Below are 144,179 nucleotides of genomic sequence, written 5' to 3'. Positions count from 1 at the left end.
ATCTCACAGATGGAGGAGCCTGGTAGGCTACAGTCTACAGGGTCGCAAAGAGTCAGACACAGCTGAGCGACTTCACTTTCACTTTCACTTTTCATGTATCTCATATACAGTGTTTGTCCTCTTGTGACTGACTTGTTTTACTTACTACAATGTCCTCAAGTTTCATCCATGTTGTAGCCTGTGTCAGAACTTCCTTCCTTTTTAAGGCTGAATAATATTTGCCTCAGTGGTTTAAAAAAAAAAAAAAAAGCCAATGCAGGAATAGCAGGAGATGTGGGTTCCATCCCTGGGTCAAAAAGATCCCTTGGAGGAGGAAATGGCAACACATCCAATATCCTTGCCTGGATAATCCCATGGACAGAGGAGCCTGGTGGGCTATAGTCCATGGGGTCACAAAGAGTTGGACAGGACTGAGTGACTCAACACACATGCAATATTTCATTGCATGTGTATATTACATTGGTTTATCCATTCGTCTGTGGATGGACACAGGTTGTTTCCATCTTTTGGGTATTTTGAGTAATTCTTCAATGGACATGCTTGTACAGATATCTGTTCAAGGCCTTTTTTTTTCACAGTGACAATGCCATTTTACATTTTATTTTTCAACCAATAGTGCATAAATGTTCTAATTTCTCCATTTCCTCATCAACATTTTCAAGAACCCAGAAAATTTTGGAGAAGCCATGGGTTGTTTCCCATTGAACTATCTTCCTGGTGCCATTGTCAGGAAGCCAGACATTTCCTGAGGATAAAAAAATAATGGCATCTCTTAACATATGTAACAGCAGCAAAATAGAATAATGGGAAAAATATAAAACAAGAGGATAAATGATAGAAAATATTATGGATTTCAAGGAATATAGACCACAGTTAGGAGAAAGAGAGTAAAAGAAACCAAGCTTCCTGTGAATAAGAGGCTACAAGTCTTCCACAGGTCACCAGCAATAAGGACAGTAGAAACGAGGTAGGAGATAGATAGGCCCCTGGGCTGGACACCTGGTGTCTGTCAAGTGCGGTAAAATTGAAGTTTTGTTTTCCTAGAGACTCCAAGGACAAAATTAATGACAGGAGCTGAGCTCTGCTGGAGTAAAGAGATAAGATGACCACTCGTGATGTCAAGGAGATCTACCTAACTAAAGAAAGACTCCTCAGGAGTCAAAAAGAAGAAGGCACCACCCCATAATAGGTGATATCAAGCCTCCCGCAGGCCTCTGTGCTGAAATCCATCTTAGAAAAAGATGCGCATGCAGATGGGGGAGGGTCCTAGGGCAGATCAGATGTGGAAAAAGAAGTGAGATAACTGGACAAAGGCAAAACCGCTCTACATAATGATTTAATCACCTGTTTATGGGGCTCTTCCTCAGGGAGGACACCCACACTCTTTCTCTCTAGGTGCATATTTCTGCCTTGCTTCTGTCTTAACTAAACAAACCCTTTCTCTGTGTGCTCTGCCACATGTTGTACTGTGTCTCTAATAGTAAACTTTGTACCCATCTCTACAGTTTTTGACTCTTTGAGAAATTAATTTTTCAAACAGGGCAAGAATCAGGGAAACTTTGCTTCTAGTTTCCAGTCCTCGGTGATCTAGTGGTCAGGATTCCTGGTTTTCCATCCAGGCTACTCAAGTTCAATTCCTAGCAGGGAACTAAGACTCTGCTTCAAGACCACTTGCTGCTATCTTCCCAAGATCAAAAACACCAACAGAAACATCTTGAGAGAAGTTAACAGATGGTGATCGAAATTCATTTATTTACTGAGCTTGTTCTATGTGTCAGGCACTTTTGGAGACACTGGAGGTTAGACCATTGAACAAAATAGACAAGTCCCACCTTCATGGAGTTTTCATGATAGAGAAGGAAGCTGATGATTAAGGAAATATATAGCATTTTAGATGGCAAGTTCTATGGACAGAATGACACAGAGTAAGGGTAAAAGTAGTACATCGGCAGGACTGGTATGTGTTCCCATGTTACACAGTGAGACCAGAAATAGACCCTCTATTATAGTGATATTTGAATAGAGATCTGAAGGAACAGAGGGATTGAGAGGAGTGAGCCATTCAGGTATCTGGGAGAAGAACTACCAGACAGAAGAAAGAGAATGAGAAAAACCACTAGGGTAGAAACAAGCCGAGGGATGTTGGAGGGACAGTAAGGAAACCCATGTGGCTTGAACGGATGGGAGAAGGGAAAGCGAGAGGAAACAGTGTCAAGGGTAGCAGGGGACCAAATTGTGCAGGGACTTTGGGTCCTATTCTGAGAGAGCTGGCAAGCCCCAGAGGAGTTAGAATGAGGAATGGTGTGACCTAACTCCTGTTTTTTACATATCATTCTGTTGGAGTATTTGGCAAAAGAGGAAACTGTCTAGGGCTGATTGCAAGCAGAGAAGCCAGTTAGAATGCAATTGACATAATCCAGGACAGATGGCAGTAGCTGGGATGAGGGTGGGAGTGATGGTTGTGGAGGAAGTTGTCAGAGTTTAGATATATTTTGAAGGTTAAGCTGTCAACATTTGGTGATGATTTGGACGTGGAGTGTGAGGCAAAGAGAGGGTTAAATGATGTCTGGACTTTGGCCTGAGCTACCTGTAGGTTTGGCTTGCCATTTGCTGAGAAGACCAAAGGAAGAGAGATTTGGTGAGAGTGACCGGGAGTTCAGGTTTGGACTTAGTCTTAGAAGCTGACTAGATGTGGAGTGGTTGAGGAGGTAGTTGTATGCAACAGTTGGCAGCTCAGGGAAAGTTGGGGTGAAAAAGGCAGCCCCAGACATAACCCAGTCACCTCTGACTGTGAATGTCACCACAGCCAAAGATTAGAGGCTGGAACATAATTCACATATCTCACTTTTTTATGTTATAAGGTATTTGTAATGAGTTGCATAGATCTAAAACCTAACAGAATTAAGTAACAGTAATGTATATAACAATATATTTTCAAGTAATATCTTTCAGTAAAGACTACATCCTCCCCATGAGCCATATGTATTCATCTTGTCTCTTGTCTCCCTGTTGGAGCCCCCCATGTCGCCTCTCACCACCCAGAGCCTCGTGCCCAACAATGACCCGGGAAACTCTGACTGCTCACCCTTCAGACCTTGGTTCCTGTATCCCTTTCCTCAGAAGCCTCAAACCCTGAGCTCCAGCCATCCTACAAGTGTCAACCCTTCTTTCTAGGGGAGTTTTATATTTATTCTAGTGATTATATGATTGACATCCCTCTTGCTCACTAGAGTGTAAACCTAGTATAAAATTTTATTCACAGTAGTTTCTCTGGGACCTAGCCTGTATCTGGCACAGATACTCAATCATTGTTGCATCAGTGAGTAAAGAGAAAGAAAAGCAGACAATAACATTTTACCTTAATCATTTGAGAAACCTGAGCAACGAATGTGGTCACTAAGGTCCAAGTCCTCTAATTTAACATTAATAATCCCTTAAAAACCATGATAAAGTGAAAGGAAAAATTTAAATGTGGTTACATGTTATTTGTTGTTGTTGTTCAGTCACCCAGTCACGTCTGACTCTGCCACCCCATGGACTACAGCATGCCAGGCCTCCCTGTCACTCATCATCTTTTGGAGTTTGCATAAGTTCATGTTCATTGCATTGGTGATGCCATCCAGCCATCTCATCCTCTGATGCCCTCTTCTCTTTCTGCCCTCAATCTTTCCCAGTACCAGGGACTTTTCCAATGAGCCGTCTTTTCAAATCAGATGACCAAAATACTGGAGCTTCAGCTTCAGTCCTTCCAGTGAATATTCAGGGTTGATCTCCCTTCAGGTTGACTAGTTTGATCTCCTTGCTGTCCAAGAGACTTTCAGGAGTCTTCTCCAGCACCAAAGTTTGAAGGCATCCTATAAGAGGATCTTATTTCCCAAAGAGCTAAAAAAAATTATAAAATTGCTCCTCACACCTTTGCATTTCATATTTGATGACATTTTCATCATTCTTTATACATTCATAAATTTTGTACTTTATCTTTGACAATTTTTTAAAGAAATTGAACACATTCTCAACTGGCTTAATTGTAAATACCAGTCAACTGAGGTTAAAGTTTCACTGTCAGCATACCTGATGGTTTGTATCATTGTTTTAATCAAATTAAGTTTATAAGATCTATACTTTTATCACTATTATTGGCATTGTCATTTTCCTTTCATTTTTATAAAATAACAAGGGACAAATGTACTAAAATACTTAAATGTATACACTATTGTACAGATGGAAATGGTGACAGTAAAACAGAGTAGAAAGTTCAAGCAATCCATCTTTCCACTTAAACAATGATCCAACTGGCCACAACTGTCTGGAATAACAATTTTTGAACCCTATCATCTAGTTAAACACTTGTAGTATCCAGGGGAGACCTTGATAAAGAGGCTAGCATGTTTCAATGAATTTCAGCCTGTTGTATATTAGATTACCAGTCACCAGTGCCTAACCCTGTGGCAGGCATCTGTGGGGATAATTGGCAGCACTCCTGGTGTGGCTTCCTAGAACCAGGCTGGACATAGGACCTTCTCTTCCAAATGTCAAGACTGTGTATTCTGATTGCTGGTTGCTGCTTTTGGTCACTGAGGGACCAGCAGTCACTGTTTCAGCTCCCATGGGCTGCAGTGGCTTCCAAGGAACTTAAAGAGACTCTCCTTTTTGGAGTCAAACATTTAAGTAAATCTTTGTCAAGACATTGGCTGCAGAGAAAATGGAATAGAAACTTCAACAACAATACACAACAAGGAATACACACTTTGCAAAAATAGTCTGGAAAAGTCACAAAAGATGGCTCCAACTCTCAAAAAGCAATTCCTGAGGACTTTCAGAATCACCATAATATCTGAAATGTCCAGCTTCTCAATAAAAAATTATAAAACTTAACAAATAAATAGGAAAACATAGCCCATTCATGGGAAAGAAACTTTTGAACTGTGGTATTGGAGGAGATTCTTGAGAGTCCCTTGGACTGCAAGGAGATCCAACAAGTCCATCCTAAAGGAAATCAGTTCTAAATATTCATTGGAAGGACTGATGCAGAAGCTGAAACTCCAATACTTTGGCTACATGATGGGAAGAACTGACTCATTTGAAAAGACCCTGATGCTGGGAAAGATTGGAGACAGAAGAAAGTGATAACAGTGGATGAAATGGTTGAATGGCATTACTGACTCGATGGACATGAGTTTGAGTAAACTCTGGAAGTTGGTGATGGACAGGGAAGCCTGGCGTACTGCACTTCATGGGGTTGCAGGGAGTCGGACATGACTGAGCAACTGAACTGAACTGACTGATCCCTAGGGAAGCCTACACATTGAAATTATTACTCACGATGTTAAATCAACTGTCTCAAATATGTTCTGTGAGCTAAAAGAAATCATGGACAACAAACAAAAGGAAATCAGGGAGACAATATATGAATAAAATAAGAACATTAATCAAAATACTGATATTATAAAAAGAAACTGAGCACATTGTGGTGCTAAAATGTACAATAACTAAAATAAAAACTTTACCAGAGGAGTTCAATAGCAAGTTGAGTAAGTGGAAGAAAGGATCAGTGAATTTAAAGAGAAGAACATTGAAATTATCCTGTCTTTGGCACAGGAAGAAAAAAGAATGAGGAAAATGACCAGAGGCTGAGGGAGCTATAGAACACCATCAAATGCACCAATGTTCAGATTATCAGACTTCCACGGGGGAAGAAAGAAATGAGCAAAAAAATAATTTGAGAAAAAATAGTCCCAAGCTTCCCAAATCTGAGGGAAGATATGAATATACACATTCAAGAATCTCAGTACTCCAATCTCAGAACTCCAATAAGGATTAAATTCTAAAGAAATCCACATAGAATAAAAAATAAAATAAAATAAAATTTCAATCAAAAAAAAAAAAAAGATACTTAGCCCCCCAAAAAAGAGAAAGAAATCCACATAGAAACACATTAGAGCCAAATTGTTAAAATACAAAGACAAACAGAGAATCTTGAAAGTAGCAAGAAAAAAATGACTCATTATGGCCAAGCAATCCTCAATGAAATAAATAGTTAATTTCTTCTCAATAACCATAAAAGCCAGAAGACAGTAGGACTTCTATCAACCTAAAAGTCTATACCTAGCAAAACTATCTTTCAAGAATGAGGGAGAAATTAACATATTTCTAGATAAACAAATGCTGAGAGTTAATCACCAGTAGACCTGCTTTATAAGAAATGCAAAAGAGAATTCTTCAGACCGAAATTAAAAGCCACTACAGAATAGCTTCAGTCAGTAAAGAGTCTGCCTGCAGTTCAGAAAGCCTGTGTTCAATCCTTGGATTGAGAAGATCCCCTGGAGAATGAAATGGCAACCCACTTCAGTATTCTTGCCTGGAAAATCTAATGGACAGAAGAGTCTGGTGGGCTACAGTCCATGGGGGTCTCAAGAGTCGGACACAACTTAGTGACTAAACCACCACCAAGGATGTCATCAAGAGAGTGATAATATAGTGCACACAATGAGAGAAAATATTTGCAAAAAAAAAATCTACAAATCATATATCTGATACACAGTTAAAACACAGAATATATAAAGAACCTCTAAAACTCAACAACAAAAAAATCAAACAGCCCAAATCAAAAATGGGCAAAGGATTTGATGGACATTTCTCTAAAGAAGATATACAAATGGAAACAAATACATGAAAAGATGTAAATAAACTTAGTCTTTAGAGAAATACAAATCAAAAAACTGCAATGAGATACCACTTCATATCCACTAGCATGATTATTATGAAAAATTAGAAAATAAAAAGTGTTGGTGAGGATGTGAAGAAATTGGAACACTTATACACTGCTGGTGAGAACATACAATGTTATAGTTGCTGCATCACACCATTTAGTGGTTACCTCAAAAAGGTAAACATAGAATTACCATAAGATCCATCAATTTAATTCTAAGTATATGCCCAAAGAATTGAAAGCAAGTATTCAAAACTTTTATACTCATGTTTACAGCAGCATTGTTCACAATATACCAAAAGGTGCAAACAGTTCAAACATCCATCAGCAGATGGATGGATAAAGAAATTGTGGTCGGGGGTGGGGGGAAGAAGGAGAGTGTAGGACGAATGGAGAGAATAACATAGAAACATATACACTGTCATGTGTAAAATAGCCAGTGGGAATTTGCTGTGTGACTCAGGAAACTCAAACTCAGGCTCTGTAACAACCTAGAGGGGTGGGATGGGGTGGGATGGGGTAGGAGGTAGAACAGGGAGGGGACATATGTGTACCTATGACTGATTCATATTGATGTGTGGCAGAAACCAACATAGTATTGTAAAGCAATCATCCTTCAATTAAAGATAAATAATTTTTTTAAAAAAGAAACCATACAACAGAATACTATTTAGGCCTAAAAAAAAAAGAAATTCTGACACATCCTGGAACATGGATGACCTTGAAGACATTATGCTACATAAAATAACCCAGACACAAAAGAATAAATATGGTAATAAGTCCACTTATATGAGGTATATAGAATAGGTAAACTCATGAGACAGAAAGTAGAAGTAACTTGAGGCTGCTCAGAGTGGTAGTGGAGAGGTATTATTGAATGCGTACAGAGTTTCTATTTAGGATGATGAAAATTATCTGGAATTGAATAGTGGTGGTGCTTACACAACAGTGTGAATGTATTTAATGGCATTGAATTGTTTACTTAAGATGGTTAAAAAAGGAAATTTTTTTGTATTTTATCACAATATAAAAATAATAAAATAAAATAGGGCTTCCCTGGTGGTTCGGTGGTTCAGTGGTTAAGAGTCTGCCTGCCAATGCAGGGGACACGGATTCAATCCCTGGTCTGGGAGGACCCCACATGCCATGAGGCAACTAGGTCTGCACACCACCACTACTGAATCCTGAGTACCCTAGAGCTCGTGCACCATAACAAGAAAAGCCACCCCAGTGAGAAGACTGCATGCCACAACTAGGGAAGAGCTCCTACCCACTGCAGCTAGAGGAAGCCCTTGTGCAGCAACAAAGGTCCAGTGCAGCCAAAAATAAATTAAATCAACAAAAATGTAAAATAAAATAAAAAGATCAACCCAGGTACACTGTCCACATTTGTCATTTTATCACCAGCCCCTGACTCATAGCAGACACTCAAAAAGTATTTGTTGAATGCATGAATGAATGAATGTTAGCAAGAAGCAGTTCTCAAACTGTGTGATATCAGAATGTATCTCTGTGTCAGAATCCTTGGAGGCCTTGTCAGTGCATAAGTTGCTGGGCAGAGATCAGGGATGAAACCTGAGAATTTGCATTTCTGACAAGTTTCCAAGGTAACACTGATGCTGCCAGTCTGGGACCACACATTGAGAACTACTGATTTACAAGAATAATCACCATTGTTGAAGAACAAGGCCCCTGCTCAAATATGAAGTAAATAAGTAAAGCCTTAGATTCCTCTCAAAATCCTAGTCTGGGGAGCCCAAAACATGACTGAATCTCTTATCACCCTAAGTGGAAGATACAGAAAGCCAGATTTAATAAGATTGAAAGAGAAAGTAATAGAGCTTTTTGTGTATGTGACTATTAAATTTTTACTCAATAAAGCAGGTAAAGAAACCAGTTCCTGAAGGAAGTTAGTCCTCAATGAGACCCATAAAGGCAAAACCAGAAACGGATTGAAATTCTGAGTCTGCTGCTCACTAGTTGTGTAACTTGGAATATCCACCCTAAGTTGCTCTCTGAACTTCAAATACTATACCTTAAAATAGAGATGGGCTTCCCTGGTGGCTCAGGTCAGTTAAGTTCAGTCACTCAGTCATATCCGACTCTTTGTGACCCCATGGATTTCAGCAAGCCAGGCTTCCCTGTTCATCACCAACTCCCGGAGCATGCTCAAACTCATGTCTATCAAGTTGATGATGCCATCCAGCCATCTCATCCTCTGTCATCCCCTTCTCCTCCTGCCTTCAATCTTTGCCAGTATCAGAGTCTTTTCTTTTAAAAAAAATTAATTTATTTTAATTGGAGGCTAATTACTTTGCAATGTTGTGGTGGTTTTTGCCATACTTTGACATGATCAGCCACAGGTGTACATGTGTTCCCCATCCCTCTGGGTTGTCCCAGTGCACTGGCTTTGAGTGCCCTGTTTCATGCATCAAACGTGGACTGGTGATCTATTTCACATATGGCAATATACATGTTTCAGTGCTATTCTCTCAAATCATCCCACCCTCTCCTTATCCCACAGAGTCCAAAAGTCTGTTCTTTACATCTGTATCTCTTTTGCTGTCTTGCATATAGGGTCATTGATACCATCTTTCTAAATTCCATATATGTGCATTAATATGGTGTTTTCCTTTCTGGCTTACTTCACTCTGTATAATAGGCTTGAGTTTCATTCACCTCCTTAGAACTGATTCAAATGCATTCTTTTTAATAGGTGAGTAGTATTCCATTGTGTATATGTACCACAACTTTCTTTTCTAATGAGTCGGCTCTTCAAATCAGGTGGGCAAAGTATTGGAGCTTCAGCTTCAGCTTCAGCATCAGTCCTTCCAGTGAATATTCAGGACTGATTTTCTTTAAGATTGACTGGTTTGATCTCCTTGCAGTCCCAGGGACTCTTAAGAGTCTTCTCCAACACCACAGTTCAAAAGTGTCAATTCTTCAATGCTCAGCTTTCTTTATACTCCAACTCTCACATCCATACATGACTACTGGAAAAACCACAGCATTGACTAGATGGACCTTTGTAAGCAAAGTAATGTCTCTGCTTTGTAATATGCTGCGTAGGTTTTCATAGCTTTTCTTCCAAGGAGCAAGTGTCTTTTAATTTCATGGCTGCAGTCACCATCTGTATTGATACTGGAACCCCAAAAAATAAAATTTGTCACTGTTTCCATTGTTTCCACATCTATTTGCCATTAAGTGATAGGACCGGATGCCATGATCTTAATTTTTTGAATGCTGAGTTTTAAGCTAGCTTTGTCAGTCTGCTCTTTCACTTTCATCAAGAGGCTCTTCAGTTCCTCTTCACTTTCTGCCATAAGGGTAGTGTCATCTACATATCTGAGGTTATTGATATTTCTCCCAGAAATCTTGATTCCAGGTTGTGTTTCATCCAGCTGAACATTTTGCATGATGTACTCTGCATATAATCTAAATAAGCAGAGTAACAATATACAGCCTTGACGCACTCCTTTCCCGATTTGGAACCAGTCTGTTGTTCCATGTCCAGTTCTAACTGTTGCTTCTTGACCTGCATACAGATTTCTCAAGAGACACGTAAGGTGGTCTGGTATTCCCATCTCTTGAAAAAATTTTCCAGTTTGTGGTTATCCACGCAATCAAAGGCTCTAGCATAGTCAATAAAGCAGAAGTAGATGTTTTTCTGGAACTCTCTGGCCTTTTAGATGATCCAGCAGATGTTGGCAATTTGACCTCTGGGTCCTCTGCCTTTTCTAAACCGAGCTTGAACATCTGGAAGTTCATGGTTCATGTACTGTTGAAGCCTGGCTTGGAGAATTTTGAGCATTACTTTGCTAGCGTGTGAGATGAGTGCAATTGTGCGGTAGTTTGAAATGTCTTTGGCATTGCCTTTCTTTGGGATTGGAATGAAAACTGACCTTTTCCAGCTGAGTTTTCCAAATTTGCTGACATATTGAGTGCAGCACTTTCACAGCATCATCTTTGAGGATTTGAAACAGCTCAGCTGGAATTCCATCACCTCCACTAGCTTTTTTCATAGTGATGCTTCCTAAGGCCCACTTGACTTGGCATTCCAGGATGTCTGGCTCTAGGTGAGTGTTCACACCATCATGGTTATTAAGATCTTTTCTGTATAGTTCTGTGTATTCTTGCCACCTCTTCTTAATATCTTCTGCTTCTGTTAGGTCCATACCATTTCTGTTCTGTATTGAGCCCATTTTTGCATGAAATGTTCCCTTGGTATCTTTAATTTTCTTGAAGAAATAGCAGTCTTTTCCATTCTATTGTTTTCCTCTATTTCTTTGCACTGATCGCTGAGGAAGGCTTTCTTATTTCTCCTTGCTATTCTTTGCAACTCTGCATTCAGATGGGTATATCTTTCCTTTTTCCTTTGCCTTTAGCTTCTCTTCTTTTCTCAGCTATATGTAAGGCCTCCTCTAACAATTTTGCATTTTTTTCCCTTGGGGATGGTCATGATCACTGCCTTCTGTAAAATGTCACAAACCTCCATAGCTTTTCAGGCACTCTGTCTATCAGATCTAATCCCTTGAATCTATTTGTCACTTCTACTGTATAATCATAAGGGATTTGATTTAGCTTATACCTAAATATGCTAGTGATTTCCCCTACTTTCTTCAATTTACATCTGAATCTTGCAATAAGGAGTTCATGATCTGAACCACAGTCAGCTCCTGGTCTTGTTTTTGATGACTGTATAGAGCTTCTGGCGGCTCTGACAGTAAAGATCTGCATGCAGTGTGAGAGACCTAGGTTCCGTCCCAGAGTTGGGAAGATCCCCTGGAGAAGTGCATGGCCATTCCAGTTTTCTTGCCTGGATTATCCCCATGGACAGAGGAGCCTAGTGGGCTGAAGTACATGGGGTCACAAAGAGTTGGATATGACTGAGCAACTAAGCACAGCACAAAATAGAGATGGTAACAGAAAACTGATGGGGTTATCATAAGCTTTAGAAGAAAGAGAGCAAAATTAAAATATAGGCAATGCTCTCTTACCCAACTGCTACTTGTTGGGAAGCCCAGTACAAAATAGCCGGTTGGAGGAAGTCCTTGGGAAAATGGCGAAGGGCCAGAAATACCCCGGCTTGGTGTGCTTGGGCAGAATAACATCTCCTGCCTTTGGTTATGCCCAGTGCCAAGCTTTAATAATAAATATTAAGGATGTTGCTTGAGAAAACGGGTTATGGGATAAGCACATGGGTCACTTAGAGCGTGCTGTCCTTGAAATATTTTTACTGATTAGGTGTTAACCCCGTACACACTCTGCTGGCTGTATACTCTAAGCTCTTTGTTCCTACTTCTATAAAAAGGCTTAACTGAAGAAATAAACTTGTCAGTCCTTGCAAGAGACTGTCCGAGTGTCCTTCTTTCAGGTTTGTCGCTTCTAGGTCCCGGGGAGAAAATCCCCAACAAGTGGCGCCATGAACAGGGACTTGAAAAGAAGGCTGAACAAAGCGACGAGCCCCTGCAGAAAGAGGTAAGCAGGATGGGACAACATAGCAGTAAAATTCCTTTCATTTCTATAATGCATCATTTTTTTTTAAACAAAATGGTGTTAATGTTTCAAGAGATGAGTTGAACGACTGCTATCATATTTTACTGGAACAATTCATGGTTCCCAGAAGAGGGGACACTCAATCTAGACATATAGAAAAGGGTTAAAAATAATGTTTTGTGAGCATATTGGCAAGGGCTACATGGTCACTCATACGGGCTATCATAGAACAAATTGAAGGGCATAATGTTAATTTGGAAGTAAAAAACTATTCAATCTTTACATGAATATGAGCATAAGGAACAAGATATGCAAGATGCTTTGGAATATAAGAATGTTATGCTCAATCAGACACAATCCTTAGAAAAACAACTTAGAGACATATATACAGGATGTGTCAAAACTGAAGCCACTTAGAACGGAGGTCATTTCATTCAATGGACAGCCCAAATCTGAGGGTTTTCCTTCTGCTCCGCCTGTAACCGCAATTGCTAACCTTGCTCGTACTAATCATTTCACTCCTCCTTGGAAGATGCCTGCTTGCGCTCTCACTTTCCCAATGCAATTTAATCAACCTGCTCAAGACCAAAATACTTGGGCTAATCTAGACTTTGGCATGTTGTCTAGCTTTAAGAAAGCATGCACTCTGTATGGACCTACTTCTCCTTACTGTATAGAATTTCTCAGAGGATGGGCTGACCATTGGATGCCATATGATTTTTTTTCAAATAGCAAAGATAATTCAAAATCCTCAACAGTTACTTCAATGGCAAATATGGGTTAATGATGAGGCCCAACAAATGCTGATTGACCAGCAATCTCATGGTAACCCTGCCAATTTAACCTATGATATACTCACTGGAACAAGAGCCATGGCCGATATGATTGTGCAATTAGCTAATATTACCCCTCAGATGTTACATTTCATTAAAGAAACTGCCTGCAGGGCATAAGCAAAGGTTGATAGCACTAACTCTGATGGTTCATTTGTTAAGATTATTCAAGGACATGAAGAGTAATATTCTCAATTTATAGGAAAATTAAAGGATGCAATTGAGAAATCTATTAAGGATGTGACTTTACAAAATATTATTTTAAAAAACTTGCTTTTGAAAATGCTGATGAGGAATGTCAATCCATGCTTAGACCAATGCAAGAGACTAGCTCTCTTATGGAATATTTGAAAGCTTATAAGGATATCAGATCTAGTTCCCATAGAGCAAAATTGGCAACATTAGAAACCTTTAATGTACAGAAAGCTACTAATGCCAAATGTTTTAACTGTGGGAAGCCCAGCCATATGAAAAAACAATGTCGCATGCCAACACAGGCCAGAAAAAATAATACTACTTCTAATAAGAAGAGACCCTCAGGAGTATGTCCAAGATGTAAAAAGGGGCTCCATTGGCTGAATGAATGTCATTCTAAATTTGATAAGGATGGAAACACTTTGAACCCCAGTGCACAACAAAAACAACAGGGAAACTGATAAAGGGGCCATCCTCTAGCCCCGCTACAAAAGGAGGACCTAGCGTTATGATGCTACAAGCAGCTACATCTAAGAGTGCTTGCATTGATATACCTAGTCCTTATGATATGGAACTAATAGAATTATACAACCCCCACAAAATTCCCCCTAGATATTATGGCCCAATTCCACCCGGGACAGTGGGACAAATTTTGGGACATAGTAGCTGCACAATGAGAGGTTTAGTGGTATTGACTGGTGTTATGGATGAAGATTATGAAGGGGAAATAAATGTTATGGTAAATGTTGTGAAAATGGGAAATATATACTTACAAATAGGGGAACATTTTGCACAATTATTACTTTTGCCATATGTCAAACCAATGAAGGTATCTGATAAAGTTCGGCAGGGAGGCTTTGGCAGTACCAACCTTACTGCTGCACTATCCACCTTATTAAAGGAACATCAGAAACCCATACTTACTTTACGCATACGGGAAAAAATTTTCACAGGCATGTTAGATACCGGAGCTAACATTTCAATCATTAGAGCTGCATAATGGCCCCTTGATTGGGGTAAGATTATGGCTCCTTCTAGTCTATTAGGAGTGAGTAAAACTGATGCCACACAAACTTTTGTCAGTGCATCCTATTTACAAGTGTATGGCCCTGATCAAATTGTAGCTTATCTTAAACCATATATTACTAATATCCCTATCAATTTATGGGGACAGGATTTCCTTGAACAAACAAAAGCCACAATTTCTTTAAATGAACCTTCTTAATGGGGGCCATTGAGTTAACACCGCTGCCTTTCGATTGGGAATCTGATACCCCAATATGGACACCTCAATGGCCCCTAACTAAAGAAAAATTGGCAACTCTTACATAATTAGTTGGAGAAGGAAATGGCAACCCACTCCAGTGTTCTTGCCTGGAGAATCCCAGGGACGGGGGAGCCTGGTGGGCTGCCGTCTGTAGGGTCGCACAGAGTTGGACACGACTGAAGCAACTTAGCAGCACACAATTAGTAAATGAACAATTACAAAAAGCTCATATAGAACCTTCATTTTCCCCATGGAATTCCCCTGTTTTTGTAATACAAAAGAAATCAGGAAAATAGCAAATGTTGATTTAAGATTTAAGAAATGTTAATAATACCATGTTACCTATGGGGCCCTTACAACCTGGATTGCCCTCCCCTTCTATGGTACCAAAAGGATGGTCTATAGTTATTGTTGACTTACAAGACTGCTTTTTTACTATACCTTTGCACCCTAAAAATAGAAAACGTTTTGCCTTTTCAGTTCCGTCTATAAATCACATGGCTCCTGTTAAAAGATTTCAATGGAAGGTGCTACCTCAGGGAATGATGAACTCCCCTACCATTTGCCAATATCTCATATCTGTTTTATTACAATCCATTAGAGACAAGTATCCTACTGCATTTATAATTCATTACATGGATGATATACTTCTTTCTATGGAATCTGAACTCTGTTTGCAACAGTTATACAATGAAGTTACTACTACTCTTCAAAATCATGGCCTGCTTGTTGTGCCAGGTAAAATTCAGTGGAAAGCACCCTTTAATTATTTAGGACATGTTATGGAAGAATCTAAAATCAAACCTCAAAAAACTCAAATTTCTGTGCAGTCTCTACGCACGCTGAATGATTTTCAAAAATTGCTAGGAGATATTAATTGGCTGCGGCCATCTGTTGGTATCCCCACCTATGCCTTACAAAATCTATTTAAAATTTTAGAGGGATCCCCTGACCCTAATAGCCCTAGGCAGCTAACAAAAGAGGCCAAAGAAGAACTGGCCTTAATGGAGAAACGCATTCAACAATCTTTTTCAACTCGGCTAGATTATGATCAACCAGTTTCTTTATATATATTCCCCACTGAACATTCACCCACTGCAATTATAACTCAGCATAGCCCAATAGAATGGGTATATTTACACACTAAACAGTCTAAAAAAATTGTATCATATATTGAGAAAATAGGGCACTTAATTGTGTCAGGAAGAAGCTGTATACAAACTTTGACTGGATTTGATCCATATGCAATACACGTTCCCTTGACGAAAAAGGAATTGCAAATTGCCTTACAGTATAACTTGACCATGCAAATGGCATTAAGTGATTTTCAAAATGTTATCTCATTTCATTTGCCGAAAGGAAAATTATGGGACTTTCTACAATATACTAAATTCATTGTAACTAATATCATTGCATCCCAGCCTATTTCCAATGCATCCACCTGTTTCATTGATGGCAACAAGAAAGGCATAGCAGGGATTGTCGGCCCTGATATCAAAGAGAAATTACCCACTACCTATTCTTCAGTACAAAGAGTTGAGTTGTATGCTTTATATGCTCTTTTGTCGCTTCAACCATTATCCTTCAACATGTATACTGATTCCAAATACCTTGCTTCCCTTTTTCCTGATTTTGTTACTGCCTTTTTATACAACCTAGATGAAGAATTATATACTCTCTTTTCACAGACTCAAGCTTTAATTCGCTCACGTATGGAACCTTTCTTTATTGCACATATACGTGCTCATTCAGGTTTACCTGGCCCTCTAGTTGCAGGACATGATGCCCTTGACAGGCTCATAGCTCCCATTTTTACGTCTGCCAGTGACGAACATGCTAATCTTCATACCAATGCTAACAGATTGCACTCTAAATACCATATTCTTCTCACTGAAGCGTGGCATATTATTGAAACCTGTGATGTCTGCATCCCTCTGCGCTTACGAACTATGAGTTCAGGAGTTAATCCGCCGGGGCAACAGCCTAACTCCCTTTGGCAATCCTGTTTCACTCACTGCTCCTTAGGAAAGTTTTCTTTGCTTTTTGTCTCAGTTGATACATTTTCAGGCTTTATCTAGGCAGTACCTGTCTCTTCAGAATCCAGTAAACACGCCATTTCCACACTCTTACTCACCTTCCCCATTATGGGGATTCCTTCTGTCTTGAAAACAGACAATGGACCTACATTCACCTCGCATTCGTTTCGTTCATTTTTATCAGAATGGAACATAACACACATAACAGGAATACCCTATAATCCTCAGGGTCAAGCCATTATTGAAAGAGCCCACCGCACCCTAAAAACTCATTTATTAAAACAGAAAGGGGGAATATGGAAAAGGAGCTACACTTCTTATCCCATGAACCCTCAATTACTATTATCTTTAACTCTTTATTCCCTGAATTTTTTAAACTTAACAAAAAATAATTCTAATACTCATGCAGATAGACATTTTGCAGAAGACAAAAACAGCAAATTAGAAATCAATACACCAATATGGTATAAGCAATTTAATCAGTGGCTTCCAGGAATCTTATGACTCCTAGGCAAGGGTTATGGTCTTGTCATTGCAGATGGAGAGGAAATCTGGGTTCCCCTTCGCCATGTCCATTACCGAGAGGGGCCCCAAGACCGGACTCCCTCGGGAAGTGACTAAGTTGACGCAAAGGGTCTCGTCAATGACCCTGGAGGAGCCAATGAGGAAATGCCATCATCTGAATCCTTACCCGACATGGGCTCAAGTGAAAAACATGACTCGTCAGGCTGAGCAGACACTGAAGAGTGCTGAAACTCCTATGACTCCAGATAAGCTGTTTCTGGCAATGTTAGGTGTTCTTTCCTGTTCCTCTGGGGTAAGTGCAGAATATGTTTATTGGGCATACATACCCAACCCACCATTTCTGTCCATAGTGGATTGGGTAGATAAAGCCCCTATGATCTTTACTAATGACAGCATGCATTTTCCAAGTCCCTGGTCCACAAAGCGACCAATTCATGAAGAAGATGAGGGAAAGCCAATCAACATTTCCGTGGGATTCAAAACTTTGCCTATCTGTTTCGGATCTCATCCCTTTTGCATGACTGTCTTCCCACAGTGGTGGGCATACTCTGCCAACAATGGGACTGCTTTGTGTCTGGGAATGTTTGCTATGGCATCTTTCTTACTTAATGGCTCTGAGCAACATTATCCAGGCCAGATAGCTAACTATTCAAACTCACTTTTTCAACCAGAGGAACCTTCATGTCATACTGTATCTTGGAGAAGAAAACAAGATATACAACCGTTACATTGGTCTGATTGTCGAGGTCAATTTGGGAAAGTTTCTATAATTCAGCAAAATCATTCTAATCATACATTTAAATTTGTTGACTGGGGACCTCATGGGTTGTTTGTAAACTGTTCTGAAGAGCAGGAAGAACATCATAACTGCTCCTGGTTTAATAGATCAAGCATTTGAGGCTTTCATAAATCTAAGACAAGTTTCTGGACTGATAAGGACATATTGCTTAATTGGTATAATGGGGGCTTATCACCCCCACGACCCAGGATTGTCGTCCCAATTGTGGGGCCAAAGCAATGGCACATTTGGAAAATTCCAGCAGCCTTAGAGCACTTCTCTAGTGTTTATGGGACTGTGGGTATGTTTCGTCCTAATTATACCTTCCTGCACCTTCCGTATTTGTTTATTGTAGGGCATTTTGATATTGACTTATCGACCAAGATTGTCAATTGTACTTCATGTGCATTGTATACCTGCCTTAATCACACCATTTCATATCACAATGTTAGCATTGCGCTAGTTAAACAAAGATCTGAGTTATGGCTTCCTGTAAACTTAACTGAGCCTTGGACTGATTCTGTATTTCTTTCTTTATTGTTGAAAACTGGACTTAGGCGATCTAAGGGCATCATTGGGTGGATTATTGCAGGCATCTTAAGCCTTATCTCCATTGTGACTGTAGGAACTTTGTCCAGTATGGCTTTACATAATTCTAGAAGGCAATGGCACCCTACTCCAGTACTCTTGCCTGGAAAATCCCATGGATGGAGGAGCCTGTTAGGCTGCAATCCATGGGGTCGCTAAGAGTCGGACACGACTGAGCGACTTCACTCACTTTTCACTTACATGCATTGGAGAGGGAAATGGCAACCCACTCCAGTGTTCTTGCCTGGAGAATCCCAGGGATGGGGGAGCCTGGTGGGCTGCCGTCTATGGGGTCACACAGAGTCGGAAACGACTGAAGTGACTTAGCATAACATAGCATAGCATACAAAGTCATGATTTTATCACTGCTTGGCACAAAGACTCTCATGATCTTTGGACTCGACAAGCTCAAATAGATCAGCAATTACAAACATGAATTAATGAGTTACAAACTGTGGTTATCCACTTAGTAGATCAAGTGCAGCAACTGACTTTCCAAACACATATACGTTGTCACTGGAATTTTACTTCTTTTTGTCTGACTAACATGCCCTATAATAGCACTGAATATCCTTGGGATAAAGTTAAAGCACATTTGCAGGATCTCACAGACAACTCAAGTTTAGACATCAATTTGTTGAAACAACAAGTTGCTAATTTTCAAATTAATACCTAAGGAATTGTACAGTACTCAATTTTATGATACTTTAACCAAAACCCTATTGTCTCTAGACCCTAGAGCTTGGTTTTCAGGAAGCAACATTTTTATATATGTATTAATCACCCTGCTTTTTCTGTCATTGCTTATAGGATATAGATGTCTCTATTCAAGAATCCATGCCTCCCACAATGGAGTCCAACTAGCAGCTGCCATGCTTAAATTAAAAACAAAAGGAGGATATGTTGGGAAGCCCAGTACAAAATAGCCGGTTGGAGGAAGTCCTTGGGAAAATGGCAAAGGGCCAGAAATACCCCGGCTTGGTGTGCTCAGGCAGAAAAACATCTCCTGCCTTTGGTTATGCCCAGTGCCAAGATTTAATAATAAATATTAAGGATGTTGCTTGAGAAAACGGGTTATGGGATAAGCTCATGGGTCACTTAGAGTGCGCTGTCCTTGAAATATTTTTACTGATTAGGTGTTAACCCTGTACACACTCTGCTGGCTGTATACTCTAAGCCCTTTGTTCCTACTTCTATAAAAAGGCTTGACTGCAGAAATAAACTTGTCAGTCCTTGCAAGAAACTGTCCAAGTGTCCTTCTTTCAGGTTCGTTGCTTCCAAGTCCCGGGGAGAAAATCCCCAGCACTACTCAACCAACTTGCCAATTTAATTTCTCCATCTTCCTGACCTAGGCCTGCTGCAGGTTCATGGCCAGCATACTCTTGCCTGTCCTTCCCATGGAATCAGCCTTCTGTATCCACAGATGCAGACACTTGAATGTGGAGAGCTGTCTATACTCCACTATTTTATATTGTATAAAGGACTTGAATATCAATGGCTTTTGGTACCCATGGGAGTCCTGGAACCAATCCCCATGGATAACATGGATTGATACTGTACTTCTGCTACCACCAGCAGAGTCAGAGGCATTGCAAATCAGGTGTGTCTGTTATCAAACATGTGTGCTGGCTGTACTTACCAATGTAATTATGTAATTTAACTCAATATTACTTAAATCCATGAAATATGAGTGCAAAAAGAAAGAACACTATTGTTTCTATGAAAGACAACTTGAACGCTTTGGAAAGTCTCCCAAAGGCAAGTTGTTAAATAAATTACTATCAGATTTCATACACATGAGACATCTGTCAAAGCGTGGGAAAACAGTTAAAATCTATAAAGATGCTTTGCTTCATTGGTCCACATACCTTTAAGTCCTTGCTCCACTTAAGAGGATCTCAAACTGGAAATCTTAGCAGATAGATCACAGAAGTGGTTTATTCAAGAATAACATATGGAACACCAGTCAGCTCTGTCCTCAAAGGAAGAGTTTCAGCCTTGTATCAATAGATCATCGCTCAAAATGAACAGAATCATGTTTTAAAGTAAAATGTTTAAAGTCTGAAGATATCACTCTGTATGCTTCCCCACTTCAACTTTCACAGCCCACAGCACCAATCCAACCACACTGGGTAAGAAGTGTTCACAGTACTTGGTGCTGCTGAAATGTTACTTCTTCTCCCACCACTACCCCTGCCACCTTGAGAGTTCCATTTGGTTTCACACCCAAATGTCATTCCTGTTAACATTTCATTGGTAAATACACACTGTTGAAGTGTGCTATTTACAGAGACAATTTGAAGCCCGGGACATTTCCATTTTACACTTTCCAGAAGCCTCACCCAACAGCTCAGCAAGATCCAGGGAGGCTGGGGAAAGTGGCAGCACAGACACACTCGTGAATATTCATCCAGCCTTTAATACAAGTATAGCACCTGCTCTTACACAGCACACTAATGATGATAAGCTCTTGGAAGATGATAAGCTCCTGGCACCCCTTGGAGCTGGGCCACTGCTGTTCTTTTCCACTTAGAAGGTTAGGGAGTGGGTCACAGAAAGGTTAATTGACTTGCTTAAGTCAGCACTACAAGTCAATAGGAGAGATGGAGTCAGATGTCGGTGGCTGAGGTTGCCACCTGTCGGACCTGGTCTCGAAGTTCCCAGTTTAATTCCTTTCCCAAGAGCTTATATGTGTTTGTTTAGCACAATAATACCTTTATGTAAAATATAAAGTATGTGTGTATGTGTGTATGCATGTCTATCTTTCCTCCTTCATGAGAACACCTGGGAAAGAAATAGTCTGTTCAAAGTTTTGTCACGTTCACTTTCTCTAGTTCCTCAATTGACTGGAAAGAGCCCAGCTCCCCCACTCTCCCTGCCCCTATTTCTGCATTTGCTGATAACTTGTTTCTTAAAGAAAGAAGCAGATGCCAGGGCCACTGCATACACCATTCCAGTGCATTCACAGCAACAAGAAAAAGCTGGGAGAAACAGCCCAATCTGGGCAAAGGACTGCAGCCTGGAGATAAACTCACCTGAAGACCAGGCTGTCCTTGCCCTCATCAAGTCCTAGAATTGGAAGACAAGCAGCCTATCTATGGCTAAAACATCCTACTGTGTATAGATAGGGTTCCTTGGTGCTCAAAACATTCCTCTTTCCCAGGCCCCTCAGCCATGGCCACATCATGGTTAGGACACTTGAAGAGGTCGGTCATAAGTTGTGACCATTGGCATGTAAGCTGCTTGCATGGTAAAAGGAGGAAAAGTTATGCAAATATCACCTCAGTCTGAGGAGCAAATACAGGTGGGCCACAGAGAGAATGTAAACAGGGAGGATTGATAAGATTCTGTCATCTCTCCCAGGGCCCACCTGAGAGCCTCTGGGACCAACATTCAGTCATCCACAAACATCTATCAAGTAGTTACTATGCACTCTGGGTGCTGACCTTCAGAGGAAACCCCCACTTCCCACAGCATGGAGGGGAGTAGGCAGAAAAAGATTAGGAAGAAGAATGAGGAAGAGACTGAGGCACCCGTGGGCTTGGTACAGTCTCTGTAGCTGCCTAATGAGTTACCATGTGCCATCCCAAACTCCACTCTGAGACTAGAACCCCTTCTGCCTGCCCTTTGCCTTCTGCTTTCCTCCCAAGCTTTAGGGATCCATAGAGGGTGATGGCCCAGACCCACGAGGTTGGTAGGAATCTGTGTCACATGAAACCAGCAAAACCATAAAGGACTCCTTCATTCTGGTCTTGGTGTCTGTGTGCATGCTCAGTCGCTTCAGTCGTGTCTCCAAGTTTTTGTGACCCCATGGACTGTAGCCCCCAGACCCCTCTGCCCATGGGATTCTCCAGGCAAGAATACTGGAGTGGGTTTCCATGCCCTCCTTCAGGGGATTTTCCCTACCCAGGGATCAAACCAGTATCCCCCTTGTCTCCTTCACTGTAGGCAGATTCTTTACTGCTGAGCTACTGGTCTCGGTAGAGCAAAAAATAGGGAATACACTTCAACTACTTTGCTGTAACTCAGGTTTTCAAGGCCACACATGGGCCTAGAAACCCTTCAGGGGTCAGTCCCTACCTGTTAGCTCAAGATCGGTTTAAAGTCATACAACTGTTAAAAAAAGACAAGAGATAACAAATGCTGATGAGAATGTGGAGAAAAGGGTTAACACTTGTGCATGATTGGTAGGAATGTAAACTCATGCAACCTCTATGGAAAAGAGTGTGGAGGTTACTCAAAACTTAAAAATAGAGTTACCATATGATCCAACCCTTCCCTGGTGGCTCAAATGGTGAAATATCTGCCTGCAATACAGAAGACCTGGGTTCAGTCTCTGGGTCAGGAAGATCCCCTGGAGGAGGAAATGGCAATCTACTGTAGTAATCCTGCCTGGAAAATTCCATGGACAGAGGAACCTAACAGGCCATAGTCCACGAGGTTGCAAAGAATCAGACACAACTGAGCAACTAACACACAACACACACATATGATCCAGCAATACCACTTTTTGGTATTTATCAGAAGAAAATGAAACACTACTTTGAAGAGTTATCTGCACCTCCATGTTCACTGCAGTGTTACAGTTGAGACATGAAAACAACATAAGTAGTTAAATAAAATGTGATCTACATATATTTTATTTATAAATAAACCTACATTTATACTATACACACACAATGGAATATTATTATTCAGCCATAAAAAAGAAAACAACCATGCCATTTGTAACAACATGAATAGACCTGAGTGCATTATTCTAAGTGAAATAAGTCAGACGAGAAAGACAAATACTGTATGGTATGATCTCACTTATGTGTGGATTCTAAGAAAGCCAAATTCACAGAAACATAGAGCAGATGAGTGGTTGCCAGGGGCTGGGAGCTGGTGGAAACAGGGAGATGTTCCAAAGTACAATCATCAGTTAGATGAATAAGCTCTGGAGATGTGATGTACAGCATGGTGACTATAGGTAATAATACTGTATTATTGCTGGAAGGAAAACTATGACAAATCTAGGCAGCATATTAAAATCAGAGACATCACTTTGCCAACAAAGTCCATATAGTCAAAGCTATGGTTTTTCCAGTAGTCATGTATGGATGTGAGAGTTGGACCATTAAGAAGGCTGAGTGCTGAAGAATTGATGCTTTCAAATTGTGGTGCTGAAGAAGACTCTTGAGAGTCCCCTGGACTGCTAGGAGATCAAACCAGTCAATCCTAAAGAAAGGACTGATGCTGAAGCTGAAGCTCCAATGGTTTGGCCATCTGATGTGAAGAGCTGACTCACCGGAAAAGACCCTGTTGCTGGGAAAGATTGAAGGCCAAAGGAAAAGAAGGCAGTGGAGGATGAGATGGTTAGATAGCATCACCAAGTCAATGGACATGAATCTGAGCAAACTTCAGGAGATAGCGAAGGACAGGGAAGCCTGGTGTGCTACAGTTCATGGGGTCACAAAGAATCAGACACAACTTAGCCACTGAACAACAACTGTATCATAACTGGAAAGTTGCTAAAGAGTAGATCATAAGTGTTTTTAACACACACAAAGTAATTACGTGGGTTGATGGAGATGTTAATTAACATCTTCGAATGATTTCAAAAGACTGTTCTATACATCAGTGTCTCTTTTGCTGTCTCGGGGCTGGTGCACTGGGACGACCCAGAGGGATAGTATGGGGAGGCAAGAAGGAGGAGGGTTCAGGATGGGGAACACATGTATACCTGTGGAGGATTCATTTTGATATATGGCAAAACCAATACAATATTGTAAAGTTAAAAAATAAAATAAAATTAAAATTAAAAAAATAAATAAAAATTCAAAAAAAAACATTTTGGAATGATTTCAAGATATATACATATATCAAATCAACATATTGGCCACTTTAAACTTACACGAAGTTATATGTCAATTATATCTCAATATAGCTAAAAAAAGAGAGAGAGAGAGTAAGCCACATCACAGAAAAGCCAACATTTGCAAATGTGACCTCGCTTACTTTTTAAAAAAAGATTGTATTTCGGAGGCAGCATGTGAAACTGAAGCAGCACTAACTATCCTGAGGTTTAAGGAGACCTGGTGGGGACGTTCCTAAAGGTCCAGTGGTTAAGAATCTGCCTGCCAGTGCAGGGGACACGGGTTCAATCCCGGGTCCAGGAAGATTCCACATGCCATGGGACAATGGGGCCAATGGGCCACAACTGCTGAATCCACGCTCTAGAGCCCCTGAGTCACACATACTGAAGCCTGTGCATCTAGAGCCCATGTTTTGCAGCAAGAGAAGCTGCCACAATGAGAAGACCACACACTGCAACCAAAGAAAGCCCATGTTCAGGGACAGAAAGCCTGTGCACCGCAACATAGAACCAGCATAGCCAAACATAGTTAATCAATTAATTAATTTTAAAGAAGAAGGAGAAGAGCTGGCATCCCAGCTCTGTTACAAACTATTGCTGGGCCAACTGATTCACAACAATCAGACACCTCACATCACCCACTTGCCCCTGAATTTGGGGTACGCATTTCACAAGGTATGCAGAGCCCATTGGTGTCTGAGTCCTGCTTCACAGGAGAGCTGAGGGCTGGTCCTTCATTCCTTACCTCAATGAAAGAGTGACTATTTGCTTCCTATGTTTCCAGAACCACCTTCTAAACTCTGCTCTGAATAGAAAGCCGGCAGGTGGTCAGGGAGTGAGGTAATGGCCCACATTTCCTCCTGGCCCATTCATTGAAAGGGGCAACAGCCCTGTGATGAAGCCCTACTGCCCCTCCAGGTCCCAGGTCCAGGACCAAGGCTGCTGAAAGCCCCACCCAAGGTGTTCTTTGAAAACCCCCATCACGTGGACGGAACTCCAGGGCACCAAGCTACACTCCTTCCTGGGGACTCATCGTGTGGAAACCAAAGTTCCAGTCCCCTGGTCTCATTTAAAAAGAGCTGACCCCATGGCAGAATCTCTGGGAGATGAACTGAGGCTTTTATTAGAATTATATTACAGTCAACTTCCCCTGAACATTCTCATTCCCTTACAGGTGCTGTACCCCAGAGCTCTCCCGCACCCCTTAACCCCCTTACTCAATCTCTAGCTCAGAGTCTGTCTCTCAGCAAAGAAGCTAATCTAATCTAGGACAGTTACACACCACATCCACAAACAGGCTCATTCAGATGTTTTAGAATGACAAAGGAACACTTCATCCCACACCTCTTGCTGAAAGGATTACTAACTGCAGGGTGGTATGTGTGTGTGTGTACATACATACACATACATCTACTCCAGAAGAACTGAGAGAAAACCAGTGATGTTATACATGGAACAGAACATGAGATTAGGTCAGATTGGTTAATTAAGGCTCATTCTCTGCCATCTCCTGAGATGAAAGCTACCATGGACTCACACAGGAAACAATTAACCCCACTTGAGTTTAAGCAGCTTATGTGAGCAGAGAGAGCCCATTCCTTCTTCTGGAGTCATTAATTAATAAGTCTGCTTCTTCCCCATCCCTCATTACCATCAAAGCTTCTTTCACTGGTTGCATCAATTGTCATTCTATGCAATTCCCCAACTGACAGCACGAATGCAAATTTGTAGGGGAAATCACAGGGTGAGGGCACACTGTGCCAGGGGATGTTAACCGCTGTTTCTGTGGAGATGCTCCTTTTGCTTGAAAGCATATCACAGCCTGGCTCAGGCAAGGAGCAGCAGTCTGGAGAGACACCAGCCATAAACCCAGAGGTCCTAAGAATCCTCACTAATATAAATGAATGTGGCTTCCATTTGACAGGGTGAGGAAAATGGTGTGTTTTTAAATAAGACCTGAAGCGTTGTAGGTAAATGAGAAGCCTTCCTTCACAGGCATGCATATGTACCACTCAGATCCTTGGGCTGGATGCCTGTTTTGGAATTATCCCTATCCACAGTGCTTTTAAATGGGCCTAGTTATTTGTAAACAAAGTTACTGACTGTCATTTTTAACCACACTGGTCCCAAAAAAGACGTACTGCCTTCTCATGGGGCCTTTTTCCTTTATGCTTGTGATCTTGTATTTCTCCAATGTTGTAATGAAGATCAAAGAGAGAGATTGGTCCAGGTAAAGGATTCTAGGAATTCTGCAGATCTCAGACCAGTCTCTAAGGGGATAAATCTCAGCAGCTAAGGCCATGGGAGACGGAATTATAAAGGAGAAGGCCACCGATGTACAGCCCGGGAATGAGCGCATAATGCGGAAGGAGGAGATGTGTGTGTGTTTGCAGACAGAAACACTCAGAGCCACTGTCCTGTGCATCTCACTATGAAGTTATCTGAAGTAGTAATTGGAAAATTAAGCAGAGTCAGAGCAAAGGGAGATTTATGGGTTATTTTATCCAGTTTAGCAATGGCAACTCACTCCAGTACTCTTGCTTGGAAAATCCCATGGACGGAGGAGCCTGGTAGGCTGCAGTCCATGGGGTCGCTAAGAGTCGGACACGACTGAGTGACTTCACTTTCACTTTTCACTTGCCTGCATTGGAGAAGGAAATGGCAACCCACTCCAGTGTTCTTGCCTGGAGAATCCCAGGGACGGGGGAGCCTGCTGGGCTGCCGACTCTGGGGTCGCACAGAGTTGGACACGACTGAAGCGACGTAGCGTATCCAGTTTAGGGAAGACCATGGAGAATGGTCTCAGGGCTGAACTCGAGTTTACTGTTGGAGAAACTATAATTTTTATCTTTCTTTTAAATTCTGTCTTTTTTCTCCCCATCAGGCAATGCTACATAAATACAAACTCTTTGTTTCTGAACCCTTCTTTTTCTAAGCTCTCTATATACTACCACCCTACAGTTGGCATTTATCATAAAATGTTGCAGTTACCAATATTATATGTTTATCACATAAAAATAATAAATTTTAAACAGATGGGTGGCATTTCAGGGAGGCTTTGGAGAGCTCCCAGTCCTTTATGTCTCAGCATAGAAAGAATTCAGCAAGAAGCAAAGTGATAGATAAGAAGTGATTTTGATTTATTAGAATAGGATGCTTGTGAGGCTTACATGTGGGTGGGCAAGAAGGTACCATGTTCCGAGAACTTTGTGAGCTACAGTTTCATAATCAAAGGAAAAGTAGAGGAAAAGATTTTTTTATAATCAAAGGAAAGGTGGACAAGAATTCTTCGTCATTCTTGACATCATGCTCCTACATCGGCTCCTCCTCAAAGTTGGGCAGGGAAGTTTCCTTGTCCCTACATGTTGAGGCTAGGTCTACAAATTACTGCTTTTTATGTGTGCAGAGTGTGCCCTAACTTACTGAGCTCACTGGGCACAATGTGAGTCTTGTGCCACCGTTGTTTTATTGTTCGGGGGCATATCTTGTACATCTGTTGCATGGTTTTCTTGCTAAGCAAACCTGCTTGGTTTTGTGGTTAATCAAACTTGCTTTCTTGTGTAATCATTAACTTAAAGGGGTCTCCCATATTTCCATATTTTTTTACATACAATTCCCTAGTGAGATTAACTATTTAATCTCCTACTTTGTCCCTTTACTCTGTCTCTATCACATTTACTTTAGGTGACAGTATGTATTCTGTTCTTCATCGTAGGGGTTTACCTGTGTGGTGTTTCTCCATGTTCCTACTATACCCATATTCTTTTTCTAAATTATGACATTGGGATCCATACGGTGGTCTTTATAAAGTTCTATTAGAACTCAAATTGAGGAACTAAGAAACAGAAAGGGATGGCAGAGGTAACAATAAGAAAGGACAGTGGAGGAAGGGTGGACAGAAAAGTGAACTTGTTGGGGAAATGAGCCAAGATTCACACTCACACATGTGAAAAAAATTTGGAAGACACAATGTTCCAAGAATGAAGAAATCTTTGGTAAAGGGTAAAGGTAGCCAACCTTCTAGTTGTAATTAGTAACTTTAGGGCTTCCAAACTCAGTGTGCCACCTGCTACATCAATGAATTCCCAAGGGTTTAGAAGAAATCTTTAGAAAACAGTTCAGACCTATGCAACTTTTAGTGTCAAATCCCTAACTTATTTCCTACCTAGAGAACTGGGCTGTAAAACTTCTTTAGCCGCTCTACACTAGAAAACAACTGCCAGTTCCACGTATCCTTTCTCCAGGGAATGGCCCTCATTTCCACATGCTTTTTAAAATGATGTGAAGTGAGAAGAAAGGAAGCACTTATGCAACAGCAGAGTAAGGATCTCCAAATCCCAGCTCCTCCATAACAACTATAACACTAGAAAGAAAGTTACCAAAGTCAAGGTTTCAGAATTCTCAAAGTTAACCAAAGTCTTGCAACAATTCAAAAAAAAAAAAAAATTTATTCAAGAAAAACAGCTGAAAATTGGTAAGAACAATGAGCCTTGCAGTATTTTCACTTATTCTAATTCCACTCCCATTTCCCTAGCTCCATATTAGCCTCAAAAACCAATAGCCTAACAATGCAGTGACTATGAAAGTTGTCAGCCAAACAGCCACTAGAGTGGGGAGAATGGGTTTGGAACTCTTCTAAAAACTTGTCCCCAGAGCATTATCACTCTTTAAACATTTTGACAGCGACTGAAAAGCTCCATTCTCAGCCCCTGCCTTTATTTGACCTGACTCAGAGCAAGCAGTCCTATTCCCAGGGCATTTGTCAAAAACAATCAGTAGCAGTTGTTTAACATTTCAGCTGCCTAAAGCAGAATACCTCAAGGGATATTCTGAGGGCTGAAAACAGGTAGAAGCAAAAAAAATCTAAAAGGAAGAGCTGAAGAACAGGATCCTCAAGTAAAGGAGAATAATTTTACAGGGAATGAAGGGATGGAGCCAAACCAAAAACAATACCCAGCTGTGGATGTGACTGGTGATAGAAGCAAGGTCCGATGCTGTAAAGAGCAATATTGCTTAGGAACCTGGAATGTTAGGTCCATGAATCAAGGCAAATTGGAAGTGGTCAAACAGGAGATGGCAAGGGTGAACATCGACATTATAGGAATCAGCGAACTAAAATGGACTGGAATGGGTGAATTTAACTCAGACGACTATTACATCTACTACTGTGGGCAGAAATCCCTTAGAAGAAATGGAGTAGACATCATGGTCAACAAAAGAGTCTGAAATGCAGTACTTGGATGCAATCTCAAAAACGACAGAATGATCTCTGTTCATTTCCAAGGCAAACCATTCAATATCACAGTAATCCAAGTCTATGCCCCAACCAGTAACGCTGAAGAAGCTGAAGTTGAACAGTTCTATGAAGACTTACAAGACCTTTTCGAACGAACACCCAAAAAAGATATCCTTTTCATTATAGGAGACTGGAAGGCAAAAGTAAGAAGTCAAGAAACACCTGGAGTAACAGGCCTTTGAGTACAGAATGAAGCAGGGCAAAGGCTAATAGACTTTTGCCAAGAGAACGCACTGGTCATAGCAAACACCCTCTTCCAACAACACAAGAGAAGACTCTACACATGAACATCACCAGATGGTCAACACCAAAATCAGATTGATTATATTCTCTGCAGCCAAAGATGGAGAAGCTCTATACAGTCAGCAAAAACAAGACCAGGACTGACTGTGGCTCAGATCATGAACTCCTTACTGCCAAATTCAGACTTAAATTGAAGAAAGTGGGGAAAACCACTAGACCATTCAGGTATGACCTAAATCAAATCCCTTATGATTATACACTGGAAGTGACAAATAGATTTAAGGGACTAGACCTGATAGACAGAGTGCCTGATGAACTATGGATGGAGGTTCGTGACATTGTACAGGAGACAGGGATCAAGACCATCCCCAAGAAAATAAATGCAAAAAAGCAAAATGGCTGTCTGAGGAGGTCCTACAAACAGCTGTGCAAAGAAGAGAAGCGAAAAGCAAAGAAGAAAAGGAAAGATATAAGCATCTGAATACAGAGTTCCAAAGAATAGCAAGGAGAGATAAGAAAGCCTTCCTCAGTGATCAATGCAACAAAATAGAGGAAAACAATATAACAGGAGAGACTAGAGATCTGTTCAAGAAAATTAGAGATTCCAAGGGAACATTTCATGCAAAGATGGGCTCAATAAAGGACAGAAATGGTAGGGACCTAACAGAAGCAGAAAATATTAAGAGGTGGTAAGTATACACAGAAAAACTATACAAAAAAGATCTTCACAACCCAGATAATCATGATGGTGTGATCACTCACCTAGAGCCAGTCTTCCTGGAATGTGAAGTCAAGTGAGCCTTAGGAAGTATCACTATGAACAAAGCTAGTGGAGGTGATGGAATTCCAGTGGAGCTATTTCAAATCTTAAAATATGATGCTGTGAAAGTGATACACTCAACATGTCAGCAAATTTGGAAAACTCAGCAGTGACCACAGGATTGGAAAAGGTCCGTTTTCATTCCAATCCCAAAGAAAGGCAATGCCAAGGAATGCTCAAACTACCACACAATTGCACTCATCTCACACACTAGTAAAGTAATGCTCAAAATTCTCCAAGCCAGGCTTCAGCAATATGTGAACCGTGAACTTCCAGATGTTTAAGCTGGTTTTAGAAAAGGCAGAGGAACCAGAGATCAAATTGCCAACATCTGCTAGATCATTGGAAAAGCAAGAGAGTTTCAGAAAAACATCTATTTCTGCTTTATTGACTATGCCAAAGCCTTTGACTGTGTGGATCACAATAAATTGTGGAAAATTCTGAAAGAGATGGGAATACCAGACCACCAGACCTGCCTCTTGAGAAATCTGTATGCAGCTCAGGAAGCAACAGTTAGAACTGGACATGGAACAATAGACTGGTTCCAAATAGGAAAAGGAGTACGTCAAGGCTGAACTGGACTGAGGCTATAATCACAATTATATCAAATCTTGGCAGTTGTATTACCTATTGCTGTATGACAAATTACCCTGAAATAATAGTTTCTGAGAGTCAGGAATCTGGGAGTGGCTTAGGTAAGTAGTTCTGACTCAGAGTCTCTTGTAGGGTTGCGGCCAATCTATTGGCCAGAGTTGCTGAAAACTTGGTTGGAGCTGGAGCATTCAGTGCCAAGCTCTGTAATGAAGCTATTGGCAGACAGCCTCAAGGCCTCAGTTCCCGGCCACGCTGTCCTCTCTTTAGGGCTGGTCACACACTGGCTTCCCCCACGGGGTGAGTAGACCGAGATAGGGTGTGAGCCCCAGGACAGGAGTCACTGTCTTTTCAAACCTCACCTTGCATGTGGCAGACCACCACTTCTGCCACTATGACATGGGCCATAGATCAGCACTGTGAGATGCAGAGAGGGGGACCCAGAGGTGCAAATACCAGATCCCACAAATGCGTTATTCAAATTTCTGCATCCTACTGCTATGTGGTTGACTGGTTCTATCAGGTATAGAGAGGAATGCTGATATGTCCAGCTGAAATTGTGACTATGACTCTCCTTTCAGCTCTGTCATTTTCTGTTTATGCATTTTGGAGCTGTGTGTTTAGATGCATGCACATTTAGAGCTATTACATCTTCTTAGGGCACGGGTTCCTTTGTCATAAAAAGACTTGCCTTAACCCTGGTGAGATTCTGGGCTTAAGAATTGGTTTTGTCTGATAGTAATAACCATTCCAGCTTTCTTTTGTTTACTGTTCTCATCGACTGACTTTTATCTTATATATGATTTGCTATTTAATAAAAGTGGGTCACCCATGTTCCTTGGCTTGTGATCCCCTTCCTCCGTTTTCAAAGCCAGAAACAGAGGGCAGAGTCTTTCTTGTGCTGCCATTTCTCTGTGGCCAGGAAAACCTCTCCACTTACAAGGACTTGTGTGATTACATTGGACTCACCTGCATAATCCAGGATCAATCTCCCCATTGCAAGGCCCTTAACCTTGAGTACTTTCATCTCCTCAAAGTGCTTTTGTGTGACTGACAATCTTGCATTTGATCTGTCTGAGATACTAGGAAACCATTGCACAGCTGCTCCCTTTGTTTACCTTCATTAGGAGCTCAACAGCCTCAGCTCTACGTAGGCCTTTAAAAAGTTAAAATTTTGCAGATTGTTTAGATCTTTCTCATCAGGTAGGAGCAATGTGATCTTGCAACTTTCTGCGTCATAAGTAGCAGTGAAAATTCTACTTAATAGCTAACAAATATTTAACTAGATATTTAATAAAAACATTTTTAGAGAAACAAGGGAAAGGGGAGAAATGAAATTGATTGTGAAATGAGCCAGGGTAAATGCTAATCACATAACTGAGAAGCTGGTTACAAGACGTCTAAATGAGGAAGGAAAAAAAGATTAGACCTGCAGTAGATTTTTCTACTTTTGATTTTAAAAATTTAAGGCTAATTTACAAAGATATAATTCCTGGTTAAACCATCCCAATGCCCTCTCAAAGACTGGCATATTTGATACCATCTGGTAAGCAAGATAAATGGTCTCTGGAGTACCCTTAGCTTAGCAGATCTTCATTATCAGAATTAGTATCATATGATCATAGATTAACATACATATCCTTCCACCCACATTCAAAGCTGGGGGACAACATGACTCCAGCATTTACAATAAAGGACAATATGTGCTGGCAGCTGGCAAAATCTATCCTAAGTCTGGAACCAAAGAATGTATCTTCCCTGAATCCTGATTCTTGCCCCTAAAAGCAGATAAAATATAGCTTTCTAACCTAGAAAGGGCAGATATTTCAGTCACAGAAATAGAGCGGCACCTGAAATGTATCTCCTTGCCCCAAGCAAAGCGAACATAATTCGATTTGTGGATTTATCAAGACTGGGAACAGTGCTTTCTATACATATAGGATGAGTATGTGTGTGGGCAAAACTAGTCATTTTTATGGCATCTTTTCCTGTTATTTTTTGACATATTTAATAGAAATTACTAAGACTTATGTAAAAGATTTAAATTATTACATGACTTCAAGTCATTTCTATATAGTGGAGACTTTTTTCTTTCAGAAATTCTGAGGCACTGTTGGGTCAAGGCAGGGAACAAAGAAACAGCGTAGAAAAACTAAAGAGAGAATTAAATCTCTTCCAAGCACACGTCTCTCCTACAAGTCACAAACGGGGCCCAGCTGTCTCTCATTGGTGTGAAACTATTTCCTGGGCATTTATGCTCCTGGAGAAACTATGTAGCAAGGTTTTCTGAGGGATGAGCCTCTGAGCAGTGTGTGTTCACACAGTGAGGTCAGCCAAGGGCGGGTGTATTTGAGGTCACTTATGTCTGGGCTCAGAGAAGGCAATGGCACCCCACTCCAGTACTCTTGCCTGGAAAATCCCATGGACAGAGGAGCCTGGTGGGCTGCAGTCCATGGGGTCGCTAAGAGTCGGACACGACTGAGCGAATTCACTTTCACTTTTCACTTTCATGCATTGGAGAAGGAAATGGCAACCCACTCTAGTATTCTTGCCTGGAGAGTCCCAGGGACGGGGGAGCCTGGTGGGCTGCTGTCTCTGGGGTCACACAGAGTCGGACACGACTGAAGCGACTTAGCAGCAGCAGCAGCAGCAGCATGTTTGTGCTCAGTAATATTGGGTGAACCAAAGGTTCGTTCAGGTTTTCCCTAACATCTTATGGAAAAACCCAAATGAATATTTTGACCAACCCCAAAATTTGGAGAATGTCTTTGATTCCACAGTTGTACCTGTTTAAGTTGCTTGCACAGAGGAGGGGAGAAAAAAGCAAGAAAATACAAAATAGAACAAAGCATCCTTGTATCCCTGTGCTACCTCTGAGGGTCAGCCTGCTGCTGCCAGAGTACTTGGCTTAGCTGTTTGACCCTTTCACAGCGCAGGGCTGTGAAAGAATGTGGGCATGTGGATGAGTAAAAGCAGAGCACCAGAGCTGCCTGTTCCATGCTGGGCGAGGTCCAGGCATGTCTGAAGTCTATTCGAACTCAACCGAGCAAGACTTACATTGTATTCTCACTGGATCAATGCAGAGGCCAGCTTAGTGAGGCTAAGTAACTTATGCAAGGTTGCACAGCTAATAAGTGACCAAATCAGAATTCAATCCTGTTAAAGCCCTACCTTCCTTCAAGGCACCAGCTGCCTCCATCCTGAAGTGCATTTCCACTTGCAGCCCAGGAAGTAGTTCCACCTGGCAGGAAGGACAGCGGTCTATAATCCTGGATCAGCCTCACTGGGCTTGCCAAGCTTTTCCAGGGCTATTTTTTGGGATTCTCTAACTGTGGTCTTCATCTGTCCTGTTCGAGACACTCTGTCAGCCAATGATTCAATGATTCTTAAGATGTGAAATGCCAGTTTGTCCAAACCCCCAGTTAGGAAGTGAAGTTTGAAGGCTTTGCCCAAGGTAACCCTGCTCTTAGTGAGACGCCTGGCCCTCAGCGCAGCTCCTTCTGTGTACCTGCAGCCCATCTGAGGACAGTCAGAGGCTTGTTTAGGCCTGAATCCCAAAGGATGTCAGATGTTCATCCCAGACTGAGTTAGAAAACAATGTCCCTTCCATCTGAGGACATTGCGTGGTCCCTGCTTGGAAGTTCTCTGCGGTGGCAGAGCTCCTTGGATGCTGGTGGGCAGCCAGGGCTGCTGACTCAGGACTGTGTCCCCAGGGCAGTAGGGATTTTGTGTGTCAGTGGCACCCAGCTCCACTGCATGGACCAAACTCTGCGGGTGACCAGGGAAGTACACCTGAATCCAACCCCTCCCTCAAGGCCGAGGTCAAATTTTATCCCCTCCTAATGTCCTCATAGTCAATAAAACAGAAATAGATGTTTTTCTGAAACTCTCTTGTTTTTTCCATGATTCAGAAGATGTTGGCAATTTGATCTCTGGTTCCTCTGCCTTTTCTAAAACCAGCTTGAACATCTGGAAGTTCATGGTTCATGTATTGCTGAAGCCTGGCTTGGAGAATTTTGAGCATTACTTTATTAGAGTGTGAGATGAGTGCAATTGTGCAGTAGTTTGAGAATTCTTTGGCATTGCCTTTCTTTGGGATTGGAAAGAAAACTGACCCTTTCCAGTCCTGTGGCCACTGCTGAGTTTTCCAAATTTGCTGGCATATTGAGTGCAGCACTTTCACAGCATCATCTTTCAGGATTTGAAATAGCTCCACTGGAATTCCATCACCTCCACTAGCTTTGTTCCTAGTGATGCTTTCTAAGGCCCACTTGACTTCACATTTCAGGATGTCTGGCTCTAGGTGAGTGATCACACCATCGTGATTATCTTGGTCATGAAGATCTTTTTTGTACAGTTCTTCTGTGTATTCTTGCCAGCTCTTCTTAACATCTTCTGCTCCTGTTAGGTCCATACCATTTCTGTCCTTTATTGAGCCCATCTTTGCATGAAATGTTCCCTTGGTATCTCTAATTTTCTTGAACAGGTCTCTACTCTTTCCCATTCTATTGTTTTCCTCTATTTCTTTGCATTGATCGCTGAGGAAGGCTTTCTTATCTCTCCTTGCTATTCTTTGGAGCTCTGCATTCAGATGCTTATGTCTTTCCTTTTCTCCTTTGCTTTTTGCTTCTTTTCACAGCTATTTGTAAGGCCTCGCCAGACAGCCATTTTGCTTTTTTGCATTTCTTTTCCATGGGGATGGTCTTGATCCCTGTCTCCTGTGCAATGTCACGAACCTCCATCCATAGTTCATCAGGCACTCTGTCTATCAGGTCTGGTCTCTTAAATCTATTTATCACTTTCACTGTATAATCATAAGGAATTTCATTGAGGTCATACCTGAATGGTCTAGTGGTTTTCCCTACTTTCTTCAATTTAAGTCTGAATTTGGCAATAAGGAGTTCATGATCTGAGCCACAGTCAGCTCCCGGTTTTGTTTTGTTGACTGTATAGAGCTTCCCCATCTTTGGCTGCAAAGAATATAATCAATCTGATTTTGGTGTTGACCCTCTGGTGATGTTCATGTGTAGAGTCTTCTCTTGTGTTGTTGGAAGAGGGTGTTTGCTATGACCAGTGCGTTCTCTTGGCAAAACTCTATTAGCCTTTGCCCTGCTTCATTCCATATTCCAAGGCCAAATTTGCCTGTTACTCCAGGTGTTTCTTGACTTCCTACTTTTGCATTCCAGTCCCCTATAATGAAAAGGACATCCTTTTTGGGTGTTAGTTCTAAAAGGTCTTGTAGGTCTTCATAGAACTGTTCAACTTCAGCTTCTTCAGTGTTACTGGTTGGGGCATAGACTTGGATTACTGTGATATTGAATGGTTTGCCTTGGAAATGAACAGAGATCATTCTGTCATTTTTGAGATTGCATCCAAGTACTGCATTTCAGACTCTTTTGTTGACCATGATGGCTACTGCATTTCTTCTAAGGGATTTCTGCCCACAGTAGTAGATATAATGGTCATCTGAGTTAAATTCACCCATTCCAGTCCATTTTAGTTTGCTGATTCCTAAAATGTCGATGTTCACTCTTGCCATCTCCTGTTTGAGCGCTTCCAGTTTGCTTTGATTCATGGACCTGACATTCCTGGTTCCTATGCAATATTGCTCTTTACAGCATCGGACCTTGCTTCTATTACCAGTCACACCCACAACTGGGTATGGTTTTTGCTTTGTCTCCATCCCTTCATTCTTTCTGGAGTTATTTATCCACTGATCTCCAGTAGCATATTTAGCACCTACTGACCTGGGGAGTTCCTCTTTCAGTATCCTATCATTTTGCCTTTTTATACTGTTCATGGGGTTCTCAAGGCAAGAATACTGAAATGGTTTGCCATTCCCTCTCCAGTAGACCACATTCTGTCAGACCTCTCCACTATGACCTGCCCATCTTGGGAAACCTATATGCAGGTCAGGAAGCAACAGTTAGAACTGGACATAGAACAACAGACTGGTTCCAAATAGGAAAAGGAGTATGTCAAGGCTGTATATTGTCACCCTGCTTATTTAACTTCTATACAGACTACATCATGAGAAATGCTGGGCTGGAAGAAGCACAAGCTGGAATCAAGATTGCTGGGAGAAATATCAATAACCTCACCCTTATGGCAGAAGAGAAGAGGAACTAAAAAGCCTCTTGATGAAAGTGAAAGAGGAGAGTGAAAAAGTTGGCTTAAAGCTCAACATTCAGAAAACAAAGATCATGGCATCCGGTCCCATCACTTCATGGGAAATAGATGGGGAAACAGTGGAAACAGTGTCAGACTTTATTTTTGGGGGCTCCAAAATCACTGCAGATGGTGACTGCAGCCATGAAATTAAAAGATGCTTACTCCTTGGAAGGAAAGTTATGACCAACCTAGATAGCATATTCAAAAGCAGAGACATTACTTTGCCAACAAAGGTCCATCTAGTCAAGGCTATGGTTTTTCCTGTGGTCATGTATGGATGTGAGAGTTGGACTGTGAAGAAAGCTGAGTGCCAAAGAATTGACGCTTTTGAACTGTGGTGTTGGAGAATACTCTTGAGAGTCCCTTGGACTTCAAGGAGATCCAACCAGTCCATTCTATAGGAGATCAGCCCTGAGTGTTCATTGGAAGGACTGATGCTAAAGCTGAAACTCCAGTACTTTGGCCACGTCATGCAAAGAGTTGACTCATTGGAAAAGACTCTGATGTTGTGAGGGATTGGGGGCAGGAGGAGAAGGGGACGACAGAGGATGAGATGGCTGGATGGCCTCACCGACTCGATGGACATGAGTTTGAGTGCACTCTGGGAGTTGGTAATGACAGGGATGCCTGGTGTGCTGGGATTCATGGGGTCGCAAGGAGTCGGACACGAATGAGCAACTGAACTGAACTGAACTGAATGTCCTCGTGCAATAGCTAGGCTAGTGCCTAGCTCAGAGTGAGTCCTTCACCTGTCGGATGTACACCCCTGCATGGTACCTGCCACCCATTTGGCATGTGGCTGTGAGCTCTCTGCCACCTGAGGCTGTCACATGGTCACAGCATCATTCTGGGTGAGGGTCAGAGTCACATGTTTGGGGGCCATGGTTTCTCACAAAGTGCTCCCAAAGACAGGACTTTGCTCACCAGCTCCTCACCGCTTCTCTTGGGCATCTAACCCTGTATAGTAAGTCCCCTAAATACAAACCTTCATCTTGCAAACTTTCAAAAGTATGAACATAAATTCCGTCAACATCAGGCATGAGTGAAGTTGCAGCTTGCCCTCCTTCTCCTATTGCTGACAAGCCTTCAGCTCTTCTATATCCCACCTCGTCTCCATCCTCCAGCAAGTAACTCTTCCTGCCTGTTCACTCGATGCCAGCACCTGTATGCCAACTGTTCTATTGTCCTACTGTGTTTTTCAAGGTACTGTACTGTAAGGTTTAAAATGTTGGGTTTTTTACTTTGTGTTTATGTTTTATGTATTATTTGTGTGAAAAGTATTGCAAACCTATTACAGTACAGTACTATATAACCAAGTGTTTAGCTGGGTGCCTAGGCTAAATTTGTTGGACTTACAAATTGGACTTATGAATGCATTCTCAGAACAGAACTTGTTCATATGTAGGGACTTACTGTATATCAGCTCCCAAACATCAGGCATAAGAGGAGGGGCAAACAGTGTAATGAGACTTTGGCATGGCTACTCCAGCCTGAGGAGCCTGTTATATCTCAGAGTCAGTGACTTGGCGAGATCTTGGCAGCATGGGGAGGGCGCAGCGAGGATGAGTCTGGCTCTGCCTCTCTGGCCACACAACTTTGGGGCAAGGCCTCCTTTTTGTGTCCTCATGTGCAGAATGTTGATGCCCAGACACCCACCTAACAGGCCTTCTGAAGCAGGTCACTCATGATTGTGACCTGCACAGAGCAGGTTAGCTGCTGGCACTTGTCATCATTTGCTACTGCATGTTCATGGGTGTGATTACTTGATTAAGGACTGTCTTATCCACTAACAGACACACTTGGTGAAGCCAAAAACTGTTTTGCTGCTTCTGCACTTCAGTGACTCACAGTACACTCTCTAGCATACAGTACATAACTGATGAATAGCTGGTGAGTATGTGATTGTCTGAGTGAGAGGAAAGCCTGAGTATTTGTTGAATCACAAAAGAGCAAGGTGATCAGCAAGGGCTGCTGATGTCGATTCTTGACCTGGGTGCTGGTGACAGCCATCGGCCATACATACAAATTTCAAAATGTAGGCTTCATTCTTGTTCAGATGTGGCCAGTCCAACAGATCAGGAGACAGTGACTATTGTAAAGATAGTTTATTAGTCACGGTTCCCATGAAGAAGGGGTGCCCTGTGTCACAGGGGTGAGGGCAGGTAAAGGGAAGGCACCAGGGTGTCAAGAGGGAGGCAGAATCACGGGCATGAGCCTGGACTATGGCTTCCATGGAAATGAACCGGTGAGGCAGGGTCAGCAGGCTCAGGACTGGCTGATTGGAATAATTTCAGGGCTCCAGGGAGCAGGGTCTTCCCTAGTGGTCTGGTACCTGGCCCTGGGTGATCAGGGCAGGGGGACAGTGACCCCAAGTGAGAGTCTCATAGGGGAGGTGGTTGGGATGTGGGCTCTGGATTGGTTGGTTTGTACATGAAAGGAGTTTATTGTCTTTAGGAGTCAGCCAACTTTCGGAGGGGCAGCCTCTCCAGAGTCATGAAGGTCTCAAGACGTCAAAACATCAGAAATACAGAAAATAAAAAGATGTGATGAATACAGCATGTAATCTGGTCACCCCCTTGTATGTATATTATACATCAATAAAAAGTGCACAACTACAATGAAGTAGTTGTTTGTAAAGCCACCCTGACACCCTCTATTTCTCAGGATGCTACACAGGCACACAGGGATGGCAGGCTTCGATTCCTAGTAGGAGAGAAGGGCTCCCTCGGCAGGGCTGGCGGCTGAGGCCAAAGCAGATCATGGAGGGGCCTTCTCGCTTCTTATTGTGGGAAGGGGACCCCTTTGCTGCCCCTTCTTCAGCTCCATTCTCCATAACCTGCCCCTCCACAACAGCATCTCCCTGCCCCTGCTGTCTTTCCAAGCTGCCTGCTTTGAGGGGCTCCATCTGGGACTGTGTACATAGTTGGAATATAAACGCAAAGTTGTGCCTTCTCTGGAGTATGCTCAATCCATCCAAGACCAAAGACCACCCGCCTCTGGTCTGAAAAGGTCTGAACCACAGGGGCCCTCTTTCATTCGGATGGGTTCCATGCATGGCTTATCATGGTGGAGTCTGGCAAGGTTGCTGCAGCGTCATGTTGGGCCACATGGCCAAAGTTCTGGCTGTCCTGCCTGACCTTAGGATGAGTTTACTAACCCTGCCCTGCCCCAGCCTCCTCATCTATAAATGCAAATTATGATATTAAAATTAATAAGGCCCCAGGTGACTCTAGTGGTAAAGAATCTGCCTGCAATGCAGGAGAACTGGGTTCGATCTCTGGGTTGGGAAGATCCACTGGAGAAGGAAATGGCTACCCATGCCAGTATTCTTGCCTGGAGAATTCCATGGGTAGAGGAGCATGGTGGGCTCCAGTCCATGGGACTGCAAAGAGTCAGACATGACTGAATGACTGAGCACCCTTTATAGGGTTACTGTGAATCTCAAATGAGTTACTATACCTAAAACATGTCCAGAACATAGAAAATATAACAGAAGTGCTTGTTAAGTTTGTAGAGCACTTTACTGTACTGTCTAGTAATTAGGCACAAATGACCATTAGTTCAAAAAATGGTTCTAATCACCATTAATTTTACCGACTGACATGGTTCTTAGTTGCTCAGTCTTGTCCAACTCTTTGCAACCCCATAGACTGTAGTCCACCAGGCTCCTCTGTCCATGGAATTCTCCAGGCAAGAATACTGGAGTAGGGAGCCATTTCCTTCTCCAAGGGATCTTCCCAACCTAGGGATTGAACCCAGTTCTGCCTGTATTGCAGGCAGATTCTTTACCATCTGAGCCACTAGTTTTTCTTTCTTCTTTTAAAATTTATTCATTTTTAATCAAAGGGTAATTGCTTTACAGTATTGCATTGCTTTCTACCAAACATCAACATGAATCAGCCATAGGTTCACCATGTCCCCCCCACCTGTACACTCCACCCTCTTCCCTCCCCATCCCACCCCACTAGGTTGTTACCTTCTCAAGCCTTAAACATTCATTTTCAGACCCTTATTGAGTAGCCCCTCAGTGCCAGGATCTGAACTACTCTCTGGAGATTTCTAACCCAATGTGTTAGTAGGAGATAGCGGCAGTCATTTGTTGAAAATTTACTAAGCATCAGATCACGCTTTAAATGCTTGGCACAGGTGAGCTGGCATAACCCTGCCACATGATCACAGGATGTCTTTAGTCCCATTTTACACACAAGGGAGTTGGGCCTGGCAGGGCACTGCACTTGCCCATGTCAACAGTGATGTGGTCTGACCAATGTTGACCTGGGCACACACAGCATGGTGAATTTTACCCAGATGGGGAGACAATACCTTCAAGATTTCCAGGAAGTGTGACTCCTGACCTGAGTTTTGAAGAATGCACTGGTGTTATCCCAGCCAGCAAAGATGAAAGCAGCCTGGGCAGGGGAAAATTGTGGGCACAAAGTGAAGTGCTGGGCAGCTGCACACCTGGAGGACCCCAGTGTACCTGTGAAACCTGAGGGATGCTGCTGGAGAGGTGCCAGGGGACAGGCCATTCTCTAGAAGTTACCAGAAGAGTCCAGAATTCATTCTCAGGAGCCAAATTCTGTATACCTTTGTCACTTGAAATGGCCAAAATTCCAACCACAAACATATGAGACAATTTCCCATCACCTGCCTTTCAGATGACACACGCCAAATCTTGAAATAAAAGCCTGCCTTTGGTTTAATGGAAAAGTACCAAGTGCTCTGACTCCATAGGACCAGATGTTCTTTGCATCTGAACGCCTCTCCCAACTTCACTGCTCAAGGGACAGGTTAGGCTGGGAATGAAGGGAGACCACAGGTGGCAAGGTGGCCCTGACCCAGCAGGAGAGCCCGGCTGCAGATCAATCCCAGCCTCACAGCCTGTGGGGCCACACCCAGCAGCTGCAGCTGGTTATTTGGGACAACATCTCCCCAGTGTGATCAGCAAAGGTGAGGATGAGCTGGGGTATGTGCCAGTTGGGTGAGGTGGTTCCCACTGCCTCTTCCTCCAGCTCTGATCTCACCATCCACCATGAGCCAACATAGGGCCGCCTCCCACAAGCACTTCCCCCAGCAGAAAAAGGGGCCCTAGATGAGCTCTCAGCCCTGGCTGCCCAGTATTACCCAGAAACTTCTGATTCAGAGAGACTAGGTGGGCCGTGCCCCTCAGATGCACAGAGCTCCACTGCCGCCGGAAGTGCAGTCTGGACTCTCCTCCATCTGCCCTGCCTCAGTCTCTGACAGGACGTACAGGAGGGAGCCAGCCCTTCTCAGCCCCTGTGAGCCAAATGCAGTTCTCACATGTCTTAGGAGGACACACCTGATAAGAAGCACAGCAAGGAGAATAACCACATTTGCATACTGGTCTAGACACACTCCCTCTAATCTAATCCCACATCCTTGGAAGAGATATTTGAGGAGTATTTATCCATCAATTCCTCAACTATGGCCTAAGTAAAGAACAGTAATTGGCCTATATTACCTGTCTTTTTCTTGTCCAGTGACTGCAACAAGGGAGACATGATCACACTCTGGAGGTAGCTACAGGAGGCCAAATCCACAGTGTGGATTTGAGGGACAGAAGAGATAAAAAAAACAAGAGGTGTCCGCTATGGTGAGTGGGAAGCATCAGAATATAAACAATAACATTGTACTAATGTTCGGTGGGAAGCACAGGGGACCGTGCAGAGGGGCCCCGACGTCTACACAGTGGAACAGAGAGGGGCACACCATTTTGAATAAAGCAGCTGCACACAAGCTTGGGCTATATACATTTGTTTGTTTGTTCATTCATTGGCTCATTTGTTTGTTTTTTAAAGCCAGAACCAAGAAAGACAGACCTAGTGAGGCAGTGATTGGAAACTCAGGATTTGAAGGTGGTCCACGGGAACCAGAAAGATTCACAGTTCAAGTTCACACAGCTGGTAACTTGCAGATTGAGTGCTGAGGCCAACCCTATCCAATTTCAAAGCCCATGCTCTTTCCTTTGCTCATCACTATAGCTCTTTGGGTAGAAAAATATTTTGCCAGTCTAAGCAAGTATGAAGAAAAGCTCATAAAGCTATTTATTGGTTTGTTTGCTGATATAATGACTTGGTTTTTTAAGGTTTCTTAGAGGCATACAAAAACACATAATTTTCAAAAATTACTTATTAAGCATTTACCATGCCAGCAGGCACATGCTAGAGCTTTTACCTACACCATTGCATTTTATCTACAATAGCCCTTTGGTAGGCAGTATTATTATCTCCATTTTTGGGGATTAAAAAAATGGCATTTAAACAGACATTAATTTGCACAATGTGATACAGTTAGTATGCAGTAAAGCTAGATAGAATTCAAGTCAGGTCCAAGGTCTTAAGCTCTTAACTGTTAGATTAAATAGCTGAAAAGTCAAGGTAAAGGAAAAACATAATTAAGAAATTGCAGCATGATTATACCCTAGAATTGCATTCCATATCATCCTGATTGGAAGTCAGGAATGAGCCAGAAATACTGAAGATTCCCAGCAGACAAAGCAAAAATGAATACTGATTATGAGTCACAATATCCTTAAGATAAAAACAAATTTAGGAAAGCCCAACTTTTGTGATATTGTGAATTTTACCCACGAGTCTTCACAAAGAGAATAATAGTGTATGATGTCATGGATAATGTCCTGACCAAATCTTTGCAATGAATACAATGATGAGCTTTATATGTCTTACACTTGCAGTTCACACACTTCACCACAGTTAGGATAAAACAAAAGAATGTGTGAGTTTGAGAAGTTCTGTGTAAGGCCAAACCATTGCAATCCAATTCACAGCTCTCTGAGGAACTGATCTGAGCCAGGGTGTGTGTGTGTGTGTGTGTGTGTGTGTGTGTGTGTTCAGCCTGCACTTCTTTCAAGGGATCCTCTGTATGTATTTGATTGGGAGTTATACAGGGAGCCCTTGTTGTGATTTCTGTTAAAATTAAGGCACTAAGGAAGGTGGACCCGGGTGGATGGTTGCCCTGTCTACACGGAATAATTTGGGTTTGATCACTGTTATTCTCTGGTGGCTTGGCGGTAAAGAATCTGCCTGCAGTGTAGGAGTCTCAGGAAGATTGCCTGGAGAAGGAAATGGCAACCCACTCCAGTATTCTTGCCTGGGAAATCCCATGGACAGAGGAGACTGGCGGGTTACAGTCCATGGGGTCGCAAAAGAGTCAGAAACGACTTAGCAACTAAACAACAACAGTTTTATAAATGTTGTTTTTAAATATCAATAAGCAATGTAAAGTCATTCACAGGAGACCAAATTTAAGACAGCAGTCACTGCCTGCTACTTCAGTAAAAGGCCACGGGAGTCCACTTCTTGAATGTTTGTCAGAATGTCTTCTGATCCCTCATCCATCATTTCCCATTGAGAATATAGAAAAATTCTCAAAGAATGAAGGTATTTTAAGAAAGGAGGTGCTATTGCATGTGTAGCTTCAAGCCTCGAATATCTCAGAGTAATTCACTTTCCTTTTTTGCCTTCACCCCTACCTAAGTGGGGCTTCTCCAGTAGCTCAATGGTAAAAGAATCCACCTGCAATGCAGGAGACTGGGGTTTAATCCCTGGGTCGGGAAGAACCCACGAAGAAGGAAATGGCAACCCACTCCAGTATTCTTGCCCAGGAAATCCCATGGACAGAGGAGCCTGGCTGGCTATAGTTCATGGGGTCGCAAAGAGTCAGACACAACTGAAGTGACTAAGCAAGCAAGCAAAATTCTCTGAATTTTGAATTAATATGAATTTTTTTGAATTCTATGAAATTCTATGAATTGTTCTTTTAAGAACAATATATGAAATACAAATTCATATGCCAATGCTATTTTGTGTTCTCTCAATTGTTTTGAAAATAAAGTAGTGATTCTTACTGTTTAATTCTAAATAGAAAAGTATTTTAGGACTTCCCTCATGGTCCAGTGGTTGAGAATCTGCCTGCCAACGCAGTGTACATGGGCTCAATCCCTGGTCCAGGAAGATCTCACATACTGTGGGGCAACTAAGCCTGTACGCCACAACTGCTGAGCCTGAGCTCCACAGTCCATGCACGACAGCTAGAGAAAGCCCATGTAGAGCAACAAAGACCCAGTGCAACCAAAAACAATAAATAAGAAATCAAAAATAGCATTTTAATAATCTAATAAACAATGGCCAGTGTGAGCAGTTGAATTATAGATGGAAGCAAATGAGGCAGCTCCCTTTAAAGTATAGCTTTGATCATGCAATAAAGAATTGTTTGATTTTCCTCTCTTCTTTATAATGGAAACAAAGTGCCTTATAAATGAAGTTTTTATTAAGAATTGAAAGAAAGTAATGAGAAGAAAAGGAACTTGGAATGAGGTGGAATTGGTGAGGAAGACATATTAGTAGAAAGTACATCAAAATATATGAAAATGTCAAATAAAATATGACTTTGAATGTCAGCTAGGTAGTATTCAGCATATAGCTTAAAATTGGAAACAAAATATTCTGGTGTTCCTATTTAAGTCAGGAATGAAATGAAAAACTAGTAGGCCTATTAGCATGAAGTGAAGATTTCACAATTTGGCTCATCAAAAAGAATTCCTGGATTTTAACGTAAAAGAAAACTATTAAATTCATTTTAGAATCATCTGTGATAGTTTTTGCTCATGAAATGGTTTTCACAATACAGACTGAATTTAATGGTGGCTAAGATCCAAGGCCTCTGCAAAAAATGAATGGCATGTATATTTAATGAGAAAAAAATGGGATAATGATTAGTGAAAATGGGCTGATGTCTTTATGACACCAATTACAGAAACCAGAAAAAATTCACTGAAGAAAAATGTGGAACTTATAAACATCTTTATTGCTGTGACATACAGTTATATATTGATGTTTAAGTTAGGATGCAGATTTTAGGTGAATTCATCCACTTTTAGTTTTTTAGTTTTAGTTTTAACTAGAATGAAAATAACTTGGTTAAATACTTTCCTTTTCTTTTGATCTCACTCACATTTGCCCTTGTGATCACAGCCGAATGGTATGTTGCTCCCAGTTGCACCACTGAGAAGACTTGTCTGTCTGATTCTCTCTTATACCCCCAGCACCTAGAACAGTGCACACAATTGCTGCTTAAGAAGCATTTGATAAAAGAATAAATCCTTTTGAATGAGTGAATGAATGTCATTTAGATACAGCAGTAAATGCCCCCAAAACTTGGAAACAAATTGACTCTCTGAAAATGACATTAATAAGATACAGTGGTAAAGAATGTGCCTGCCAATGTAGGAGATGTGGGTTTGATCCCTGGGTCAGGAAGATGAAGGAAATGGCAACCCACTTCAGTATTCTTGCCTGGGAAATCCCACAGGAGCCTGGACACAGGAGCCTGGCAGGTTATGGTCCATGGGGTCAAAAAAAAAAAGTTGGACATGACTTAGCAACTAAACAAAAACAACAAAATATAATCAAGATATGGGTTATGTACTAGGGAGTTATGACATAACATGATGGCAGCCAATAAAATAAAAGACTAATTTTTTATATGTTGCTGTAAAAAATTAAGTAACAAAATGGGATCTGGTAAATAGGGGGTGTCAATGATTAAGAACTTTTTTTTCCTCTGGCTACCTAAATAGTAAGAAAATAAGCTCCATGACGGCAGAGACTTTTGTTTGGTTTGGATGGATGGATAGATGAAGGGATATATGCGTGGGTGGGTTCATGGATGGGTGGATGAAGGAATGGACAGATGATTCATTTATCCATGTAGTAAAGAATTGTACGGGTGGTACTCTTTCTGCCCCCTTCTGATGCCTATGTCAGAAGCTTTCTCTATCTCCTTTATACCTTAATAAAACTTTATTACACAAAAGCTCTGAGCGATCAAGCCTGGTCTCTGGCCCCAGATTGAATTCTCCCCCGGGGGCCAAGAATCCCGGTGTCTTCGTGTGATTCAACAACAACCTTTCATCTTGGGGGCTCATCCGGGATCCTTCAGGACAAGATGGGCCTGATAATCTATGTGAGCCTACTTCTGCTGACTCCAAAAATCCTGAGTCTGCTGTTTGATCCTCAAGACAATGTCTTCCTGTCCTGGGCTCACTCCTATGCTGCATTCCACAATTGGTCTAACTGCTGGGTCTGTGGAGCACTCCCCTCTTCATCAATAGAAGGCTTCCTGTGGTGGACATCTCCACTTCAAGGAAAAGACTTTCTCCAAGTCTGTGAATACCTTCGACAACAATCACATGCAATGCCTCTTCTTCATCTGATGACATCTACCAACCCTAAAATGGACTGGTGCAACACTTTGCACTTTAACTATGGACATAATGTGACTTTTAATTTTGATTCTGATTGTTTTGTTCTTGCTGTTTGCTCCCTGCATCTGTAACTGTATAACTGGATTTGTTTCTAGCCGCATGAAAGCTTTTAAGTTACAAATGGTTGCTCAAACTCCTGCTACTGCTGCAGCTTCCTCCAACTACTATTTGGGGCCCCTGGATCAGATATCCTCAATATGAGGATTAGGAGAATATGTTGCCTCACAAATTTAGGGACAATGCCCCTTGTCAGCTCGGAAGCAGTTATGGAATGAGAACGATGCCCCTTTTCACCTAGGCAACAAAATTGTCCTAAAAGAAAAGGGGGGAATGAGGGACTCATTTCCTAGGCAGGTTGATAAGGAGTCTAGGGGTCCCCAAGGAGAGAGGGTTCTGGAATTCTCAAGGAGGAAGAAAGGACAAACTTTTTTTCCTTCTCTACATTCCTTGGGATTATATAACCATAATGTATCCTGCCTGAGGACAGTCTCTGGATTAAACCTTCTGGCTAATTCTGTTATCTTCCAATGTAAATTATGGGAGTAGGTCTGGTGAGGTCTTTACAACCTCCAGACATTCTTTGGATTCACTGGAGAGTATATAACTTCATTGCTAACACTAGCAAGGGAGTACTCTTTCTGCCCCCTTCTGATGCCTATGTCAGAAGCTTTCTCTATCTCCTTTATACCTTAATAAAACTTTATCACACACACACACAAAGAATTGTATGGGTTTCCCTAGTGGCTCAGACGGTAAAGAATCTTCCTGCAATGCAGGAGACCTGGGTTCGATCCCTCAGTTGGGAAGATCCCCTGGAGAAGGGAATGGCTACCCACTCCAGTATGCTTGCCTGGAGATTTCCATGAACAGAGGAGCCTGGCAGGCCACAGTCCACGACATCGCAGAGTCAGATACACCTGAGAGACTAACACTTTCACTTTTCAAAGACTTGTCCACACTAATCCAAATGGTAAGAGACTGACTGCATCTCAAGCCCCTTGTGAATGTTCTCCACACCCGCATCTCCACCAGCTGCAGGGGCCTCATAGGAGAGGTGCACATCCTGGAAGGCTGAGCATGGCTGTGTCTCGCTGCCAGGGAAAGGTGGGCATGAGAACATGAGATGAACTGTGACCCCCACCTTCCAGCTCTGCAAGAACAGATGCTCACGGGCATCACCCAGCTCTTCTTGGTTACCTGCTAACCCCCAGGTATTTCTCTTATCTACCTGGCTGCACTCCAGGTAAGAGGAAAAGAACCCAATCTACTATCTCCTGGAGAATGACCAGGCAGATGTGCACACAACTTCAGTTCATGAGTCAGTAGCCACGTGGCCACAACAGGTAGGCTGGGAAGCATAGTCTTTATGCTCTGTGGCCACATCCCTGGTGAATCTCTTCCTCTGCAAAGGGAAGATAGACACAGAAGGACAGCATTGGTCCTTTACTGGTGTGGTGGGGCCATTTGTAGGCTATTTTGTACGGGAAGGTAATCCGGCACCAGTAAAATTAAAATGTTGATGTTTGTAAATAAGTTGTTGCAGTTTGCCAATTATATCTCTCCTTGATTGTCTTTCATTTCAACAGGACTCTGAATGATGATCAAGGCAAAGAGCTGTGGTTGGCACACCTGTGTAAATGAGTAAGGCTTTGATGGCCTGTGGACTCCATTAGACAAGCATGTGACAGCAGGGGTAGGGAAGGGGAGAAAGGCACAGAGCACATTTTAATGCTGGGGTTGGGGGAGAGTGTAGCAGCCTGGGCTAGACAGCCAGGTGGGAGTCCAGGAGCAAGTTGGGACTGTCAGCATTTGAAGCTCAGAGGAATGATGTAAAGACCCATGTGAAGGACCTTGCAGATCCCTTTACACAAAAATCACCCACAAAGGATGAGAACAAGCCACCTCAGAGGATGTTCTGATTCCAGTAGACTGTGTCCACTTTAGGAACCCAAATGTCTTTCTATCTACAAATTAAAATATTTTGCATTGCCTGAGTGAAGACTGTCAGTTCAAGTCTATGACCTAAGGGCAAAGACCACAAAGATAGTAATGACTCTGAAACTGGGTAGGGCTTCGCACATTCGGTAAGAATCACCATTAACAGATCTGTCCCCTGTAAACCTCTTCCAAGTTTGGGGATCATAACATTGTGAGTTAACTCAGAAACTAGCTGACACTGAGCTCACTGATACAGTGAAGGTTCCCAAGCTAGCATGAATGTATGTCATCAGATCACAGGGGAACCCTGGGTTAGGGGTCCGACCCACCGCAAGCCCTGCTCATATGAGTGGCCTGCTTGTACCACCTCAGCATTTCTATCACTGGCATGACTCATGGCAACAGAATTAGCCTAACACCAAGCATGTGACCTCATGGCTTAAATGTGCGTGTTTACACCAGGATGACTGCCTACCAACTAGAAAATGCAACAGAATGGGCACACCTGTCCATCCATGTGGGACACAGGTGTAGCTCTGGTCACCAAGAATCACAGAAACTCTCAGGGCAAATAAACACAGAAAATCCCCAAATACCTTTTCCCCAGCACTAAAAAATTAAGACTATTCCAATATTTCTGATTTAACATGGCTGATTTGAGATTCACATCTCAGGAGAGGAAAAAATGACAAATCTCTTGCCAACAGCTACAATGGAAATAAAATAACAAAACTTTACAAAAAATATCCAAATCAGAAATACACTGTAAATATAATCAAAGGTATATAGTGCGCTGCCTATCAATTTGCTCAAGTGATCTTTTCATTTTCAGTGAAAATTATACACATAGCATTCTCAACAAATGTGTAATTTGGATGGAGAAAAGCCCAGAGCTAGTGTAAATTCATCTCCATCAGTTGGTGTTTAGCTATTTCTAAAATGAAATAGAACAGAAACAATTTTAAAGCTCCCAAAAAGTTACTGGATTCAAAGAAGTAGCAAATAAAAAGGAAACACGTGCAAAACGCCAGCATCCAGCCACCTCAGAGGATGTTCTGATTCCAGTAGACTGTGTCCACTTTAGGAACCCAAATGTCTTTCTATCTACAAATTAAAATATTTTGCATTGCCTGAGTGAAGACTATCAGTTCAAGTCTATGACCTAAGGGCAAAGACCACAAAGATAGTAATGGCTACGAAGGTCAAGGCTTTTATAAATTTTGCATTTTCTTTTTCTGGTTCTGTTATTAAACCCCAATTTCTGATACTTCCAAGAGCAACTTCAGTGTCCAAAAGGAAAACCCACCAAACCCCAACTTCATGCAAGGGGATCACTCAACATAAACATCCTTTCCCTGTGCCTCTCTGGCCCAGGGATGGGATGGATCTAGTCTGGTCAACTCTAGGTGACCAAACCTCAATATATTAAAATGTCAGCATCCCAGTTTTCAGTGTAAATCTTCAAAAGAGCCACAACAAATAACAAGCCCCTCTTAAACTCCCTATGTTGTCCTCACCAAATACAGAGCATGCCCTTCACTACCCAGTTCTTGTTTAACTTTATTTTTTTTTTAATTTACTTATTTTAGATGGAGGCTAATTACTTTACAATATTGTAGTGGTTTTTGCCATACATAGATATGAATGTATCATATCAAAGGAGTGGTGGCTGCGCAGGCACAGGAGGGCCTAAAGGAGCTACTCCACTTTCAGGGTCAGGAGGGGCAGTGGTGAGGAGATACCCCTTGTCCAAGGTAAGGAGCAGCAGTCGTGCTTTGCTGGAGCAGCCGTGAAGAGATATCCCATGTCCAAGGTAAGAGAAACCCAAGTAAGACGGTAGGTATTGCAAGAGGGCATCAGAAGGCAGACACACTGAAACCATAATCACAGAAAACTAGTCAATCTAATCACTCTAGGACCACAGCCTTGTCTAACTCATTGAAACTAAGCCATACCCTGTGGGGCCACGCAAGATGGGTGGGTCATGGTGGAGAGGTCTGACAGAATGTGGTCCACTGGAGAAGGGAATGGCAAATCACTTCAGTATTCTTGCCTTGAGAACCCCATGAACAGTATGAAAAGGCAAAATGATAGGGTACTGAAAGAGGAACTCCCCAGGTCAGTAGGTGCCCAATATGCTACTGGAGATCAGTGGAGAAATAACTCCAGAAAGAATGAAGGGATGGAGACAAAGCAAAAACCATACCCAGTTGTGGGTGTGACTAGTAATAGAAGCAAGGTCCAAAGCTGTAAAGAGCAATATTGTATAGGAACCTGGAATGTCAGGTCCATGAATCAAGGCAAATTGGAAGTGGTCAAACAGGAAATGGCAAGAGTGAACATCAACATTCTAGGAATCAGCGAATTAAAATGGACTGCAATGGGTGAATTTAACTCAGATGACCATTATATCTACTACTGTGGGCAGGAATCCTGTAGAAGAAATGGAGTAGCCATCATGGTCAACAAAAGAGTCCAAAATGCAGCACTTGGATGCAGTCTCAAAAATGACAGAATGATCTCTGTTCGTTTTCAAGGCAAACCATTCAATATCACAGTAATCCAAGTCTATGCCCCAACCAGTAATGCTGAAGAAGCTGAAGTTGAATGGTTCTATGAAGACCTACAAGACCTTTTAGAACTAACACCCCCCCAAAAATGTCCTTTTCATTATAGGGGACTGGAATGCAAAAGTAGGAAGTCAAGAAACACCTGGAGTAACAGGCAAATTTGGCCTTTGAGTACAGAAAGAAGTAGGGCAAAGGCTAATAGAGTTTTGCCAAGAGAACGCACTGGTCATAGCAAACACCCTCTTCCAACAACACAAGAGAAGACTCTACACATGGACATCACCAGATGGTCAACACTGAAATCAGATTGATTATATTCTTTGCAGCCAAAGATGGAGAAGCTCTATACAGTCAGTAAAAACAAGACCGGGAGCTGACTGTGGCTCAGATCATGAGCTCCGTATTGCTAAATTCAGACTTAAATTGATGAAAGTAGGGAAAATCACTAGACCATTCAGGTATGACCTAAGTCAAATCCTTTATGATTATACAGTGGAAGTGAGAAATAGATTTAAGGGCCTAGATCTGATAGACAGAGTGCCTGATGAACTATGGATAGAGGTTCGTGATATTGTACAGGAGACAGGGATCAAGACCATCCCCATGGAAAAGAAATGCAAAAAAGCAAAATGGCTGTCTGGGGAGGCCTTACAAAGAGCTGTGAAAAGAAGAGAAGAGAAAAGAAAAGGAGAAAAGAAAGATATAAGCATCTGAATGCAGAGTTCCAAAGAATAGCAAGAAGAGATAAGAAAGTCTTCCTCAGCGATCAGTGCAAAGAAATAGAGGAAAACAATAGAATGGGAAAGACTAGAGATCTCTTTAAGAAAATTAGAGATACCAAGGGAACATTTCATGCAAAGATGGGCTCAATAAAGGACTAAAATGGTATGCACCTAACAGAAGAAGAAGATATTAAGAAGAGGTGGCAGGAATACACAGAAGAACTGTACAAAAAAGATCTTCACGACCAAAATAATCACGATGATGTGATCACTCACCTAGAGCCAGACATCCTGGAATGTGAAGTCAAGTGGGCCTTAGAAAGCATCACTAGGAACAAAGCTAGTGGAGGTGATGGAATTCCAGTGGAGCTATTTCAAATCCTGAAAGATGATGCTGTGAAAGTGCTGCACTCAATATGCCAGCAAATTTGGAAAACTCAGCAGTGGCCACAGGACTGGAAAGGGTCAGTTTTCATTCCAATCCCAAAGAAAGGCAATGCCAAAGGATGCTCAAACTACTGCACAGTTGCACTCATCTCACATGCTAGTAAAGTAATGCTCAAAAATCTCCAAGCCAGGCTTCAGCAATACATGAATCGTGAACTTCCAGATGTTCAAGCTGGTTTTAGAAAAGACAGAGGAACCAGAGATCAAATTGCCAACATCCGTTGGATCATCGAAAAAGGAAGAGAGTTCCAGAAAAACATCCATTTTTGCTTTATTGACTGTGCCAGAGCCTTTGACTGTGTGGATCACAATCAACTGTGGAAAATTCTGAAAGAGATGGGAATACCAGACCACCTGATCTGCCTCTTGAGAAATTTGTATGCAGGTCAGGAAGCAACAGTTAGAACTGGACATGGAACAACAGACTGGTTCCAAATAGGAAAAGGAGTTCATCAAGGCTCTATATTGTCACCCTGCTTATTTAACTTATATGCAGAGTACATCATGAGAAATGCTGCGCTGGAAGAAACACAAGCTGGAATCAAGATTGCCAGGAGAAATATCAATAACCTCAGATATGAAGATGACACCAGCCTTATGGCAGAAAGTGAAGAGGGAATAAAAATCCTCTTGATGAAAGTAAAAGTGGAGAGTGAAAAAGTTGGCTTAAAGCTCAACATTCAGAAAACGAATATCATGGCATCCGGTCCCATCACTTAGTGGCAAATAGATGGGGGAACAGTGGAAACAGTGTCAGACTTAATTTTTGGAAATCACTGTAATTAAAATGAAATGAAAGTAAAAGACGCTTACTCCTTAGAAGGAAAGTTATGACCAACCTAGATAGCATATTCAAAAGCAGAGACATTACTTTGCCAACAAAGGTCTGTCTAGTCAAGGCTATGGTTTTTCCAGTGGTCATGTATGGACGTGAGAGTTGGACTGTGAAGAAAGCTGAGTGCCGAAGAATTGATGCTTTTGAACCGTGGTGTTGGAGAAGACTCTTGAGAGTCCCTTGGACTGCAAGGAGATCCAACCAGTCCATTTTAAAGGTGATCAGCCCTGGGTGTTCTTTGGAAGGAATGATGTTAAAGCTGAAACTCCAGTACTTTGGCCACCTCATGCGAAGAGTTGACTCATTGGAAAAGACTCTGATGCTGGGAGGGTTTGGGGGCAGGAGAAGGGGACAACAGAGGATGAGATGGCTGGATGGCATCACCGACTCAATGGATGTGAGTCTGACTGCTAACTCCAGGAGTTGGTGATGGACAGGGAGGACTGGTGTGCTGCAACTCATGGGGTCACAAAGAGCCGAACATGACTGAGCGACTCATCTGAACTGAACTGAAATGAATCAGCCACAGGTGTACATGTGTTCCTCATCCTGAACCCCCATCCCACCCTCTGGGTCATCCCAGTGCACCAGGCCTGAGCACCCTGTATCATGCATCGAACCTGGACTGGTGATCTGTTTCATATATGATAATATACATGTTTCAGTGCTATTGTCTCAGATCTTCCCACCCTTGCCGTCTCCCACAGAGTCCAGAAGACTGTTCTATACATATTGTGTCTCTTTTGCTGTCTCGCATACAGGGTTATCATTACCATCTTTCTAAATTCCATATATATGCGTTAGAATACTGTATTGGTGTTTTTCTTTCTGGCTTACTTCACTCTGTATAATAGGCTCCAGTTTCATCTACCTCAGAACTGATTCAAATGTATTCTTTTTGATGGCTGAGTTACATTCCATTGTGTATATGTAGCTGTTTATCTTTAATAATAATGTTTTCTAAGAATGTTTCTTGTGACTTTGTTTGGTTATAGGAGCTCAGAGCTGTTTGGTTGCTTTTGTCATGGGACCTAATCCAGATTCAAGGATTGCTTGTTTTATCTCAATAATTTCTTAATCTAGAATATCCTCTCACTTTTTCTTTTTTCAGGACATTCACTTTTTGATGAGCTTTCTAGAATGTCCCAAATTCTTGCTTTGTCAGACTGTTTTCTTGCAGTGTCACTTAAGTTGTTCCTCTAATCCTCAACTTTCTGAAAGTTAGATCTAGAACAGTGCTGACCAGTAGAAGTACGATGTGTATCACACATGATTCTAAATTTGCCTGTTTCCCCATGAAAACATGTTTTAAAACAGGTGAAGTTAATGTTAATAACATACTGAAGTCCCATAACTAAACTCTTTTCATAACTAAACATCATTTTAACACTTAGTGTTTTTAGATTAATAATGAAATATTTTACATTATTTCTTCATACTAAATTTTCAAAACATGAAACATTTTAAAATTTATTTATTTATTTTAATTGGAGGCTAATTACTTTACAATATTGTAGTGGTTTTTGCCGTACATTGAATGAATTGGCCATGGGTATACATTACACGTGTTTTTTTATACTTAGAGCACATCTCAAGCACATATGACGGGCTGGTGGCTACCATATTAAATAGTACTGGTCTGGAGACTTGATTGGATTCTGGCAGCAATATTTCTCAGGAGATAACGTGTCAGCAGGTCACTACTTAGTGGTGGTATGTTAACATGGCCAGATCTCTCTTTTACCAAAGAGTTTTTACCAGCTCTCTTTACCAAAGATTCCTTCCTCCCTCCTGTACTCAGTAAGTAGTCCTTGGGAGGATACTTCACATCATTCTTGGGACAATAGGAAAAATTTTAATATAGACTGACATTAAATGCTTTTATAGAATTATTTTAACTTTTCTTAGGTGTGGTAAGGGGATTGTGGCTATGTAGAAGAATCACCTTATTATTAGGAGCAGGATAAAGTTTTTAGGAGTGAAACATCATGATGTTGGCAACTTCCTTTTACACTATATTAGCAAAACTTTTATATATGTAGATACAGATAAATTTGACACATTTACAGAGAGATAAAGCAAATATGTCTAAATATTTACATTTTTCAATGCAGGTGCAGAGCATAGGAGTGCTTATTGTACTATACTTTGATCTTTCTATAATTCTGAAATATTTTACAAGAAAGATTTGAGGGCAAGTTTTTTGAAATAATGATAATAGCACTTATTCTCTTCCGGGGACTGTGCTAAAATGTACTAAAAGTCCATTGTCACATTTACTCCCTGAAACAATTAGACAAGGTAGGTGTTATTATTATCCCACTTTTCCTGACAGGAGAACCAAGGAACAGAGAAGTTAGGTGATTTGCATAAACTCACTCAGTTTAATAAATGACAAGGATGATTCAAATTAAGTATGTCTAACTTGGACTCTGTGTTCTGAACCAGAAAAATGCATTGTCTCCTCAGCATTCACAACAAAGTATCAACATTCGGAAAAGGCATTTTCCTAGGTATTTATTCTGAGGATCCAGCAGCAGTGGGATATGAACTTAGGAAACTCAAACCTTGATTCAGGACCCTGATGTTGACAGCACCCAAGGGCAGACCTGCTCACAGCACCAGAGGTGCCTTGTCCCCTGACATCAACGGGGCTTTGCACTTGCTTGGTCTATGTCTCCAAGAACTACGATGATCTTCTCCATCCTAGAACCGACACAAGTTAATTCAAATACTACTGGTTCTAAATTGGATTTCAGCTCATTTCTCTCTCATTGGTAATAGAATAGTGACGATATTGAGAACAGTTACTGCTTACTGAACACTTGCTGGGTGCCAGTCACTCTTGTGAACACTCTCACATACTACCTAACTCAGTCCTCCAACCACTCTGTGAGCTGTGTTCTGGGAGGAAAATGAGGCACCAAAGCCACAGGAAGTAAGCAAAGCCTTGGAGCATAGTCCCAGAACATGCTTTTCACCACGGCAGGGCAGGGTGGGAGGTGCCGTCCCCAGAGAGCTTGTCACATGGAAACAGGGTAAAGGCAGGGCTGGCTGTGAGTACCCTGGCAGTGGCCATGGCATCATATTACTCTCTGAGGAGGAGACAGGGGATTGGCAGGGGAGAATACATACACCTGTTGAACTCCTTCCACAGCTGATAGCGGGTGTAGTCCTTTAATACCCACTGTCCTGCTTAAGATGCAGGATCCCTCTGGGGTAAATAATTATTATCTCCATGTCACAGAGGAGAAAATAAAACTTGGGAAATTAAGTCACTTCCCCAGAATCTCACCACTAAGAAATGGTTCTTGCTACACAAAGTTAACAAGTGTTTGCTAAATGAAAGCACAAATATATAGTTTCATAACTTAAAAATAAAAACACAGAAGCTGTCAGATTCCATAAGCTAGATGTATTGACAACCCTACCATGGGCACACTGGGAGGGTATGGTGGATGAAGGGAAAGAACCCAGAGCCAAATTCTCACATCTAAACAGTCACAGGAAACCCAAGGCAACACTAGCTGACTGAGAATCAGGTTCTAGAACCAAACTTGGAGCAGTTGGTGCACACCCAGGAGCACTCAGTGCAGAGTCCACTCAGGAGGAGGCGTCTGAGCTGGAGCAGAGGGCAAAGGCGGTTCGGGTGACCGCACTGGTCACTCTAGAAAAGCAGGTGAGGAGGATCGCTTCAGAGCTGAGAGAAAAAGGCTTTTAGCTGTGGGCGGGCACAGGTCCCTGGACACAGGCTCAGCAAACAGAACTCAGGTCAGGAAATTTGGCACAGTGCACCAACAGTACATCTGTACACAGTAGCCCTGAAGGTAGACAGACAGTTGGAGAATCTCAGAGCCTCTGGACCCTGGACACTACCTGTCTCCTGGTCCAGCTCTGTGTGGACTGTGACCTCCTGCTGACACAAGCTGGCCTCACTGAACATCCTACCCCTGAGCTTCTCTGGACAGAGGCCTCCTCCCCATCTCCCACCTGAAGCCTAACAAAGCAGGTGCAGCCCAAGGGACAGGAGCAGAACACAACTTCCTTTCTAATCTCTCTCTCTGCTTCATGGTCCTGCCCTAGCTCCTGCTCCCTGGATCATAGTCCAGAAATAAAGATCACACATGTCCTCTGTCTCACACTCTGCTTTCTAGTGAGCCCAGGCTAAGAGAGAATCAACAGAAGCCCCCTTCCCCAGAAAAATGCACATGCAAGCAAACTGAGGCATGGCATCTCCGTGGGTTTACAGCCCCCCTGCGGGCCAGGTTAAGACCTTCCATCTTAGTGGGGTAGGTAGTAGTTTCAGTTTCTAAGTAGACACATACTTTGCTTCTCTTATTTATGAAGACACTCCAGGACTTCTGACACTGGGAAAGCTCAAGAGTTAATCATGGGGAGGGGAGCTCATCAAAGCACAGAGAAGCCTCAAAACAGCACAAGAAGCAGAAAGCAGATGGAAGCAAGGCTCCCAAAGAGCTGGAGGGAGGTTTGAAATGAATCTGAGATGGGAAAATGTGTTCCTGTCCGACTGCTCAGCCCTTGATCAATCTCAGCTCACATGGTCTTTTCCCAAAAATGCCCTTTGTATCAGCAAGAAGCATCAACATTGTTCAATAAGATGAAAATTTCATTACAAAACTTTTCACAGTCCAGAAGCCCACCAACAGGAAGGGCTACTCGCCCAGACCACAGCTCCTCCAGCCATCCCACATGACCAGACACCTAAAGCACTGCACCCCTCCCCCAACACCCTGTATCCATGCCCTACCACCTGGGATTTGGGTGGGTTTTATTACTAGATGGCTGACATTTTAAGATATTGAGGTTTGGTCACCTAGAATTTACCAGAGACATTGAAAGACCTGAATGTTCTCCCTCATCCTAAGGAGGGAAGAAGTAGCCCCATGGCCAGGTGCCCGTCTCTATGAGGATGTGCTTGGAAGGAGCTGGAGGAAATCGTCAGCAATTGCCGGACACACAGCTAATAGACATGCAGGCTAATCATTTTGAGAGCCTGTCAACTGACAACCAGCAGCGACATCCAAAAGCTACCCAGAGAACCTCCAAGGGGCAAGTAAGCACTCAGATCTGCTCGGTGCCCCTACTTTATGCAAAGTCACTACAGACAGACAGGCCAGCTGCTTTTAACCCACTTCAGCTCCTCTGGATACTTGCTCAGCTTTTCACATCCCCATTGCAAAGTGAGCCACCAGCCCCTGCATTTCCAGCCCTGCGAGGCAATGAGCCAGCAGCAGGACGTGCGGCCAGGAGCCTCACTGGAATTCAAATTCAGCACAGCTGTCTTCTGCCTGGTCTCAAATCTAAATAACAGCAAAAACTAGGCACCTGGCAGACAGGTTCAGAAAACCTCAGCCTCTGCAGCTGAAAGCACCCTCCTGACATGTGCCAGATTACGGATGATGGATCTGGAAATTGCAACAATTAAGAAGCTAAAAAATACAATGCTGGCATCACATTTCCAGATGTGACTAAAATGTAAGCTGTGGGTGGGTTTTAAGTGGAAGGAGGCTGCAGTAAAGCTTCCCTGTGGTAAATAGCAACCTCAGAGTGAGCCACACAGCATCGGCCCACTCGCTCATTCTCTCAAATATTTATTCTACAAAGACACTTTCATTGACATTTGTGGAAGCAGGAAGGGGGAGAGCAGGATTTTAAACTGCTCTGCTAAAAACCCAGAATATCCAAGAGGCTTTCATTAGCAAACATGAACCAAGCACCTACTATGTGCTGGCGCTGTCCCTGGTGCTGAAACAGCAGCAAACAGCACAGTCCCTGTTCAAGTGGAGTTCAAGTTCTACTGGGAGAGGGGACACCAGACAGAATCAGCCCGTAAAATACGTATAAATTGGGAGTAATAAATACTGAGGGAAAAGGGATAATGCAGCGAAGGGAACAGGACATTCAAAGTGGGGAGTCTGGAGCTCTAGTTTGGGTTCCTAGAGAAGGCTTCCCAGAGAAAAGAGACTTTCAAGTAAAGCTCTGAAAGAAAAGGAGACCCTGGTGGTCCAATAAGGGTCGTAGGGCGAGAAGGAGGCAGAGCCAGGAAAACTATGGGGTAGACGAAGGTGAGAGGAGGAAGGGGGGGGGGGTGGAGAACTGGAAAGGAAGGGCAGAGCCTGGGAAGGGGGAGGGAGGCTGAGCCAGAAGAAGCAGGGAACTGGGAAGGGAAGAGAGGGCAGAGCAAGCTGTGCCAGGTACCCAGGCATTTCATTGTGGTGGCCCTATTTTCGCCTGTTAAAATTACAGATGATTTTGCATTGGAAAATCATTCACTGTTAAAAGAAGGGAGGAACAGTTTGAAAACACCTTTCAGCCATGTGGTATGAAAGCCTTTGGAATAAGATGGTGCTGGGTTCAATTCCCAGGTCTGTCATTTGTGGCCTGAGCATCCTGGAGCTCTGACTTACATCTGACCCTCCCTTTCTGCCCACCCAGTCGAGGGGGCTTGGAGAAAGAGCACCTGGCATAGAGTTTGCAATTTACCAGGACTCAGAGGACTGTTTCCCTGATCCTCCTCTACCACGGTCAGGCTGGGCTTGAGAGATGCACAGATTGGGACCTGCCTTCAAGGAACCACAGCCAGGAAGCGAGGTGAGGGAGTACACAGGGACATGGTAAAAGGCAGCATCAGGCTGCTACTGAGCTAGAGATCTAACCTACAGAAACCTGTTTTCAGCTACAGGGACTGGAAGAGGCAAGGAATTAGGGAGGGCACTGGGGTGGAGGGAACGAGCTGCAGGTTTAATAAGTAGGGTGTGTTGGAGGACAGCAGACACCTTGCTGAAGGTCTGTCCTTGACAGCTAGAAAGGCTGTCAATGGACTGTAGTCAGATCACAGAGAACCTCTGGTGCCAGGATTAGACAGTGATTTTTAGAAGAAAAAGGGTTCTTAAAGGTTTTTAAGGTGAGGTTTTTAAGGTCTGAACCATTTAGACACAATGTGTGGGACGGATGACCAGAGGGAGTATGAGACAGGGGGATGACAGGGGCTGGCGTGTAGTGTGGACGCTGGTGGTGGGTGCTTGGGGCCCGGCAGGGTTAGGTAACAGTCCAGGCAGCCAACTCAACAGCCGCCCTGCCCTCTATGGTCATCAACTCCAGAGAAAAGGCAACTCAAGGAGTAGAAGCTGGAAATTTTGAGAGGGACTTTGCTCAGAGCAAATTGCTGATAGAGGAGGGATGGAAAGGAAGCAGCTGAGACTGGGAGTGGCCCCTGGGGACATGGAGTCTGAGGGAGAGTGAGCACCTGGGGCCCTGGAGCTGAAGGAGGCAGAAAAGCCAAAGGTGCCTGGAGATGAGGAAGAGGAGCCAACCCGGGAGCCCTAGGATCTTCTCAAGAGCAGCTTCAGCAGGAAGGATGTCAAGGTAAATAGGAACCACAAGCGTAGACTACTCCTTATATATGGTTAGTGGTCAGAAAAGGCTGGGGTGATTTGGGTGATTATGGGACTTCCCTGGTAGCTCAGATGGTAAAGTGTCTGCCTACAATGCAGGAGACCCAGGTTCAATCCCTGTGTTGAGAAGATCCCCTGGAGAAGAAAATGGCAACCCACTCCAGTACTCTTGCCTGGAAAATCCCATGGACAGAGGAGCCTGGTGGGCTACAGTCCATGGGGTCGCAAAGAGTAGGACACAACTGACCGACATCACTTTCTTTCACAGGATCAGTAATCAAGTTTATTAAATTAAGGATATTCTGGGTCCATCGGTAAACAGAAAGGAAAATGCTGAGAAGAGAGACAGACGATGTGGTGAGAAGATTGGGAAAAGGCTTGTTTGACTCATTTGTGTGTGTGTGTGCTCATTCAGTCATGTCTAACTTGCTGCAACCCTTGGACTGTAGCCCGCCAGGCTCCTCTGTCCATGGGATTTTTCAGGCAGGAATACTGGAGCAAGTTGTCATTTCCTCCCCAAGGGGACATTTCTGATTCAGGGATCAAATCCATGTTTCCTGCACTGCAGGAACTCTCTACCACTGAGTCATTGGAGAAGCTCGTTTGACTAATTTAACCTGTGACAAAAGCTCAGAATACAGAAGATAGAGAAGATACCAGTCAGAGAAGATACCAGCCAGAGACCCAGGACACTGCATTCTGTGGGCACCCACATCTGCACACACAAGGGCGGTCACCTCAGTCCTGAAAGTGGCCTCAGTGGCCAGTTCAGTGTGGCCACGTGCTACACAATGACTGCCATGGCTGCCCTCATGCTTGCTGTGAAGTTCATCACCACTGTGGCATCCACCAGGCATGCTCTGCTGGGAACTTCATGGTTCTGTTTTCCTGAATACGTTTCTCATCCCAAAGCCCATGGAGCCTGGTCCAGCCGCCTGCAGCACGCCCAGCGCCCATTCCGATGAGTCGCACCCTTGGCACTCCTTTGTAACAAGAACCCTGTCCTACTCCACTCAGCTGCATTCAGAATGAACGTTTTTCAAACCTTTCTCTCATCCATGACATTTATGTCCTACAATCAGCCACAACCTCATAAAAAATCATTACCACAGTCCAGTAACCATTAATTCAGACCACTGCAAAGCTGTGCTGCCTCAAACGCACGTCTCCCTCTGAGGAAGACGACATTTTCCTCCCAACAGGTGGGCCCAGATGAGGATTGAGAATAGGATTTTGTGGAGAACCACTGTGCTTGTTACTTCCTCCTGCCACGGTTTGCTGCCCCCTGGAGTGGGAGTGGGCACAGGACAACCAGAGAACAACAAAGGAGAGGATGTTTGTGAGAGTATGGTAGGCACACAGGTGGAAGGACGACAGGCAGGCAGAGATGGTGTGTGGAGGGGAGGTGACACTGAGGACAAGCCCTTGGCGTGTGGAGGCTTCTGAGGGAGGGCAAACCGTTGGCGCCTGGTGGCCAATGGGAACAGACATGGCGACCGCAGAAGTGGGGCCAGGGGCTGGGGAGGATCCTCAGCTACAAAGAACGGTGGCAGGAAACAGGGGGGACGGGACAGAGCCACATCGCTGGCAAGTGGGAGGGGCTTGGAGGGAGCGGGAGTGGAGGGAGGGCAGAGTCCACAACAAGTCAACCAGGGTGCTCCAGCCCAGGGCCCAGGATGACACAAGTGACACCCGTCAGAGAGAGAACTTTCCACACAGGGTGAGGAGGAGAGACGCAGAGAGGCGTGAAACCCTCAGAAAGGAAAGTGAAATGAGAAAGAGAAACAATAGTGTTAGGAACACACAAGAGGGAACAAGGAATCAAAAGTGATCTAGCCCTGGCCTCTACAGTAGACATAAAACTCAAAGCATAAAGCTGATTAGACAGAAGAGGCAGGGTTGTAGCTGAATTATTTTGAAGATAACATGAGAAACCAGGCAAGTGAAACTTTTAACCCAAATCCCTCCCAGGAAAGCATGAGCCTTTCTTGACCTGATGCTGGGGAGCTGTGGAGGAAGAAGACATGTCATGAAGGCCCAGCTGCTTTGGTCCATGGGGTATGGTACAGCCAGGGCTTTGCTCCCCAGGACAGCCAGAGTAGCCCCACAAAATCACATCCCAGGCAGAGCCCCCACCTCTCTACCCAACTCCCAACACCTCTGACTCACCCTTCAGGTGCCTGTCTTTGGCCAAACCAGTGAGACAAGTGACGTCTGTGCAGCCTCCTGAAGGCCCCTATTGCCTACTAGTCATTCAGGCAGGTCTCAACTCAGACGTCACCTGCCCAGGGCAGCCTTGCCTCACCCCGTGCCTTCACTCATGCCCCCTGCAATGACCCTGCTTACCTGGTGGCAGGCTCAGTCAACCAGCTCCACAAAGAGCAGCACCACCTGGCACAGATGGACTGATGCCCGCTTGTTGGGCCACCTCTCTCCCCACGAGGTCTAGTCTGTTGCTGTTTAGTCGCTGAGTCATGTCTGACTCTTTTGCAACCCCATGGACTGTAGCCCACCAGGTTCCTCTGTCCACAGGATTTCCCAGGCAAGAATACTGGAGTGGGTTGCTATTTCCTACTTCAGGAGAGCTTACTGACCCAGAGATCAAACCTGAGTCTCCTGCATTGGCAGCCAGATTCTTCACCACTGAGCCACCAGTGAAGCCCAGAAGTCTAGTCTAATAAAGTAAAAATGAGCACAGCTGAGCTCCCATGATTATCACTAAGAATATGGTTTCCTCTTCCCTGTTATAACCAAAACAGAGTGGAAAATTTTTCCTCCTTCAGGGAAGATTTAGAGTTCAAGCAGAGATGACTGAGGAAATGATGGGGCAGGTGGGAGTGGGGTCATTCACTGCAGGGACACCTGGATCCACAGCCCCCTCATCCCCTCTCCCAGACTGCAGGCACCTCCGAGCCTGGAGCGTGGCCCTGCAGTGGCACCACCAGGACGCCCATGGAACTGCTCCAGGCCTGAGCCCTCAGACGGTCCCAAAGCAGGGGGATTCCTGAACTTCTGGCAGAGAAAAAACAGGCGCAACTCTGTGAGGGTCTGGAGACCAGTGACTCTCCTGCTGGGGTATTTCACCAGGAGGCTAAGCCAAAAATATGGTTTTAATTTCAGCTCTGTTTACAATCTGTGTCCTTGAAAGTTCCCCCACCAGCTCTAGCACACTATTTCCAGGTGTGAAGAGAAGTAACATCATCAACTCCTCGGAGGATGATGCAGAGAACCCGACACATGGACAGAATTCCACCAACACAGAGCATGAAGTAAAAAACATGAGAGCCCTGGACCCACCTCCAGTAAAGCACTACACAGGCTCAGTCACCCATCACAAGAAATACAATCAAATCTGAGGCCTGAACATGGGGTATTTCCATTAGGCAGCCAAAAAATCCATTTTATACTGTCTGGTACAGGTGCTTGAAAAATTAGCACTAAAAAAAAAGCCTTTTGCTTAGTGATGATCCTTCAAATAATTCAAGTTTATATTTTGGCTGACTAAAAAAGGGGGTATCAAGAGAATTCCAACATAAATTCCACAAAGATAATGTGTAAGAAAAAAAGCAAATATCCCAATTGAGAAATAGGCCAATATTACATAAGAAACGTAATTGCATAATTTAAGATAATCACGATGGTGGGATCACTCACCTAGAGCCAGACATCCTGGAACGTGAAGTCAAGTGGGCTTTACAAAGCATCACTACGAACAAAGCTAGTGGAGGTGATGGAATTCCAGTGGAGCTATTTCAAATCCTGAAAGATGATGCTGTGAAAGTGCTGCACTCAATATGCCAGCAAATTTGGAAAACTCAGCAGTTGCCACAGGACTGGAAAAGGTCAGTTTTCATTCCAATTCCAAAGAAAGGCAATGCCAAAGAATGCTCAAACTACCATACAATTGCACTCATCTCACATGCTAGTAAAGTAATGCTCAAAAATCTCCAAGCCAGGCTTCAGCAATATGTGAACTGTGAACTTCCAGATGTTCAAGCTGGTTTTAGAAAAGGCAGAGAAACCAGAGATCAAATTGCCAACATCTGCTGGATCATGGAAAAAGCAAGCGAGTTCCAGAAAAGCATCTATTTCTGCTTTATTGACTATGACAAAGCCTTTGACTGTGTGGATCACAATCAACTGTGGAAAATTCTGAAAGAGATGGGAATACCAGACCACCTGATCTGCCTCTTGAGAAATCTGTATGCAGGTCAGGAAGCAATAGTTAGAACTGGACATGGAACAACAGACTGGTTCCAAATAGGAAAAGGAGTTCATCAAGGCTGTATATTATCACCCTGCTTATTTAACTTCTATGCAGAGTACATCATGAGAAATGCTGGGCTGGAAGAAACACAAGCTGGAATCAAGATTGCCGGGAGAAATATCAATAACCTCTGATATGCAGATGACACCACCCTTATGGCAGAAAGTGAAGAGGAACTAAAAAGCCTCTTGATGAAGGTGAAAGAGAGTGAAAAAGTTGGCTTCAAGCTCAATATTCAGAAAACGAAGATAATGGCATCCGGTCCCATCACTTCATGGCAAATAGATGGGCAAACACTGGAAAGAGTGTCAGACTTTATTTTTATGGGCTCCAAAATCACTGCAGATGGTGACTGCAGCCATGAAATTAAAAGACACTTACTCCTTGGAAGGAAAGTTATGACCAACCTAGATAGCATATTCAAAAGCAGAGACATTACTTTGCCAACAAAGGTTCGTCTAGTCAAGGCTATGGTTTTTCCTGTGGTCATGTATGGATGTGAGAGTTGGACTGTGAAGAAGGCTGAGTGCCGAATAATTGATGCTTTTGAACTGTGGTGTTGGAAAAGACTCTTGAGAGTCCCTTGGACTTCAGGGAGATCCAACCAGTCCATTCTGAAGGAGATCAGCCCTGGAATTTCTTTGGAAGGAATGATGCTAAAGCTGAAACTCCAGTACTTTGGCCACCTCATGCAGAGTTGACTCATTGGAAAAGACTCTGATGCTGGGAGGGATTGGGGGCAGGAGGAGAAGGGGACGACAGAGGAGATGGCTGGATGGCATCACTGACTCGATGGACTTGAGTCTGGGTGAACTCCGGGAGTTGGTGATGGACAGGGAGGCCTGGCATGCTGTAATTCATGGGGTCGCAAAGAGTTGGACACGACTGAGCGACTGAACTGAACTGAACTGAAGAAATAAAACGGTAGACATAAAAAATGAAAAATCTCTTAGTAATTACAGAAATTCAAAACAAAACAACATTTCACCATCAAAGAGGCATCAAAACAAAGAAAATCAATAAAGTTGATTCACTGGAGGGAAAATAAATTTGTACACTTTCTGGAGGACAATTTGCCAATATTTACATAAATCCTTAAAAACCAACAGGATTTTCTGACAATACAACTTATGGGAATTTATCTTATAGAAATAATTAAAGACAGAAGTAAAGAATTGGCTGCAAGCATCATCTGTAAAAGAAAATTTGGAAAGAATCTGACATCTATCATGGGGGATTTATTAAATAAAACAGCTGCATCTGCTCAGCAGATTACTATGTAGCCTCTACAAAGTGTGTCTGGTATCTGTATAGTCCTCAAGATGTTACTAAAATATTACCCAGGAAAAAAAGCCTGGTAAGTACAACAAAAAAATACATTTATGATCTAATTCGGCAACTACACATTTACTTAAACACATATCTGCTGCTGCTGCTGCTGCTAAGTCGCTTCAGTTGTGTCTGACTCTGTGTGACCCCACAGACGGCAGCCCACCAGGCTCCCCCATCCCTGGGATTCTCCAGGCAAGAACACTGGAGTGGGTTGCCATTTCCTTCTCCAAAACACATATCTACATATATATATATATATATATATATATATATATATATGTGTGTGTGGGTGGAATGATGATTGTGGCTGTCTGGGAAGCTAAGACAGAGGATATTTCTACATTTTTTCCTTTATTTTTATTTTCTGAGGTTGCTACATATTGCTTAGGCAATATGAGAAAAACAAGAGTATTTAATATTAAATTAAAATTAAAAAAATAAGAAAATAAAATTCCAAAATAAACTTCTGTGTGCAGAAGCAGGAAGAACATGGAACCCCACGCCTAGAATCTTCTCACCAAGCATCCACTTGCACAGTAGGGGCCACTATCCCCACCTAGAGCAGCCACTCGACTGACGCCAACCACATCTCAACACTCCAATTTGCCCAGCTCCATCCAAGGGTGCAGGAGGAGGGCACCTCCTTGGAAGGAGGGCAGAAAAGCTGTGTTTCAAGAACATGCCCCATGTTTCTTGAAGAATGTAAAAGGCAAAGAGATTTAAATTGGACTTCATTATATAACCATGTACCTGAAGTGAAAAAAACAAGTTCTACATAATTCCTAGGGACTTCGCAGGTAGCACAGTGGTTAAGAATCTGCCTACCAATGAAAGAGACACAGGAGATGTGGGTTCGATCTCTGGGCTGGGAAGAGCCCCTGGAGTAGGAAATGACAACCCACTTCAGTATTCTTGCCTGGAAAAATCCATGGACAGAGGAGCCTGGCAGGTTACAGTCCACAGGGTTGCAAAGAGTCTGACATAACTGAGCAACTGAGCATACAGTTCCTAGTGGGAAGAGGGGACTTTAAACCACTGGACTAAGACAAAGAACCACATTCAGAACAGCCACAAGGGAGATCTGGCAAATTTTATTCAACTCACCAGGATCTATTTTCAGGATGGTATTGTAATGTTTTCGGAGAAGTCAATGGCACCCCACTCCAGTACTCTTGCCTGGAAAATCCCATGGGCTGAGGAGCCTGGTAGGCTATAGTCCATGGGGTCGCTAAGAGTCGGACACGACTGAGAGACTTGACTTTCACTTTTCATTTTCATGCATTGGAGAAGGAAATGGCAACCCACTCCAGTGTTCTTGCCTGGAGAATCCCAGGGACGGGGGAGCCTGGTTGGCTGACGTCTATGGGGTCACGCAGAGTCGGACACGACTGAAGCGACTTAGCAGCAGCAGCAGCATTGTAATGTTTACTGCATTAAAAAAATACGTTAGAAAATATTTGGTGTGAAAAAAATCAGTGTAAAAGGCAATACATATTATATAAACCCCAAAGGATTTTGCACATATTTCAATGCTGTGAATTCAAGCGTCTGAAGCCCGACATCCTCCAGCTCGCCCGGGCCCAGGGCCATGGTGGCATGTCCTGGAGCAGCTTAGACAGCGTATCTTTTCTCTCCCTCGCGCTTGGCCTTGTGGTGCTTCACATAGTCGCTGTGCAGCTCCTTGAAGACGTCTCTCACCCCCAGTTGCAGTGAGGCCCGCAGGAACTGGATGTCGGACTCAATGCACAGGTCCAAGATGAGGTAGATACCCTCTTGCAGGAGGACTTTCACCGCTGGATACAAAGTGACCTGGGATGAGGGAATACACTTGTCTGTGAGAGCAAACAGGCAGATGCCAGGCCCTAGAATACCTGATGAGGGAGTCCAACTTTGGCCGCCAATTTGAAAAAAGATGCTCCTTTTAAAATATCATTTTGCACGTTAACTTAATTGAATATTCATATCTCAAAAGTTTATATTTGGAGGAAATAGAGGTCAATTCAAGCCAACAAAAACCTGTAGTAAAACATCATGAAATCACAGAGGTAGCTTTGCTATTCAGTAAATGATGCTTCTGTGCTTACCAGGGGTATTTAAAAACTGGAAGTTTTAGATTTAAAAATCATATAGTAAAAGTCACCTTATGGGTCCCATTCTTCCATGTGGCCAATCTTACTGGAAGCTATCCTACCTGTGGGATGAGGGCAGCAAAGTGACCACTTTCCCCCAGAGCAGGGCAGGTGGGCAGCATTCTTCAAGCAGATCCCTGATAGATCTTGTCACAGGGCCCAGCGTCAGATGTGATTTCTGATTTCTAATTACCATTTAATAGATTTTTAGTTCTTTCAACAATAACACAAGGGGCCCTAAATCCCTAAATGCCCAGAATAATTTAATCAGTCCCTATATTCAAAGAGGCAATCCTTCCAAAGAATCTGAGTTAACCAAAATCTGGGCTGCAGCAGGAGAAGTGGGCAGTCCAGCCCCAGTGTGACCACATCTGCTACTGGCACAAACTTTCAGATCAGAGATTCAGACTGGTATCTGGACAAAAAGGCCAAGACAGCAGGCACTGCTCACCCTGCAAGGGCCTCACAGGCTTCAGCTGGACCTGGGCTGCACAGAGTCTGCACACCACAGCAGCAGCAACCAGCAGCAGCAGGAAGGTTCGAGCCGACAAGCCTGGGGGGCGGCCGGTTCTTCATTAGTGTCCTGATGACCTAGCAGCTCATGCCTCTCTGCAAACATGCAGCTTCTAGCGAGGATACAGTTTATTAACTAGAAGAAGCGTGATTCACCAAGGTAACCTCTGGGAAGGCATAGTCCTAAAGAGGCGATTTGTTTCTGCCGCTAATGATGCTATTCTTCACAGTTATGGTTATTTTCATATGATAGCTCAAAAAGCATTTGACAGATGATCACCTTAATTAAATTTTACTATTTTATAGATGATAAGAACATTCAAGGACAGCAGGAGTGACTGGTCTGTGATTCCATACTAAGGTATTAGGGAAGGAAAGAAAAAAATGAAACAGACAAACTAAAAACAGAAGTCTTTAACCTTACTAGGTGGGGTGAGGACCTGCTCACTCATTCACTGAATCATCACTCACGAAACAAATAATCCCCCTTCCAAAGGCAAGAAGAGGCACAGTAATTTCCCCAGTGGCAGAACAGATATCTGAACTAAGTGCTGGAGTTCAGGTGTCACAATCCTTTTACCTGGCGTCTCCTGGTGAAGGCAAAGCCCAGAGCACGGGGTGGGGTGGGGTGGGGGAACAGGAAGGCAGTAGGATCAGAACAACACAAGCCCTGCACACCTTTACCTTAGACAACTTATTTAGAAAACAAGGGGGGGAGCCAGTTTCTACAACATTGGCCAATGAATGAAAACACTTCTAGGTAACTTTTAAAAGGCCCCTAGGCCAGGTGAGTAGGAGAAGGCAATGGCAACCCACTCCAGTACTCTCACCTGGAAAATCCCATGGACGGAGGAGCCTGGTAGGCTGCAGTCCATGGGATCGCTAGGAGTCGGACACGACTGAGTGACTTCACTTTCACTTTTACTTTCATGCATTGGAAAAGGAAATGGCAACCCACTCCAGTGTTCTTGCCTGGAGAATCCCAGGGACGGGGGAGCCTGGTGGGCTGCCATCGATGGGGTTGCACAGAAGTTGGACACAACTGAAGCGACTTAGCAGCAGCAGCAGGCCAAGTGAGTAGCGCAAACTATTTACCCAAAGCTATCAATAAAGAGGGAAAACTGTAAATCTGATCTATGGGTAAAAGAGAAGATAAAAGTGACCATAATTTCCCTGACACATACCCAGGGTAACACAACACTGCATGGAAGAAACAAGGTCTTCAGTAGTGGCTGCCTCTCCCTGACCGAGGCTGTCTCACTGTCATCAGCCCCAAGCACTGACACGCCTTCACCCATGGCACCTGCCTCCAAAACGCGAGGGGAAGGCAAGCCACCCCTGCCATCCAGCTTGCAATTAAAACAACATGTCTTCCTGGTCGCCAAAGATCTACGGTTCTCTCAGTAGAAGCTGCTAATGCACACAAAATACTTTCTTCATTACCAATTTTAAAAACAAATAAAAGGTAAAACATAGACTGTCCTGCCAATGGATTCTGGGACACAACTTCCTGAGATAATTCCCAAAGCCTTTGGTCTTCAAGATTAAAAATTGAAAAATAACTGATAAGCATAAATTAGACATGTATAATGAGGCTGGGATGCGAAAGACGTTTCATACAGTAAATCTCAGGATGATAATCAGTGACTTCACACTTCAAATTAGACTCCCCTCTTGTCCTTAGGTAAGAGATACTATGGTGTCTCATTCAGTTCTTCAGCTCGTGTTCCAACAAAAGCTCACATAGTAAAGACTGCTTGGGAAATATCAAGAGTCTATAAAAATGCTAAACAATTGCAAGGAAACCAAACTCCAAGCCCACATCTCATTCAAAGGATGACTTGAAGGGGCTCTTGCATGCAGCTCTGGCTCCCATACACCTGCCTCCCACTCACATGATGGGCATCTCCACTGACTGAGGGAGCAGAGTCAGGGCTGTGGAAACACCCTGAAACAGGGTCAGGATGGAAGCCAAGACCACGCCAGGCTTTCTGAGGAATCCCATTTAGATGACCCTCCTTGGAGGAAACACTGACTCCTCTAATGTAACACTTTACCAGCGACTCACCACCATTCTTAAAAGATTCACAACAGGATATTCTATTGAGAGCAAGATATACTACACAAGTAGAGAGATATACACCTGAACATACTGTACTTTAAGCCTCTGACTTTCCATTTAAACAAATAAGACATGAAGGCTTATAATGAACTTACTACACAGGTCACAGGGGGTCTTGTGGAATTACAAAAATAGCACATTGACACACCAAAGTGAGATCACTGTTGAAGAATGAATGAATTATCCCGAAGCCTAAAGTCAGATGAACTGGGACTGCTGCTGCTGCTGCTGCTGCTGCTGCTGCTAAGTCGCTTCAGTCGTGTCCGACTCTGTGCGACCCCCTAGACGGCAGCCCACCAGGCTCCCCCATCCTTGGGATTCTCCAGGCAAGAACACTGGAGTGGCTTGCCATTTCCTTCTCCAATGCATGAAAGTGAAAGTGAAAGTGAAGTCGCTGAGTCCTGTCCGACTCTTAGCGACCCCATGGACTGCAGCCTTCCAGGCTCCTCCGTCCATGGGATTTTCCAGGCAAGAGTACTGGAGTGGGGTGCCATTGCCTTCTCCGAACTGGGACTACAGCCTTTAATCCAACTGAACAAGTCTACCGGGATCTTTCCCAGATCACCTACTTGAGTGAGAGTAGCTGAGTCACATGCACAACGAACCCTTGAGCCCCCTGCTGCTGAGGGACCCTAGGACCTCTTTCTGTCTCCTGCTCTAGGACTTGGGTAATATTTCATCTCCCTCATGACCCAAGAGACCAAGCAAAATAGGCCTAGGGTTTGTGCTGGAGCAAGAAAAGGCCTAACGGTGGCCGCAGGAGCCCACAGGCCGCGCCGCCAGCCTCTGCATCTTTGTATGGCTCTCTCAGCGACCCTGCAGGGCTGCTGCACTCTCAGAGCAGCTGCCGCCAGGGAGGACCACCAGGCCCCATGGGTCACACTGCCAGAAGGCCTGTGATCGAGGGCTGCGAACAGAAGCACCTGGGGAGGCAGGCGGCTCGGCCTACCTTCTGTGCCTCCACCACATACTGGGCCACCATGAAGGGGGAAAACACCCGGAACTCCTCGGCCCGCGCTGCCATGTGGCTGTACATCCTTTCCACGAGGCGGGCACACTCCAGCACCACCGGCAGGTCCTCTGCACTTCCTGTGGAAGCAAAGTGTTTCCAAACTGATTAATTCAGAAACCATGCATTTTAACTCTTCTAATTTTACACTTTCAACATAGCCCCAATTATTCAAACCTTTTGTTTTTGTTTTTGTTTTCCCTAGACTCTTTAATTGGCTCAATTTGAAGACAGAATTAGGGGGAGACAATGCATCCAAATATTTATCTATATTACAAAGAGAAGAACACTTACAATACTCAAGAGTCCGTAATTGCTTTTTTAAGAGATGAACTAGAATAACCAAGATTTTAGGATGAATCTAGGATTGCTATTGTATTTAAAAAGGACATGAATATCTAAAAGAAAAATTTAAATGTGGAAAAAAAAGAAAAACCATCTTAAAAAAACAGGCTTTTGATATCAAATGGTTCTAAAGATAAGATGGGTCTTTGCCTCATTAAGTTTCAGAAGTCGTCTAGGATTTTTCTTTCGTAGTCAGATATATATATATATATGATTCAACTAACATTACTAGATCTACCCAGTTTCCCAGATTTATTTCAGACTCCTAGCTCTTCCCCTAGAGTTCCAGGGTCACCCAGGCCTTAACAAACTCCTCCTCAGAATTCTAACAGTCTGAAATGTACCACAACCCAGGGCACACATGCCCCCCCAAGTCTGTCACAGCAGGGTGGGCCAGGTACCCTGGCAGAGCAGAGCAACTTCCCTGGTTTTCCCTCAGCGTAGTAATACACTGTTTTTATTAAATTCTAGAAAATGCAAATAAGCCTATAATGACAAAAAGCACATTGGCTGCTGCCAGGGGCTGGGGCTGGAGCCCAAGAGGGCTCTTGGCTGCTGCCAGGGGCTGGGGCTGGACCCCAAGAGGGCTCTTCTGGGGATGAAACAAATGCTGTTTTAACATTTGTGGTGCTTTCCTGCATGAATTTATCCATCAAAACTCACTGAAGTATATACTTCAAATGGATGCAGTTTCTCACACATATATTATGCAACAATGAGCTTAATTTTTGGAATGCACAATGCCCTTTTTTAAACATTGAATATACATACAAATATCTTACACATAAGCAATTTTTCTAGGTGAATGCTATTTTACGAAAGTACATAAACTGTTAACATCACTCCACTGAACATTTCAATAAGTAATACTTATGAGTGAGCCTCTTTAGCTTCTAATCTATACCACATCTTCTCTCTTGAAACTCTGAAGACGCATGTGGTTCACACAGGAATTCCTGGCACCTGTTATTTCAGTCCAAATTTAACATGTGGTCATTAAAGAGTATTTATTTTTTTAAGTCGCTTCAGTCGTGTCCGACTCTGTGCGACCCCACAGACGGAAGCCCACCAGGCTCCCCTGTCCTTGGGATTCTCCAGGCAAGAACACTAGAGTGGGTTGCCACTGCCTTCTCCAATGCATGAAAGTGAAAAGTGAAAGGGAAGTGGCTCAGTCCTGTCCGACTCTTAGCGACCCCATGGACTATAGCCTACCAGGCTCCTCCATCCGTGGGATTTTCCAGGCAGGAGTACTGGAGTAGGGTGCCATTGCCTTCTCCATTAAAGAGTATAACCACCCACAAAAAAAAATAACCAGCTAAGATGCTCTGCAATTAAGCCATGAACACATCAGAGAGCCCAGGCTGGCCTGACGGGAGGTGACTGGGCCACACCAGCAACGACGAGGCAGAACCCAGAGCCCAAGATCAAACTTGCGGGCATGCTGATAACCACATGCTGCACACACCCAATCCACCCTGACTGCCAGGCCAGGACCAGGTCTTCTGCCACAGTGGATGGCACAGCTAGAACCAGGCTCTTGCTCTTGAGTTCAGAACTGATCTCAGCGGCCTAAGCAAAGAACTGGGGTCACGCCCACGACAATGGGGATTACCACCATATACTTGGGTGACTACCACCCATATATTTCTAGTCCAGAACTATTGCCTTGGGGTTTCCCCCCTGATGCCTTCCAAGCTGAGCTCTCAGGCCCTCCTTTGTAGTCCCGAGCACCCAGCACACCCACCCTTGTGCCAGGCACATCACACGGTATGTTCATGCTATACAAATTTGAAACAGCACAGTATAGAGAGCCTCACTTTATATGCAAATTTCTAAATAATGAGAATCTCCTACAAATTAGAAGTTTAGCAAGAATCAGTCAACTTCAAGGCTGGAAAACCAGCTGTACACATAATTTATGCGACTGCCATATGGCAGTTTGCTTCACTGTTAAACAAACACGAACTTGCAGAAATACAGTGGGAATGGTAAGCTGCAGAGACTCCACCCTTTTCAAACATGAGTGATGAGCTGTCTCGGCCATTGCCTGCTCCCCTTTAATCTCCCCACTGACCTACGAGCTCCAGAAATAGTTCTTGAATCCACACACTTCTTTTCCTGCAGAAAAGAACTATTTCAATTAGGGGATGTCAAATGCATTCACTGCTGTGGATATAGTAAAAACTGTGACTTTTTTTTTTAATGTAACATTTAAAAAAACTGTTCTGAGTATTCCTTTAATGATCTGAATATGTATCTTATTTAACTTCACTGGGTTGTTTAAGTTGGGTGGTTTTTTACCTTTGGTAACATGTGGCCAGAGACACCTGTAAAATAAACACATTTGAAATTGTGCATAATACCATTTCTCTGAATTACCTTTATCTTTCTGCCGTCCTTCCCGTATAATTGAACACAACAATCTATGAAAACAGTTCAGGAAAGAAGGGATGGTTTTCAGCATTACCTGCAATAAGAGACAAAAGAATATAAAAATATGTAGGCAACTGTTTATTTCAAGTTCTACTTTAAAGGAAGTTGTATTTATTTCCTTCTTAACGTTACCCATCAGGATACTCAAAACAGTTGCAGCAACTCCTTCTAAGAGCCAGGACTTTCTAGGAAAACACTCACTCTACTTAACTGGTTTACATCCTGTTTTCATGGTTGGAGTAGGGCTCCCACACTACATAACTTTAGGAATCTAATGAAGCCATCCTGATTTAGAATTTGCTGAATCTGTCTTCTACTCTAAGTTGTTTCTGGTGCATTCTGGATATGGGTAGAAACAAGTAACAAAAAGTACAGTAGCCAATGTATTCAAGTATAATGGGCACTAGAGAAAAAGGTTACATAAAGCAAACCCATTTAAAATGAGAAACAAAATTTCTTATTTTTTAGCAATGAAAAGGTCTGGCTGGGACTTTATCTTGAAAAATGATATCTAAGTTATAAACAGGATTCTTTTACACTCAACCGTCCTGAGATCTCAAGATTGCCAGGAGAAATATCAATAACCTCAGATATGCAGATGACACCACCCTTATGGCAGAAAGTGAAGATTCAGGAACTAAAAAGCCTCTTGATGAAAGTGAAAGAGGAGAGTGAAAAAGTTGGCTTAAAGCTCAACATACAGAAAATGAAGATCATGGCATCCAGTCCCATTACTTCATGGCAAATAGATGGAGAAACAATGGATACAGTGACAGACTTTATTTTGGGGGGCTCCCAAATCACTGCAGATGGTGATTGCAGCCATGAAATTAAAAGACACTTGCTCCTTGGAAGAAAAGCTATGACCAACCTAGACAGCATATTAAAAAGCAGAGACATTACTTTGCCAACAAAGGTCCGTCTAGTCAAAGTTATGGTTTTTCCAGTAGTCACGTATGAGAGTTGGATTATAAAGACAGCTGAGTGCCGAAGAACTGATACTTTTGAACTGTGGTGTTTAGAAGACTCTTGAGAGTTCCTTGGACTGCAAGATCAAACCAGTCCATCCTAAAGGAAATCAGTCCTGAATATTCATTGGAAGGACTGATCTGAAGCTGAAACTCCAATTTTTTGGCCACCTGATGCGAAGAACTGACTCATTGGAAAAGACTCTGATGCTGGGAAAGATTGAAGGCAGGAGGAGATGGGGACAACAGAGGATGAGATGGTTGGATGGCATCACTGACTCAATGGACATGAGTTTGAACAAGCTTTGGGAGTTGGTGATGGACAGGGAAGCCTGGCATGCTGCAGTCCATGGGGTCACAAAGAGTCGGACATGACTGAGAGAACCGAACTGAATTGAACTGATCCTGAGATCATAATCAAAGCAAGGCACTGTCAAATAAAGCAGCCAGAAGCCACATGTGGCTACTGAAATTTAAATTAAGTTAAAATTCAGTTCCTAGTCATACAATTTCTAGCCCAAATTTCACATGGTCAAAACATGGCCAACATTTCCCGTGGGAGATGCAGGTACAAACACCCCCAGCCCAGGAGAAGTTCTATTCAGCAGCACTGCTCTAAGGCTCAGGGTGAACAAAGAGTGAATCAAGTGCTAGGACTCTTTTCTTTGGTACAGTTTATTCAAGCAAGGTCTGGAGAGCATAATATACCATTCTTTATGTCAAAACATCAGCTTCCGCAGAAAGAGGTCATCTTGCCAAGTCTTTCAGTGCGTCACCATGTTTCCTGAGGCCCTTCCTTCATCCTGGCATCACAGTGATGAAAGCACACAAATCCAAGGTCAGACCATCTGAGCTCACACCCTGCTTAACGTGCAGTCTTAGACAGCACTGAGTCTTTCTGCGCCTATTTCCTCATTTGCAAACTGAGGATAACAACAGGTTGTCATGAGGGTTAGATAAGGTAAAACATATCAAAAGCTCAGAATGGCACCAGCTGCTGTACCGCTGGGTACCCTGGCTGGGCTCACTTGGTGCTGTTCCCTTCAGATTCACCCGAGCAGATTCTAGCCTGGGGTTTTTATCAACCTTTTTGTATCACCTACTGCATACATACATGACTCAACGCATGGGCCCTGCTCCCTGCAACGTGCCCACAGGCTGTCACACGTCACGTCCTTCTTTATTGCAATGCCATGTTGTTATCCTTGCCAGCTCTCTCCTACTATTAAAAGGTCTAATTCTTCTCAATGGTTATTCATCATTGGTTTTGCAGGAGATGCACACAGCTTTCCAATGTTACTTTCAAAAACTGCATGAAATCCCACAGCTTTTGCAAGATATGCAGTTCCAGTTTATAATTGATTGGTATTGACCTTTTCCCTGGTGGCTCACATGGTAAAGTGTCTGCCTACAATGTGGGAGACCCAGGTTCAATCCCTGGGTTGGGAAGATCTCCTGGAGAAGGAAATGGCAACCCACTCCAGTATTCTCGCCTGGAAAATCCCATGGACGGAGGAACCTGGTAGGCTACATTCCATGGGGCTGCAAAGAGTCGGACACGACTGAGCAACTTCACTTTCACTTTACTGCATGTATATTCTACAGTCACACAGTAATCTAAGAATCAGCAGGGATCTAACAAACAAAGATGCTGACAAGATGGGCAGGGCCAAAGGCGACTGTTAAGTGGGGAGGACACTGGATGCAGTGCTTAGTTTATCAGAAAATAAATTTTCCAAAAACTACACTATTGGCAGGTCCAAATTTAGAGCATTAAAACATTTAAAAATATTTGAATGTACCTATGTATATGTGTATCTGTCCTAGTTAGAAGTTCCCATGTATCATGTTGAGCAGTGGCACGGCAAAATGAACATTGGTCAAAGAAATCCAGTCTTCTAGCTAAAATTCAGACTCAACGGGGTGACAGTGATCAAATCATTCAGCAGCTCTGAGCATCAGTTTCTCTGCCAATGAAATGGGATTGTCACTGACTACACAGTTGCTGTAGTGGTGAAACAAGACACATAGCATGTGTTCAGTAAATGTTAGCTGAACTTAAATCTTTTCTATGAAGCATTTGTTCCTAGTCTCATTTTATTTAAAAAGTGGCATACTATAAAACCAGAACTCAGGATGCCTCACTCACTATATCCAACTGAATTATAAACCCTAGATGAGATCTAAGCCAATGAGTGACATTTAAATATATGATCCCTGTGTCTCAGCAGTAACGAATCTGCCTGCAATGCAGGAGATGCAGGTTCAATCCCTGGGTTGGGAAGATCCCCCGGAGAAGGAAATGGCAATCTACTCCAGTATTCTTGTCTGGGAAATCCCATGGAGAGAGAAGCCTGGTGGGCCACAGTCCGAGGGGTCACAAACACATCTTAGTGACTGAACAACAACTGCAAAAACAGAATAATTTCTAATGGGCTTCCAGAAACACCTACTACACAGATATGTTTCAAGTGTCAGATTCAACACAGCCTGATGTGAAGGTCACACACTCCTGTGCATGAGAAACCACTTGGGCCCTAGAAACCACTGGAAGCAAAAAGTCTGCCTTGCAAATCCTTACGCTCCTCCTGCTGCTGTTCTTCTGAAGGTTGCATTTCCCTGTCCACACGCACCCTGCCCTCCTCACCTTCGGGTGACACTGCAGGATTGAAAAGAGCACGTTGTGTGCCCTCGAGAAGATACGCCCATACTCAAGGGGCTTCAGGTGGTCCAAGGGCACGGTCAGCAGGACGCTGAAGGCCAGGCTGACATGGTGTGGGTTGCTGATGGTCCCTTCCCCCTGCCGCAGCAGCGCAGCCAGGACGTCCAAGACAGGCCCCACCAGAGCCAGGGCTGAGGGCTGCTCCTGACAAGCCTCTCGGGTCTGCAGCTACAGGGCAAGGAACAAGGGACAGAAAATGAAGGCAAATCTCCAGGGAAATAGCCCCAAACCCGAAGTGACAGAGGTAAGAAAGTCCAGACTCCAGCACTGACCAGGTCCCACCCTGATCTCCATCCACACCCCACCCTCTTCCTCCTGATGCTCCCCCTACCCATACCTAAGTACAAATGGGCTTTGCCCACTAATGCAGGTTCCCAGTGAAACAACAAAGCAACAAAACAGAAGATCAGAGAGAAGGCTTAGACCCTATGCCCTGAGAATGTGCTAATCCAGGGCTATGCTCATGTAGCACAAGTTAGACTCAGAGCTGATAATGACATAAGCACAAGCTGTAAGCACAGTGCTTACAGCTGACTTCAGGACACAGCCCCAGAAACACACTCTGCATAAGAAAACCAGAGCATGACAAGCGACTGAAAGGCAGGGACAGGGGTGTACACAACCCAGAGGTACTCACCATCAGAGCCGTGACCATCTGCGGGCACATGCGCCAGAATAAACTGGCCTTCTCTTCGCTGCATGGACAGTTCAGGAGTAACTTAACCAATGTGGCAGCCGACAACACAGCCTAGGGGACAAGGGAAAACACTAGCAGTGGAAGGAGCTGGCTCCGGAAGGAGGCCCATCTCGGGAAGCAGGCCAGTCACGGTGCTGTGACAAAGCAGAGCCCGCTGGAGTCCCATGCTGGGGTGGGAAGGAGACTTGGCTCTGGTCAAGTCCTGAGGTGACGCCCTTTATACCACCTGAGGGAATACATGAACTAGGTGGGCAGAACTGTGGCAAAGGAAGAGCCTTCTCTGTAGCACGTCACTAAACCAAACACAGAAACATGCCAGGACAGTGAAATAGAAGAGGTTGCAGACATGTTAATCAGAGGCCCAGTTCATCAAGGTGGTGTCAAAAGAGGAGGCCACCGTACCTTACCCATGAGATCCAGCTGTGCTTAGGGATAAAAAGCAGGGCCAGAAGAAAACACGGACAAAGTGTAACAATTAGACCAAGTGCCATGATGACAGGTGATGATTTTAAACCACGAGAAGGGACGGAAAGTGACTATGACCCATGTGGGCGTCTCACACCGTGAACTTGAGCCTTATGGTGGCCCCTTCCTCCCCTCCTAATGATGTAGTCTCCCCCACCACGAAATCCTAGCTTCTGCGCTTTGCCCTTGCTCCCTCTGACCAGACACCTCCACTCTCTCTGCTAAGATCCACTCCCTTCTCCACCTCCCTGGAGGTTGTGTCTCCCCATCAAGGGTCTGCTCACAGCCCCAGCCCCTGCCATCCATCTCCCCACTCACATCCATTCCACCTTCCCCTGTCTCCACAGCAACACCCCCAGTTCCATTCAAATCTTCTTTATCTCTGAACTCAGCTCAGTCTCACCTCTTCCACGACATTCCTCTGACTAGCTGATGGGTATCTTTCTTTCTTTTTAATAAATAAATACTGCATGCAAGATCTGCTTCTTGACCAGGGATCAAATCCGAGCTCCCCACAGTGGAAGCATGGGGTCTTAACCACTGAACTGCCAGGGCAGTCCCTGACAGGTGTAAATGGAAATTCATGGGTTGTATTAGCTGGTTGGCTGAAGGAAAGCCCAGAGACCTTCTCAAAGCTAGGCCTTCGGAGCTGCAGACACACAGTGAAAACTCCCAGAGAGGCAAGCACATGCTGTTGGGGGAGGGGAGCAGGGCTCACATGGAGAAGAAGCAAGCTCCCTCTGTCGCCCCCAATCTGTCCCCAACCAGCTCTCCTCCCACTCACGTCAAAACCCACCTCTGGGTGCCAATTCTAACCAGGAGTCAAGAAAGCCCTCATGAACCAGAGAGCCTGGGACCCAGTGAGCCCCTAGGTTTCCTCCTCCTGTGCAAGCGACAGCCTCCAGCCAGGCTGGTGCTCAGGTCAGGGGGCCAAACTCGAGCACTTTGGCTCTGCACAGAGGCTCCCTGGACACATTGACCTATGTGAAGTCAGGGCTTCGTTAGCAATGACCGAGTAGGCTGGGGGCAGAGGGCCCAAGGGCAGCTTGCTACCCTGAGAGATTCTCAAATGGGAGCTGGGCTATGTAACCAAACCAAGTAACATTTTCAAAAGTATGATGTGAGTGATATCAAACAATGGAGAGTAGAACTTAACTTTTTATGTGTTAATATTATGAGTGTGTGTATGCTATGCATGCTAAGTCTCTTTAGTTGTGTCTGACTCTATGCGACCCTATGAACTGTAGCTTGCCAGGCTTCTCTGTCCATGGGATTCTCCAGGCAAGAATATTGGAGTGGGTTGCCATTTCCTTCTCCAGGGGATTTTCCTGACCCAGGGACCGAACCCACATCTCTTACATCATCTCCTGCACTGGCAAGCAGGTTCTTTACCACTAGCACCACCTGGGAAGTCCAATAGTATTCCATATGATAAGAACACAGTTGTAATTTGAAAGAGTTCCCCTTTGGAAAATACAGCCTCTGTGCATTGAGGACCTGGGCTCCCCTGAGGCCACAGCCCCGTCCCCAACTCCCACGGTGCCTACAGTCACTATCGGATTGATATTGCACATATGTGTCATTTCAGCACTGACACAGGCATTTCTAACTTTTCCCATTGAAGCTAAAGGAGCAACCCACCTGCAGATCTGCTCTCCACAGGTTACTGACGTCCAGTCCCTGGAGGATACACTGCAGCCACATGCGGAAGTCCTCTGTCGTCCCAGACTCTAACATTTGGGTGAACAAGGTTCCCAAGTGAGGCTCAATCTCCTCAACTACCTGAACCGGAATCACGGGATCTGTGAGGGAAACAAGACTGCTAAGATATGGCAGACAAGGGGCAGGTTAAATAAACCATTTCAATAAGATGAAATGGCGTGCAGTCAGTAAAGGCCAGCATTTCAGAGACTTGGGGAGAGTCATGGTCCAAGTGAAAAAGCAGGGCATACTCACAGCCTGACACCACCCTCTCATACCCGGCCCTTGTGCCCTGCCCACAGCACCTGTGCACCAATGTAGAGAGTCCAAGAGGATGATGATGGTGATGTTTAGCAGGGCTTATCTCTGGACCATGGGAGACAGGTGACTGACAATTGCTTCATACTCTTTTCTACTTTTCTTATATTCTTTTAGGAACTCAGTAGGGGCTCAGGGGTGGGGTGGTACTTTTACATAGATGGGGATGTTGAAGGGATGGAAAAAAGCCCAGGCTCATGGAGCCCGCCTGCTGCAGTCACCCCAGTACCCCTACTTAATGCAGGACAGTCTTACGAAGTACACCCAGGGTCCGCAGGTTCATCAGACAGCCCACAGTCAGCGGGCTCAAGGCCCTTTACAATCCAACCCCAGCATAACTGTTCCAGCCAGCAGATGAGCCCACCCTGAGCAAGTCCCTCCTGTGCCCCAATCTGTGTTTCCTACAGGCAGCACTGGGGCGAGTGGACAGGCCCAAGGCTCATCCAGGTCCAAGTGTCCCACAGCTGCAGGATTCTGGAGGCACGACCTCCCTGAGCCTCAACTCTCTCATCTGTGAAATGGGTGGGACAGCACCAACTCCTAGAGTTGGTCAAACACTGGACGGCTGAACGTCAGCACCGTGACCTCACTGCCCTCCCCTCACCCATCTCCCGCAGGAGGCCTTGCCTGCCAGAGTCCACTGTGCTGGTTGCTTCAAAGCCTTTCCTCACCCTGTGACTCTTGGTAATTTGTGTGAATGTCTGTTTACTAAATTAGGTCAAAGCTAACACCTCATTCATCTCCAGAGGAGGACGCAGTTCCACACATATAGGAAGCATTTTTAAAAGTGATAGTTTTTCATAACTGAATCGAGGTAGTCAATTCTCCTGTCAGACAGCATTTCTTATAAATTCTCATTTTTCTGAGCTGAGACCTACCTGACTCACCCCCAAGGACCAAGGTGGTCACCTTAACCCTGCCTCTCCCAGCCCAAAGCCCCAGACCACCCTCCTTGGCCTTTCCTCCAGACCTCTCACCACCCTGGTCCATTCCAGAGGTGAATCTAGCAGCTCAGGTGCGTGAGGCTTGCCCCCATGGCAACACTGGCAATACTCAGGCCAGTGATCTGGGGGTGCAGTGGGGTATGAGGCCTCATCCCTACCTCACCCCTGGGGTACAAGGTACCGCAAGTCCAGGGACACATAATTAGGACTCAGAGGCTGCTTCCAATCACAGGGGTCTCAGAGATAAAGGAGGACACTCCATTCTATTTAACAAAGGGGCAGGGGGCCAGAGCTTTAGACCACCAGCGGCCATTTCTTAGGACACTGGTTTTAAATGCTCTAACAGAACGTGTTAAAAGAGTTAACAGAAGACTGGATTTTACCCATTAACAAGGTGACACCATTCCCTGAGAGAGGCTGACAGAGTGAAACAGAACACAGAACACGTGACCAAGGCCCCCCAGTCAGTCCATACCCAGAGCAGACCATGAAGGGAGGCAGCGGCCCTCTGCCCTGGCCGTGGCCCAGGAGGCCTCTCTTCCTACAATGCCCAACAACATCTGTGGGTGTGAGCATACCACAGCCCCCGCTCGCAGCCTCCCTCCAGGGCACAGAGAGGTTGGTGTGCACTGAGGGCTGGGCTAGGCTGGCGGCCCTGCCCCTCCTCAGACGATCCTAACCAGCCCCCACCTCAGGAACAAGCAAATGAGAAGCAAGCAGGCCCACGGCAACTGGGACAGTGCTGCCCTGATAAGATCACGTTAGGGATGGACTCTGGTCTGCTGACCTCTGACCTGGGAACAGCAGGGAGTGAATTCTGCATGAAGACACTGGCTGGGTTTTTGGTCCTGATTAGCTGGCCTGCAAGGCTGACATCCAGCTAAAACACTGCAATGACATCCTGGGCTGAGCCGCTGTCCAATCAGGACTCAGGGCCCCACAATGGCCAGGACCACAGAGACCTGGGGGACGACATCCGCCCTCACGGAATTTCATGAGGTTCCCTATAAATTAAGTCACCTGCAATTTTAAAAGGTTGGCAGGTTTAATCTTTCTTAAGTCCACTGGTGGTGCTGAAGATCTGATACTGGAGAGCCTACAAATAGGGATGAAGCTGTCTATGTTGACTTCTGGTCCAGGACAGAAAGACTCAATCAGAGAAGAGTGATTCAAAACTATAAACTAGAACGACCTCCAAAATAAGTGAAGAACTAAAACATGAAACAATACATCTAGAAGCCTGCTATTTGTGTAAAAAGCAGGGAAACAATTGTGAGTAACTGCTCACATGCACAAAGGGAGACGCTAGAAATGAACACCACGGAGGGCTTCTACCAGCTCCTGGTGTAGTACCCTCCGAAATGCACACCTGTTTCAAAAAAGGGGGTGGGCAGAAAGTCACCTGGCTGCCACTCAGCCACCTTTCACCAAAAGCTCTATAGTACACAAGTAGCTCAAGAGAAAATGTCTCACCTGCAAGGACTTTTCTCACAGAATGAAACACGGAGGTACACACAGAATCCTTCTGAGGATGTAGTTCTGGGACCAAAAAGAACAGAGTTAAAAATTGCACGGCTGCCTGGAAAGATGGGGGATCTCCCACTAGGGCTGGCAATTCCAACAGGATCTGAGCATAGATGGTCTGGTAGAGGGTGGTGTAGGCGGACAGCGCTTTGTCTGTCCCTTTCGAAACATCTGTCCAATTGTGCCTGGAGCGCAGGGCCACATTGGCCTCCAAGAGTGAGCCCACGGACGAGATGACAGCGGGCGGGAGGCGGCCCTGGGCCCCAGGGGCCATGCAGTGCTGGAGCAGGGCCCCCGCCTGCAGCACCACCTCCTTCAACAGCTTCGGCAGCACTTCCGGGGCCTCGTCCTGCTGCTTCTGCTCCTTGACTAAAGGCCCCAACACTTGGCACACCTTAGTTAAGGACACCAGCATGAGCTGCTGTCCCAGAGGAATCTGATTTTCTGACCGTTTGCCTGAAGTCACTTCATTGTGTAGTTGGTGCCCTGAGAGGAAGGCAAGGATTTTCCCAAAATTGAGCCCCAGACTGGGCTTTCTCTGGATAAGCATCTGCAGGAGCTGTTCTAAGAACGTTCCCACCACCTGGAGGAATTCCAGCCAAGAGGGGTCATTCACACTCACAAGAAACCTCCTACTGGCTCTGAACAAGGAGGTTAGCGTGACCTCAAAGATATCGCTAACATACATGACCCTGAGCACAGCCTGGGCACTCTTGCCTCTCTGCAGGCAACCGAGAAGCTGGTAGCACGTCCTCAAAAACCTGAGGGTCAGGGAGGAGGAGCAAGAGCTGCCCGGCGGGGTGACGGCCACAGACAGTAACAGAAGAAAACAATGCACATGATAGGGTGCCAGGAGGCTGTCCAGCTGTAGAGCAGAAAGAACTCCCAAAAGCTGCAGGATGCTCTCCAACTGCTCCCCCTCCAGCTGAATGGGGGAGTCACCCCTGACCAACGAGAGTATGTTTTGGGCAATTTCTTCTCTTGGCTCTACACCTTCAGATCCAACTTTGGCAAATCTGTTTTCCCAGTGAGCCATGACCATGTAATCCTCTTCAAAGAGCCAGGGCAGCTGCTGGCGGAGAAGAGCTGTCTCCCTCTGCGCAGCGGCACACAGGATGTTGCCGCAGCGTGCGGTCAAGCCCAGGAAGAATGCGGAGTGGAGGGACTGCATTTCGGGGAAGAGAGGGCTGTGGAGGACGGCCTGGGAGATCTTTCCGAGTGTGATATCTGGTTCCTCCTCCGCTAAGCCTTCCTGGGCTTTGCTCACTGGTAAAGTTCTCAGCAAGATGCTGGCCAGGTACTCTAGGTCATCTGGACCAAGATATGATATTAAAATCATGAGATTGGACATGACCAAGTGCCAGTGGGCAATGGGGTAGGTGAGCGCACTCACTGTCCCGACCTGGCCATCCCAGGAAGCCAACGTCCCCCGGGTCACACTCACTCTCCCAGAGCCCAGGATGTAGGTGGCATCACGCCTCAGAGCACAGAGGGCTTCTTCAGACTGGAAACTGGCTTGCAGTAAGGTGTTCTTCATTCTCTGCAGGTGGAGCTGCTCCAAGCAGTACCGACCGAGGGAGTCGGACTGAACCGTGAACTCCTCTATCTCCTCCCAATGCTTGGCCTCCACGCCCGGGAGCAGCGGAAGGGGGCCTGAGGGCTCTGGGGTGGTGCCCGCCAAGGTCCCGGGCTCAGAGCGGTATGGGCTACAGCTCAAGCGCAGCACGGTGTCCACCTGGGCCCAGGTGTGGGCAAGCAGAAGCGCAGAGTCACCGACCTTCTGCTGCCAGAGCTCAGGCGTTGAGGGCCAGGGCTTGCGAAGGAGGTCCAGCAGGGGCTTCACAAGGCCCTGCAGCATCCTGTCCATGGCCTGCCGCGTGCGCCTGACAACGGGCAGGGGTGAGCCAGCATCCAGGCTCCGCATGTTGACCATGACACAGCACAGCAGCGAGCTCAGTGACAGGGACTTCAGGGCCATGTCCTCGTCACCCCTCAAGCCAGACAAGACCAGAGACTGGAACCGCTCCTGCACGAGGGCCCACGTGTCCAGGACCTGGCTCAAGGGCAGCTCCGGGAGGCACTCTTGGAGCACCGCAGCAGGGCCAGCAGTCAGCACTGGCAGCCTCAGTGCCTCGGCTGCGGGGCGACAGAGCACCCCCAGCACCTCCTCGAACAGCCGGGGTACCTGCCGGAGTTTGGCATATGTCTGAAAGAGCGTGTGGATCAGTGCCTCCTGGGCTTTCTGGGTCCGCAACTCTGTGACTTCTGCATCGATCCATGCTGAAGCCAACAGGTCATCCAGGTCTGGCTCCAGGATCAAATGATTCAGGGAGAGCAAAACCTTGAGGCAGCGGAACCAGGCCGGCACGAGGGCCTGTGGATGTTTTAGCAGCAACTCAGCCAGACGACGGTAAAAGTGGAACTGAGCCTCACCATGCCGGATTCGGTCAGCAGCGATGTTGTAGATAGTGTTACTGGCCACTGAGTTTAGAAACTGTTCCACAACCAGGAGTTCTGTGGTCCAATCGGACACGGACAGGGCTTGCCTCTGCTCCTCCAGGTGTGAAATTCTTAAGCAGCCAAAAAGTTGAGGGAGCACCTTGAAGCAAAGCAGCTGGTTCCCCTCCTTGAGGTAAGACTCAACAAAGAGTTTGTATAGCAAGGCCACGGAGTTGGCCACCACTGAAGCCTGAAGGGACGGGTCACAGTAGCCAGCATCCACCAGCCTGGCAATCATAGTGCCCAGGGGAGCTAGAAGATTCTTCATGGCCCCTATCTTTGAGTCGCCTTGCTGCTGATCCAAGAGCTCCTCTTTGTATGAAGGGAGCAGCTCGGGTTGAAAAGCTCCACCTTGAAGCACAGCCTCAATCTGATTCCTAATATCCCGGCCTAGCGCTGGCCGCAGCTGGCCCTGGCCAGCCTGAGTCCATGTGCCCCCCAAGAGAAAGTGTCTCAAGACCAGGCACGGCTGGAGCAGATGCCCAGTCACCTCCCCAAAGGCACGTCTCGGGTTGACCTGCTGCTGCTGAAGTGAGAGGTAGTGGCTGAGGCTCAGGTGAATGACTTCAAACAACTGGGGTATTATGGCTCCTGGCTGCCGACAGGCCAACCAGCAGAGCTGGCTCAGCAGGTCAACTATCAGCTCCTGCCTGGCCGTGTAGATGACAGCAAGTGCAGGTGTCGAGAGGATACTCTGGCAGCAGCTCAGCACAACACAGATGTTCCTCTGGGATCCCAAAAGAGAGAACTCGGCTATCCTCTCATTGATGATCTGAGTATTGAGAAAGAAAGGAAACTCGTCACTGACCCTAAACCCGCAGACACTCAAAAAACACAACACAATGAACAAACTCACTCCTTGCCCTGATCTTAATGAGAAAAGAAATGCCCAGATTAGCACATCTAAATGAACTTGACTTTTCCTTAGCACATCAAAGGAAGGCAGAGGACCTGTCTTAATTCCTACACACATCCATCTCCTACCAATATAAATTAAGAAAAGGGCTCCATGCCTTTATATATCTGCTGTCCCTTTCTAAATAGCAGAGTTTTATAAGGCTTAAAGTCCAAAGATTTCATGTTTTCTTAGAACCTAAACCTATAATTCAACTTAGATGCTACAGGTAGATGGGACAGTAGCCTTTGTTTATGATCCTGTGGTCCAAAACACATTTCTATAATCAGTAATACTGTTTGTATCTGAAAAAGCCAAAGCAAAAGACATTCTTAAAAGAAGAAAACAAACATTGCCAGTTACTACTTATGGTAATAGCAAACCCAGTCTACAGCTTTCAAAATTCTGAAATTCACAAAAAACAGAAATCACGAGGGCCAGGCAGATTCCAAAATTCACTTATGGGCTATGCAACTTGCTTCCAGCCTTACAACATCTGAAAATCAAATTTATCCCAGGTGCTAAGTTATGAGTAGCCCAATGACACACGTGTGTTTATCTCCATCCATATAACTGCTGGCTCCGGAAAAGCTGAACCAAAAATATTTTGTACTTAAATGCCAGCACTCTACTATGGTAATCTCCAAATATTTCCGATTATACAACTTTTTCCACTTTTATACCTGATAAGGTTATAAATTACACACATGCACCATAGTACGAGTATTTTATGCAATTATAAAACATACATAAAAATTAAGGTGATCTTTTAAAAACCATATAAAGATGAAATAGTTTCTTCTCACATCCCCTAAGGACCATTCAGAATAATCCAGTTTGGTGACCACTGACCTATTATTTTAAAAAGTGACATAATTCAGAGCATAATTTCAAGAACCACTAAAGCCTATGAACCATCAGGCATCAACCATTTAATTCCTCTGTTCCCAGCCTCTACTGCTTTTCTCCTGCCCACTGAGTCAAAAACCTTTAAGGAAATTCTCATCTAGATTTTGACCTTTGATCTCCCTCTAGTCCAACAAAAAGGTGGGGGAAAAAAGTTATAAAGTAACATCATTTGCTGGATACCTTTTGTAATTAAAAAGGTAATTAACCAGCTTATGAAAAATTTCTAATCTTTTATTCAATATTAAATAATATAAAGTGCTTAGTTCAGTCAGCAATGAAAGCCACGGCAGATGAGGCCTGCCCATGGCTCACCTCCTGCTGTGCAGCCCCGTTCCTAACTCCCAGGGGTTAGGGACACCTGGTATAGAGAATTTGATATGCATTCAATAAATATCAATCATTATTATAACTCTAAACATACTATTTTTTCCTCTCCCCTGCTGTTGTGCTGTGTGTGTGCTCAGTCGTTTCGGACTCTTTGCAACCCCAAAGACTGTACCCCACCAGGCTCCTCCTTCTCCAGCAAGAATACTGGAGCGTGTTGCCATTTCCTACTCCAGGAGATCTTCTAGACACAAGGATCGAACCTGCGTCTCATGCATCTCCTGCATTGGCAGGTGGATTCTTATCACTAGCACCACCTGGGAAGCCATCTCCCCTCCTACCTTGATATTTTCTGCATCTTGATATAATTAACCATAAGACAATTAAGCCTCTGGTATTAACAGGAAATCAACACAGATACATGTAACACATACAGGATAACACAGGAAACTGTTAATTACCTTGATGAGGGAAATCTGAAGGTTAACTGTCTTTCCATTCTTGAGGAGGTTCTGCAGTTTTCTGCTATGTAGAATGTTATCTACATAGATCCAAAGCCTTTCAACAATGTCTTCCTTCAGTTCAAGTTTTTTCTTATAAAATGCAACCAACGACTGCCTTGCCCAATCAAGCAATACCTAAATTTGGAAAAAAATATACTTAAAAATAAATGAATTTCTTTATCAAGAAAAACACTGGACATTTATAGGGACATCCCATGAATAACCAAATACAACTGCCAGGGGGGAAAACTTTCTTTAAAACTTATCTTTGGTAATATTATGTTTTGGTACCTTAAAATATGTTTATTAAACAATCAATTAAAAAAAAAACCAAAACTAACTTTGGGGATTGCCCTTGCGGTCCAGTGGCTAAGACTCCATGCTCCCAATGCAGGGGGCATGGGTTCGATCCCTGGTCAGGGAATAGGATCCCACATGCCACAACTAAAAGATCCTGAATAGTGCAACAAAGATCTTGTGTGCCCCAACTAAGACCCAGCACAGCCAAATAAATAAATAAAATAAAAAAGAAAAAAACTAATTTTGCCTTCACCTGGGGCCAATAAAAAGTTTCGAGTGAAACAGTTTCTTCTAACTAATTACTTCTAAATTTTAAAAGGTAAAAGCACAACAACAATTGCTCAGGATGGCCACAAAAAGAATGACACACAAAAGCAAAGATGCAGAGTCAGGAGACCAGAGTTTATGTCCTGGCTTCCTGAGTTACCTGCAGCTTCATTTCTAAACCTACTTATTGCATTTAGAAGACAGAGTCTTCCATGAATGACTGACTCACAAATGCTGTATTAGGAGGAGGGCTGAACATGGATAGTTTTCATTATTGTGACATGATTCCTTATTCATAAACACAAGGAAAGGTGGTGAGGCCTCAGCTCAAGACACCAGAAATGCCCATAACAGCATGAATAGTGCAAATGCTAAAAGAAAAAAACTCTCCAGAGAAAGATAGGGGAAACCTTGATCTAATTGCCTGCCACAGCTGTTGGGTGACCCTCAGGCAGCCAAAACGACTCTTATGTACAGCAGATTTAGACACTACTAGTTCTGCTGGTGCTGTACTAAGTGGATCTCATCCTTTCAACAGCGGTAATCCATCTTTGACACATTTTGAACTGCTTTATTGTTGTTGTTTAGTCACTAAGTTGTGTCTGATGTCTTTTGCAACCCCATGTACTATAGCCCACCAGGCTCCTCTGTCCATGGGATTTCCCAGGCAAGAATACTGGAGTGGGTTGCCATTTCCTTCTTCAGGGGATCTTCCCAACCCAGGGATCGAACCTGTGTCTCCTGCATTGGCAGGTGAATTCTTTACTGCCGAGGCACCAAATGACTGTATGTTAATCCAATTTATTGAGTTCATCATCCTGGTGTCTCCACTATATTAACAGTTTTTCTTAGTCAGATAAGTTTGAGAAATGTTAACAAAGAACGATGTCTTTCTTGCTTCCTAAAATGTTTCTAATCTATCACTTTATAATCTATTTCCCCTTGGGTTATTACAAATGCTAAAGCTTCTCTACTTTCCAACCTTTGATTTATCAAGTTCCAAAGATGTTTAAAAAGCACCAAAAAGAATTGCTTATGGAGCATCACTTAGGATTTACAAATAAATGAAACTGCCAACAGACTCAGAACCTAATTCCTGTAACCCAAGTCCAAATTTGTTCACTGATGCACATACTTAGGGCTTCCCAAGTGGCACCAGTGGTAAAGAACCTGCCTGCCAATCCAGGTGATATAGAGACTCGGGTTCAATCCCTGGGTTGGGAAGATCCCCTGGAGAAGGGCATGGCAACCCACTCCAGTATTCTTGCCTGGAGAATCCCATGGACAGAGGAGCCTGGCAGGCTATGATCCATAGGGTCACAAACAGTTGAACAGGGTTGAAGTAACTTAGCACACACCCACATAATTTGGAATATAAGAGATATTTCCAAACATAAAAGACATGCTGAGGTTTTGTAACAGAAAAAGTTTGTTAGTGAAATATCTATTAACTTTTTCTCACTGAAACTACTTAACTTTCTAACCATACTTCCTTCTCCAACCTTTTCTCTAATCTTTTAAAATTTTAACTAAACATCAATATGCAATTTAATAAGTGATCATTAGTTTAGGTCGTAAAAATGTAACTTGTGCATTAAACTTACTTGTTCTTTATTTGGAAGAAGACACTGGTGGGAAATCCAAGCAAAGTGAGCTAGTTTTAGTTTATCTTCCCAGGACGTTGTCTTGCTTTTAAGTTTCACAGAAATGCCAGAATAAACAGCTGCCATTTCGGCACCTACAATTTAAAGCAATGGAAAATAATACATTATATAAAGGTCAAACTTAATAGGCACCAAAAATGAACATTATGTACCTTATTGTCTACATAACTTATACTCCTTTTAAAAAAATTGTTCAATGAATTAAAACACCATTGGGCAGAAGTCAATATATAAGATGCTTGAGTCCATGAGTTTTCTAGAAGAAAACTTTCATGCTTTTCACATGAAAGCAGACAGAAGATGGATTACACACACGTGTACAAGTATTCCTGCTGTGATCCAATATGACATCCTCAGAAGTCAGTGTGCAGGAATTCACTGAAACAAAACCCAAACTGTTCATATTACTTGCAAACACTCAAATTACTTTATTTTCACACATGGCTTTAGATTGAAAGGGTTGTTACAGCAAAAATGTCCTAATACATACATACTGTAGAGTATGTATTAGGATCCACTCCTAATACATAGGAGTTTTAAACTTTAAACAGTTTAAAAAGATAAGCAGTATTTGGAAATGGTAATATTTCTCCAAGTTCAAAAGAAATAAAGTATAAACCCAGTCCCAATAGAAAGACTTATTTCAGCTGCAACAATAACTTCATTAATTTACAAAAATACACGGCTTCTAAAGACTCTACAGCATACACTTACACAATTAATGCTGGAAAAATACAATACAAAAAAATTATGACTAAAGCAGCAATACAAACATACCAACCACTTATAATCCTATAAAACTGAGGTAAATGTAGCTTTGAGTTTCCTAAAAGTCATACTAAAAACAGAAAACATATCAGATTAAATCATTTTTATTATATACAAGTAAACAAGTCAGTTACTCAAAGGAGAAAGTTTTTCATGATACTTAATACTGAAATAAAGAGATCCCAGGTGGCTCAGTGGGTAAAGAATATGCCTGCAATGTAGGAGACATAGAGATGCAAGTCCATCCCGGGGTCCAGAAGATCCCCTGGAGAAGGGCATGGCAACACACTTCAGTATTCTTGCCTGGAGAACCCCGTGGACAGAGGAACCTGGTGGGCCACAGTCCACAGGGTCACAAAGAGTCAGACACGACTCAAGGACTGACCACAGCACTGCCAGTAGCAACAAAATAGGACCAATGAAATATGGAGAAAAAAATCGCAGCCTCACGATTCTATTTTAAATACTCTCAAACGAAGAGAGTTTGATCTACTGAGAGCTGGCTCACTGGATTTTTTTAATCTAAGGGGTCCGAAATTCTCCACTCCTACCTTCAGAACTAATTCTCTATAGGCACCTTTACAAGGGAATAAGGAATGAAAGTACCCTTCCTCTGTTAGAGAGACCAGAACAGTCAAAAGATGTCAGTCTGCCCGTGTGTCAAAACATCCAATATACATCCAACAGTTACTCACTTAACTGTTAAATTCAATGTTAGACAGCCATCACGACCGTCACGACAGCTACCAAGTACTTAAAAAGCGTCTGAAGAACTGGCTACAAAGACGCCCCAGACAGCTCTTCTAGACCTGCCAACCTTGGGCTCCCGGTGACCGCAACGATCTCTGCGAACGCGCGTGCAAAGTCGGGTTGAGGACCACAAACCCACGAGGACAGCAAAGCCGCGTCCGTCTTTGCGCGTTCACACGCTGGAACCCCGAGGAACTCAAGGAAGCTAACAGCCAGGAGCCAGGCGAGAGTCCGCCGAAGGAGCGACCAGCGGGGAGGACCGTGCCTTGGTGGGGAGCTCACCTGGAGGGACGTGGTCACCCGGTAGGAGCTGCGATTGGGGCGGAAGGTCGGCCGGGAGGGGACTCACCTATAGGCCACCCCAGGTGAGGAACTCACGCAGGCCGCGCCGTGAGGGGCAGCGGACTGGTCAGAAGGCAGTCCCCGAGTCGGGAACTCTCCCGGCGGTCAGTCCCGGATGGGAACCTCGCGGGGACTGACAGCGACAACGGGACCGACCCCGGAGCGACAACGGGACCCACGCCGGAGCTACCACGTGAGGGCCTCGCTTCTACCGCCCAAAGCTGGCCGCGCGGGGCTGGGCTACGCGGTGCTGGGAGGGGCGGAAGGAGAGCGGGGGCGGGGCGGCGCGCGCGCCAGGCATAGCCAGCCGAGCGCCGAGGCGCCGCGCCCATTGGCGGAGACAGCTGCGCGTCGAGGCCCGAACGGCCCGGCCCAGCCCGCGGCGGCTCCGCATTTGTCAGTCATGGGGCGGCCGCCCAGAGCCGCCGCGGGGGCGGCGGGGCTCGGGGCTCGGGGGTCCGGCTGAGCCGGCCGCGGATAGCGAGCCTGCCGCGAAGGCGACGGAGGCGGACGCGGGGCGACCCCGGCGGCAGCGGCGGCGGGGGAAGCGGGAGCCGCCTGGGATGTTCAGTGAGTGCGGGCGGCAGGCGCGGGTGGCGGCGCGGCCTAGGCAGTGGGGGCGGGGCGGGCCGGCGTGGCTGCGGGCGGCGGCCCCGCCCGGAGGCCCGGAGCGCGGGCACGCTCTCTCGGGCGTTTAAGCTAGAGGAGTGTCTCTAGGCCAAAGTCGGGCTGAAACTTGGCACATGGTGGCGGGGAGGACGCTCACGAGCGCGGCGGTCCCCACCTGCAAGGGCGCCCTAGAGGCGGCCGCACCCCTGACAGCCGGCTGCGGGCTGTGCGCCGCGGAGCGCGGAGGCCGCTGAGCGCCTGGGCGAGGCGTGGGCGGGGAGCCGAAGGTGAGCGAGCCGGCATCCCGGGCTCGGCGGAAGTGCGGCCCTTCAGACTGCGGCCGGGGGCCCTGCGTCGGCCCCCCGCGTCGGCCGGCTGAGCTCTGACCTCTGACCTTGCAGGTGGAGGTCTCGGAGCTGAAAGCCGGCGTGCGGGACCCGGGCCGCGCCGGGAGGGGCGTGCGGGGACTGTCTGCTCCTAGGTGACCCAGCGTTGCGGGGTGAGGGGAAGGGGACTGCGGTGGCCGATCTCGGTCTGGGTCCCAGCCCTGCTTGAGGGTGGAAGTCAGAAGAGCAGTTCGGGCCGTGTCCTTACACTCAGGGAAGCTTCTCGTAGTGGATGGGCTTGGTGTCTACATCGGCCTTCTGTGGAAACCATGTACCTACCTGTAATCTCTATGAGCATTCGTTTCTTCTTTTGGGGTATTGACTGATAACTTAAAAGTGGACTTTTTAAAGGATACCCAAAAAAGGAATAACGTATGAAAATGCCTGACAAATAGGATGTGTTCTGTTAATACTAGTTATCGGCTATTACAATTACTTTTTTGGTAGAGTACTTGGTAGATTCCTTGTGGGCGTGGATTTTTTGCATTAAATGAGAGGTATGCTAACTTTTGATTTTTATGAATTATAAATATTTCCTGCCTTAAGAATCCATATTAAGCTGGGAAACCAAAAAGTGGGCTTACCTTGAGCATTTTTTTTGTTTGTTTTGGTCATCAACAGTAAATCAGTGTGTTTGGGAGTGATTTTGATGCTTCTGCCTCTAAATGTGTTAATACTTGGTTCTGTCACTGGGAAATTAGGTAAAGTCCTCCCTTAACTATGCAGTCAACCAATTTTTTGGTTTTACTTTTGCAAACAGACATCCTTCATAATACCTATGAAGGACATCTTTGGAGAAAGGGTTTTTGTTTGATGATTCAGCTGGAAGGAGGCCCCAAAGATGCTGTTAAACAGCATTACCCAGGACAGTGCTAGAAGCCCTTCTAGCCTCTCTGTGACAGGTAGCTTCTCAGGTAGTAACTATTCTGATCATGCCTTCAACAAGCATGTGGTAAGTTCTCCCTGTTCTGTTCCCCAAGAGAACCCTTGGAGCAGCAAGACATAAAGGGGAAGAGCTCAGACCCAGCAGCCAGGTGACCCAAGCGCCCCCCCTCAACCTGGGCACTGTGGACCCCACGGCACCTGTCTGACTTCTGTGAGCCTCAACTTTCTCATCTGAGGAATGTTCCCTCCCCTATGGTCAGTAAGTGCTAGGTATTAGTATAATGGTGGTGTAGGAAACTAATAGTGTGGTGATTCCATGTGGTGATTCCCAGGATAGAAGTTTGTTCCAGGGTTTGGTGGGCAGAGAGAATCAGGCTTGAGGAAGAGATGGCCAGGCTGGGCTGTGAAGCCTGAGTGAGACTTAGGTAAACCAGATAGGAGTGCCAGTTGGGGGAGAGGGAAAGGGGAGGGGTTCCTCCAATTAAAGAAGGAGGCTTTTGACCAAAGCCCCTAAGGCTAGACAGCGGGGTGGTACCCACCTGTTTTGTAAACAGACAGATCAGAGTAACCTTGAGATGACTAGATGGAGATGGGATTTTTTTTTTTTTTTTTATCTTCCCCACTGGTGGAGGAAGGAGAAAGTTTTTAAGCTCAGCACAGATGGCATCAGATTAGCTTTTTGGAAAGATTAAACCTGTTGTAATGTGGAATTGAAAGTAGGGAAGGCCCAGCCACTTGTCCTGGTAGCTTTGTGTCTGCCTTTGACTCTGAAAGGAAAAGGACTGCTTACTAGAGGCAGGTATTTTAATCCAAATCTGGAAGCTTAGAGAGCACTTTGAGAAGGCATGAAGAAACCTGGAGACCATTCCAGGCAACTTTTTCTCTTGAAAAGATCTTCAGGGATATATTTTATATGCCTGACTACAAGACAGGATCTCCCCCCCACCTCCCCCATGAAGTTCAGTTCAGTCGCTCAGTCGTGTCCGACTCTGCAACCCCATGAACCGCAGCACACCAGGCCTCCCTGTCCATCACCAACTCCTGGAGTCCACCCAAACCTATGTCCATTGAGTCGGTGATGCCATCCAACCATCTCATCCTCTGTCGTCCCCTTCTCCTCCTGCCCTCAATCTTTCCCAGCATCGGGGTCTTTTCCAGTGAGTCAGCTCTTTGCATCAGGTGGCCAGAGTACTGGAGTTTCAGCTTCAGCATCAATCCTTCCAATGAACACCCACGACTGATCTCCTTTAGGATGGACTGGTTGGATCTCCTTGCAGTCCAAGGGACTCTCAAGAGTCTTCTCCAACACCACAGTTCAAAAGCATCAATTCTTTGGTGCTCAGCTTTCTTTATAGTCCAACTCTCACATCCATACATGACTACTGGAAAAACCATAGCCTTGACTAGACGGACCTTTGTTGACAAAATATCCCTGAAAGTATCCCTCTTAAAAGAAAGTGTCACCACACGCTTAAGTGTCTCCTATTACAAACACTGTAATTACGCTTTCCAACAACTAAGATGCCGTTTGGGAAATGTACTGGACTGAAACAATCTCAGTCAATGCTAGTTTGGGATTATTTATACAATCAGTATAGTATTAATTAGTGATAAGTAAAAAAGGTATACCCACCTGAATGGGTATTGATGGCTTTGTTGACATTTCCAGTGATGTGCGGGTTCAAGAAGTGCTCTGTCATAGGTGATTTGATATTTGCGAAGATGATGTGTTCTAGAAAATGGAATTGATGATTCAGGGTGGCTAAAGTGACCACAGAGGCATAGATGTTGAAGATATAAATGGATGCTTGCGTGCATGCTAAGTCGCTTCAGTGGTGTCTGCCTCTCTGCTTGTCAGTGGTTTCTGACTCGATAGACTAGAGCCCGCAAGGCTCTTCTGTCCATAGGATTCTCCAGGCCAGAATACTGGAGTGGATTGCCATGCTCTCCTCCAGGGGATCTTCCTGATCCAGGAATGGAACCTTTTTTTAAGTTAACCAAATATTTTTCTTTATTAATTTTCTTATTGCAAGGGTAAAGTTGTCTTAGGTTTGAGCTTGCTTTTATTTGAATGTTTTACAGACAGTAACTGCTGCTCTGTTTGTTTACTGAAACAAATTCCTTTTTCCTTTCTCATTTTTTTTTTTTTAACTTGAAGATGGTTTAAAGAACTTTGTGTATTGGCAAGCTTTAGAAAATACTATAGAAAATTCCTATTCATAAATCTTTGTTTAGCTATCAGGTAAGATATCTTTCTGGTAAGATGTATTTAAATGTATCTGTATCTTAGTAACCTTACAGGGTTTGATAATAAGAAAAAGGTAGTACCATTTTTACAAGCAAAATACTAAACTTTTGGAGATTTGGCAATTCAGTAATCAGAAGTATTTTGCAAAACTTTGTGAATTGACATTTTTAAGTCATGATACTGCTGCTTTACTTTCACAAAATAATACCATGCTCTGGAACTGTGTTCAATACAGTAAGCATTGGCCACATGTGGTTGCTTTAATTAAAATGAAAATTTCAATTCTTCAGTTGCATTAGTCACATTTTAATTGCTAAATAGCCCTTTGTGGCTGGTGGCTACCACCCTGAACAGTGCAGAGGTACAACATTTCCATCATTGCTGGAAGGCCTGTGGGCAGTACTCTTGTTGTAGTTGTTAAGTCATGTCCCAGTCTTTTGTGATCCCATGGACTATAGCCCGCCAGGCTCCTCTGTCCATGGGATTTCCCAGGCAGGAATACTGAAGTGGTTGTCATTTCCTTCTCCAAGGGATCTTCCCGACCCAGGAATTGAACCCACATCTCCTGCACTGGCAGACGGGAAGCCCATGGGCAGTACTACTCTAGAATAAAAAAGTGATCTTTCCACTGCGACACACACGAGGGTTTAATGTCACTAAAGCATCTCCAGAACCTCATTTGAATCCTGTTTCAGAGAGAATGATAAACATAGGAAACCATATCCCCCTTATTCTGAGAGCACAATATCCTGTTTCTTCTGTGTGCAGACGTTGTAAATGGAGTACATGTGAAAAGTTTTCTTTATAAAATCAGACATGGTAGATATGGGTTGGAGAAGGCAATGGCACCCCACTCCAGTACTCTTGCCTGGAGAATCCCAGGGACGGGGGAGCCTGGTGGGCTGCCGTCTGTGGGGTCGCAAAGAGTCGGACACGGCTGAAGTGATTTAGCAGCAGCAGCAGCAGCAGATATAGGTAGCCATTCTATAGATTGAGCCATACCCTTCCACGTTAACAAACTTGATTAAAAATAAGTTTTCTGAGCACTAAAACAAGTGTTGAAGTAGGAATTAAATATTTGTGGCTTTCTTGGTTCATAAAAATACAGAGAAATCACATGCCCAAAGTAAACCGTTGGGAATTCCAAGCAGGAGCTAGACAAAGCTCACTTTATTTTTAATGTGAATTTCCAAGATAAAAGCCCTGTTCTAGGGAACTGTTCATCTGGGGCAACTAAGAAACAGTGATGGCAGGAGAGGGCAGCTGCATTGGTTGTGGAGGATGGTTTTTAGCATGGAGTAGCATAATCAGATTTGTCTTTTTCTCTGACCACCTTCAAAAGGGTGTTTGAAGTAGGCCTAGAGGTGGGAGGGTATTGGAATAGTTCAGGTGAGAAGTGATTTGTGCTGTCAAAAAGCAGCAGTGAGGATGTAGCACAGTGGCTACAAGACAGAATCCTCTCTGGAATAGAAGGAGATGATGGCCGTTTAGAGGTGAGGTTGGGGGAGACAAGAGAAGATGACCACTAGTTTTTGCTTGTTTGGTTGGTTTTGTTTGAAGGATGGAAGAGGGGAGCCAGAAGACACACTTGCATGGGAGGTGGCGTATTCAGCATCCTGGAAACCATGTAAAGATAATAGGGGGAAAATGACTTAGATTTGACAAGGGTTGAGGAATCTTAAGTCTAAGTAAACAGCTCGCTGATGTTGGCTGGCTGGGTAAGGAGACTACTGCAGGTTTGGAGTGGCTGGGGGTAGGAAGCTATGGGAGAAGAAAGTAATTGACAAGAAAAGACTTCTGGGACTTTATGGAGGTCTCAGCTGATGTTAGAGAAGATCAATTTCTAGTGTCATCTGGCTGCCAGACTATGATTTCTGCTCCACCCTATCCCCTCCCAGATTGTACATTGCTTCCTAAGCCCCCAGCTGTGAGCTTTTTTCTTGTGGCATATTATTTCCATGGGAAAGAGCACAGCTTTTAGTTATTCTGCAAGTTTTAAAATTATATCATATATGACCGAAACCGAGAATAGTCTGGTTCATTTATTTTTAAGCTATGATTTATATTTCCACAGAGTATTTAATCATGATAATTAATGCAAAACCTTAGGTTTTTAGATGCTACTTAGAATGATCTGTCGGAGAAGGCAATGGCACCCCACTCCAGTACTCTTGCCTGGAAAATCCCATGGATGGAGGAGCCTGGTGGGCTGCAGTCTATGGGGTCTCTAAGAGTCGGACAGGACTCAGCGACTTCACTTTCACTTTCACGCATTGGAGAAGGCAATGGCAACCCACTCCAGTTTTCTTGCCTAGAGAATCCCGGGGACAGGGGAGCCTCATGCGCTGCTGCCTGTGGGGTCTCACAGAGTCGGACACGACTGAAGCGACTTAGCAGCAGCAGCAGCAGCAGCAGCATTTTGTATTTGTATATAAATATATGTATTTTTGTATATGCGTATCTCCAGCCTTTACTGTTTGTTCTGTTGTATGACTTTTATGCAATTGAAAAGTCAATCTTCAGATTATGTTTTAAAAAATCTTCAGATTATGTTTTGAAAGAGTCAACATGAATCAGTTTGCAAGGATTATTTGTCAGTGATTTTGGAACAGCTTGTTTGGTGCAGTATCTGGATAAAACATTTAGTTATTCACTGAAAGAAATTTCAATGGATAAAAATTACATATGGATAGATTTTTTAATATTTAAAGAATAACAGATTTTTGGAATATGAGGAATTTTAAATCTTAAAACAAATGGAGGAAATCACAAAAGAGAAGTCCAATGCCTATAATTGAAACTGAAAACTTAAACATATCCAAATAAATTATCAAAAACACATCTTCCACATACAGCAAAAAAATTAGAAGCTCTTGATTTAGAGAAAGTTACCCTGATGGGGACAATCACTTGTGTACAGATAATGTTGTTTGCATTCCAGAGTGGACACCATGTTTTGATTCTGAAGAAGAAAATATTTTTTACATCACTGGAGTGAACCTAGAAAATTCATCCAGCTGTCAGTGTTCATCTGGACTGCAGTATTCTTCACTTCAGGCAGAGGAGCATTTGAGGCCAATAGCAGCATCAGGGGTTCCTGATATTCTGTATGTGTGTGTGTGTGTATGTGTGTGTGTGTGTATTTGGCTGGGCCAGGTCTTAGTTATGGCATGTGGGATCGCTCCCTGAAGTGAAAGTGTTGGTCACTTAGTCATGTCCAAGTCTTTGTGACCCCATGAACTGTAGCTCATCAGGCTCCTCTGTCCATGGGATTCTCCAGGTAAGAATACTGGAGCGGGTTGCCATTCCCTTCTCCGGGGGATCTTCCTGGCCCAGGGATCAAACCCGGGTCTCCTGCGTTGCAGGCAGATTCTTTACCATCTGAGCCACCAGGGAAACCCCTAGTTCCCTGACCAGGGATTAAACCTGGGCCCCCTGCATTGGGAGCGCATAGTCTTAACCACTGGACCACTAGGGAAGTCCAAGGAGTTTCTGTCCTTCTTGATCATAAATTTAGCAGTGAAGGAAGATAGTCCTTTTGAAGGGGAAATTTCAAACTAGCTTGAATTACCACCTCAAATTAGTTTGAATATTACCCCTGCATTTCCTCCGTTATAAGAATTCATGAGAGGATTTCCCTGGTGGTCCATTGAGAGTCCACATGCCAGTGCAGGGAATGTGGGTTCAATCCCTAGTCCAAGAAGTACCCATGTGTCATGGGGCATCTAACCCCAAGAGCCACAACCACTGAAGCCCATGTGCCCTAGAGCTGGTGCTCTGCAACGAGAGGTCACTGCCGTGAGAACCTGTGCGGTTCAGATAGCGAGTAGCCCCTGTTTGTCACAACTAGAGAAAGCTCACACAAGACAGCGGAGACCCAGCACAGCCAAGAATAAAATTAAAGGAATTCCTGAGAAATTTTCTAATATGTATACATATCCTCTTATTATTCTGAGGCTTATCTGTACCTGGTATTATAGATCAAGAGTGAAAGAGGTAAACAACATGACAGAAATGTAAACACACGGAGTTTGGGCGGGGAATCTGTGGGGCTTCTATTTTTTTAACCATTTTGTATTGGGGTATAGCCGATTAACAATGTTGTGATAGTTTCAGGTGAACAGCAAAGGGACTCAAGCGAACAGCCATGCATATACATGTAACCATTCTCCCTGTAGGGCTTTATTATTAGGTTGGTACAAAAGTAATTGCGGTTTTGGACCGTGAATTTTAAATCATTATAACTAAGTTCAGACACATCTTTATTAATCAAAATAGGAGCTGTTACAATCAACACATTTTTGCCAACAAGAAAAAAGTTTATTTCTGTAGCATAAAAATGCATGCTTTGGGATTTGACAAACTCTTCTAAAGCATTTTCTGCCTTCTGCTGGTTGTGGACACGTTTTCCCTGCAAAAAGTTGTCACGATGCTTGAAGAAGTGGTAGTTGGTTGATGAGAGGTCAGGTGAATGTGGCGAATGAGGCAAAACTTCATAGTCCAATTCATTCAAGTTTTGAAGCATTGGTTGTATGACTTGCAGTCAGGAGTTGTCATGGAGAAGAATTGGGCCCTTTCTGTTGACCAGTGTTGACTGCAGTTTTCAGTGTATCTCATCGATTTCCTGAGCATACTTCCCAGATACAGCGGTTTCACTAGGATTCAGAAAGCTGTAGTGGATCAGGCAGGCAGCAGACCACTAAACAGTAACTGTGACCTTTTTTTAGTGCAAGTTTGGCTTTTGGAAGTGCTTTGGAGCTGCTTCTCAGTCCAGTCACTGAGCTGGTTGTTATATAAAACATATATAAATATATATATAAAATAAATAATACATATATAAAGTAAATATATATATATATATAAAACAATCACCGGTTGTTATATAAAATCCACATTTTGTCCCACATCACAGTCTGATTGAGTAATGGTGTATTGTTGTGTATATTAAGAGAAGACAATACTTCAAAATGATGATTTTTTTTTTTTTTGGTTAGCTCCTGAGGAACCCACTTACCAAGTTTTTTCACCTTTCCAATTTGCTTCAAATGCCGAATAACTGTAGAATGGTCGACATTGAGTTCTTCAGCAGCTTCTTGTGTAGTTGTAAGAGGATCAGCTTCCAGTGATTGCTTTCAGCTGGTCGTTGTCAACTTCTGATGGCCAGCCACTACTCTTCTCATCTTCAAGGCTCTTGTCTCCTTTGCAAAACTTCTTGAACCACCACATTAGCTAATTGATCATTAGCAGTTCCTAGGCCAAATGCGTTGTTGATGGCGCAAGTTTTCTCCACTGCTTTATGACCCATTTTGAACTCAAATAAGAAAATCGTTCAGATTTGCATTTTGTCAAACCTCATTTCCACAGTCTAAAATAAATGTAAAATAAACAGCAAGAAATAGTCATTAGCAAAAAAAAATAATGTGAGAAATGTCATTAGAACATAATATATAACCACATTTATTATAAAAATGTGGTTATATCAGATCAGATCAGTTGCTCAGTTGTGTCCAACTCTTTGCGACTCCATGAATCGCAGCATGCCAGGCCTCCCTATCCTTCACCAACTCCTGGAGTTCACTGAGACTCACGTCCATCGAGTCAGCGATGCCATCCAGCCATCTCATCCTCTGTCATCCCCTTCTCCTCCTGCCCCCAATCCCTCCCAGCTCAGAGTCTTTTCCAATGAGTCAACTCTTCACATGAGGTGGCCAAAGTACTGGAGTTTCAGCTGTAGCATCATTCCTTCCAAAGAAATCCCAGGGCTGATCTCCTTCAGAATGGACTGGTTGGATCTCCTTGCAGTCCAAGGGACTCTCAAGAGTTTTCTCCAACACCACAGTTCAAAAGCATCAATTCTTCTGCGCTCAGCCTTCTTCACAGTCCAACTCTCACATCCATACATGACCACAGGAAAAACCATAGCCTTGACTAGACGAACCTTTGTTGGCAAAGTAATGTCTCTGCTTTTGAATATGCTATCTAGGTTGGTCATAACTTTCCTTCCAAGGAGTAAGAGTCTCTTAATTTCATGGCTGCAGTCACCATCTGCAGTGATTTTGGAGCCCAAAAAAATAAAGTCTGACACTGTTTCCACTGTTTCCCCATCTAATTCCCATGAAGTAGTGGGACCAGATGCCATGATCTTCGTTTTCTGAATGTTGAGCTTTAAGCCAACTTTTTCACTCTCCACTTTCACTTTCATCAAGAGGCTTTTGAGTTCCTCTTCACTTCCTGCCATAAGGGTGGTGTCATCTGCATATCTGAGGTTATTGATATTTCTCCTGGCAATCTTGATTCCAGCTTGTGTTTCTTCCAGTCCAGCATTTCTCATGATGTACTCTGCATATAAGTTAAATAAACAGGGTGACAATATACAGCCTTGATGAACTCCTTTTCCTATTTGGAACCAGTCTGTTGTTCCATGTCCAGTTCTAACTATTGCTTCCTGACCTGCATACAGATTTCTCAAGAGGCAGATCAGGTGGTCTGGTATTCCCATCTCTTTCAGAATTTTCCACAGTTGATTGTGATCCACACAGTCAAAGGCTTTGGCATAGTCAATAAAGCAGATATAGATGTTTTTCTGGAACTTTCTTGCTTTGTCCATGATCCAGTGGATGTTGGCAATTTGATCTCTGGTTCCTCTGCCTTTTCTAAAAGCAGCTTGAACATCAGGAAGTTCACGGTTCACATATTGCTGAAGCCTAGCTTGGAGAATTTTGAGCATTACTTTACTAGCATATGAGATGAGTGCAATTGTGCAGTAGTTTGAACATTCTTTGGCATTGCCTTTCTTTGGGATTGGAATGAAAACTGACCTTTTTCCAGTCCTGCTGAGTTTTCCAAATTTGCTGGCATATTGAGTGCAGCACTTTCACAGCATCATCTTTCAGGATTTGGAATAGTTCAATTGGAATTCCATCACCTCCACTAGCTTTGTTCGTAGTGATGCTTTCTAAGGCCCACTTCACATTCCAGGGTGTCTGGCTCTAGGTCAGTGATCACGCCATTGTGATTATCTGGGTCGTGAAGATCTTTTTTGTACAGTTCTTCTGTGTATTCTTGCCATCTCTTCTTAATATCTTCTGCTTCTGTTAGGTCCATACCATTTCTGTCCTTTATCGAGCTCATCTTTGCATGAAATGTTCCTTTGGTATCTCTGATTTTCTTGAAGAGATCCCTAGTCTTTCCCATTCCATTGTTTTCCTCTATTTCTTTGCATTGATCGCTGAAGAAGACTTTCTTATCTCTTGCTATTCTTTGGAACTCTGCATTCAGATGTTTATATCTTTCCTTTTCTCCTTTGCTTTTCGGTTCTCTTCTTTTCACAGCTATTTGTAAGGCCTCCCCAGACAGCCAGTTTGCTGTTTTGCATTTCTTTTCTATGGGAATGATCTTGATCCCTGTCTCCTGTACAATGTCACGAACTTCATTCCATAGTTCATCAGGCACTCTATCTATCAGATCTAGGCCCTTAAATCTATTTCTCACTTCCACTGTATAATCATAAGGGATTTGATTTAGGTCATACCTGAATGGTCTATTGGTTTCCCCTACTTTCTTCAATTTAAGTCTGAATTTGGCAATAAGGAGTTCATGGTCTGAGCCACAGTCAGCTCCTGGTCTTGTTTTTGCTGACTGTATAGAGCTTCTCCATCTTTGGCTGCAAAGAATATAATCAGTCTGATTTTGGTGTTGACCATCTAGTGATGTCCATGTGTAGAGTCCTTCTCTTGTGTTGTTGAAAGAGGGTGTTTGTTATGACCAGTGCATTTTCTTGGCAAAACTCTATTAGTCTTTGCCCTGCTTCATTCCGTATTCCAAGGCCAAATTTGCCTGTTACTCCAGGTGTTTCTTGACTTCCTACTTTTGCATTCCAGTCCCCTATAATGAAAAGGACATCTTTTTTGGGTGTTACTTCTAAAAGGTCTTGTAGGTCTTCATAGAACCGTTCAACTTCAGCTTCTTCAGTGTTACTGGTTGGGGCATAGACTTGGATTACTGTGATATTGAATGGTTATAACCACATTTATTTAAAAATGTATTCCAGTATAAAACAGCAAATTTAACAACACAAAAGCTACAATTATATTTGTACCAACCTAATATCTAGGGTATTCTCATTTTCCATGATTGAAGTTGGCGGTGGTCATTGTGACAGTAGATAAGGTGGGAGAGAGGGTGAGGTTGGTCATTAAGGCTCTCAAGTCGGCTCGGTGGCCCCTACCCATGCATGACATCCAGCTGTCCGTGTGACTCCCCCACAGGTCATGAAACGGGTCCGCACGGAGCAGATCCAGATGGCCGTGTCCTGCTACCTCAAACGCCGGCAGTACGGGGATGCGGACGGCCCGCTGAAGCAAGGCCTGCGGCTGTCGCAGAGCACTGAGGAGATGGCCACCAGCCTCACAGGTACCTTGCCCCTCTTCCAGAGGCAGCAGCTGGCCCAAGTGCCCCTTTGAAAACCCATCATAACACACCCTCCCTTGGAATCCCAGGGCTTTTGAGCTGTTTCTGATGTTGTGTGCGACTTTCTCCTTCCCTGAATGGGGCCAGGGTCGTCTCTTCCCTCTTGCATGGGCCCCTCCCATCTCACCTGGACCTCATTCATGGAAGGCCAGGTTCTCCAGGATGAGTCCTTTGGGAAGTGGTTGGAAGTGTTGGCATCATACACATATTCCTGAGACTTACAATGTGGTTTTGCTTTTGTTGTTTGAAATTGTTTTGAAATTGGATTTGGAGTTTTTAGAAAAATTTTTGAGAAATTTTCCTGCGGTACTCTTAGATTGGTTATAAGTGTCTTTAAATGGCCAGTGGTGAAGCTTGAGATTACAGTGCCTTCTCTCACTCAGCCCTGGCTCCTCATAAGAAGCCCAGCAGGCATCTGCCTCCTTGTCTTCCATGTCAGACTCACTCACTCTCCCTCACCTTAAGGCTCAGACGGGTTCCCCTGACAAGGGAGGGGCCAGGTGATGGACTTGGAATAGATTCCTGAATGCCTTACTGTTTCTAGTAAGATGGCCAGTGTACCAGACATGAGTAATTCCTTCTGAACTTGGCATCACAGTCTTGGGTAAGCGCCTGCTGCCTTGTCTTCTTTGGAACCTGTGCTGCTGCTGATAGACAGTAGGGCAACCACTGTAAAATTTGTGTTCCCAGTTGTCTTGATTTAGATATAATGGCATATCAGGAGAAATTCTAGAAAATTGCCAGGAAAAGTGAGAAGCATGAAATGTGATTATCATAAAATTTTATCCTGAATAATTTAATTGAGTAATCTGAATAATTATGTCTGCATTCAGCAGACAATCTTGAAGGCCTGCCGGTGGCCAGGTGCTAAGAAGTTCTAGAGAGAGCTGAGACTTGATCCTGGCTTCTGAGGTGCTTCATATTATAGTCGGGAAATGAGGCAGGTAAATCAGCATTCGTGGGAGAGTGACATAGTGAGTCCTGTGAGGGGGATGCTCAGCCTCCATGAAGACAAAGAACATACTCTTTACAGGTAGATCAGCAGGTCAAAAAGGCTTCCCAAAAGGTCTAGTGGTTCCCAGCATATAGTCAGGGGTCAGTAAATCATAGAAAGAATGAGCTGAGTTTCCAAAGAACCATTAGGAGCTTATCAGAGGGGAGAGTTGAAGGGGAGCATCCAAGGTACCAAATGTGGATTTTTGGAAGATGACTCTGGTGTCCATGTTAACCGAGGAAGGGCCAGATGAGAACCAGGGGAGCTGCTCAGAAGGCTACGGTATGATCCAGTCTAAAGTGAGGACAGCCTGAGCTGAAAGGCTCAGAAGAGTGAGGGGTGGACGTGGTGAGCACTTGTGACTAAGGACTCAAGACTGGCTTCCTCATGGAGGGGCAGCAGGAGAAGGAGGCTGTTCCTACATGTGCAGCCTTCCATCAAGTCTCTTGAGTTTCAGAGGGGACACTGATTCTTCTCACCCATCTCCCCATCTCCGTGTGTTGTATGTCATGACTCTGCTTCCTTGCTACATAAATTACATCCGTGCTTAATTACATGTGTGTCAGTGTTTCATCCAGATTGTCGCTAAAGATGGCTCCTCAGTCCCCAGCCACCTTTTCCCAGTCCTGAGGTTCCCACCCCCAGCAAAAAGGGTAGGAGAACTTTGCTTTTCTTTTTGGAAAGTATGAACTCACAGAATGGTGATGAAGTATATGTTTACATCCTGACTATTGAGATTCCAGCCTTCTTCCTCCTCACATTACTGAGAACTTTGGCAGCCAAGCACCTACTGACCAGGAAAGTGATTAACTATCGCTTGTCCCTGGTGAATCTGCCCTGCCCAACAAAAGAGACCTAAAGACATCACCAGGAAGATGCCATCCGTGTCCTCTTGGGTGATAAACCCACGCCCAGAGTTCTTATCAGCTCTGTGATGCTGACTTTCAGAAAACTAGAGACTGTTGGTTCAGACCTTGAAAGAAACTGATCTATTTCACGTGAAAAATGGAAGCGAAAAGAAATGATGAGAAGCATCTTGGAGAAAACAAACAGCAGAAAGAAGAGAAACCTCAGAAATACCATCACTGATAGTCTTAAAACAAGAGAATGCTATTTTGAGAGAAAAAAGAACATTCAAATGTTTGTGTTGTTGTTGTTCAGTTGCTCAGTCATGTCCGACTCTGTGACCTCACGAACTGCAGCACGCCAGGCTTCTCTGTCCATCACCAACTCCCGGAGCTTGCTCAAACTCATGTCTGTCGTCCCCTTCTCCTGCCTTCAGTCATTCCCAGCATCGAGGTTCTTTTTTAACGAGTCAGCCTTTCACATCGGGTGGCCAAAGTGTTGAAGCTTCAGTTTCAGCATCAGTCCTTCCAGTGAATATTCAGTTTGATTTCCTTTAGGATTGACTGGTTTGATTTCCTTGTAGTCCAAGGAACTCTCAAGAGTCTTCTCCAGTACCACAGTTCAAAACCACATATTTATGTATGTACATGTACTTACATGACAGTACAACTGAAAAATCATTAGAAGAGTTGAAAGTTGAGAAAGCCTCCCAGAGAGTACAGCAGAAAGATAAAAAATGGAATCTGGGAGAGGTTAAAGGATCAGTTCTGGAAGCCTATCTAGAAATTGTAGGAGTCCCAGAAAGAAAATACAAGAGAGAGTCAACAAAATGATTCAAGAAAATTTCCCAGAATTGCAAGATGTGACTTTCCAGATTGAAAGGGCCCCCTGAATGTCCAGCACCAAGGTTGAAGGTAGACCCATCCCAGGGTACATGATAGTGCAGTACCAGGTCCTAGGCTCAGATGCGTCCAGAGGAGTCTTTCATGAGTCTCTGCACCTCTCCTCTCATCCGGCTTGTGTATCCTGTGCTTTATACCTTTTGTTCCTCTGCTGTCACATCACTGGGTGTCAGGAAGGGCAGGTAGATCTGTCAGTCATACTTAACCAGAAGCCCCAACGTCCTTTGAAAATGTACTGAGATGCCCAATGCTACTGATGCCCCTCAACACCAGCTGCCACCTGTCCTGCCACATTTTAGGCTAATGATTGTCTTTCTGTATGCATCTTGTCTGTCTCTTCCTCTGTAGTCCAATCAGAATCTGGTTGTGCCAACATAGTGTCCGCAGCCCCTTGCCAGGCAGAGCCCCAGCAATATGAAGTACAGTTCGGACGGCTGCGGAATTTTCTCACCGGTAAGTACTCAGCACCAGCACCCTTTTTTATCAAAAAGGGGTGATGCACATTTCCCTCAGAACCTGCTATGTTCCAGCTATGGTTTAGGTGCCAGGGATCCAAAGGTAGTTGAACACAAGTCTTGTATTCAAACTTATAGTTTGTTGGAACTCCTGAGAGAGTTAAATCAGGAGGTTAAAGGGTTCTGAGTATGCTATTCACTAGTCCATGGCTTTCAGCACAGTGATTGTGACTTGTGCTGAATAAGTGGAGGCTCAGTCAGCCCTGTAAGGATGCCTCCTTACATGCAGCGGATGTGAAATGGACGTTGCTATCACTGCCAGTAAGATAGTACATCTCAAAATGGCCTTTTTCCCATATTTCCAAAAGTGCAAGAGAGTAATAATACTCATGCATCAGCAACACAAAATTTAAAAGTTGTAATTTAGACCAGTTTGTGGGTGGTGTAATAACCGTGGAAATACAGAACCAGTAGAATGAATTATAATGAGGTTTCATAATTCACTGTTTGACTTTGTCACTTTTAAAAATGAAGTTATGTAGCCTGTCGATGCCTTTAGTTCCTCATATGTAGAGTAAACAAGGCTATTCAAAGACAAAACCAAGTGATTTTGACTAGTCCTAAGACAACTGATTATAATTTTAACGTTGGAAAGATGATTACAATAAAAGTGACTACGTTAATTCTGGTTATTAATCAAAGTCTTTTGTTGAGTACTTTCCTTACACAAAACATCTTGAGGTACAAGAAATACAAAACTTTCTCTTTCTCAACAGATGGAGAGTAATTAGCCACGTATTAGTTAGTAGAAAATTATAGTTCAAATACTTTGAAGTTGTTTTATCGTTCTTTCCTTATTTGAACGATCCTTGACTTAATAATTTTAGTAAGCAATCAAGTATATAAACCAAAAATAATATACCTGATTACACACTGAGAGTTCTAATTTTACTTCACCCTCATAGTGGCTAGTGTTTTAAAGCAAAGAATCCACATTTCCTGCATTCTGTAGTTGGGCAAAATGACCAGTATGTTTCAGGAGATAAAGGTTACAAAATAAAACCCTAGAGAGGGTTATCTTATCAGTTTCACAGATGTTGAGTGATGGGATTCATAAATGGAGAATAGTCTGTTCAATTGTTACAGAAATTAAAAATTTGTGAAGATTAACAGTTTAATAAAAAGAGTCTATTATGTTTAAACTGTAAAGAAAGAAACTCCAGTAAGATCATTATATCGTATGAATGTTAAATCTCTGAGAACAGCGATGAGTTGCTTTCTGTGTTGGCTAAAGATAAAAACAGAAAAATTGGCTTTATAAAAAGAATTTCAATCAGAGGTAAGCAAGAACTTGGAGATGAGATATTTTTAACTATTGGCATTGGTTTTTGAGGCTTTAAGCAATTTTTAAATTTTTTTAAAATCTGTTTTTAGAAAATTATTTCACTTGGTTTTTAAAATACAGCTATGATTTCCCCTTTCTAGATGAGTTCTCTCATCAATCTAGTGATGAGGAAGTTGGTTTAGAAAGAAATGCCTGGCCTCGTTTAGCCCTTCTCTTGCGTCCATTCACACTGGATGTACACGAGGCACTGACTGCACTGGGGCTGGGGGAGCAGCAGAGCGTGTTGGTGGGGGGCCTGCCCTCTGATGACAGAGCCGGACAACTTGGGAAGCTCCAAATCTGTCACTGAGATAGTCTCTATTAGCCTTTTCCTGTGTAATTTCTCACCTTGTTTCAAAACTGAGAAAGTTGCCTGTTTGTCTATAATTTAATTCTTCAGTCCTTGGTCACTGGTTATTTTGAGAGGGAGAATATATATGGTTTTTCCTTACAGAATGCTTTTTCCTGGAACATTTTTCTCTACCATCAGGTCTCTGAAAAGTAGTCAGCCAAATCATATGAATAATTATCTCCTGAGCCCCAGGATAGAAGTATGACATATAGTCATTAATCTGAATTGGTGATTAATTCTAAGAGGGCTAAAAGTCACAGTTTTTGCATGAAATGTGACAGTAGGGGAAGTGTTTTCATGGACCAGTATGGAACCAGTCGTGGGGTATTGAGTCCGCATTTGAAGTGAAGGGAGAAGTTGGGGTGTGGCAGTTAGAGGCGGCCTTCTTTAGGAGCGTAGGCTTTACATTAGCACTTGGATTTCAGACATCTGTGGAAGAGAAGTAGAAGGATTCAGGCTCTGTGCAGAGGCATGAACAGAGTGGCAGAGGTGGTGATTATGTTTTCAGGAACCTTGAAGAAGCCCTTGGTTGAAAATGGGCTTTCAGATTGAAGATAAAGACAGAATGGAGGCAGGATTTGACCACAGGCTTACGTGCGACCTTCATCCTGTGTGATGGAGACAGGCCTGGGTGTGACTGTGGATATGGGAGCAGTGGACAAAGTGTGTGTTAAGGGGCGATGGAGGCCAGCCCAAGTGCACAGAGGCCCTGAGCAGGGAGACAGGGCTGCGGAAGTGGAAAGCGGTGTCTTGAGTCCATAATTCTATCATCAAGGTGAGATGTCCAGGAGTAAAGGAGGGAGAGCTGAGAATGACAGGCTTGGAGTGAGGGGCAGGGGGAGGTATACTGGGCAGAAATAAGTCAGGTTTTACTTTTTACATGGTTAGGATGATGGTATCCTGCTGCATAGCATGTAAGGTACAGAACTCAGCATCCGCTATTGGAAAGTACAAATTAAAGGCTAGATGAAAAATCCTAAAGGAAATAATGGAGAAAGTGAGTACCAAGGCTGGAGCACCTGCAACATGTTTCTTCTCTAGAAGCTATGGGGTGAGAGGTTCTGTGAGCTCGCCTGTTGAGGGCCTTTTCTCCAAGACACTCAGTAGGAAGAGCATAGACTGGAGTCAGTCACTCTGGATCTGAACCTGGGGATACCTGGGACTCTTAGATACAGTTTGGGTGTAAGTGCCTGGCTCATAGAAGCCACACACGCAGTGTTCCTTAAAGTGAGGTGAGCCTTTGAAGAGCAAGGTAGGAAGAGGAGCTCACAGGCATGGATGGGAAGGGTCAGGTCAGTGGTGCTGCCTACAAACAGAGAAAGGTGTTAGGTTGTGTCTGAAGGCCCAACCCTGTGGAGAAAGGCCAGGGAATGAGAATTGGTGTTTGTTTGACTTAGTGTCCTTTCAGTAAAACATAAGGTGTATATTATGATTACAAGGGAACAAGATTAAAATTGAGCTAAAACTTCAAGTTAATCTCACCTTGTTCCAGATATGTTGATGGGAATTTTTAAAGTACCGCATCCCTATTTCTGGATGGCTAGTGTTTTGTGTTTTTTTTATTCTGAGCTTAGTAAATTAAAATACCTCTCATTTTCAAAAATAAGCCTGAAACTTAAGATTGTAAGGAGTTGAAAACAGCCCTTCACCCCAATAGAACATATTGAATGTCTAATTGATAAAATTGAATCTTTTTGTTAGTATTTTGAGATTGAAATTTTCCAGAGGTCTTCTAAAGAATTACAGTATTCAAAGAAATACCAATATCTGTATTAGTCAGGGTTCTCTAGAGAAACAGAACCAATAGAATGGAATGTATATATAAAGAAAGAGATTTATCTTAAGGAGTTGGCTCATATGATTGCAGAGACTGACAAGTCCAAAATCTTCAGGGCAGGCCTGCAGACTGGGACCCAGGAGAGCCACAGTTCATGTCCAAAAGCAGTCTGCTGGCAGAATTCCCTCTTTTCCTCTTTGTGCTCCTAAGACCTTCAGCTGATTGGATAAGTCCCACCCACATATGGAGGGGAACCCACTCTGCTTAGTCTACTGATTTAAATGTTCAGCTCATCTAAAAAATTTCCTTCACAGAAACATCTAGAATGTTTGACCCAATATCTAAGCACTGTGTCCTAGCTTCATTGACACATAAAATTAACCATCATAAGTCTACCCACTGAACTTGGCACCCATACCCATCTTCTTAAAAGATAATTAATCTCCAAATAAAGATGATTAACAAGGTCATAATTCTGCCTAACACTCGGTACAGCTATATTTGGCCACTGGGTGCGAATAGCCGACTAATTGGAAAAGACCCTGATGCTGGGAAAGATTGAAGGCAATAGGAGAAGGGGGCGGCAGAGGATGAGATGATTAAATTGCATTGTTGACTCAATGGACATGAATTTCAGCCAACTGTGGGAGATAGTGAAGGACAGGGAAGTCTGGCAGTCCGTAGGGGTACATAGAGTCAGACAAGACTTAGCAACTGAACAACAACCAAGAATTCCCCAATCACTTTCTCAGAAGAAGAAACAAAGTCCACAGGTAATGTTTACTCTTCTTGAAACTCCGTGATTTGAATACTGTGATACAGAGACTTCCCTGGTCAGGACTCTGTGCTTCCACTGCAGGGGACATGGGTTCAGTCCCTGGTCAGGGAACTAAGACCCTGCATGTCATGTGGCACAGCCAAAAAAAGGAGTAAATACTATGATGCAAAGTCAGTGTAACTTATATTCTATGGTAAGGGGATAAGAAAAGAAAGGAAACAAAGGTATTTGCTTCTGTACAGATACTCACACCAACATGGTTCATAATGAGGAGTACTCATGATAGGTACAGTTCTGGGGTCTGAAACTGGTCACATGGTCATAGCTGGTCTTTAACTACCTTCTTCTACTCCCTATTCAGTATTGCTTTTACCTTTAGTTAGCACCTCAGCTGGTCCTGGTTCTTTACATGGTGCGATGACACAAACCTTCGTTCCTGAAGGATCTGGGCCACTACTAGTCCTGCCTTGGTTGGATTGCTGCATTTGTTTATTCACCTTCACCTCAGGGACGGTAGCACTAAGATGCCGTTAGTGACCTCCTCTGTTGTAGACACGCTCTCCTTTCCCCCTGTGGAGCAGCAGTGCAGCTTCCCCTCGGCAGTCAGGCTCAGTCACCCAGGGCCAGCACCAGAGCACCCTGCACCTGTTGGCTCAGAGGCAGGAGCCTACAGCAGCTGGGCAGCAGCCCTGATTCAGTGTGGGATCGCTGTAATTGAAGTTCATCTTCTAAGAATGCGTTTGAGTGGGGGCATGTTTATCCTTAAATGCACATACTATGCAGTTAATTCACCTGTGGTAAGATGAAATAGAGCATTAAGCAGAGGTAGCGTGCTGGAATCATCTCCCTTCTGATTAGAGAGATAAGTGCCCTCATTCAGTATTCCTGAGTCTTGAGACAGGTCTGGATTCCTTTCCATGGAATAAAAAAAGAAAAATCAGAATGTTATATAAGTGCTAACTTAAAGCATTTTTATATTAATTTACTTAGGTACATACAGACATTACACTAGATATAAACTTTTATGCTTCCTTTGTTTTGTTTGAACCTAAACTCATTTACAAATAAAGTACAAGTAAAATCACAAAAAATAAAGTTCAGATTAGCCAGTGAATGTAACAGATGGATTTTGCCATAAATAGCTCACTGCTCCACATGGCAGAGAAGGCAATGGCATCCCACTCCAGTACTCTTGCCTGGAAAATCCCATGGATGGAGGAGCCTGGTAGGCTGCAGTCCATGGGGTCGCTAAGAGTCGGACATGACTGAGCGACTTCACTTTCACTTTTCACTTTCATGCTTTGGAGAAGGAAATGGCAACCCACTCCAGTGTTCTTGCCTGGAGAATCCCAGGGACGGCAGAGCCTGGTGGGCTGCTGTCTATGGAGTCACACAGAGGCGGACATGACTGAAGTGACTTAGCAGCAGCAGCTCCACATGGACTGAGGGCTGATGTTCCCCGGCTTCCCCAAGGTGCTGGCACACAGGCGTCCCTCCTTGCTGGCCACTTGCCTCTGTCCACGTGGCCGTGGAACCTTTGCTCTGTCACAGCTCTCTGCCCTCCCTCACTTAGGTGTCACACACACACACCTCTGTGCTATTCTCATTAGCCTGTGACAAAACTGGACACTTATTTGAACATTCTTTGTCATGTGGTTTCATGGTGTTTAAGTCTCACATTGGTAAATTATTTAGTTTTAATGACATGAAAATATTCCTCTTATAAATTATCGCTGCAAAGAGAAGTTGTCCTTTTTAACCAACAAAATCAAAATGAGTACACTGACAGATGTGAGACACTTAGGGATGAACAATGTCGTCTTAGCATTGGGACATGCCAACCAGGGGGCTGTAAATGTAAGTGAACCCACTAAACTAAGAACTTGGATGTTATTGCAGGAGATGAGAGCACTAAAACTGTATGCCAGTACTTGCTAAAGACTATCCAGATAATTCTGAATTTACCTGTGTTTACTTTTTAAATTATCAAATTAAAGTTTCTGTGAAGAGCTCAGTCTCCCCAGAATCCACGTAAGGTCTCTCCAAGGCCTGAGATCCCAATTTGAGCAACGCTAATACGTTGGGGAAAATACTAACCCAAAGGCCTGGATACAAGCTCCTTTGAATGTGTGTGAGAAGAGGCACACTGTTTAGCCTCTGGGCATCAAATTCCAGGTTTGCTGGCCTTCTGGGTCTGATCTTCCTTCCTTGGTCCAAAGGCTTTGACTTCAAGTTTCCAGAATTTTGTGTTGGGCTTATACTTAAATCCATAGCCTCAGAAAGTAGGGTCCTGGCCAGAAGGGGACTGTGCGCTCCACAGGAGACCATGCTGGTTATAAAGGCTTCACTTGTTTTTCCTTACAGATTCTGACTCCCAGCACAGCCATGAAGTGATGCCTCTCCTCTATCCTCTCTTTGTCTACCTCCATCTCAACCTGATCCAGAACAGTCCGAAGAGCACAGTGGAAAGCTTTTACAGCCGCTTCCATGGAATGTTTCTGCAGAACGCCAGCCAGAAGGATGTTATCGAGCAGCTCCAGACCACTCAGACCATCCAGGACATCCTGTCTAACTTCCGGCTGCGAGCCTTCCTGGACAACAAATACGTGGTTCGTCTGCAGGAAGACAGCTACAACTACCTTCTCCGCTACCTCCAGAGTGACAACAACACCGCGCTGTGCAGGATCCTTGCCTGGCACATCCATCTGGACGTGCAGCCCGCCAAGAGGACAGACTACCAGCTCTACACCAGTGGTAGCTCCTCCCGCGGCGAGGGTGGCGGCCTGGAGCCCGCCGACATGCCCGCGCCCATCCTGCAGAATGAGGCCGCGCTGGAGCTCCTGCAGGAGAGCATCAAGCGCGTCAGGGACGGCCCCCCCTCCCTCACCACCATCTACTTCTACGCCTTCTACAACACGGAGCAGCTGCTGAACACTGCAGAGGTATCCCCGGACAGCAAGCTGCTCGCAGCAGGCTTTGACAACTCCTGTATAAAACTGTGGAGTCTGCGTTCCAAGAAGTTAAAGTCCGAACCCCATCAAGTAGATGTGTCCCGCATCCACTTGGCTTGTGATTTCCTAGAGGAGGAGGTAGGCATATCGGTTTTTCTTCCCTGCACCTGCCTTACTAATGTGCTTCGAGTATTCTTACCAAACATGACAGATCTTACAGCAAATGGACTTCATTATATTCCTCATCATATAACTAATGCCAGACTAATGCCTGATAACCTGTAACCAGTGAATTCCTGCTAATGGCCAACCTTAGCCAAGAGGAAAATGTTAATATGAGCTGAACATCATTAACGAATGGTCAGTATGTATTACTACCTGAATGTGGATATCATTGCTGAGCCTAAAGACCTTTAGCTATGTGTGTGAGTGTGCATGTGTACATATATAAGTAATCAGAAGTAGGTTTACTGGGTCAAAAGGTATATTGCTGTTTCCCAAGGGTAAACTAGGATGCTGTTTGTCTTTCCCCTCCCCCGCAACCCTGGGTGCCCTTGGCCTTTCACAGCAGTGCAGTCCTCTGATTTCTCCCAGGGTGCCCTGTTTTCGTCCAGCAGTCAGCATAATGATCTTGTTTGCTTTGATTGGGGGTAGTCATTGGATAGGGCAGGCCTAGTGGCCTGAGTTTCAGGTCACTGAGAAGCACTGGTTCAGAAAAAGTGAGGGCAAAGGGAAATAGACGTGGAACTTCACAGAGTTCACCTTGCCTGAGAGTGGTGCCTCAGAATTTGCAGGGTGAATACCTTTGTCATATCACCATTGGAATTCAGGTAGCTCACTCGCAGCTTACTTTGAATGGAAAATTCTTTGCACTAGGTTGAAAGGTTAAGGGTTTTTTTAAAAAGTCACTCAAGTTAATTTCCAGTTGCTGATAAGATGTCAAGAATATTGGATGTATAAAGTCAGCCTTTTTTACCTATTCCTGTTTTCTGAGTCATTTTCCAGTTAGCATGGCCTTTGAGTCTTTGCTTCTTGAAGTTGAGAGAGGAAAATTAGAGGAGTTTGTTATGATGAATAAAGAATCTAAATTCTGATGCACAAACTTTGATTTCTACAATCTGTAGTGCCTTCCAAAATACTTTTCATTGCATATTTGAATTATCAAGTTTCTTTTCATTGAGGACAATTCTAGCTTCTTGGGGGCTCTTCACATGCAGTGAGGGATACTGCCCTCATCTACTCTGAATTTTCTATTTAGAAAAATTATTTCTGCTGACCTTACTAGTTTTGATGATATGATACTGGTTTGGGGATTAGTCTAGGCATTAAAAAATAATATAAAGGAAGATAGCAAAGGTAGAAAGATAGCTGCAAAGATGGAAAGAACATTAGATTAAAATAAAAATTTTTAAGATCCCCCCCGGCTACCACTGAATTTTATAATATGTGAATTTTATCTCATTTTTTAAAAAAGAGCAATAACCAAAATCTTCTGTGTAAGCATAAAATTACCCCCAATTCAGCTGAATTTACAGCACTGCCCTCAGCTTCTGCCATTTGCACTGGAAGGTAATCTTGATTGGCCTCGGGAATCTGTTTGATTGCCCAGCACTGCTGCTTCTGTCACCCTGCTGCCGGCAGCCGCCTCGTGGTAGAGACACGCGGAGTGGAGAGCAGCACTGCCCTCCCACTTTTTTTTTTCATTTTATCAGTAATATTTTTTTTTCCTTGATTTTTTTTTTCACTTTATTTTTTTGGAGGCTGATTACTATGCAGTATTGTACTGGTTCTGTCATAGATTAACATGAATCCACCACAGATGTACATGCGTCCCCCATCTTGAACCCCCCTCCCACCTTCCTCCCCATACCATCCCTCTGAGTCATCCCAATGCACCAGCCCCGAGCACCCTGTCTCATGCATCGAGCCTGGACTGGCGATCCGTTTCACATATGATAATATACATGTTTCAATGCCATTCTCCCAAATCATCCCACCCTCTCCCTCTCCCATAGAGTCCGAAAGACTGTTCTATACATCTGTGTCTCTTTTGCTGTCTCGCATACAGGGTTATTGTTACCTTTTTTCTAAATTCCATATATATGCGTTAGTATACTGTATCGGTGATTTTCTTGCTGGCTTACTTCACTCTCTATAATAGGCTCCAGTTTCATCCACCTTGTTAGAACTGATTCAAATGTATTCTTTTTAATGGCTGAGTAATACTCCATTGTGTATATGTACCACAACTTTCTTATCCATTTGTCTGCTGATGGACATCTAGGTTGCTTCTATGTCCTGGCTATTATAAACAGTGCTGTGATGAACATTGGGCTACACGTGTCTCTTTCAGTTCTGGTTTCCTCAGTGTGTATGCCCAGCAGTGGGATTGCTGGGTCATATGTCAGTTCTATTTCCAGTTTTTTCTTGGAATCTCCACACTGTTCTCCATAGTGGCTGTACTAGTTTGCATTCCCACCAACAGTGTAAGAGGGTTCTCTTTTCTTCACACCCTCTCCAGCACTTATTGCTTGTAGACTTTTGGATAGCAGCCATTCTGACTGGCGTGAAATGGTACCTCATTGTGGTTTTGATTTGCGTTTCTTTAATAGTGATGTTGAGCATCTTTTCATGTGTTTGTTAGCCATCTGTATGTCTTCTTTAGAGAAATGTCTGTTTAGCTCTTTGGCCCATTTTTTGATTGGGTCATTTATTTTTCTGGAATTGAGCTGCAGGATTTGCTTGTATATTTGTGAGATTAATTCTTTGACCATTGCTTCATTTGCTACTATTTTCTCCCATTCTGAAGGCAGTCTTTTCACCTTGCTTATAGTTTCCTTTGTTGTGCAAAAGCCTTTAATTTTAATTAGGTCCCATTTGTTTATTTTTGCTTTTATTTCCAATATTCTGGGAGGTGGGGCATAGAGGATCCTGCTGTGATTTTATGTCGGAGAGTGTTTTGCCTATGTTATGCCTCTAGGAGTTTTATAGTTTCTGGCCTTACGTTTAGATCTTTAATCCATTTTGAGTTTATTTTTGTGTATGGTGTTAGAAAGTGTTCTAGTTTCATTTTTTTTACAAGTCGTTGACCAATTTGCCCAGCACCACTTGTTAAAAAGATTGTCTTTTCTCCATTGTATATTCTTGCCTCCTTTGTCAAAGATAAGGTGTCCATAGGTGCGTGGATTTATCTCTGGGCTTTCTATTTTGTTTTATTGATCTATATTTCTGTCTTTGTGCCAATACCATACTGTCTTGATGACTGTGGCTTTGTAGTAGAGCCTGAAGTCGGGGAGGTTGATTCCTCCAGTTCCATTCTTCTTTTTCATGATTGCTTTGGCTATTCAAGGTTTTTTGTATTTCCATACAAATTGTGAAATTATTTGCTCTAGTTCTGTGAAAAATACCATTGGTAGCTTGATAGGGATTGCATTGAATCTATAGATTGCTTTGAGTAGTATACTCATTCACTATATTGATTCTTCCAATCCATGAACACAGTATATTTCTCCATCTATTTGTGTCCTCTTTGATTTCTTTCACCAGTGTTTTATAGTTTTCTATATATAGGTCTTTGATTTCTTTAGGTAGATATATTCCTGAGTATTTTATTCTTTTTGTTGCAATGGTGAATGGAATCGTTTCCTTAATTTATCTTTCTGTTTTCTCATTGTTAGTGTATAGGAATGTAGGGGAGTAAAGTTTAAAAATAAAATTAAATTAAAAAAAAAAAGGAATGTAGGGGATTTCTGTGTGTTGATTTTATATCCTGCAACTTCACTATATTCATTGATTAGCTCTAGTAATTTTCTGGTGGAGTCTTGAGGGTTTTCTATATAGAGGATCATGTCATCTGCAAACAGTGAGAGTTTTACTTCTTCTTTTCCAATCTGGATTCCTTTTATTTCTTTCTCTGCTCTGATTGCTGTGGCCAAAACTTCCAAAACTATGTTGAATAGTAGTGGTGAGAGTGGGCACCCTTGTCTTGTTCCTGACTTTAGGGGATATGCTTTCAGTTTTTCACCATTGAGGATAATGTTTGCTGTGGGTTTGTCATATATAGGTTTTATTATGTTGAGATATGTTCCTTCTATTCCTGCTTTCTGGAGAGTTTTTATCATAAATGGATGTTGAATTTTGTCAAAAACTTCTCTGCTTCTATTGAGATAATAATATGGTTTTTATTTTTCAGTTTGTTAATGTGTTGTATTATATTGATTGATTTGCGGATATTGTATCCCTGGGATAAAGCCCATTTGGTCATGATGTATGATCTTTTTAATGTGTTGTTCGGATTCTGTTTGCTAGAATTTTGTTAAGGAGTTTTGCATCTATGTTCATCAGTGATATTGGCCTGTGGTTTTCTTTTTTTGTGGCATCTTTGTCAGGTTTTGGTATTAGGGTGATGGTGACCTCATTGAATGAGTTTGGAAGTTTACCTTCCTCTGCGATTTTCTGGAAGAGTTTGAGTAGGATAGGTGTTAGCTCTTCTCTAAATTTTTGGTAGAATTCAGCTGTGAAGCCGTCTGGTCCTGGGCTTTTGTTTGCTGGAAGATTTCTGATTACAATTTCCATTCCCTCCCACTTTGCGCCATACCGGATGACGGAGAGAGCTTGTCGATTGTCAGTTGCATATTTTTAATATTTATGCAGCATGATAAACCCACAGGACCAAAAAGGAGGACTTGCCCTCCTTTCCAGTTATGTGGATAGGACACCAGCCTCCCTGCAACCTCAGCCCAGCAGTGCAGCTCCTGTGTTCAGTTCATTTAATGTCTGGTCATTCTGCCCCAACCTGGTCATCTTTAAGTTTGAAAAGTAAAGTCAGTGTTGTCAATAATACTCAGTTCTGTAGTTTGTGTACCAGACTGTCATAGATTTATGCTAGCCAATAGGAATATAGCGTGAGCCATATGTGTAATTTAAGTTTTTCTAGTCATCACATTAAAAAGGTAAGAAGTAGTTGGTATTAATTTTAATAATGTATTTTCAATTCATTGTAGCCAAAATATTATCATTCTGCATGTAAGCAATATTTTCAAAATTTTAATGAAATCTGTTACATTCTGCCTTTTTGTCTTAAGCCTTAGAAACCGTTGTGTATTTACACGTATAGCACATGTCCATTTACACTGGCCAGCAGCCACCTTTTCTCTCCTCCATCAGGCTGCTGTCTGCTCACACAGTAGCAGTGTCTCACCTGCTTCCAGGTGTTACCCACTCCCAAGCCCAGCCATATTTAATTTCTTTCGGCTCCATTGGTAGCTTATTGGAGAACAACCCAAGGCTTGTTCAGATCCCGAAGCACCCTGACCTAGGACTCACTGCGCTGTAACAAGGGCACTGGGGACACACTAGTCCAGAAGCAGACTCGGCTCCTTGGTCTAAGACAGGATCAGCAGACTATAGTATTCAAAGAGCTGTTTTTTCTTGTTCTTCTAAAATTTCTATTTTAAGCATATCTTATAATGTATATAATACAGTTTATCATTACATGAATGTACTTTACAAATTAAAAATTCATATTTGGGATGCATCTGGGGTAGAATTTACTGTGGTGGGGGGCAGAGTTAGACAGTTGTAGAACATTTGGGGTGTTGTCCTGTTAGCGTGGGAGGGATGGGAGGGGTCTGTGTGGTCAGGCTTGGGTGACCCATTGCTTGTTTCAGGGTTTCAGCTCAACTGCACTGAGGCCATTGTGGGGCTGGCTGAGCCACAGAAGAAAAAGTGGCCAAACTATTTTAAGCTGTCATCCTGGCAGGGAGTTGATAGGGCTAGCCTGCAGGACTATTCTCGTTTCCCTATTCCTTGGTTTATAGAGTCAACAGGCACTTTCCACAGGCTCAGGACAGTCATGGGGCCCCTGAGAAGTCCACCTGCCTCCCAGTACATCCTCCTCTCTCTGCTCCTGAGCACTCAGAGGCAGGACCCACTGCCAGGACTTCCTGCTCCAAACGAAGATGTCTTACGCCTCAGTAAACTCTCTGGCGTAGAGCAGTGAGTCATTCCTGAAATTTTAAAATATTATTGTAACCTCTTTGGAAAGGAAAATTACTAATATTCTTAGTAATGCTCAGTAGAACCTTAAGCTCCCAAATGCTTATGTGTTTTCAATGTTGATTATCTGGAATAGCCATTTTGAATATCCATGAACATCAATGTTTATTTTCTCATTTCTCAAAAATGTATACGTTGGAGGCATTCATTCTATTTTTAATTTAATAGTTTTCAAATAGAAATTAAAAGGATGGCTTTTTTCTGTACAAAGGCTCACAAAGGTATTTATTTCTAAGCCAGCAAGGCCCATCTGGTTCAGGAAGCTTCATCTTAACTCTTTATTCTTCCAGTGTATAACTGAAACTCATTTGACTTTATGAATTCCAGGATTGAGATAGTTGCAGTTGTAAGGAGCTTGTCTGCGAGAGAATGAAAGGAAAGTAGATTTGAATCCACAGAATATGCTTGGGCGTGCATCAGGGTGCCTCCCCCCTACCCCGCCCCTGCCCCTTTTACCAGGAGCTGTCTTTCTTATCCCCACACATAGGGGTTTATTTCCAGGAATCACAAGAGTCACTTGACTCTGAGAGGAATTCTGAATCCTTGCCTCCTTTTTTACTTTGGGGAAATATTTGAGCCGATCCAGAAGGTCATGGTTTCAAAACTGTTCTTTCTTTTTGGGTACCAGCCATTCATGTCTGGTTACAGGGCATGGGTGTAAGTTACCGATGACTGCACTTTCCTGGCCCACAGTTATTTCTGTGATATGTCCAGGTTTTATTTTTGGCTAAATTCCCACAGTGGTTCTGTATGCATCTTGAAGTGAAACCACATCTGCCTCCATCATTGACCCCAGCTGTGGGGGTGATTTTTCTTGACTAGAAACAGGGAGCACTGTGGCCTACAAAGCAGTCAAGACTGACAGGGGAAGACATGCCTGTAGAATAAAAGAATCTAAGAACATAAAATCAAAAATAAATTTTTTCGAGTGATTGACTTTTGAAGTCTGTCCTCAGCATAAGAGTAAGGTCCAGGTCATTACTCTGCAGTAGTAGCCTCGCTATAGTGTTAGCTGCAAGGTGAATTTAAAGAAAGCAAATTTGTAAGTTGTAGGAGACTTTTTATTCAGTTATGCAATTACAAGGTGCTATCCTGGGGTCACCCTGAAGGACAGAGTCATTTACTGGGTAGATGCTATTTCCCAAGCAGGTCTCTTTGTTTCTGGACATTTTGTTTTCCATGGCAGACCGCTAAACTCTCTTCTCTTGTGTGTGTCCCCACTACCCCCAGGATGACGAGGACGACAACTTAGGCACAGAGATGAAGGTCCTTCGGGGACACTGCGGGCCAGTGTACAGCACCAGGTTCCTCGCAGACAGCTCGGGGCTGCTCTCCTGCTCTGAAGACATGTCCATCAGGTACTGGGACCTGGGCAGCTTCACCAACACCGTGCTGTACCAGGGCCACGCCTACCCCGTGTGGGACCTGGACATCAGCCCGCACAGCCTGTACTTCGCCAGCGGGTCCCACGACCGCACGGCCCGGCTGTGGTCATTTGATCGGACGTACCCGCTGCGAATCTACGCCGGGCACCTGGCAGACGTGGACTGCGTCAAGTTCCACCCCAATTCAAACTACTTAGCCACGGGCTCAACCGACAAGACGGTGCGGCTGTGGAGCACTCAGCAGGGGAACTCCGTGAGGCTCTTCACGGGCCACCGCGGCCCTGTGCTCTCCCTGGCTTTTTCCCCCAACGGTAAGTACCTGGCATCAGCAGGCGAGGACCAGCGGCTGAAGCTGTGGGACTTGGCGTCCGGGACCCTCTACAAAGAGCTGCGGGGCCACACGGACAACATCACCAGCCTCACCTTCAGCCCAGACAGCAGCCTGGTTGCGTCAGCGTCCATGGACAACTCCGTGCGTGTCTGGGACATCAGAAGCTCACACTGTAGCACACCCGCCGACGGCTCATCCAGCGAGCTCGTGGGCGTCTACACCGGCCAGATGAGCAATGTGCTGAGCGTGCAGTTCATGGCCTGCAACCTCCTGCTGGTGACTGGAATCACACAAGAAAATCAGGAACATTGATTTGGATCTTTGATATGACAGACTGGGGCGTGCGAAGGGCTCCAGATGGCAAGTCTTAGGACAGACAGATGGAATCACTGACTGACTGTGAAAGACTCCCCGTGTCCTCCCTTGCCCTGCAGATGTCCTGAAACCACCACTCTCGACTTAGCCCCGAAGTGTGGAAGGATAGGGGCAGGAAGGGTGGTGATGGGGAGCAAATGTGAGATAGGAATCACGGAGATTCCGCTGTGTCCTCGTGTGGCCCTCCCTATCTCTGGCGCCAAGGTGCCCTTGCCTCGCTGGGGCTGCACTTGACCTGAGGATGTTTGCCAGGCACCCTCCCTGGGAGCAGTGCCGCAGGGTCACTGGGTGGAAGGGACTCTATCCAGGTAGGAAAGTGGGAGTGAGAATTAGGAAAGGGGGCAGGGTCATCCTGGCAAATGTCTTTCCTTTTCTGTGATTACAGAGAACCAGGACTTTTTATTATTGTTATTATAATTATTACTGAGAAGAGGAAACCTAGCACTGGCAGAGGGGGCCTTCTCTGCTCTCATCTTTCAGGTTTTACTCCTGGCACTGGCTGTGATACTTGGAATTTTGAGGTTCAGGGAATTCAGAGAACTTGGTCATACAGTGTATTGGGAGAAAGGGGAAATTCCTGGGTGACAGTTGGATCACTCCAGCTGACATGTTTCTAGAAGTGGGTGGGCAGATTTGACTGAGAAAGTCTTGGGGTCTTGCAGCAATGGTGGGAAAGAAAGATTCTTTTTGTGGCTGCACTTCTGTTAACAATTCTCTCCCCTGAAAGGATGGATTGTGGTAAAGAAATGAAAGTAATTAGAAGTGAAAAGTCTAAAAGTGAAAGAACTAAAAAATGTTGAATTTCCAAATGATTCCGAGGTGTGGCTTTTCCAGCATCTTTTCCTCCTGAGATCATCCCTCCCACCTGCTTTGCAATAGCAGTTTAATGAACAGTCTGTGAAAAGGATTAAATATTTCTGTTTTCTGAAAAGAGTTATTTTGTATTTTGTTTTCTATTAAAATGTGTTTAGTTTCCAAAAAACAGTGTTGGCATCTCTTTTAACAGGTGGGTGTGTGGGCTGTTTTGGAAGGCACAGGTCACCTGTCTTTGGAGTGACAGCCAGTTGTGCAGACTGGACTCCCCAGCTGCCCTCCTGTCTCCCCTTGTATTCTGTTCAGCTGGCCTCAAATTGTGTTTCTTCTTGGCATTCACAGGGATTATTGAAAGCATTTAACACTTTTTTACACATCCAAGCTTGCCAGTTGCTGACCAGAGATGACATATATTTTTCTATCTGTAGTTATTTGGTGAGATCCTACTTCAGTTTTCTTTAAAGACCCCATGATAAAATCCCTAAGGGGCATTACAAATGATGTCATTTAACTAACTGCAACCATTTATTGTACCATTTCAGGTAAAGGACTTATTTAAAGATGTAAATGATGTGTGAATTTTTTTAATGTACTTTTAAAACATAATTTTCTGACAAGGACACTAGAATTCTATGCCCAGAAAGTTTTTTTTTAACTTGAGCCTAAAATACTAATTAACAGGAAATGTTTCTTATTCATAAAAACTCATGTATTTGAGACATTGTAAGAAATCTTTGGCAACTTAGCCAGACAGCATCACCTTCCACATGGTCTACTGGTAAAGCCTGGGATTCAAATGTGTTCTTATCTATAATAAATGAGCTCTTAGATTGTGTGGTATATTGCTAGAAACCATGAATTCCTAAATTGAGCTGAATCATTCTCAGAAGTGAAAATATCACTGATTTTAGGTTTCATGTTTGTTTTTTAATGCAGAATTTCTTTGATTAAACACAAAAATGCCTTAGTTTGCCTTCATACTACGGATCTCATACACACTGATTTCATGTCAGGCTCTTAATGATCTGCATCTTTGGCCCTTTTCTTTTCTGTATTAATTTTAATGTGAAGTAATTTAACTTTATAAAATGCCCCTCACTATTTTCCCAGAATCTTAGAAATATTGTAAGGGTCTGTATGTGTCCTTATGTCCACAAGGTGCCTAAGAACATGGTTACACTCAATTCTTCAGGTTCCTTTCTTGTATTGTTTTATCTTCAGAGCAATCCTGTGAGGCAGATAGGACTAGAGATATTACCAGTTTGTAGATGAAATACTAAGATACCTGGAAGAACTGTTTTATCTGTCTGTACCCAACATGGAATAGTCATGTCTCAGATGTGTTACAGAGAGGGTCTATATTTCAAATCTTCAAGTTCTAGATAAAGGATATAGTCCTGAAGATAGAAAAACTTAAAAAACTCTGAAAAGGAAACATAAATAATTTAAAAGGCATGTATATAGTGCCTTCTATCTGCCAGAAACTCCAATTACTTTATGAAAATTAATTTATATCCATAACATCCCTGTGAGTTAAGTGCCATTTTTATCCTCATTTTACAGATGAAGACTGAGGCACTAAAGGGTTAAGTCACGTGCCAAGGGTCGTCGGTTACAGCTAATAACTGATGAGGCCAGAATCTGAACTAGGCAGTCTGGCTCAGGGTCCATGCTTCGTGCAGTTCCCTTCATCCCCACAGAACCAGGTAAAGCGTGGCCTGAGGTCTGTAGTAACAATGTTCCTGGCAATAGTTAAAAGACTCATGCTTCTCTCCGTCAAGTCAACAATAAGCAGGATCAAGAACTGGCAGTAAGAAAAAACATAGATGAAAGACACCTGAGAATATTAAGTTATTTTAAAACACAATGATAAATCTTTGTGAAGTGTGTAAGGTGGGGGGAAAAAACAGCTGAAATTTCTTAGAAAAATCTCTGTTAGTTTAGCAATAGACTGGCCAAAAGAGCAAAAATTAGGATGAGGTAATGAAAGAAAACAATTTAAAATTATGTTCAAGATCCAGCTTCTAAGGATATCCATGATTCCTAGTTATTCATTTGTTTTATGCCTGTATTTAAAATGTCTTGGTTGTATTAAAAAAAAAAACAAAAAACTTGCATATGTAGGCTTCTGATTTTGCTATTGCCCAGATTGGTATTAAGTATATGAATTAAAAGATTAGTCTGTACTTCAACTTGTCTTTCAGTTGCATGTTTTAGAAAAGTGTTGATTTTATCTATGCCCAACTGACACCAAGACTCCATACTATTGTTACCTACATAGTAGCCAGATGACTCAAACTGCTTTGTGGGGAACAGAAAATCTTCACTGTGGAGCTTAAAGAATGCAGACATTCCTTGTCAGTTTCACACTGAAAGACACTTTGGATCAGTCAATTCAGTCGCTCAGTCATGTCCAACTCTTTGTGAGCCCATGAACTGCAGCACACCAGGCCTCCCTGTCCATCACCAACTCCTGGAGTCCACCCAAACCCATGTGCATCGAGTCAGTGATGCCATCCAACCATCTCATCCTCTGTCGTCCCCTTCTCCTCCTGCCCCCAATCCCTCCCCGCGTCAGGGTCTTTTCCAATGAGTCAGCTCTTCACATCAGGTGGCCAAAGTATTGGAGTTTCAGCTTCAGCATCAGTCCTTCCAATGAACACCCAGGACTGGTCTCCTTTAGGATGGACTGGTTGGATCTCCCGGCAGTCCAAGGGACTCTCAAGAGTCTTCTCCAACACCACAGTTCAAAAGCATCAATTCTTCAGCACTCAGCTTTCTTCACAGTCCAACTTTCACATCCATACATGACCACTGGAAAAACCATAGCCTTGACTAGATGGACCTTTGTTGACAAAGCAATGTCTCTGCTTTTTAATATGCTGTCTAACTTCCCTGGTGGCTCAGACAGTAAAGCGTCTGTCTACAATGCGGGAGACCCGGGTTCGAGCCCTGGGTTGGGAAGATCCCCTGAAGAAGGAAATGGCAATCCACTCCAGTACTATTGCCTGGAAAATCCCACGGACAGAGGAGCCTGGTAGGCTACAGTCCATGGGGTCGCAAAGAGTCGGACACGACTGAGCAACTTCACTTTCTTTCACTTTAATATGTTGTCTAGGTTGGTCATAACTTTACTTCCAAGGAGTAAGCGTCTTTTAATTTCATGCCTGCAATCACCATCTGCAGTGATTTTGGAGCCCCAAAAAATAAAGTCTGCCAGTGTTTCCAGTTTCCCCATCTATTTGCCATGAAGTGATGGGACTGGATGCCATGATCTTAGTTTTCTGAATGTTGAGCCTTAAGCCAACTTTTTCACTCTCCACTTTCACTTTCATCAAGAGGCTCTTTAATTCTTCTTCACTTTCTGCCAAAAGGGTGGTGTCATCTGCATATCTGAGGTTATTGATACTTCTGGCAATCTTGATTCCAGCTTGTGCTTCTTCCAGCCCAGCATTTCTCATGATGTACTCTGCATAGAAGTTAAATAAGCAGGGTGACAATAGACAGCCTTGATGTACTCCTTTTCCTATTTGGATCCAGTCTGTTGTTCCACGTCCAGTTCTAACTGTTGCTTCTTGACCTGCATACTGGTTTCTCAAGAGGCAGGTCAGGTGGTCTGGTATTCCCATCTCTTTCAGAATTTTCCACAGTTGATTGTGATCCACACAGTCAAAGGCTTTGGTATAGTCAATAAAGCAGAAATAGATGTTTTTCTGGAACTCTCTTGCTTTTTCAATACTTTGGATACTCCCCTGTGAGTGACTGAAATTCAAAAAAAATTACATTAATGTGTCTGTTATGATCAAATGTGTTAGTGGGTGGAAATAAAACGGATACAGTCCCTGGCTTGAATTTAGAGAAGGGGGCAGGTATTAATCAAATGATAGCCAGAAACGTAATTTCAATCTGTAGTGCATGCTGCACTATACTATGGATGCTATGGAAGAGTATACCCAGGGATCTGAAGAAATAGTTCAGCTCAGACCTGGAGGGTGGCTGGGAGTTAGCCAGGTGGAGTTCAAGAGAGAACCCACTACACCAAGGAGTCCAGCAGGGCCAAGGCAGTGTAACAAGCCCACACATAACTGGCACAGCTTTGGGCACCATCAGGAGTTCAGCTTTTATCCCTGGTGTGGTGGGAGCCACTGCAGGATATAGAAGTTTCCCTCTTGATATCACTGGCAACAGGAGGCATACAGGCATCACGTATACAACTGGAATTCAATGTCTGGATAACTAGGCATCGTTCACTGAACCCAAAATGCCAGGCACTGCAGGGCACCGCTGAGAGATGGAAGCCATCTGCCCTACCAAGTGGCCCCTGGGGCAATGAACTGAGAGCGGCCTCCAACCAAGAGCCAGTGAGGACCTAACTCTGCCAACAGCCACACAGTTGAGCTTGGGTGCAGACTCTGTCTGGCCGAACCTTCAAATAAGACTGTTCCTGGATGACCCGGAGGCAGAGGCATTGCGTAAGTGTAGATTCCCAACCCACACTGGAGTTTGGTATGGTTTCTTGTGTAGCAGTAGATAACCAGCCCATCTGTCCCACTCCACAGTCCACTCTCTCAACTAGTACAGTACAGATAATGACAGAATTACTGATTTAAAAAATGATCACTGGCAGGCACAAGGAACACAGAGCAGAGGGCCCAATGAAGTTCATTGCAGTCGTGCAGGGGAGAGAGGCAGACGGCTGGGGCCAGAGTGGCCACAGAAGACACGGAGAGAAGAGGATAAATGCACTGAGTGCTTCAGAGTGGGATTTGGCTGGACTCTGTCCTGGACGGGATGGGAGGAAAGAAGAAAGGATACGTGGCTGATCCCTGTGGTTCTGGTGGCTAGTGTTGCCACGCACTGTGATGAAACTACTAGAGGAAGAAGAGTTCCAAGGAAAAGATAGTTTGCACCTCTTAGGTTTGAGGTGCTTATGAGAGAACCAAGTGAAGATGTCAGACTGGCCTTTGGAGAGGGACAGATGACTGTGCTCAGGAGAGGTCGAGCCTGACAGGCTAGTTCAGAGGTTGTCTTCATTACAGTGCTTTCTGCCACTTGGAACAGAAACAGGACTCCAAGTGGCTTTTAAAATAAGGAATCTTATTCATTCATATAACAAAGTGGAGAGGTCAGGTATCTCATGTGCATCTCACTAAGGATTCTGCTCTGTCTGTAATTCCACTGCTCTTCTTGGCTGCCTTCATCACAGGCCGGCTTTCCTCAAGGTTGTGAGAGGGCTACTGACAGCCAGCCTCATCAATGTCCCATGGGCATGTGACCTTACTTTGTAGATCTGACATCAGACCTCCAATTTAAATTAGGCCTGCTAATCACTGAGCCAGGCCTTGACACAGGCAAGAATCCTTGACATGTAGTTGGAAAGTTTGGAAATAGATGCGGTGGCCAAGAATCCTCAGGAGGCAATCGGCTTAAAACGTGAAGTTCTTGACATTATAGGTCAGAAAGGGGTTACAGCCAACAAAAGAAGGAAAACAGGCGTGGGCTTTTCCTCCAGAAACCTAGAGGAGAAAACGCTTCAAAATCAGAGTGGTCAGCTTACTACCAAGAATTCAAATGAGATGAGGATTCGAGAGTATCCATTAGATTTGAGGGGTGGGGGCAGAGCACTAAAAGTTATGATTGAATAATGAATTAGAGTATTGAAACTGCTCGAAAAGTTGAAAGGTAATAGGAAGCAAATATGAACACTGTGAAGGTGACACAAAAGGGAAGAAGGACAGAACTGGACTACGGTGCTGAGACAACTGGCTATCCACAGGGCAAAAATTAAAATTAGACACCTACCTCACTACATGTGAACATCAATTTGAGGTAAACGAAAACCTAAATGTGAAAGGCAGAAACACAAAGCATTTAAAAGAATATCCTCATGACTTTGAGACAGGAAAGAAGAAAAGGATTGATTAAGCTCAAAAACATCCATTCATCAAAAGAACCATAAAACGAAATAATGGACAGGGTATGAATGGGAGCTGGTACCTGTAACATGGGAGGGACAGAGACAAAAGTCTAGAGCTGTACTTTGCAGTAGAACCAGCTGTGGGGCTGGGAATGTGCTCTGGTTCTGTCCTGTGGAAGGTTCTGTGAGGCTGGGAATGTTCTCCTGTTCTCTACTGTCCAGTAAGGTAGCTAGTAGCACATTTCAGCATTTGAAATAGTGATAGTGTAACTGAGGATGTGATTTTTTTTTTAATTTAATGAATTTAACCTCTTGAGACTATCTGGCTAACATATTAGTCTGCAGAATTCTAAATTATGAAGAAATCGTGTAAACCAGTGGGAAAAAAAGCCTACAGTCAATGGGGAAGAAAAGCAAAAGTCTTAAAGAGAAACACTTCAGAAAAGAAACTCAATTGGTTGGTAAACAAATTTAAAATTATTCATCCTTGTATTACTCAGGAAAATGCAATTTAAAACAGTGAGATTCTATTATAGACACATCAGACTAACACCACCATAAAAGCTCAACAGTGCTAAGTGTTGGTGTTTTGGGACCCTCCTAACACAGGTTGGTAATGGATATTCCTGATGTCTTTCAGACACGGTCTGGAATCACACAGCGAAGCTGGAGAAAGGCAGACTCTGCCATCACCTATCATCCCACCGCTGTCTGGGCTGCAGGCTCACACTGCCCAGGAGTGGACCCTGAAACCCACACAACAGTGTTCTCCATTTCCCAGAGCTGAAAACAAACTCAGTGCTCCTGAGGAGAAAGGAAACGTTCATTATTGAGTAGTCACATGGTGATAAACTGCAACAGGAAAAACCGACAGAGCTACAAGCAAGGAAGTGGATGTCCCTCACCGTGTTGAGTGAAGAGAAAGAAAAGTCCACAGAATGTATCCATGTACACAGAGTTCAAATCTCACAGAATGAACCATAGTATTTTCTAATACGTGTTCAAAGACAAACTGTAAGAGGGCTGGAGTCCAGATCAGAAGGGGCCACCAGTGTGCGGGGGTGACTTAGGTAGTGGTGACCCCCGTGGACACTTGAGAACTGTCGCTTATGTGTTATGTGGCACAGCTAAGCTTTATTTCCATTATGTTTAAAACATTTCCAAAAGAGTAAAAAGTTGAGGTGAGAGTGGAGGGTAGAGCTAGTGCAGGAGATGCCTTAAAAGGGGCAGAAACAGACGTGTGGAAGCAGACAATTCGTTTGCCTGCTTTTTTGTTTTTGTTGATTTTAATGAAAGTTCCCAAAGCAAGGCTTTTAATCTTTTAGACTTCAACCTGCAGGAAAAAAGTACGTTTTATACTGTGACAGAGAATGCATAGATACAGGGTTTCATTGAACCTAAGACTCCATTGATTATAAGAGGCATTTTTAAACTCTCATCAAATGATGAACTATGCTTTATCATTGTTTGTAAGTTTTATTTTATGTTTATTTGATGCTTTTGAACTGCTGTGTTGGAGAAGACTCTTGAGAGTCCCTTGGACTGCAAGGAGATCCAACCAGTCAATCCTATAGGAAATCAGTCCTGAATATTCACTGGAAGGACTGATGCTGAAACTGAAACTCCAATACTTTGGCCACCTGATGTGAAGAACTGACTCACTGGTGGGACCCTGATGGTGGGAAAGATTGAAGGCAGGAGGAGAAGGATGAAATGGTTGGATGATATCACTGAGTCAAAGGACATGAGTTTGAGCAGGCTCTGGGAGTTGGTGATGGACAGGGAGGCCTGGTGGGCTGCAGTCCATGGGGTTGCAAAGAGTCAGACACGACTGAGCAACTGAACTGAATTGAACCGATGTTTATTTGAAGCACTTTCAGACTTATACAGTCTTTGAAGTGAAATACATTGGTATCGGTTTTCCTAAAGCTTCCTCACCCTGAGTCCCAACTTTCTGAGTCAATCATCAGTGTCTAAGTTTGCCCCTCTTTGACCTCAAATACACCTTGGATGGAACATCTCAGAAGACGGCAGAGTCTTGTCTCTAGGATTTCATTCCAGGCCATCAGTACCCATCTGGCAAGGCTTGATGTTGGCACCTTCTTTATCTTGGTGTCAATAGAAGCTTTCTGAAAGCAAACAGGCTTCTTATTCCTTCCTAAATCATCCTTAAATATTTTGCTGGCAGAACTAATGAGTGACTGCAGCATTGAGGGCCTGGCACCTGAACTACAAACCACTTCACATGTCACAACTGCTACCTGGCCAAGGGCAGGTAAGTTGCCATGCAGTTGTGAGGCCCATCCTCTCCTGATTCCAGAAATGTTCAAAAGTGCGTTTTGTAAATTCCATTGTAGACTCAAAAGAATACAGCACATAGAAAACCATTTCCATGTGTGATGTGCTGTGAGATATTAACTTTAATACTGGTCACAACACATGCATTAAATTCATGGCCCACAAGGGACTTCCCTGGTGGTCCACTGGTTGCAAGTTCGATCCCTAGCTGGGGAACTAAGACCTCACAAGCCGTGCAGCAACCCCACCAAAGAAGTTCACAGCCCCTGAGTGAGGCCATCACAGACAAATGGGTCAGTGCTATCTAGGCCTCCTGAATGCTGGCAAGAGAAGCCCCGAGTGGAGACAGGTGAGCAAGAGGCACGTCGCTGGCAGAGAGAAGTTTGGCAGCAGGAGTCAAGGAAAAGAAAGGGCAAGGGAGGCAGGCTGTAGATTAAAGAATGAGCTTCAGGACCCACATATGTTTAATCACTGGGATTATTATTAAAACTGTATTAGGTTTTGTTCACATCATTCAGCTTTGATGACTGATATGTTTCCCGGAGCAAGTGACTTTTAGCCTCTCTGAACTTGAGACTATTTTTTTTTCAAAATATGAAGGAAAAAACAAGAAAACTAGAGAGTTGCCCCGATGCTGACATCTTGTCTGGGACAACCCCAGTGACCCTGCTGCCCTTAGCCTGGACTTGAGCCCCCTGTAACCTCTCCACACTGCTTCCCTCTGGCTTCCATGAGAAGCAGCGCCCTTCTGAGACCCCTGAGGTGCCTTGGCAGCCACAGGGCATCCCTTCCTGGCCTCACCCGACTCTGCTCTGCTCTGAGCTATACTGGATGGTTTTGGACTTATTCTCACACAGTCTTATGTTCTGATGACATAGTTCTTAAGAGTCAGTGGTTGCAGGCGTGCTTAGTCATGTTCGATTCTTTGCAACCCCATGGACTGTAGCCTACCAGGCTCCTCTGCCCATGGGGATTCTCCAGGCAAGAATACTGGAGTGGGTTGCTGTGCCCTCCTCCAGGGGATCTTCTCAACCCAGGGATTGAACCTGAGTCTCCTGTGTCTCCTGCATTGGCAGGTGAATTCTTTACCACTGTGCAATTAGCTCGCTCCTTTTTGAAGGTCCTGGAGAGCTTCCCTCACTACCCCCATCCTTTCATCTTCTTGGTGAAATGTGAAGAGTGAACCCTTTGAGGAGATGAAAGGTGGTTCTTCTCTGTGGAGCCCCACAGTGCAGCAGCAGGACTGGGCCTTAGGTTGTAAGCAATGTTAAGCCAAAGCAAAGCTATGGTAAATAAGATGAAACTCTTTGGGGCAATGTTCTGGTAACTGAGACATTTGGAGGTGGGAGGGGAGAGGGGAGTAGATAAAAAAGAAGGGAGCAGGATCATAATAAAAGGTACCACTTATAGACTATACTCTGTGTGCCAGGCGTCAGGCTGGACACCAGATACTCTGTGATAAATCAGATGAGCTGGCAAAGGACTGGCACTTCCGTCTTCCAGACCAGAGAGGCCATGGTCTCAGCAGGCACTCAGACAACACTGAGCTTAAATGTTTGCTGACGGGTGGAATGTCAGCACTGTAAAATCCATCTGCTTCTCAGACGTGTGCACAACAGCCCACAAAATTCCTGTGAGCCGTGATGCTGCAGATCTGACCTCTTATCAAAAACAAATACCTAAAATACTTCCAGCAGGTCAGCAGGGGTGATGCAGCACAGGGCACTGTCTACTGGTGTGCTATCCTGCAAGTTCAAAGAGAAGAATGTTAAGTGTGTCCAGGAATTTTAAGATAATGTAAAAAAAAAATGTATTACACTTAAAACTACATCAACTAAGCCTTTTCAATATTTGTGGGTGGTGCCCACTTCTAGAAGAGGTTATCAAGACTGTGTCATGTAGGGTAACTATTTCACACTTCCAGATTTGCTTAACTAGTACCTCGATCTTTCAGTTAACAGAGAGGTCAGATGTGTGACTAGGTGCTCAGATACCTGAAATGTTGGCGTGTAGGTCGAACACTAACAACATTTCCTAAGCCTTCCTGGTAACTTGTTTCGTGGGGGTTTTTTGTACCCAGGTATTTAAGCAGTTCCAAAGAACTTGAATGCCCTGCTGCTGCTGCTAAGTCACTTCAGTTGTGTCCGACTCTGTGTGACCCCATAGACGTCAGCCCTCCAGGCTCCCCCATCCCTGGGGTTCTCCAGGAAAGAACACTGGAGTGGGTTGCCATTTCCTTCTCCAATGCATGAAAGTGAAAAGGGAAAGTGAAGTCGCTCAGTCGTGTCTGACTCTTAGCTACCCCATGGACTGCAGCCTACCAGGCTCCTCCATCCATGGGATTTTCCAGGCAAGAGTACTGGAGTGGGGTGCCATTGCCTTCTCCGTGAATGCCCTAGATCTAGCCTATTAAGTAAAAACAAATTTCTTCTGAAGGTCAGTTGATTTAAAACAATGCTCAAAATCAAATTTGATGACAAATTTCAACACTTTGTCTAAAACTTAACTCATTTTTTTCATGTTATACGTTCTCTGACCTGATGATCTGGTCCCATACAAAAGCAGAAAATTGGGAAACTATTTTTCTTAATATTTCATTTACTGCTTTAAGACCACAGAGATGTAGGTCATGTGTTTCTACCATTTTATGTGCCTGACCCAACCTGTGCATATGCAGGTCAGGAAGCAACAGTTAGAACTGGACATGGAACAACAGTCGGGTTCCAAATAGGAAAAGGAGTACGTCAAGGCTGTCTATTGTCACCCTGCTTATGTAACTTATATACAGAGTACATCATAAAAAACGCTGGGCTGGAAGAAGCACAAGCTGGAATCAAGATTGCCAGGAGAAATATCAATAACCTCAGATATGCAGATGACACCACCCTTATGGCAGGAAGTGAAGAGGAACTAAAAAGCCTCTTGATGAAAGTGAAAGTGGAGAGTGAAAAAGTTGGCTTAAGCTCAACATTCAGAAAACGAAGATCATGGCATCTGGTCCCATCACTTCATGGGAAATAGATGGGGAAACAGTGGAAATAGTGTCAGACTTTATTTTTTGGGACTCCAAAATCACTGCAGATGGTGACTGCAGCCATGAAATTAAAAGATGCTTACTCCTTGGAAGGAAAGTTATGACCAACCTAGATAGCATATTCAAAAGCTGAGACATTACTTTGCCAACAAAGGTCCATCTAGTCAAGGCTATGGTTTTTCCAGTGGTCATGTATGGATGTGAGAGTTGGACTGTGAAGAAAACTGAGCGCCGAAGAATTGATGCTTTTGAACTGTGGTGTTGGAGAAGACTCTTGAGAGTCCCTTGGACCGCAAGGGGATTCAACCAGTCCATTCTGAAGGAGATCAGCCCTGGGATTTCTTTGGAAGGAATGGTGCTAAAGCTGAAACTCCAGTACTTTGGCTACCTCATGCAAAGCGTTGACTCATTGGAAAAGACTCTGATGCTGGGAGGGATTGGGGGCAGGAGGAGAAGGGGACGACAGAGGATGAGATGGCTGGATGGCATCACTGACTCGATGGACGTGAGTCTGAGTGAACTCTGGGAGTTGGTGATGGACAGGGAGGCCTGGTGTGCTGCGATTCATGGGGTCACAAAGAATCGGACATGACTGAGCGACTGAACTGAACTGAACTGAAATGACCCAACCTGTGAGAAGGCAGCGAACCCTTCTAGGCATACACAACATGCAGTGCTGGTGTCAAGCTGGTCCAGCTGGACAAGCAAGCAGTGGCCAGCATGCTGGAGCTGTGATAAGACACAAAGATAATCTCCATAAAGATGCAGGAGCTTGCCTATCAGGTCAGGGGCCTGCTGGGACACAAGTGCCAATTGCAGCTCCTGGCATTCCTCCCCACAGAGAGAGAAGCCTCTCTGAATTCCGGTGAAACATTCCACCCTCAGGACAACCCCTCCAGTCCACACACCCCATTACACAAATGTGCATGGGGCATGGAACAGGAAAAACTCTTCACCAGGCTCAGGCTGCAGGCAAAACAGTTCTGCTCGGGCCACATGATCCAACAGTCATGAAGCTAGTGGAGATGAGGCTGTGAGGAGCTAATGGTTAGCTCAAGGGAGAGCATGATGCAAGCCTAGCTCTGGAACAAGGTTGTCCTATCTGCTACTTGAAAAATAGCTCCTGATTACATGACTCGAATGGTAAAGAATCTGCCTGCAATGCAGGAAACTTGGGTTTAAACCCTGGGTCAGGAAGATCCTCTGGAGAAGAGAATGGCTCCCTGCTCCAGTATTCTTTCCTGGAGAATCCCATTGAAAGAGAAGCCTGGAGGGTCTACAGTCCATGGGGTCACAAAGAATGGGACATGACTGAATGACTAACACGTTCCACTTTTCATGCTACAGGCTCTGGGAGGGCTCAAGCGCCCTGCATCAGCACCGTCCAACACGTGCCACGTGGTGTCAGACGCATCAGTTCACAGGGTCGGGGAGCCCAGAGACAGCCCGTCACAAGATGGTGCATCCAGTTTGAGCCCTAGCAAGACAAGAGGGCACATGTGAGCCATGTGAGCAATAGCCAAACCCCCACCCACCACGGCTGCAGTGGCACCCCTCCCTCAGCTGAGAGGGACGGCTACCTGAGGGGGCTTCCCTACAAACAGTTGAAGCGGGAAGAAAGTGCCCAGACTCGATTTATGAGTGGGTGGCTCAATGAGAAAATGCAAGTCAGAAAGTGGATTGCAGCTTCATTGTAGCCACACTCAGGAGTGACCCTGAAAGACAGCAGAAAGCGGAAATCTCCTAGAGGACAGTGTACCTGGTTATGTGCACTGAGCAAAAGAAAGGTGGCCCAGAATGAGAATATCTACAGGCTCACAGGTAGTGGTGAATGACCTGGCTGGCTATTTCAGTGCCATGGAAGACCAAGGACAAGGAGGTTGGAGATGGAGGACCCCTACGTGGATGGCCATCAGGGCCTGGGCTCAGGGTGGGAAGAACTGGGAAGAGCAAGCCATGCTCAGCAGAAAGCATCCACTGCAGAAGAGGCACCAATGAGCTACACCAATGACCAACTCAGCCTGTGGATGTCAGCCAATCTTCATCATCAGCCACCCCGGCAATGGAGAGATGGACACAAATATGGAATGACCACAGTGCCAGAGATGGACAGCCAACATGCAGCCCGTCATGTGGACTCTAGCTACCACTGTCTGTGAACGTACAGCCTACCACCTCCCTGGTAGCACTATTTTTTGATACAACCAACCAGCTACTTAGTGGCAAGTTTACATCACCCTGGAAAAGTTCACAGTTTGTCCTACAGGAATAAACCCTATTCCAAGCAGGATTGCCCTTCCTTCCCAGAGAACTACAGCCAGCCCCAAACTTGGGGGCTGTGAAGTGCCTGACCCACCTGGCGCTCACCCTAGAGACCCACTTCAGCATCCCACATGTCCCAGCACAGGCAGGACCCAGGCACTGAGGGGAGGCCCTGCCCCAGCGCAACGGAGAAGCCAGCTGGAAACAACATTCTGCCAGAATGAGATGCCATCTTCCAGGTCTCATGTTCTGGGTCTGAGGCCTCTGTGCAGCTGTGTCTCCACTAGACAGGATCCAAGGATCCAAGATCCAAGGACATGGGAGTGGCCTGCTCACCATCCTTCTTCAGAGCCTACTGCCATCCCTACCCTTCTGCGCTCTGCAGAGTCAGGGGTCCCAAAGTGAGCCCACCCTTGTCACAAAAGAAAGTGTGTACAGAAACAAGTGGATACGGCTGCTATCTGGGTACTTGGTACCCATGTGTCCAGAGACCCAGAGGTGAGAGGACAAGCCCCCATCTTGGCAGGAGTACCTGGCTGTGAGCATCAGGAAGAAGCAGAGCTGCTGCCTGACCACAGGGCAGTGGCCACTCAAGTGGTCAGCCTGTGTTGGCCTGTGGACTCCCCCTTCCCCGTCATGCCCACAAATGCTTGAGTGAAACAACCCCAGGCTGGGAAGAAGATTGTACCCTCAGAAATGAGGGCTGGGGTCACACCAGCAAGCCAGTCACCAGGACTAGCAGAAATGAAAGGTGAGGGCAGGGGGAATTAGAACAGCCAGTGGAGGAGGAGCCAGTGTGTGCTGGCTGTGGCCCCAAATCCACGAGCAGTGACATGCTACCCTCCATGGCTCAGGAGCCCCTTTGGGGATGAACACACCCAAGTGCCCTGGAGCAGCTGCTCCCCAAACCACACGTAGTGTGAAGCCCTGTGGCATGGGAGGCAGGGCTGCCAGGAGCTGTGTTCTTAAACCTCTCTCCAAGACAGAACTCACTGGCAGCGACACTGTAGCCACACTGTCTGGGGGCTCCATCCAGCCTTCAATCTGCCATCATGCTCTTCCAGGAACTCCCAGTCAAGGACTGGGCATGACCTTGTTTGCCCAAAGTTGGACTCCTTGAAGGGACAGCGTCGACCCCAGCATTCCCACTGAGCTGAGTGAGCCTTTGTCAGATGTACATCCTATGCAAAGGCCCGCCTGCCTGTTCTGCTTCCTTCCTCCATTCCTTCCACTTGTGTCAGGCCCCCATTATGACCCGCGAGCTTTCCCTGCTAAGTTTTGCTTCTGCTGCTTCTCCTTGGTCTTTCCTAAGTTCCACCTCACTCCCCGCCTTCCGTGAACATGTGGCCATAAATTGGGTGTCTGCCCACAACAGTCTGTACTGCCTCAGTTCTGGAGCTGGAAGTCCAAACTCAAGGTGTCAAAGGCATCGGCAGGCTGACGGAGGAATGGGCCCATGCCTCTCTCCTACCTTCCAGGGCTTGGGTTCCAGCAACCCTTGGTGTTCCTAGCTTGGATCACCCCAATCTCTGCCCGCAGCCTGAACACAGTGCTCTGTCCTGTGTGATGGTTTCTTTTCTCTTGAGGGCACCAGTCATATCGGACTAAAGGCCACCCTGCCCCAGAGTGACCACCTCCAAATTACATCTTAATTATATTTGCAAATATCCGCTTTCAAAATAGTCACGTTCACAGGTGTTGGGGGTTAGGGTTTCAACATATCTTTTTTGTTGGCAGCCAGAACATGATTCAACTTACACACCGCTAGTAACTCACTTATGTTCAGTGTCTGCTTCCAGAGGCTCCACCTGACACAAAAGGTAAAAAGGTGGGTGACATGTCAATTCAGTTTACACAAAGAATTACTCAGTCATCTAGCAGGATGTACCATGTTTGACTTTGTTATTTATCATTTCACTGAAGCCCCAATACTGTGAAGCAGCAATATATAGATTTCTATCAGATAGGAAAGGTCGGCCCAGAGGTTATTGTCCTCTAGGTCATTAACCCATTAGCCAGTTCAATATTCCCTGAACTGACTGCAAATCTCTACTTCTCAAATTCCCTTCTGAACCAAGCATGTCATCTTACTGGTTCCCCACTAATCTCAAGTTGAATACAATCTCTGACAGGTGTTCCTTTTGTATTCATCTAAGAGTCACACTGTATACCTGCTAACACTGTACTTCACCACCACCTTGGACCTCCTTGTGACTATGAATTCACCTCCTGGCACCTGCATCCCTCCTCCCAGGAGCCCTGGGCATCCCACACTGAAAGAACACATTTTTGTGGGTCAGCCTTGCAGAAAAACCATGAGCCCATAAAGTTGACACTAGAAATGCTTAAAGCTCAAAGGTGACAAATTTCCATTGTGTTTTCTCAACTGATAAATCTAGGAAGTTGGTGAATAATAGGAAATTGAAGAAGGCCACTAACAGAGTTGTTCAAATTCAGATTTTGCACGCTAGAATAATGCAGTGTCTGCAGTTTGAAAGGGCTCTGGTACCTAATTCAAACCTCACTATGATATTACACACATTTTTATGGATGAGAAAACTGAGTCTCAAAGGAATGTAAGCAATCCTAAGCTATCACCTGGCTTGGCTGGGAGTCAAGTCTACATTTTCAGCCTCTACACCAGCCTTCTTCACACCTCAACTTCTGGAGAGGGTACTCTTCCTAAAAGTTACATCATGTGTGTTTTACCCATGTTGCCAATACATGTGAGTCTAATAATTATGCATACAAAAAAAGTAATGGGACATCTACCAGGAATTTCTAAAGTAAATATCACCATTATTTCTCTATATCTTAGCATAATATAAATTATTGAAAGTGAAAGAAAGTGAAAGTCGCTCACTTGTGTCCAACTCTTTGCAACCCCATGGACTATACAGTCCGTGGAATTCTCCAAGCCAGAATACTGGAGTGGGTAGCCTTTCCCTTCTCCAGGGGATCTTCCCAGCCCAGGGATTCTAAAGTGAATCCAACTCTAAAGTAAATCATATGTATTCTTTTTTTTATTGAAATATATTTGATTTACAATGTCTTGTTAGTGTCAGGATACAGTACAGTGACTCAGTAATATATATGTGTGTGTGTATATACATATATATATATTCTTTTTTAGATTCTTTTCCCTTGTATTAATAGACTATTATAAAATATTGAGTATAGTTCCTTGTGCTATAAAGTAGGGCCTTGTTGATTATATTATATATATATATATAAAAATGTGTGTGTTAATCCCAGCCTTCTAATTTATCCCTCTCCTCACTTCTTTCCCCACTTTGGTAACCATAAATTACTTTTCTATGTCTGTGAGTCTATTTCTGTTTTGAAAATCATTTTTCTGGATTCCACATATAAGTGACATCGTATGATATTTGTCTTTCTCTAACTTACTTCATTTAGTATGATAACCTCTAGGTATACTCATGTTGCTGCAAATGGTATTCATTCTCTTTTATGGCTGAGTAATATTCCATTGTATATTTATACCATATCTTTTTTGTCTATTTATCTGTCAGTGGACTTTAGTTGGCTTCCGTGTCTTGGCTATTGTAAATAGTGTGGCTCTGAGTGTTTGGATTTGTGTTTCCTTTTGAATTATAGTTTTCTCTAGATATATGCCCAGGAGTGGGATTGCAGGATCATATAGGAACTCTAGTTTTAGTTTTTTTAAGGAACTTCTGTACTATTCTCTAGAGTGGCTGCAATTTACAATCCCACCAACAGTGTAGGAGAATTCCTTTTTATTTACACCCTCTCCGGCATTTATTATTTTTAGACTTCTTGATTATAGCCATTCTGAAGGGAGTGAAGTGATACCTCGTTATAGTTTTGATTTGCATTTCTCTAATAATTAGCAGTGTTGAACATTTTTTCATATGCCTGTTGATCATTGATATGTCTTCTTTGGAGTAATGCCTGTTTAGATCTCTCCATTTTTTGATTGGGTTGGGTTTTTTTAATATAAAAAAGTTGCATGAGCCTGTTGGTATATTTTAGAAACTAATCCCTTGTCAGCTGCATCATTTGCAAATATTTTCTCCCATTTTTGTTTTTATTTTCATTGCTTTAGGAGATGAATCAGAAAAGATACTATTACAATTTATGTGGACAAGTGTTCTGCCTGTTTTCCTCTAGGAGTCTCATAGTATACAGTCTTACATTTGACTCATGTTTCTTTAATACAAGGGTAACATTTTCCCCTACCACCTTTCATTCTGTGAGTGTGTGGTATGGCAGTTATTGAGCCTGGAAAGCATACCCTGAATTTGGAGATGTGGAAGACCAGTGCTTGATTCAACCTAAATG

The 144,179-nt window shown here is 44.0% G+C and overlaps 2 protein-coding genes across 9 annotated transcripts; one reads left to right on the top strand and one right to left on the bottom strand.

The window, feature by feature from the left end:
- Positions 1-68,308: 68,308 nt before the first annotated feature.
- On the bottom strand, positions 68,309-94,698 carry URB2 (URB2 ribosome biogenesis homolog). Of its 2 annotated transcripts, none has more exons than XM_055587833.1 (10): positions 94,289-94,698; positions 92,429-92,562; positions 90,216-90,392; positions 85,077-88,398; positions 82,282-82,442; positions 80,116-80,226; positions 79,404-79,646; positions 75,735-75,822; positions 72,951-73,090; positions 68,309-69,046 (listed from the first exon to the last, which is right to left on the bottom strand). In XM_055587833.1, exons 2-10 carry the CDS (start codon positions 92,552-92,554, stop codon positions 68,849-68,851), a joined length of 4,566 nt encoding a protein of 1,521 aa, XP_055443808.1. In that variant the 5' UTR covers positions 92,555-92,562; positions 94,289-94,698; the 3' UTR covers positions 68,309-68,848. The 2 variants fall into 2 exon arrangements, with proteins under 2 accessions (XP_055443808.1, XP_055443818.1); XM_055587843.1 differs by having other exon boundaries at positions 94,356-94,698.
- Positions 94,699-94,746: 48 nt separating this feature from the next.
- On the top strand, positions 94,747-126,514 carry TAF5L (TATA-box binding protein associated factor 5 like). Of its 7 annotated transcripts, XM_055587868.1 has the most exons (7): positions 94,776-94,918; positions 96,324-96,483; positions 101,418-101,583; positions 106,744-106,888; positions 110,036-110,140; positions 116,798-117,522; positions 124,672-126,514. In XM_055587868.1, exons 4-7 carry the CDS (start codon positions 106,747-106,749, stop codon positions 125,467-125,469), a joined length of 1,770 nt encoding a protein of 589 aa, XP_055443843.1. In that variant the 5' UTR covers positions 94,776-94,918; positions 96,324-96,483; positions 101,418-101,583; positions 106,744-106,746; the 3' UTR covers positions 125,470-126,514. The 7 variants fall into 7 exon arrangements, with proteins under 7 accessions (XP_055443862.1, XP_055443840.1, XP_055443843.1 ...); XM_055587887.1 differs by lacking the exon at positions 96,324-96,483 and having other exon boundaries at positions 94,747-94,918; XM_055587865.1 differs by lacking the exon at positions 101,418-101,583 and having other exon boundaries at positions 94,750-94,918; positions 96,326-96,483.
- Positions 126,515-144,179: the final 17,665 nt, after the last annotated feature.

Source organism: Bubalus kerabau, chromosome 1 (genome assembly GCF_029407905.1).
Source record: "Bubalus kerabau isolate K-KA32 ecotype Philippines breed swamp buffalo chromosome 1, PCC_UOA_SB_1v2, whole genome shotgun sequence".
In the NCBI taxonomy this organism is placed as follows: Eukaryota; Metazoa; Chordata; class Mammalia; order Artiodactyla; family Bovidae; genus Bubalus; species Bubalus kerabau.
The sequence above is the reverse complement of the archived record's forward strand: the minus strand, read 5'-3'. Positions and strand labels throughout refer to the sequence as shown.

What these genes read in the sequence shown, in the direction of transcription:
- URB2 (XM_055587833.1), bottom strand. Translation starts at nt 92,554, where the DNA reads ATGGCAGCTGTTTATTCTGGCATTTCTGTGAAACTTAAAAGCAAGACA. An exon ending in TTCTTCCAAATAAAGAACAA is followed by an intron (nt 90,393 to 92,428) that starts GTAAGTTTAATG and finishes TTCCAAATTTAG; the next exon opens with GTATTGCTTGATTGGGCAAG. An exon ending in TCCTGCAGTGTCACCCGAAG is followed by an intron (nt 75,823 to 79,403) that starts GTGAGGAGGGCA and finishes CTCTTATTGCAG; the next exon opens with GTAATGCTGAAAACCATCCC.
- TAF5L (XM_055587852.1), top strand. Translation starts at nt 101,712, where the DNA reads ATGAACTGTAGCTCATCAGGCTCCTCTGTCCATGGGATTCTCCAG. An exon ending in GCTGCGGAATTTTCTCACCG is followed by an intron (nt 110,141 to 116,797) that starts GTAAGTACTCAG and finishes TTTTCCTTACAG; the next exon opens with ATTCTGACTCCCAGCACAGC. An exon ending in GTGATTTCCTAGAGGAGGAG is followed by an intron (nt 117,523 to 124,671) that starts GTAGGCATATCG and finishes CACTACCCCCAG; the next exon opens with GATGACGAGGACGACAACTT.